Consider the following 144,179-nt stretch of genomic DNA (forward strand, 5'->3'; position numbering starts at 1 on the left):
ATGCATATGTTTGCATGTCCACAGAAAACAAGAATCACAGGTGAGATCTCTTTCATCAATGAAGAGCATCTGAAGTCTGCTGATGTTTCTCCTGAGAAAAAGACCCCAGTAATCTCTCCTGTAGAGTTTCAAGAGATCTTAACATCACAGACTCGATCAGATTTGCCTGCTGCAGTCAAAGGTCAGAGAACTCAAACATTTCTCATCAAATGATCTGAGCTCTCCACATTCACTTTACAGCTCAGTACTCTCACTGCATGACAGATGTTGTCTCATCTGCGTCTATTTTCCATCTCCGAAGGAATTATAGGAGAAACATGAAGCTGATGCTTCAATGAATCATAAAAGCTCCATTATGTCTCTTGAGTTTTGAAAGAGCAACATTTGAGCAATAATACTTTCATTACTATCTGTGTAAATTTGCAAATCTAATTCTATGATTTAACTGCGGGAGTTTTGTAATCTTTGATGGGTAACACTTTACAAGAAGTTCCCATTAGTTAACATTTGTTAACTAACAATGAACAATACAGTTCATTTGTTATGGTATTTATTTTTATTTTTTTCATTAGATAATAAAAATACAACTGTTCATTGTTAGTTCATGTTAGCTCAGGTCCATTCAATAACATTACGATACAACATCTGATTTTAATAAGGTATTAGCACATTTTAAAATTAACAAATTAATAAATGCTTTAGAAGTATTTTTCTTTGCTAGGTCATGTTAACTTATGTTAAGAAAATGGAACTCTTATTGTAAATTGTTACCATTGGAAGCTTCTGGTTTCTTTTTTCCAAAGTTTTTAACCAATGATGTGTGTGTGTCTCTTGTGTAAATGTTTGATGTATTTTGTGTTTTCCTTTAGTTCTGTTTGGCAAGTGGCAGTAAAATCAGATGGTAATCAAAGCAGTAAAGCTGTCACAGACATACACACGCGCGTGCTCACACACATACACACACAAGATCACACTGAAGAACACACTGAATGTGTGATGACTCCCAATAGGTCTTTGCTAACACATGAAACACACAGTCTGCTCTAGTAAACAACACCATTACTTCTATTTCTCGCACATGACACTTACAGTGAGTGTCATGGCTCACATACATAAATAGTCACTGTTTTTTTCACCAAGGAACTAATATACTACACAGTAAATATGAATGTAAATATGACATGCATGGTGTCATCAAATGCCCTGGAGAATCACTAGACACTTCAAATATCATATTGTGACTCAAAGAACTTATAAATCAATAGCCCCAAGGCCTTTTCTTTATGATAGGTTTCTTACTGGAGGAACCATTGACGGTCTTAAAGAGTTCTTGCAGAACGTTCATTTGGTTGTCTGTTCTTTATTAAAGGTGCTTACAGAGATTCTGTAGAATGATTCATCTGTGCGAGGATCTGAGGAACAAACAGTGCCACTATAATCTTTTCATTTTAGCATTGGGACTGTTTCAAATGTCTCTGCACTGTTATTACCGTACTCTCAATAATACCAAACTAATCTTTGATATTAAAACTAAAACTAAAAACACTAAAAACATCTGGTGTGAGATTTACTTAGAAACTGTTTTCATTCAGAAATTGCTAGTAAATTAAACCTGAAATTTTGAAGTATATAGTATTTTCTTGTTACTTTTATAGCTCTATTCTCTTGCTGTATGACAACCATTGACTTATTTGTGTATCCAAAGGAATTTTAGGATAATGTTGATGCTTAAATGAATCATAAGAGCTCCATTATATCTCTGGGGTTATAAAAGAGCAATATTTGAGCAATTTACTTTGGGTTTTCCCTTTTTCACTCAGTAAATTGCACTAATGATTACAAAGAAATGGCAAGCAATGCGTTAAATTAAACATGAAATTTTGAAGTAGAAAGACTGAAATAGTATTTTCTTGTAAAACATAAATTTTATGTTATTTTCATTGTATACTATTCTCTTGCTGTATGACAACCATTGACTCATTAGTGTATCCAAAGGAATGAGCTCCATTATATCTCTTGAGTTATTAAAGAACAGCATCTGAGCGATTTACTTTGGGATTTACTTTGAAACTATTTTCACTCCGAAAGAAAATTAGAAAATTACCTTATAATTACAAAGAAATGGCCAGCAACGCATTGAATTACACATGAAATGTTTAAGTAGAAAGACTAAAATAGTATTTTCCTGTCTTTTACATCATTTTTACACTGTAGTTCACCCAAAATTTCACCCATATTTGAGTTATGGGCCCTTTAAGTTAATTATGTACACATTTTCATACCTTTAATGAGTGTTCCCCTCACCAGTTTGCCAACAGACAGAGCAAACTTCATTAATCCGTGTTTGCAGCACCTGGCACAGCCGGACATCCTCACAATGTCCAAACTAGTTCAATATTCAGCTCAAAAACAGATCAGACAGTCAAGCAAAAGAGTAAAATGTGACCATCAGGAAGGAGAAATGAAATCAGGGACCTCTGAGAATCAGCTGCAAGTGAACAGAAGTTACACCCACAAACTCGACTGAAAAGAAGCTTCAGATGAGAAAAGTGTTTGATTGTCTTCTACAGTGTGAAATCCTGTTCTTTCTCCTGAGAATTCAGTTTCTGCTCAGATAGGATTCACAGAAATCAATGAAGGATCCAGTCAATGAAACACTATGAAAAGACTCGATATAAGTCCAACTTTCAAAACAAATACAAAAAAAAAACACGACCTTTGTGTTCTCGATCTTCAAAGAAAAAGTGCAAGGACAGGAAAGAAGAGAATGAATAATTAAAGAATATCAGAGTCCCTCTGATGAAGAGTGATGATCAGCTGCAAACTGACGCACAGCCTGATTTCATCCGTTTTTTTATTCCCGCTCTCTCTCTTTCTCTCTCTCTCTCTCTTTGTGATGCAGAGCACCGTTTCACTTCCAGCACTGCTGTGTGTGGACAATTTCCTCTGAGGCAAAATGGTTCTGTATTACTGTATTTTTTTCTGTACTGTATCTCCTCCCTCTTTATTACATGCTCTGCCCCTCTGCCCTTCTTTAAGAAGGTTTGCATGGATGGAGAATATTACTGCAGTTAAAGATGAGCACCACTAAAATGATACATTCTGTATACTGCACTGTAAAAATAAATAAATGAACAAACAAACACAGACCAATGACTGCATGCAAATCTGATCAGAATTACAGCAGGAATCTCAAAGCATGAGTCTTATCTGTACCAAAGTGAATGAGTGAGTGAATGAGTGATGATTAGGGATAAGAAAATGTTTTTCTGGGTTCAGTGCAACATATCTGTTGTTCAAATTAATGAATGCAATTTTAAGTCTTCCTCAAAAACAGTAACATGACAATTACTGAAAAGGCTTGTTTTGTTTGTTTTATGTAGAGCTTGGTTAATTGGGGAAAAAGCCCATCACTAGTCACTGCTTTCTGTCACATACAAAACAAAACATAAATTCAGTAATATTATAATGATCTGTGAAGCTGTTTTTGTAAATGCCAGATACCTTCATGGCACCTGCAGGGTGATTAAAGGGATCCGAAAATAAGGTGATTAAAAATAATAGTTGAACATTAGTTCACAAATAAAATCTGAAATACACTTTATTTTTATAGTTATTACATTTGAATAAATGTTTAAAAAAAACGCTTAAAATAGCAGGCCTATTGTATTGGTTGTTAATAGTCTAAGTTGTTATTTATTTACATATTTCTATTTATTTAACCTAAAAAGTATTAAGTAAAACTGGAACAAGACAGATGCAGTATAGGCTATGTATTTTTACTGGATTCACATGGGTACATGTTATTTTAGCTTGTCGTATTCTTCATTTGTAAGTCACTTTGGATAAAAGCATCTGCTGAATGAATAAATGGAAGTGTAATGTACTACACTCGTGTTCAGCATCTGTTGATTTGGCTGGGTCTAATTTGTGCAATCTTTAGTACTTTCTGTACAGCAGCACAGCAAGAACCAGCAGGAATCTCAAAGGATGAGTCTTATCTGTACTAACCCAAAGCTCACAGCTTTACACCTGCAGTGTGACGCAAACCTGTCGCTCAGTGTCGCTCACATTGTGAAGTGATTCTTTCTGTTTCCATGAAGAACACCAGATCTCTGGCTGCATCCAAATTCACTTCCTGTCCATCCTAAATAATATACAAGGGTAAGGTTAGTGTGTCCCAAATCATGGTGCACATGAAATATATGCCAATGGTGCCCAGATGGTGCACTATTTACAGTGGATTTAACATTTAATCATTTAGCAGACGCTTTTATCCAAAGCGACTTACAAATGAGAACAGTACAAACAATCAGATCAACAAGAGAACAACAACGGTATACAAGTGCTATGACAAGTCTCAGTTAGTCTAGTACAGAACACGTAGCCAGGGTTTTTTTTTTTAAAAATTTTTTTTTTTTTTTTAAGAATATGATAGACAAGAAAAAGAAAAGGTAAGTACTAGTATTAGTTGGTTAAGTGCAGGCGAAAAAGATTTGTTTTTTGAAAATGAGTAAAGACTCAGCTGTTCGAATTGAGATCGGGAGGTCATTCCATCAGCTGGGCGAAGTCCAGGAAAAAGTCAGTGAGAGTGATTTTGAACCTCTTTGAGATGGCACCACAAGGCGTCGTTCACTTGCAGAGCGCAAACTTCTGGAGGGTGCATAAGATTGAACTAATGAGCTTAGGTATGTTGGCGCCGTGCCAGTGGTCGTCTTGTAGGAAAGCATCAGTACCTTGAATTTGATGCGAGCGGCTACTGGTAGCCAGTGTAACCTGATGAGGAGAGGAGTAACATGAGCTGTTTTTGGCTCATTGAAGACAACCCTCGCTGCTGCATTCTGGATCAGTTGTAGAGGCTTGATAGTACATGCAGGAAGGCCCGCCAGGAGAGCATTACAATAGTCCAGTCTGGAGAGAACCAGAGCTTGGACAAGAAGTTGGGTGGCTTGCTCTGACAGGAGGGGTCTTATCTTCCTAATGTTGTATAAGGCAAATCTGCAGGACCGGGTCATTGTAGCAATATGGTCTATGAAGCTTAACTGATGATCCATCACAACTCCTAGGTTTCTGGCTGTCCTGGAAGGAGTTATGGTTGACGAACCCAGCTGTATAGAGAAGTTGTGATGTAACGATGGGTTAGCTGGAACCACCAGCAGTTCAGTCTTAGTAAGCTTGAGCTGAAGGTGATGGTCATTCATCCAGCTAGAAATGTCACTCAGACAGGCGAAGAGTGTCCGAGGTTCACAACAGTTGTTAATTTTGTCGTGGTAGTATGATGTTTTAGCAGTGAAGATGTTTGCAGAGAAGGAAGAGAGGAGAGACTGATACACACTGAGGTCGGTAGAGTTTCTTGATTTATGCCATTTCCTCTCTGCAGCCCTGAGTTTAGAGCGATGTTCACGGAGAACATCGGACAGCCAGGGGGCAGATGGGGTGGTGCGTGCTGGTCTAGATGACAGTGGGCAAAAGTTGTCCAAGCAAGAGGTTAGAGTGGAGCAAAAAGTGTCCGTAGCACTGTTCGTGTCCAGAGCTGAAAACTGCGAGAGTAAAGGAAGTGAGGATGAAACCACAGAGGATAGGCGAGATGGAGAGAGTGAGCGTAGGTTCCGTCAAAAGGTGACCTGCGTTGGAGCGTGTGCCGCTTCAGGAGTAAGTGCTAGGTTAGCAGTAATGAGGAAGTGGTCAGAGGTGTGCAGTGGAGCAACTGAAGAGTTGTCCACTGAGCAACAGCTCGTGTAGATGAGGTCCAGTTGGTTGCCTAATTTGTGAGTCGCTGTAGTAGACACTCACTTGAGATCAAATGAGGTGAGCAGAGTGTTGAAGTCAGCAGCCTGGGGTTTATCTAGGTGGATGTTGAAGTCACCAAGCAGTACCATCTTCAGGATAGTTTGATAGCAGCACGTCCAACTCCTCCAAGAAGTTTCCCAATTGACCTGGGGGACGATAAATGACCACAAAGTGGATTTTAAAAGGGTGGGTTACAGTAACAGCATGTGATTCAAATGAACCGTTACCTGTAGGTGGTGGTTGAAGATCAAATTTCCAATCTTTCAATATAAGGAGACCAGTACCTCCACCCATCCCAGTCGTATGAGGGGTGTGGGAACAAGTGAAATTAGTGGAGAGGGCTGCGGGAGTGGCAGTGTCTTCAGGTTTACTCCAAGTCTCAGTCAGTGCCATGAGGTTGAGGCCGGAATGAGTAGCAATAGAAGAAATGAAGTCTGCTTTGTTAACAGCAGACTGGCAGTTCCAGAGACCAACTGGAATAGAGAGCGTAGTAGTAGAGGTCAGAGGAACAGGCCTTACATTTGTTGGGCGGGCCTTCCTTCGACATACATAGCGTGCTCTCCGAGTGTTAGTAGTGATAGAAGAGATCTGAAAGCACATAGTGACTACAAGTGACCAAAATAAGTATTTGAGGACAAGCTGTACAAAAATTGAAGGGGAGAATAGCAATACTCAAGTTCCCTGTCGGTGTCCTTGCTCTGTGGAGTCGCGCAGGTAGAGTCGATGGTCTTTACACTTGTCGCTCTTCACATGAGGAGGCTTCACACGAGGGCTGCGGCGACCACTGCCGCGTTGACACTTACCACTTATATATTTGCCTGATTACCTGTGATTTAAGTCAGCTGGTCACGCCTCCCTTTTTAGCAGACAGAAACTGGCCAGTCCCGCGACAGGCAAACGCAAAACCAAACGCCACTTCAGCACGTATTTACCAGGGTAAGACACACAGTAAATAAAGCAAAGTTTTCCTAGCAAGGACGATCACGCAGTAGTCTAATGAGAAAACGAGGCAAAACACTTACACTTACAAACTGCTGTCCTTATCTGTCGCTCGACTGTTTCTTCTGACAAGCGCTTCCAAAACAGCTCGTTAAGTAGTACTTTGTAGTACTTTGCTGGCTATGGTCACGCCTCCCATGATAGTCCCACGATAGGCAAACGCAAAACCAAATGCCACTTCAGCACGTATTTTCGAAGTATGCATCTGTATATGCTTTTGGGCTCCAAAAAGCCCCTCATGTTACAGAAGAAGTATTTATGATAGTTATCTAACAACTGTTATGACCACGATTACTGTTCTGCCTGAACTGCTGTTGTTTCTCTGGATATTACGACCCTCGGTTGTTTGTACTCTGTCTCTGCTATTGTTAAATAAACCACAAATGGATCTTAATCCCAGCTCCTCTGAGGCAGTGTCAGAGATGACTTTGTCTACAACAGATCCAGCAGTGATTATGCAACTATCATCCAAAGTGCTGACACAAGCTAATATGATAGCGGTACATCAGCAACAGTTGACTCGGCTAACCACGCTAACTGAGGAATCAGTAGAGACGCTTCAGAATCTTCATCTACCCACACCAGACCCTGTAACACTGACCCCACAGCCTAGCCAGGTACCCAATACAGTTTCTATGAGCAAAATCACTGCAAATCCACATCTGGCCTTTCCCCCAAAATTTGATGGTACGACGGAACTCAACAACCTATGTTATATCCTACGGATGACAGCAAAATTTCTCTAGTGTGTTCATTTCTTTAGTGCAGGGGTCTCCAACCCTGCCCCTGGAGAGCTACTGTCCTGCAGATTTCAGCTCCAACCCCAATCAAACACACCTGAACCAACTAATCAATGTGTTCAGGGCTACTTGATAATTACAGACAGGTGTGTTGGAGCAGGGTTGGAACTGAAGTCTGCAGGAGGGTAGCTCTCCAGGAGCAGGGTTGGAGATCCCTGCTCTAGTGTGCCACAGCCAAACCAACCTACAGCCCAAGACTGATTGCCCACTGAAGCTAAGCAGGGTTGAGCCTGGTCAGTACCTGGATGGGAGACCTCCTGGGAAAACTAGGTTGCTGTTGGAAGAGGTGTTAGTGAAGCCAGCAGGGGGTGCTCACCCTTTGGTCTGTGTGGGTCCTGACCCCAGTATAGTGATGGGGACACTATACTGTAAAAAGCACCATCCTTCGGATGAGATGTTAAACCGAGGTCCTGACTCTCTGTGGTTATTAAAAAAATACCATGGCACTTCTTGTAAAGAGGGGTGTATCCCCAGTGTCATGGCCAAATTCTCTCCCCTGGCCCTCGTCAGTCATGGCCTACTAATAATCCCCATTCATTGAATTGGCTCTGTCTCTCTCTCCTCTCCACCTATAGCTGGTGTGTGGTGAACGCACTGGCGCCATTGTGCTGTGCCTGCTTTCACATCCTCCAAGTGGATGGGGCTTCATTCGACTGTCCACCTCACCAGCCTCAGCGGGCTTCTTCTTCATCCATGCATTGACTATCGTGGTCTCAATTAAATTACAATCAAATTTAGATATGCATTACCCCGTGTGCCAGCTGCTTTAGAACAATTAAGATCTGCCAGATATTACACCAAACTCGACCTCCGCTCTGCCTTCAACCTCATTCGCATCCGTGAGGGGGATGCATGGAAAACTGTCTCTTCCACCAGTAGTGGGCACTACGAGTATCTTGTTATGCCGTTTGGCCTGGCATCAGTATTTCAGTCATTCATAAAAGATGTGTTCAGAGACATACTCAACTGATGCTTGAATGTTTACATTGATTACATCTTAATTTATTTAGACACTTTGGAAGCGCACATTCAACACTTCAGAGCCGTCCTGAAATGCCTGATTGAACATCAGTTGTACACCAAGGCCATAAAGTGTGAGTTCCACCAGACCTCCATCTCTTTTCTTGGATATATCATCAGTGGTTTGCAAATTTCTACAGAAGATTTATCAGGAACTTCAGCACAATTACTGCTCCACTCACCTCAATGCTAAGGAGAGGAACTACCAAACTTTCCTGGTCTGATGCAGCAATCCAGTCTTTCACCTACTTAAAGAGTTGCTTCACCTCTGCACCGATACTGCACCATCCTGACCCCAAAATTCCATTCGTGGTGGAAGTTGATGCCTCTCACACTGGGAATTTTTAAAGAGTCCATGATCTCACATTGGCATTGACTTCCCAGGGTTACACCACCATACTCACAGTCATTGACTGTTTTTCCAAAGCATGTACCTGAAGATTTTGTCTCCGACCGGGGCCCACAGTTTACATCTTGGGTTTGGACTGATTTCTTTTGCCAACTCAATGTAAATATAAGTCTCACTTTAGGTTATCACCCACAATCTAATGGTCAGACTGAACGCCTGAACCAAGAACTCACAAGATTTCTTAGGATGTATTGTCAACAGAATTCCTTCAGAATACAACCAAAACTCTCTTCCGAAATTCTCCACATGGGCTTGACCCCTTTCCAGTGTGTTCTGGGCTCTCCACTCGGGATCTCCATTTCCATCTACCCTGCAAGAAGCTCAGTCCCAGGTATGTGGGTCCTTTCACAATTTTAAGACAAATAACTCCTGTATCGTTTCTGTATCGTCAACTGCCCACTAACTACCGAATTTCTCCCTGCTAATTACAGAATTCAGCATCAGAGTCAGCGTCACATATGCACAGATCAAGAACCATTTACAAGCCAAAACAGTTCTAAATATGTCAGTGGATTTTGATGAGAGGACATTTGGATGGACTTTTTCACTGGAGAAAGTGTTATTGTGGATTATGGTTCATATTTTTTTGAAGTGAAGAAGTGACGTGACGTGTGGCCAAATATGGTGTCACATACTCGTAATTTGTGCTCTGCATTTAACCCATCCAAGTGCACACACACAGTAGTGAGTATAGTGAACACATTGTTACAAACACACAGCTTTTCATATCACAAGACATTAACTGATAGACTGGAGTCGTGTGGATTACTTTTGGATTATTGTAACGTTTTTTGACGGCACCCATTCACTGCAGAGGATCCATTGGTAAGCAAATTATGTAATGCTACGTTTCTCCAAATCTGTTCCCATGAAAAAACTAACTCATCTACATCTTGGATGGCCTGAGGATGAGTATATTTTCAGCAAATTTTCATTTTTGGGTGAACTATTTCTTGAGAAACCTTCGAGCACTAACAGTTATATAATGCAGTGAATATAACCAGATGCCTCCAGCTACGACAGTATGTACAAAAAAATAAATAAATAATGACCAGATGCAGTTATATTTTGATAAAATTATTCATAATTAAAATTTTAACAGTTTTTGAGAATTACCTTATTTACAGAAATGTACTCTAGAGAGACATTTCTAGGGACTTTCATGCACACCGTTAATTTATTTTCCAGTGTATTCTCAGTGGCGGAGAGCAGCATAATGAGAAAAAAAATGTATTAAAAAAAAACCCTGAGGTGTGTTTTCTCTCTCGTGACCCGCCACATAATCTCACTGAGCCCACATATATTCAGGACTGTTTATCTATGCATCCTTTAATGGAAAAAATGAAGCCCTCTGTTCACACAAGCAAAGTGCCTCATCACTGGAGGAAGTGCAGAGACAGAGAGGAAGTTATTAAACATAGATAAAAGGCAGAAAGAAAGAGAGCAGAAAGAGCGAGCGATATGTCTGACTGAACTCAACTTGGCCCATTCACCAACTTTGCTTTCTGCTTTATGGTTGTTCAAATGATTGGTGCTTGTAACGGTTTGTGTTATCAGTCAGCGCCACAGAAACAAACCTTAGCTATAGAAACAGCCCGTCACCAGAGATGGGCATAAATACATGATAATGTATTTAAAATACAAATACAAAATACTGTGTGGAAAAAAATTATTTAAATACAATAACAGTATTTTGAAAATACACAAAATACATGTGAAATTGGCCATCCAGTGCAGGTATAGGCTGAAATCTATCTGGACCTATTCTGAATGCAAGAAAAAAATTTTTAGAACTGCTTAGAAACTCATTTTCACTGTAGGAAGTACAAAATTACTTTTTATATTTATTTCATGTAAAGTTTATTTTGTTGTAAATTAAGTTTATTCAAATTAGAATTTAAAAAAAAATTAGAATTAAAAGGCAAAAGTTTTTTTTATTTTATTTTTTTAAGAATTTTTTTATTAGCACCAAGTTTGCATTTGTCTAAAATTTTAAATGCTTACATATACAAAATAATCCTGCATAGCAGAAATAATGACTAAAGTAATGGTCCGTGTTTAATACAAAGTGACCCACAACCTAATAATTTTATGTGAAGAAATGTATTTATTTACAGACTGCTCACAAATCGATTGTTTGACAAACTACTCAGCAATCTACTTCCTCCCACTGATGGTTTCTGTTTCTGTTTATTTATTTATAAAGCACAATTAAAACAATGTAACGTTGACCAATGTGCTGTACAATCTCTAAATAAAAATAACACAGTATTAACTTTCAGACAAACAATGACCAACAACAAAGCCTCATGCTAATTAGTTTGCAGAACCAAACGTTAATTCAAGTAAATGCACTTTCAATTTTCGTTTAAAATAACCTAATGACAGAGCCAGTCTGAGATGTAAATGTAGCTTATTCCAGCGCTTTGGAGCTGCTACTGCAAATGCCCGGTCACCATTCATTTTCAGTCTAGTCCTTGGAATGTCTAGGATCATTTGATCTGCTGATCTGACAGACCTGGGTGGTTTGTTTACATGAAGGAAATCCACTAAATATGGTGGGGCCAAATTATGCAATGCTTTATATACAACAATCAATAGTTTAAAATCAATTCTGTACTGCATTGGCAACCACTGAAATGATGCCTTTTATTTTTTTTTTTACGAGTACCTGTTAAAAGCCTAGCAGTCGCATTTTGAACCAATTGAAGACAATTTACCAATATTTTTTTCTCACAGAACAGCACTTCGTAGCGTAGAGCCAGGCTAAAGTATAAACAAGGCTTCAACTGCACAATATGCTTCCACAGCTGTGATTCCACCACTTGCCACATCCTGTGTGAAAGGGCCTGTAAAAAGATACATTTTCTTCAGAAAATGTGCAAAATTTACTACCAGAATGCTAAAGTGTTATGATTGGATTTGAATGCATTGTTATGTGGTTGCTAAGGTATTTTGGTTGGTGGCCTCTTAAAGGGATAGTTCAGCCAAAAATGAATATTTAGTGAAAAAATGAATGAAACTATCCCTTTAATGGCTTTTTAAAGAAGTCTCTAATGCCCACAAAGGCTGCATTTAGTTGATCAAATACAGTAAAAACAATAATAATGTCATATATTTTTACAATTTTAAAGAACTGATTGCTATTTGGATGTAAAAAATTTTATTTATTTCTGTGATCAAAGCTGAATTTTCAGCATCATTACTTCAGTCTTCAGTGTCACATGATTCTTCAGAAATCATTTTAATTTTCTGATTTGCTGCTCAAGAAACAGTTCTGATTATTATCAATGTTAAAACAGTTGTGCTGCTTCATATTTGTATCGAAACTGTGATACATTTTATTTTTCAGGATCCTTTGATGAATAGAAAGTTTGAAAGAAGAGCATTCATTTCGAAATTTAAATCTTTTGTAACATTATAAATGTCTTTACTTTTCACTTTTGAATGGTAGTGTATCATGGTTTCAACTGATTTCAACATTAATAAAAATAAGAAATGTTCCTTGAGCAGCAAATCAGCATATTAGAATGATTTGTGAAGAATCATGTGACACTGAAGACTGGAGTAATGATGCTGAAATTCAGCTTTGAATCACAGGAACAAATTACATTTTACATAGAAAACAGTTTTTCACATTTTTACTGTTTGTACTTTATTTTTGATCAGATAAATGCGGGATTAATGAGCAGACGAGACTTTTGTTAGGAATTCATCAAATCACTAACTCTGCATATTAAATACCATTAAAAGTGATTTGAGGAAAAGCCAGAAAAAAGGCTGTTTTCATTTCAACTTTTCTTTTTGGATTGAAATAACAACAGAGAGACTGAAGAGCATTATGAGATTTGCATAAGGACGCTGATATCTGTGAGATTAGGCTGGAATGAGTTTGTTTACACTGTAATGGATAAAAAGGGAAATTATTCTCTGTGTGAAGAATGGACCTGCTTATCACCCATATGATTAAAAGCCAGATTAAACATGAAAAATGAGAAAAATTCAATAGAAAATCAGGAATGTGTGTATGCGTGAGAAAAGAGCCTGTAGGAAGTCTGCAACATATTTTAACAAGTCTCTAAATTTATCATCAGTCCCTGAGACAGACAGATAGACAGAAGACAAAACGCCCGCAGGGAGAAGAGGAGAAAAACAGAGAACAAAAGAAAACAATCAGAACACTGACAGAGAGAAGAGGGGAGATGAAATTATACAAAAAAGAGAAGGAGCAATAAAGGGATTCATTAATGTAGTGGATCAGGTTGGATCAATGTCTCAGCGACAAACAATGTTGAGTGCAAATTATAAAGTGCAACTAAACATGTAATCAAATTTAGTTAGGACAACAAAATAAATGGGTAAAAGGGAAGAGAAAAGACTTTATGATAAAGTATTTTGTATGTCTGTTGCATGTTTTATCCTGCCACATTTCCTATGCATTTAATGTCAGTTTTCATATTCAGCATATGACATATTAAATGCTCTGCATATTGTTGGGTCTATCTAACTAACCTTTTTTCAGAAATAATGTTATTATAACCTAATAGGAATATAAAAAAAAATGTTAATGGATGTCAACGGAGACACTTTAAGGAGACGTTTATTGGAACATTTTTTTTTTCAGGAAGTCTCAGTTTGCTGTCCATCAAATCTGATTGCTATATAGGAGAATCATCTGAGATATTATGTTTTTCTCTTTGCTACAGGACAACACAAGTGTCTGCTTGAGCTACATCTCACACACACACACACACACACACACACACACACACACACACACTCACACACACACACAAACTGTCACATAAGGGTCTTAGAAACAGCTGCTACCCTTGGATACATCAGACCGTCTGGGACACACACCACCACATACACTCTCTCCTTTAGCAGATAACTGATTTGCTTTCATTTAACACATAAATTCACATGTTTTGCAGGCAGATGGCGAGAGACTGAATGAGAGGCTGGGTGAGATGTGATTTGCTCTTCTGGTAAAGTGTGGATATGAAATATTCTCTCTCAGTGCAATTAAATTCATGCATTATGAATCAGTCCTCTGAGTGAGTGTGTGTGTGTGTGTGTGTGTGTGTGTGTGTGTGTGTGTGTGTGTGTGTGTGTGTGTGTGTGTGTGTGTGTGTGTGTGTGTGTGTGTTGTGAGGACTCACTACTAAATGCCAAGATAAAATAAGACCTACTGTGTGCACTTTATGGCCTTAAAAACAAATAGAAACACATGGTTACTCCAAACATCCTCTTATGTCTGTTTCAGTTTCTAATAATATTTGATGTGACTGTTTTGTTTACCATACTGAAAAAGCATCAATATTAACAAAATAAATATTAACAAAGTAATATTAAAAATTATATTAATTATAATAAAGAATAATTATGTTGCATTTTAATATTTAATTATAATTCATTATAATCACACAATAACTACTAATAATCTGTTTATTCAAAGTATTAATAATAATAAATAACTAATAATACATTTGAATAATTATATGAATTTTTTTAATTTATATCAATAATATTATTAACAGTCTTGTAATATTCTAATATAATTCAAGACTAAACTTGAAAAGTCAAATTGCCTTTTATTTTGGCCGTCATTATAACTACCTATTAAGATTACATAAATTCAAAAGACTTTACTTCTATTGAGTAAATTGTTCAATATTATGTTTTAATCTGCATTACAAAATAATAATAATAATAATAATAATAATAATAATGGCTCGGCTCTGTGTTCATCTTCAGTTCTCTCTTCACAGCAGTTCAGTCAGTGTACTGTTTGAGTAAATGAATTACTCCGGGATATTGATTTATTTGAACTCAGAGGGAGTGTCAGCCATGTTAAAAAAGTTAACAGCTTAAGTCATTTGTGGATTAATGCTTATTGTTGACGCGAACCGTTTCAAACGATTCAGTTCGATTTGGTGAACTGGTTCAAGAAGATCCGGTTACATCGAGTGATTCGTTCGCGAACCGGATATCACTAAACTGCAGTGTTGTGAACGCGCTCACAAACAGACCCGGGAGAGAAGTCAATGCTGAATAAAGTCGTAGTTTTTGATATTTTTGGACCAAAATGTATTTTCAATGCTACAAAAAATTCTAACGGACCCTCTGATGTCACATGGACTACTTTGAAGATGTTTTTTATTACCTTTCTGGACGTGACCAGTATACCGTACATACATTCTCAATGGAGGGACAGAAAGCTCTCGGACTAAATCTAAAATATCTTATACTGTGTTCCGAAGATGAACGGAGGTCTCACGGGTTTGGAAAGACATGAGGGTGAGTCATTAATGACACAATTTTCATTTTTGGGTGAACTATCCCTTTAACTGAGGTCAATATGTCATTGCAGGGATCAAAGAGATTTTGATTTAGTTCTCTAGCTGCTTTAATAGGATGGGGGATTGTTGATGTGAATTCAGTATAGAATTACACCTGAAGTGTGCACATCCAACAGGCCAAGAGCTCAACGAGTTAATGAGTTAAAGAGAGAAATTAGTTAATAAGAATACAGTTGTTCACTGTTAGTTCATGTTAATTCAGAGTGCATTAACTGTTAATAAGCACAACTGTTGAATTTAATAATGCATTAGTAAATGTTGAAATTAACATTAACTAAGATTAATAAATGCTGAAGAACTATTGTTCATTCTTAGCTCATGGAATCCAAATTTTCAATACTTATCTTGCTTGATCTGTCCGCTGCTTTTGACACGGTAAACCACCAGATCCTCCTTTCAACCCTACTAGCAAAGGGCATCTCAGGATGGTTTGAGTCTTACCTATCAGATAGGTCCTTCAAGGTATCTTGTAAAGGTAACTTGTACAAGTCACAACACCAACTAACAACACATAACTACTGGGGTGCCTCAGGGCTCAGTTTTTGGACCACTTCTCTTCTCTGTCTACCTGGCATCATTAGGTTCTGTCATTCAGAAACATGGCTTTTCATTCCATTGCTATGCTGATGACATTCAACTCCACCTCTCATTCCATCCTGATGATCCATCAGTAGCTGCTCGCATCTCAGCTTGTCTTTCAGACATTTCTTGCTAGATGAACCATGAACTTCAACTCAACTTTGCCCAGACAAAACTGCTTGTGGTTCCAGCAAACCCACATCACAATTTTACCATCCAGTTAGGCACATCAACCATAACTCCTTCAAAAACAGTCAGAAACCTTGGAGCTATGATTGATGATCAGCTGACTTTCTCAGACCACATTGCTAAAACTGTCCGGTCCTGCAGATTTGCTTTATTCAACATCAAGAAGATCAGGCCCTACTTTCGGAACATGCTGCACAACTCCTTGTTCAAGCTCTTGTTCTGTCCAGGCTAGACTACTGCAACGCTCTCTTGGCAGGTCTTCCAGGCAGTTCTAACAAACCTTTACAATTAATCCAGAACGCTGCAGCAATATTAATTTTTAATGAGCCGAAAAGAATGCACATCACACCTCTGTTTATCAATTTGCACTGGCTACAAATAGCTGCTCGCATAAAATTCAAGGCATTGATGTTTGCCTACAAAATCACCACTGGCTCTGCTCCCCTTTACCTAAATTCATTACTTCAGATTTATGTGCCCTCTAGAAGCTTGCATTCTGCAAGTGAATGTCGCTTGATTGTGCCATCCCAAAGAAGCACAAAGTCACTTTTACAGACTTTTAAATTACATTAAATTAACATTAAGGCCCCGTTTACACTAGTGCATTTTCGTTTTAAAATGCATAACTTTTGCTACAGTTACGTCTATCGTTTACACTACTCCAGCGTTTTCGACCCTCGAAAACTGAGACTTTTGAAAATGCTGCAGACCCTGTTTTAATTTTTGAAAACTTCAGGGTTGCATTTCAGTGTAAACAGACCAAAATAGAGATTTTTGAAAACGATGGCGTGGCTGCCCACATTCGCTTTGGGTATCCTTGACGACTGTGTAAACAATAACATCATGCGTATTGTTGTACCCATAGATGTATAGGTAGAGTCCCCATTTGATTTCTCCAAGCACATAGACGCGTCTGCGATCTAAATAATAGGGAATCTACCTATTCATATCTACAGCTGTACCTGCATGAATGGTCACGTGACATGGGTTTTAGGTTGTGTAGATGGAGATAGTTTCTGAAATGCAGCTGAAACACCAGTGTAGACGATGAATGTTTTCATTCTAAAACGATGAAACGAAAAACGTTTGTAAACACGAAAAAACGCCGGAATGTTCTAAGGACGTCCTTTTAAAAACGCTTTATATAATTTTCATATGTACAGAAAAGAGAAATTAGGCTACATAAGAGTCAGTAAAAGATGACAGAATTTGTATTTTTGGATTATCTTATCCTTTAAAGACGCTTTTATTAGTACAATATGTCCCTAACAGCACATTTCAGTAACAGTTAAATGTGTGAACAGATTTCTATTCTGAGATGAGGAGAGAAAACAGACTCATAATAGAGCATGTGTAAACAGACTGAGAAAAGAGAGAGAAAGAGAGACTAAGCCCACTGATCTGTGATTCTCAAAGGAGCAGTAAGCAACATTTGGCGCTGTAGTTTAATGCTGTCTCCAAATGCCAATACAACCTCACGCGCACACACACACCGTGTGCATCAGCAGTGGTGCACAGAGCTCTGTTTTGCATAAACTGCAGATTAAAGAAGCTGAAGAACTGTCACAGACTCCGGAAGTGAATGAGGTGATTCTTCAGAGAAACAGACTGCGGTAAAAAAAAACAAAAAAAAAAAACACTGCTTTAAAAGTGGTCCCGGCAGACGCGCGTGCGCGGCGCTGTGTCTTTTACTCAACAGATGTGGTGCAAACAAAATGAGACTAATTAAACACACAGTAGGATGCTTGACTTTGTCGGTACCACGTCAACTGAATTATTGAAGGAAACCTCTCAGGTTTGGACCTCCAGCTGCGATAGTCACACCAAACTGCACCAAACACAAACTGTAAATTTTTTTTTAAATCTGTGACATTAATACCGGCAGCTGTGGTTGCCAGAACTTCACCGTAAAAAATAAATTATGGAAGCAACATTTTAGGTGTTACAGACTTAAATTCACAACAATAATAATAAAACTATTTCATTAACTGATGTAATGTTAATAATACTACAATACTAATATCTGTTTTGAACCACTGTAACACACTGATAACCACCAAAACAGGCGGTGATGAGAAAGTCACATGGTGAATCAAAGCTCATCACAAGCAGATTTTTCCACAAACTGAGGAGATAAATACTAATATAGAGAAGGTGCACACTGCACAGTGTCATTCACAAAAAACAACACGTGATACTGATATAATGCAATAAACATTAATTTAACAACATGTTAGATAAAACCCTAATGTACAAATGGTAAGAAAAAACTAAGGAACAGTTAAAAATCATCAAATTTGAAGTGTAATGACTTTTTCACTACCAAAAAAAAAAAAAAAAAACATAATTTTAACAGTATTTTACTGTAAAATTACATTGAACTATTCCTTTAAGTGAAGTGAAAGTGAAGTATCCAAACTCGGAATTTGTGCTCTGCATTCAGCCCATCCAAGTGCACACACACAGCAGTGAACACACACCCGGAGCAGTGGGAGGTCATATTGCTGCAGCACCCGGGGAGCAGTTGGGGGTTCGGTGCCTTGCTCAAGGGTCTCCCCTCAGTTGTGGAACTGAAGGTGGAAGAGAGCGCTGGTTATTCACTCAACAAAGTTAGTACTCAACAAACTTCACATTAGCATTCAAATCGCTATGCTATTAAACTAGTCATGCTATTTTTCAGGTCAAGGGGATCTGGATGTAAAGCTGGATGATGCAAACCATTTGCATTCCCATTAAACCCAATGACAGTGGCTTGAAAAGCATTCCTATCTTTCAAGTGCAGTAAACACACATAACGGCTGAATGCTGGAGTTGTTTTCCAACAGACATGAGGTGCGTCCCAAATCACGTACTTATGCACTATTCTATGATGTTTTGTTGTATAAATAGTGCAAGCAGTGCATTCACTGAAAATTCCATAAAAGAAAAAGTGCACTTTTAATACCCGGATATAACACTTCATGCACTCAACTGTAGCAGCTTTAATGACGTACCGAAGGGGGAGGCGCTATCAGACTGATTATGAATGACAAAATAACCTTATATAATTCATACACTACATGACTGAGTACATACAGTAGTGCATAAGTACCTAGTGTATGAGTGCATAGTATACAGTGTGTCATTTGGGACGGAGCTATGGTGAAGTGTTTTTTTGCAGGTCATATGTACCGTATGTAAATATGACATGTCTGTGTTTATTTCTCTGACAGCTTTCATCTCAGTATAGGCTATATTATTTCATGTATAAACTCTGTCATGGATATCTATCCAGAAAATATGTCTTTCCTCTTTCCCCTCATTAGTTTAAATGTTAAAAATGATGTTATATGGATAGTCACACTCTCTCCTTAGAAATGTCTCCTCTATGGGAATTTAAGATGCTACCTGAACTGAATCATAATGAAACGATATATGCAGCATATTTATAGCTGCTAAGGCCAGCATCACTCTTTCAACTGATAATACTGAGGGTTAGTGATTTAAACAAACTGTAACTGTAAGTATTAAACTTTGGTTTTACATGACTAATTACCCTAACAGGGAACGTTCTTAAAACTTTACCTAGTTAGTTAGATGTTCTGGCTAAACGTTCTTGATGTTCGTCTTACATTTTTTAAATGTAGGCTACTAATTGTTTCAGATGTCCGGAGAGCGTTCAAAAGTAACATTCCCATGATTTTTGCAAAATCATCAAATGGAATGTCCTTTTAATGTTCATATATAACTGATAATCTTTTTTAAATGCTCAGAGAACATTAACTATTTTTTATAACTCACTGGGAACGTTAGCAAAATGATCTTATAACATGTTTTTGTTAGCTGGGCCACCAGATGAATCAGGAAAAAAGAAGTGGGGAGTAAGCAACCACCTAGCAACCACCCAAAATACCCTAGCAACCTCCTAAGCATCCCAAAAACCCCAACTGCTTAGCAGTGTCCTGGCAACCACTCTGAACAAACTAGCATTGTGATGGCAAGTTTTGCAAGAGCAAACACTAAAAATGTTAGCTTGTGCAGCTCCTGGGCCATTTAGTGCTGTAGTATCTTTTGTATTCCACCCAATAATGTTCAGTCAATGGAAAATAAAGTGCTTTTCCTGTTTGGAACGACACATTTAGTGCCGCAAGATCATTAATTTGTTTTGCAATAATGTTCAGTCAAACGTTCTTCACTCTGTGTGTGTGTGTGTGTGTGTGTGTGTGTGTGTGTGTGTGTGTGTGTGTGTGTGTGTGTGTGTGTGTGTGTGTGTGTGTGTGTGTTTCACATATTTTCTCTCTCTCGCACATTTAGCAGCACAACCGAACACACTGCAGTGTTTTTGCTGAGGTGTGTGTAGTTTATTCCCCCGCCCCCAAAACAGCAATAAACCAGCATACACTGCTGGATCTGACTGAACCAAGGCCAATACTTCCTGTGTGTGAGAGAGACAGTAAACAACAAAATCTGATTTCCAAGCTATGCGGAGCGCTAACACTGAATTTACTGTCTCATAGTGTCAGTCCAATTTAAATATGAGTTGTAACACACTAATCTTCCATTAAACTTACAGTACAGTGCACACAGAGGGGGGTCAGTGTTTAACTGCACAATTAAAATCTGATTAACTTCATGGAGGCCTGTGATAGCCTCTTGAGAAATTAGGTGGAGATATGCTGCCATCTACTGCTGCGACAGATATAACAGAGGACTGAACAAGCCAGTGAGAAATAAGGCTTTTCACAAATGCAATATTCCTATTTACATTGGGTTCATACATTTTTTAAAAATACTGATTTAATTAGACTGTGTTATTGTGTTAATATTTTATTTTATCTTATTAATTTTATTTAAAAAAAATTTAATTTTTATTAGGGTTTTCTTTTTAAGTATCTATACAGTTTTATTCATTTTTATTGTAGTTTTACTAGTTATTTTAGTACTTAGTTTTTTTTATTTCAGTTTCAGTTTTTTATGGTTTTAGTTTTAGTTGACGATAATAACCATGCTAATGGATTAATTCAATGGATATAAGCATACAAAATCAAAAGGTTTATTTTTCAACATATTTTTTTCAAGATGTTTTTCCAGATATTTATACAATCATGAATATCATGAGGCTGGTTGAACCATTTGATAATCTCAACTAACCTTAACATGTCATAAAACATCAAAACGATTTGGTTCTTTGCCAAGGACCTCACTTTAATTGTCTCGTAATCATTCCTGGTTTGCATCCAAATTATTCCATAAAATAATATTGCATGGGTGTTCAAAATAAAAAAACTTTAACGAGAGAAAGAACTGCAATTAATTCACACATAAAAGCACAAATATCTGTTGGCCTGAAACTAGGTCTTGAAATCATTTTCTGTGTGAATTATTAGCTTATGCAACTGTTTGTTCAATGCGTGCAGTGGTTTAAATAGCACAGGGATGTGGCAACTGAATAATCTGTTCAAATCCCAGAGGAAAAACACTACAGACTATTATCAACATCATACCACAGTCCAGCACTGAGAATCCAGGTCAGGCCAACCTGATTACTGAACTATGAACTCATGTTTTCACTCCTCAGGTGCGTGTTGGACCGATGACAAATGTGAGCAAGGCTAGTAATCTAATACTAGTAGTTTACTGCCATATGAGAAAGTACAATGGAATTCTTACATATAAAAACAGACCAACACTGCAGTGTAACAATAATAGCACAATAAAACACATATAAAAATTCACAGCACAATAAACAGCACATAGTATGAAACATTTAAAAATACAATTATGATGCATTAATGTCTATGTGTGTGTAAGTGTGTATTTTTTTATGTAATACACTACCAATGTATTTATGTATTTTAATTTTGGTTGTTTTAGTAATGTATTTTGGACTTTAGTATTTTGGATTTTGGTTTAGTAATGACTATTTAAATGAACAATTGGGGCATTCTGGGAGTTTGTGCCCTGTGGTGGGTTAATGAACAGAATGTCTTGCTCTTACATCATCTGTCCTTTGTATCTCCAGTATCTCGATAAAAAGTGCTAGATGACATGTGTAGCACTATTATATTATTTCACTGGTGTCATAATCACATATTATTTTAAGCCTGTGAGCAGAGACAAAATGTTAAGCTATTTTTTAAACATCATATAGCCACATGATCTAAATTATTTTTAAGTAGGCCAAGAGGATTTATAGTATTGTACTTAAAATCACAAACTTACACTATTGTTTGTTATATTGGGGTCAGTTTTGAAAAAAGTCTGTTCAATGTTGCATTTATTTGTTCAAAAATACAGTAGAAACAGTAATATTGTGAAATATTATTACAATTTAAAATAACTGTTCAGCATCATTACTCCAGTCTTCAGTGTCACATGATCCTTCAGAAAAAATTTTAATATGCTGGATTTGCTGCTCAAAAAACATTTCTCATTTATCAAATTTATCATTGTTGAAAATAATTGTGCTGCTTCATATTATTCTGGAAAGTATGATACATTTTATTTTTCAGGATTCTTTGATGAATAGAAAGTTAAAAAGAACAGCATTTATTTGAAATAGAAAACTTTTGTAACATAAGCAGTTTTACTGCCACTTTTGATCAATTTAACGCATTCTCACTGAATGAAAGTAATTATTTTTGTTCTTTTTGTATATTTTTGTCACGTCTATATTAAAAGAATATTTTTTCAAAACCCAACCCAAGAAAATGTGGACATATATATTCTGATTTTATAATAATAATTTATGCTAAACACAAGAGCTTGACACTTCTGTATGGTAATGTCCAGTACCTCTCATTTTATTTAGTATGATTACATTGTTATTACTCCATAAAGTCAAACTGAGTGCAAAAATTAACAAAACATGCTGATATATATATGTATGAGATATAGTTTTTATTAGCAATTTGAATACATTTCTAAAAACTATTTTACATTTTCTGTTTGCATAGTTTTAGTAGTTTTGTTTTATTTTTGTCATTTTTTTTAAGTGCATCTATACATTTTTTATTAATTTCTATTCTAGTTTTAGTTATTTTAGTATATACACTTAAACTAATTGAAAATTAGAAATATTGCCAAGTAAATCTTGGCAGCTCAAACAAAATACAAATTCAGTTCTTCCCCCAAAACTATTTATTTATTTATTTATTTATTTATTAAGCTGGTTATCATTGTTTAAGCTTTAGTTTCAGTACTTTTTGTTTAAAGGCAAGATTCCAATTATGACAACTTACTCTAATTCATTCATTCATTCATTATTTTTTAATGTATCCAGTAATTCTTCTTTTAAAAATGTTAAAAATAAAACCATTCTGAGGAATAAGATAAATTAACTTTACACTCTAGAAAATGCTGGGTTGTTGTTTAACCCAACTTTGGGTCAAATATGGATTAACCCAACTTTTGGGTAAAAAAAAAATGTAATTAAAAAATGTAACCCAACTGCTGGGTTAGTACATATTTGACCCAAAGATAGGATGAAACAACCCAGCATTTTGTTCGAGTCTATTATTAATAAATGAACACTTATTCAGTAGAGTGGCGTGGCATCTAGGCCTCTTCTCTGGTTTACAGCTGTAATTGCATGCATGACAATATGTGGAGATTTTTCTGCTATGTGAAATGTAAAACGATTGCTTTCAACATTATAAACAGCGCAATAAGGGACTGAAATACAGATGAATTATCATATTAACTGGTGGCTGTTCATTTAAATGTTTCTCTCTTCACTTTAGCAATTGGCTCTAGAATGCCTGAGGAAAATATTGCGAGCGCGCATTCCTGTCTAGAGCGCGCATGAGCAGATGCCAGCAGATTCCGGTGCGCGTGTAGATTTTTAATTACACATTGCGTTTTTCGCTTGTTTTATAATTCCGCATCACCATTAATTAACCCGAGGAGGGCCGTACCGGCTTCTCTCTCTTCTTCATTTGCCCAGTCAGAAAGTGTAAGGATATGGTCTCATTCAGCTCTGAAGACACCCTGTCCATACGTCTGTGAATGAAGCCTGACGGAAAGAGCATCCAGTCCGGACTTAAGGTAAGGCTGAGATGGGGAATCCGTATCATAAAGCCCACCGGATTTAATTAGCAATATTATTCATGCGTAAAGCGCAGGTCTCCTCCCCTCGCTAGTGGTCAGCGGGTTCATGAGTCCTGAGCAATATAGACCCAGACAGGACAGCGCGAACAAACTGTTCCGATGTAAAAGAGTTTGGTTTATATCTGTATATACCATTTGTGATTTAATTTGATTTTATTTCACTGATCATGGAAAAAGGTAAGACAAAAACACATGGAACTTTTTCCCCCAGTGACAATAGACAATGTAATTTACACAAATATATGAGATGATGAAATGAAATCCACCTGAACATGATCTCTGTTCTCAGATGTATCTTCGTTTAGTCTTACAGAGTAGAACTTGAAAATAATATTTGGATCATTTTTGGACTTCAGTTATAATTGTAGAAACATTTTGCAATTCTTTTGCATTTTCATATTTAGGGGATTGACCCGTGTGTGTCTGTGTGTGCGTGCGCAAGCAAAGTTCTTTGGGAAACCTAAAATGGATCTTCTGTGGCATTGCTGTGAAAAACCCCTTTTGGAACCTTTATTTTTAAGAGTTTAGTCCATTTTTGTAAAGGTATCCATGAATATCCTCAGTGTCCTTACCGGATGGGGTTTGTCTCCATAGAAACCGAGAGGAACATGATGACGAAGTTCTGGAAGGAACATTCCAAGTTCGCAACAGTAGAGGAGATGATGCTGGATTCAAACGCTCAGGAACTGACCCAACACGAGCTGCCAGAGATTCTCTCCCTGCTCCCTTCTCTGGCTGGTTCTGATGTACTGGAACTTGGTGCTGGAATTGGGTCAGTAATCGCATTGTCTTTGACTTTGGATTCGGTTGAGACCTGCACATTTATGATATTTAGGTTAACCCAACATGAAGTCAAAGTCATATTTCACCTTGACATCAAAATAGCTGTTAATGTTTTGCATAAAGAAAATGAGACCTGTTTCTGTGCTGTAATATTATTTTTATGACAGACTGTCCCAAATTTAATTACCTTGAATGATGCATCCAGATGTTTTACATGAGGGCTTTTTATCTGTCATTCTCATTATTTCCAGTGCACTTCTCATTAGATTCTCATTAATAGGATAGCTTTCATATTAGAAATAGAATCATCATAAACTGAAGGCATCACAACAAAAACTAATGTATGAAAACTTAATTTTGTTTACAAGATATCAAAGATATATACAAACAACACTGTAAAAAATGCTGAGATCAATAAGTCACGGCAACATTACTTGAACTCATCAAAACAACTGAACCAATTTACACGTCATTTTTTGCATTTTTTGCAGATGTAACAAGACAGGATTTTTAAAAATAAGTTGAAATGACAACCAATTTTTCATTGTACTTTAAAAAAATTAGGCAGACAGTAAAGATATAAGTCATATCATTATTTTTCACAGAATTGCAGAAATGCTGAAAATTGTACTTTATGGTCAAAAAAAAAATAAAAAAAAAAAAATATATAAAATATATATTATATATATATATATAAATCACAATGTAAAATATCTTGAAAGTCCTAAAAAACCCTTCATTTAATTTCAATACTGAGATTTCACTTCGTTCTTCAGTTGTTATTAAAGTCTTTATGTTTTATGTTTTTATTAAAGTCTTTATGTTTTTTCTTCTTCCATTTTTCCTTCTTTATTTTTTTTTATTAGAGTTCATACTGTCCCCTGTGTGGTATATTTATATTTATATTTATTCATTTTTATCCAAGCAAATTTAAAGAACAAACAAGGAACATTAAATGCAAAATTGTCACAGAGCCAGCAATACTCATATTGTATACAAGTATATAATTTTATGCATCAATACAATTATAAGTCCCAGTGAAAACTGTCAAATGAAAATGATGAAAATCTGGTGGAAATCTAATCAAAATGTCAAATGGTTAGGTAATCTGTTTGTTTGCCAGTACTGAGCTTTTAAGCATGGTTTATTTGCTGCATTGTTATAATGACCTTTGCTCTTTTCAGTCGGTACACACGTCACCTCATTGGCAGGGCCCGTCATGTGACCGCTGTGGACTTCATGGAGAAGTTTGTGGAAAAGAACAGAAAGGACAACAGTCACCTGGGCAACGCTGAGTTCATCCAAGCTGATGTCACAAAGCTGGACTTCGCTAAACACAGGTGAGAGAAAACATTATATTCACACACCTACAGTCCGAGCATAATTATTATGCCAGCCAGCATTCTGATCCTATTTTTCTCCAAGCATATTTTACCAATTCCAAACCATATCAGTCTTAATAACTACTATTAATTTTCTATATAATAATTTATTTGCGATATATAATTGTTAAAGAGGGCAGTGAAAACGTCTTATATTCAGATACGTATAATTATTAAGCAGATTCACAAAAAAGTCACACAAATAAACAGTTTGAGATGAAAAGATATTAAAGGCAAAAGACATTAAGAATTAAGATAAGAATTAGTTGTTAAACCATGAATGAAACCATCAGGAACCCTTTATTCTCCAGTGCCACTCTTTTCCAGAACTGCAAACTATCTGGAGTCTCCAGACGTACAAGGTGTCAGGTTCTCTGAGACTTTCACAAGCTGAAGCATCATGAAATAGATGAAGGCTGATTTTTTTTAAAGGTTTTCTAGGCAGATAGGTTAAGAGTGCCATTGCTGTGATTCTCATTTTAGAAAGCATTGATTGGACAAACTTTTGGATACACCCTTAAGGAGTCATCAGTAGCCTATTTTTGGTCTATTTTCCTAGAAAAGAAAGACAGTAAATTGTAAATGTGTATACAGTATGTGAACTGTTAGTGTACAAGAGTTCACAGCTTCACTACAGTAAAGCTTCTATATTGGCATTGATGGTACCATTAAAAACATTTAACACCCATGAAATCTTTCCATTCCAAATAAGTTTCTCAGCAGAAAAAGGTACTTTAGATTATTGTTGTTCAGTTTTAATTTCATGGGGTATAAAAAGATCTGAGAAGGTACATACCATCTCATCTGATGTCTTTCTCCATCTTCCACTTCATCTCTCTGGCACTTTCTGTTTCAGTTTTGATGTGGTCTTCTCTAATTGGCTGTTGATGTATCTGAGTGATCAGGAGCTGAAATCATTGGCTGAGAAGCTCCTTGTGTGGCTCCGCCCAGGCGGCTACCTGTTCTTCAGAGAGTCCTGCTTTCACCAGTCAGGTTAGAGAAACAATGCCCTGTAATTTGACAGTTAATGGCCATGGTTCCTTTATTTTCTATTTTCACAAATGATACTGTAATCTTGTTTTCTGATTGTTGACAAAACAGTGTGATAAAATAAATAAGCACTTACTATCACAAACATGTACTGCTAGAACTTATAGTTATGCAAATTAATTATGAACACTTTAAACATAGTTATTATTATTATTAGCATTAAATGTAGGGCTGGACATGATTTATTTTATCATTTGAAATAAAAAGGATTTGATATGTCAGTCAAAAAATTAAAAATAAACAAGCCACAAGAAGATTTTTAACAGTTACAAGAACAAATATATATTTTTCCTTCGTATAGTGGTGTATTTTTGTATAATTGAGATGCTATTATATTTGTATAAATATTTTTAATTAGTTTTTTTATATTTATATATATATATATATATATATATATATATATATATTTATATATGTTCATGTTTTTTGTTTTTCCTTCAAAATTATTTTGTTGTGTGTATTAGTTTTTGTTTTGTTTTAAATATGTCTGTACAGTTTTAATTTTACTTCAGCATTAGTTTCAGTAATTTTAGTACATCAAGATAAACTAAATGAATATGAGAAATATTGCCCTGGCAGCTAGCTGAAATAAAATAAGTGTAAAGCTGTTTTATATTTTATGTGAGTTACAGTTATTACCCAATAGCATGCACTGATCCCCATGCTTTAATTATTGCGTTCATTCCAGCTTTAGAGTAGCGTAATGAAGATGATTTTAATATTATAGAAGTTTAAGTTGTTCTATAGATTTTAATGTTTGTCTTTTTGACATCCACAGGTGACTGCAAGCGGGTTTTTAATCCCACACTCTACAGAAGTCCTGCTTACTACAACCACCTGATGACGTCAGTCCTGCAGGACGAATCAGAGAAGACGGAGAAGAAATGCTACGGGTTTGACATGGTGGTCAATAAGACAGTTCAGACCTATGTAAAGGTAAACCAGTCAGTCAGCGAACTATTCTAAGGATATAAACTCTGTATAAAAAACTGAATTGAAAGTGTTTTGTCTTAGATGAAGAACAACCAGAACCAGTTGTGCTGGCTCATGCAGAAAGTTCGTCGTGATGTGGTTCAGCAGCATCAGGGCAGCTTTTCCACTTTCCAGGAGTTTCTAGATAACCAGCAGTACACCAGAAGAGGAATCTTACGTTACGAGAAGATGTTCGGATCAGGATACGTTAGCACAGGTGGCATCAGCACGACCAAGGTCAGGGACACAGAATACATAGGGTCATACATCTTCAGAGGTGGCATGTGAAGTAAATAAAAAAAAAAATTCAAAAGAAAGAAAAATTTTTACTTTTTGAAAAGGTACTCCCTATCAATAGATTTTGTAACTTTTTTTCTGAGAGTGTATGTTAGGCTAATAATATCACTATTCAGCAGTTCAGTGAATGACATGTTAATTTTGAGTGAAGTATTTTTAGATAAAATATTACCACTTACTTAGTTTGTTGGCTTTGCTTTGCCAACAAAAATAGTTCCCAACAACGGCAAAGCAGAAATGTTGCAAAACCGAGCAATATTTGGTCCTGAATTGTTCATTGAATTGTTTAATAATAATTCGTTGAATGAATGATTCAGTCAGTCACCTAATTGTTTCCGTCCTGAATGAAATTATGTTTTTTTTTTTATAAATAAGTTGAATGAATGATGCAAAAATTCATTCATAAAAACAGCCACTTGTCTGGTTCCTGGTGAGTATGTATTTTTGAACGAATCTGTTCAAATGAATGATTCAATAACTCATTTATAAAGACACAGTTAAATGAATGCTTCAAGGACTCGTTTGTTAAAACAGCCGCTTGTTTTTTCATGCATGAAAATGAATTTTTTAACAAATCTGTTGAATAAATGATTCATTGGATCCTTTGTAAAGATTACCACTTATTTCCTTCCTAAATAAATAGGGTTTTTGAACCAATCATTGTCGCCACCTATTGGAGTAACTATGTAAATTTCGGAAAGGTCGAATTATTATTGCATCGTGATTCAGATTTACCTTTGGATATCAAGTAACAACCAAAGTAAGTACCAAAACTGTCTAGCAGACTAAAGTGTTTGCAAAAAAAAATCATTGCAGTATTCCTCATTTTTGGCTCATGGCACAGCAGTGGAGAACTACTGCTCTCTGCATTCTAAGTGCTATCTCATCATTTTAGTAAATAATTAATGGTTTGTTTTCTCTCAGTCCCTTTGATATATTGATCTGTAACCTATTAGGAGTTTGTTGATATGCTGAACCTGACCGCTGGACAGAAGGTTCTTGATGTCGGTTGTGGAATTGGAGGTGGAGATTTCTACATGGCCAAGGTGAGTCAAAGATTGACGTATGATGGGTTTATGTGTTGCCTTTAAGTCTGCTTTTCTCAGGACCTTTAAATGAGCGAACCATAATTAAACATTATCTGATTACTGTGACACAATTAATTACTAACTTACTGAATAATCTTTTTCAATGACAGACCTTCGGGGTGGAGGTTCTAGGAATGGACCTGTCATCAAACATGGTGGAGATCGCCATGGAGAGAGCCGTCAAGGAGAAACTCCCATTAGTAAGTTGAGTTTTTCAACTAGTAACACCCTGGCAACCACTCATAACACCCTAGCAACCACATAAAAAAGCAGCAAACTACTCAGAGCTGTTTCACAGCATAGAAACACTGTTGCAACCACCCATTACACACTTGTAGCTCAATAGCAAAGGCAACAACTCAGAACAGTTTTGGAACTGCATAACAGCACTCTGGCAACCAACTAGGTCAACCTGACTGCACATCACACACTACTCAGAACAGCTTAGCAACTGCATAACAACACCCTGGCAAACACATGCAACACTGCATAGCAAAGGCAAAAATCTACTCAGAGCAGCTTTGCAACTGCCTAGCAACCATCTATCACAACTGCATAGCAACACTCTGTCAACCACCCAGCCCACCCAACCTCATAGCAAATCACACACTACTCAGCTTTACCAACTGTGAGGTACCACCCTAGCAACTACGCAGATCACTATAGCAACCCCAAAGCAAATCACACTCTACTCAGAACAGCATTTCATCTGTTTAGCAACACCCTGGCAACTGCCCACAACACGCTAGTAACCACCTATAACAACCTAGTAAATGCATAGCAACACCCTGGCAACCACATAGTGAAACCCATCAAACTACTCAGAACAGCTTAATAACCACATAGCAACACCCTAGAAACCACCTATAGCAATCTAGCAACAGCATAGCAACACCCTGGTAAGCACCTATAGCACCATAGCAACCACCTATAGCAATCTAGCAACAGCATAGCAACACCCTGGTAAGCACCTATAGCACAATAACAACAACTTATATCAATCTTGTATCTGCATAGCAACACCCTGACAACCATCCAGAAAACCCTAGATACTAGCAAAGTACAACAAACTACAGCTTCACAACTGCATAGCAATACCCTGGCATCCACCCACAACTCCCAAGCAACCACCTACAACAAGAATGTATCTATGTATTAGCACCCTGGTAATTGCCCACAACACCATAGTAACCACCTATATCAATGTAGCATCTGCATAGCAACACCATGACAACCACCCAGAAAACCCTAGTATCTACATAGCAAAGTGGAATAAACTAGTAGCTTCACAACTGCATAGCAACACCCTGGCACCTACCTATAACAACTAGGTTGTTACTACGTAGCAACACCTTGGTAACCACCACAGCAGCCATCCATAACAACCTAGCAACTGCATAGCAACACCCTGGTAAGCACCTATAACACCACAGCAGCCATCCATAACAACCTAGCAACTGCATAGCAACACCCTAGCATCTTGGCACTATGTTTTTCCACAGGTTGAGATTTCTGTTTCATTAGCTGCTGTAAGTAAATAACGAGAAGGATAACAATGTGCAGTAAATGGTAAAACTGTTTGCACTATAAACCAGTGTGTTTATAATTGAGATAATACATTGAAATAATATAGTAAGACTAAACCAAAAATCAAAACAATTAAAAAAATCAATGTATAATAATAAAAACATTCAAAAAAAAAAAAATAAAGAACAGAAACCACAAATCATAACTTGGAAATAAAGTTCTGGATAATAATAACAACCTTCAAATATAGAAAATGTAAATCCAATGTTAGTACATTTTTAATAACAATCCATTTATGATGGATTGAACCCAACCAGTATTAATCAAAACATTAATACAATTGTAATTAAAACATAAACAATTATTACGTTCGAATCAAAAGTACTAAAATATTAAAATATCAAAGTATCAGAGTATCAAAGTATCTGAATTTCAAGGTATCTGAATTTGAATAAAAACCTGTAAGAGTTCTAAGTCTGAGTCTAAGAGTTGTCAAGAGAAGCCAAAGAAGAGGAAGTGAGCTGAAAAGATAGAGAGACCAGAGTCTCAGAAAGTCAAAAAACCCACTCTATTTTGCAGAGTCTATCTTATATACTGTTGTTCCAGACATAAGTCGTCATCTGGCTATCACTAATAACAGCTGACCTTTAAAAATAGTCTAGTCAATGTCTCGATTTTGGACTTCTTCCTCTTTTAGATTCAAAGTATCATACTGATAATTCTAAGAAATATTGATACAAAAGAACAATACATGCAGTTCAACTTCATATGCAAAACAGACTCAGCTGAATATGCAGTTAGAAATACTGTGAAATTACATATGAAATATACCATAAAGTTTACCAAAAACAGTTTTTAATATAAAAATGAAACCTGTTAATATATGTATATATATATATTTATATATATATATATATATATATATATATATATATATATATATAGATCCTTATATAAAGTATATATATATATATGAGACAGATCCTTTCCATGAAATATTAATTTTTAACTTTTGAAATGAAACTTATCATTATGAATAGAAGACATTTTGAGTACGTGACTTCTCAGAATCTCTCAACAACACTTGGGTTTAATTTAAATACGTGGATTTCTTAGAATCTCCACACACCAAAGACACACTAATTTGCAATATCAAGCAGCAAAACACATTGTTTTGTACAGCTAAAAATAGCTGGATGCAGATGACAACGGAAGCCAGACCCATAAAAATTACAAATGGCTGCATCCACTCTTACAGGAAGAACAAGGTGGATAGCTTTGAGAATGAAGAGAGCTGCATTCTGGGAAAGCTTTGAGTGTTGCTCTGCACTCCGTGATAGTAGAGTAACTGTCTGTCCTTTCTCTACAGGTGCAGTTTGAGGTGTTGGATGCAACAAAAAGAAAGTTTCCTGACAGCACCTTTGATGTGGTTTACAGCAGAGACACAATTCTGCACATCAGGGACAAACTTGACCTCTTCAGAAAGTTTTATGTGAGTGTTTACTCAGGTAAACACCTACATGTGTGCATGTTTTCATGCCTGTCACTTTATATGTTGCAGAAGTAGCATACTGTATATTTGTGTGTGTGCATAAGGGTTGTGTGTGTATGAATGAGGATATAGAAATGACTTTCTGTGTGCTGTAGGTGTAAATATACTATCAGTGGGGAGCAGGTGTTCCGGTGTGTAGGTGATTTTGGTTTTAACAGTAAACATCACCTTGAGCCTTCATTTTTTATTAAGACTCAAATGAGATGACACATTACGTATGGCTTATAAAAACAAGCCTTTGCTTTTGTATTGAACTATTGAGGATACAAACAAATCCAAGGCAAATGCAATGACGTACAGTAAGCAAATGCTGACATGGAAAACAATTCTCAGGAAATAAGAGCACAGGTCAAAATGAATGTGTGTTTTCTGCCCTCAACTGGACAAATTATGTATTGTCGTAGAAGTACATAATGAAAGAGTGTGTGTTTTGAGGTACACTTTTCTTTTAAAGTGTATATGCATGTGTGTTTCAGTCATGGCTCAAGCCAGGTGGGAAACTTCTCATCAGTGACTACTGCTGTGGAGAGAAGCCTTGGTCTCCAGCGTTTCAGGATTACGTTAACAACCCAGAAAATACGGACAAGTACAGACCTCATAAGATTATAGTGTACTATTAAAGCTTGCTTGGACTGAGATTTAGTATTGATCTGTTATGTAATGCTGATATCGGTCACTACAGTGCTGTTTATGCCAAAAAAAGCTGGCACAGGAACAAACAGCTTGTTTATGCTCATGCTGAGTGTGTGTGTGTGTGTTTTTTCAGTTCCTGAGTGAGGTGGGATTCAGCGATGTTCATTCTGAGGACAGAACAGAGCAATTTATTCAGGTCATAAAGGCTGAACTGCAGAGAGCCGGGGAGATGAAAGAGGAGTTTATTCAGGTTAACAAACATGCAATGTGTACATTACATTTCCAGCCACACATTTGCATGCTGTTGGAGGAAATATTTTTCCCTTTTCCTCCCCTCCTTTTTACTTAAGCAACATTTGCAGACATTGAAAACATGTTTCACTTTCATTTAAAGAATAGTTCATCCAAAAATGCAAATGCACTCACCATCATGCCATTCAAGATGTAGATGAGTTTGTTCATGGAAACAGATTTGGAGAAATGTAGCATTGCATCACTTGCTCACCAATAGATCCTCTGCAGTGAATGGGTGCCGTCAGAATGAGAGTCCAAACAGCTGATAAAAACATCACAATAATCCACAAGTAATATTATGAAGAGAGGACACATATTTTATCCAGAAGCAACAGTTTAAAGTTAAACATGTCTTAATGATGGATTTGTTTCTCACATAGATGCAGCTTTTAACTTCACAAGCTGTTGATAGATTATTTGTAATCACGTGATTCTTATGACGCGTGAAATTCAGATGGAGGACAGGAAGTGAAAAGCAGAATGGATGAGATGGAGGAAAGTCCATACTGTACTGGTTTAGACACTATTACAAGAGAAACGTATAAACAGAAAATCACAACATATGTTGGATGTGATCCTAATGTTATGAAAAGGAGCGATTTTTCAACTTTTTCAACATGTCTTTGTGTGCCATTTTGCATTTAGCCGTTTAGCCGTTTAGTGAATTCTGACGCATGCTGAATGTGTGAGAGTTGGCAGCCCTGTATCTATTTATATATTTCTTTTTTTATCTTAATATATTATTATAACTTATATAAACCATTTGCACACAAAATCATTGTCTGACTCGGCTCCTCCCGACCACAGAAGCAGGTTCACAAGCCACCTTTCTTGCATTTTACAGTCAATTTCAATTCGTACACGATAAAAGTTTCTCGGTTTGACCGATTTGAGCATCCATAAACAACACAAAACATAGGCATTTTGAGTTTCTGCTAGCGATTTCTATATAGAAAAATCACTCCCTGCCCTCCAGCTGCATTTTATCAGCTGTTTGGACTCTCATTCTGACGGCACCCATTCAGTGCAGAGGATCCATTGGTGAACAAGTGATGTAATGCTATATTTCTCCAAATCTGTTCCTGTGAACTCATCGTCATGTTTGATAGCCTGAGGGTGAGTACATTTTCAGAACATTTAATTTTTTTTGTGAACTATTCCTTTATATATTGTTGGAAAGGAAACAGCTTCTAAAATGTTGCACACTTATACTGTGAAATCTCTTGTAAACTCTGTCTCCACAGGAGTTCTCTCAGGAAGACTATGATGCTGTTATAAACGGATGGACAAAAAAACTGCAGCGCTGTGAGACTGGAGACCAACGGTGGGGGCTTTTCTATGCCACCAAAGAATGAGAGAGAGCAACAATCCAACTAATGATCAAATTCATAATCAATATATTTTAGATGCTATATAAAACTCACTGTTCTAATTCTGTAAATTGCACAACAGTACAGCAAGATTTGGGTATTTTCAGAGCTGTAAGGCTGACATACTGTTATGCAGCATAAATTAATAAAATTAAACTTTTCTATATTATTTTTGTTTGTTGTTTTGATTTTATATGCTTGTGCTTTTAGTGTGTTTGATAAAATCTTCAAAATCCCATATGAAATGAAAGTCTATGATTTAAACACCTGTTATAAATCTGGGTGAACTTTATACCTTATTATAAACTACACATAAACACTAGGAGTGTAACAATTCAGTCAACTCAGATGCAATAGATTCATGATACTGCAGTGGGCTCTGATTGGTTAGCGGGCTCAGTGTGTTTGTGATTCACTAATGGCCTAGTGCATGTGGTCCGGAAACGTCACGCCCCCTTACCATTACGGGTAGTTGTGTGTTCCCAGGGGCAGGGTTTATGTAAACATCGGGATAGTGATGTCACAAACCCAGGAAGAAGCTCATTGTAGTCCCTACCTTCTGTTTTTTGTAGTCCTTAAACAGCATTTCTTTAAAAGAAAATATCTCCCTTTGCATTAAACTTTGAGTGTCATAACTTTGCAGACGTTGTTTATGCTCTAACAGCAACATTACACACTAACTAAAGTTCAAAAAGTGAAATCATAATCAACCACCTCTTTAAAGAAAAGGTTTTCTTTTATCATTTCTCAGACAAAATGCTGCACGTTTCTTTGTAAAATTAAAATATAACATATCTAAATTGAAAATTTAAAACAAATCCCAAATCAAATAAATAAATAAAAGAAATATCTACATATAAATAAACTAAAGCTTTGTCTGTGCTTCTGACTCATTTGAAAGGAATGGCCAATCAAAAGTGTTCAAGAATCAACAGATCTGTCTGTGTCTGTGTAGTCTCGTGTAGCAGGACCTTCAGACTGAAGGTCTGGAATTCATGGCAGCTTTCATTGGCCAAGGCCCGCCCATGAGGCCGTTTGACCGTCATGTCAAACAACCAATCACAGTTCATTTCATTCATCGTCACATTTCGAGGCGTGATAATGTCGCCACAATAACAGACCAGTGTGTAAAACTCTCTGACATATTTTAAAGATTCTATGTCGCGAACTTTAAATATTTCACATACTTTTGAAAATCCAGCTTTTAGTTGATAAGTGATTATATCTCTCCTCCTCACATTTAAAAAAAAATCCTCTCTCTTTTCTTGAGCGTGATAGGCTTGGGCGCGGTATCTTTGTTTCTAGGCGGAACATTAAAGAACGTGACACTCACGTCTCGCGGAAATCCTGTAGAATTCAACCAATCTGATGACGACTTCGACACTCCTTAAGTGGTTCCACTTTTGTCTTTTGGTCTGTGGGTGTGACGTATCAGGTTGAGACTAGTGTCTGTGTCTGTGAACTACAAAACACGTAGAAAATAGAAACATTTGGTGTTCTCTAGAGTGTCAAGTTTTCTACTACCCACAAAACATAGAATACACAGACACAACTTTTCAACTTAGGGTGCTTTTCACTGCGTAAGAAAAGTGTGTCAATGCGTAAGTTGGCAGCCATTCACATTAATTTTCCAAAACAAGAACATTAATGAATATACATGAGTGTTAAATAAACTCTTTAGAAATTTGTCATTCAAACCAATTGTAGCCAATAAGCAAACAAGAAGCATTCACATTAATTTTCCAAAACAAGAACATTAAGAAGCATATCGTGCTTTATCGTGTCTGAATGCTGGCTATTCTTCTGACCATAAGTTCGGTAGCTCTTGAAAAACCACTTGAATCGGCATATATTTTTATTGGTTTTCAACCAGCCATATATATATAACTAAAACCCAACCACATACTCGTACATCGTTACATCCCTAATACAGACAGATAACACAGAAGAAAAAAAAAAAAAACAGTTATCTCCCAAGACACATTTTTGTCCATTTTTTTTTAGCTTATCTCAGAGAAACCTCACTACCCACAAAAAATACAAAAAAAAAACAAAAAAAATAAACAATCAAGTTTTCTACTACCCACAAAACATAGAATACACAGACACAACAAATACAGAAATAAATAGGCTATTTAATATTTAATAACAGAAATACAAATAAATAATAAAAACAATCATCTGATCATAACTTTTTTCAAATTAGCTATATACAGGTGCATCTCAATAAATTAGAATGTCATGGAAAAGTTCATTTATTTCAGTAATTCAACTCAAATTGTGAAACTTGTGTATTAAATAAATTCAATGCACACAGACTGAAGTAGTTTAAGTCTTTGGTTCTTTTAATTGTGATGATTTTGACAAAAACAAAAATTCAGATTGCGGTTTTGAGTAATGAACCAGGCTGGGAGTTTTTAAAAGCCTCAGGAATCTTTTGCAGGTGTTTAGAGTTAATTAGTTGATTCAGATGATTAGGTTAATAGCTCGTTTGGAGAACCTTTTCATGATATGCTCATTTTTTGAGGTTTTCATGAGCTGTATGCCAAAATCATCAGTATTAAAACAATAAAAGACCTGAAATATTTCAGTTGGTGTGCAATGAATCTAAAATATATGAAAGTTTAATTTTTATCATTACATTATGGAAAATAATGAACTTTTTCACAATATGCTAATTTTTTGAGAAGGACCTCTAAGTTTGATTGCATAATTGCTGTTAATAGTGTTAATCGTCTGTTTGTTTAAGTCTTTAAATGTTTTTTCTGAACATTTCTGCCATATGCACATAAACTGACAGTCGTCACTGATAAGCTACTACTAAATATTGTAGAAACTTAATTTTTTTTAAAAGTTCCTTTGCAATGATTTGTATCGTAAAAAGCGCTATACAAATAAACTTGAATTGCATTGAATTCTTCTCTTCTCCAGGTAAGACAGCTCTGACGTTGTCTGTGGTTCAGGAGTGGCTTATCAAGAGGAATACGACAACTGTAGCCAAATTCCTTGACACGTCTGTGTGTGGTGGCTCTTGATGCCTTGACCCCAGCCTCAGTCCATTCCTTGTGAAGTTCACTTAAATTCTTGAATCGATTTTGCTTGACAATCCTCATAAGGCTGTGGTTCTCTCGGTTGGTTGTGCATCCTTTTTCTTCCACACTTTTTTTCTTCCACTCAACTTTCTGTTAACATGCTTGGATACAGCACTCTGTGATCAGCCAGCTTCTTTGGCAATGAATGTTTGTGGCTTACCCTCCTTGTGAAGGGTGTCAATAATTGTCTTCTGGACAACTGTCAGATCAGCAGCTTTCCCCGTGATTGTGTAGCCTAGTGAACCAAACTGAGAGACCATTTTGAAGGCTCAGGAAACCTTTGCAGGTGTTTTAAGTTGATTAGCAGATTGACATGTCACCATATTCTAATTTGTTGAGATTGAGAATTGGTGGGTTTTTGTTAAATGTGAGCCAAAATCGTCACAATTAAAAGAACCAAAGACTTAAACTACTTCAGTCTGTGTGCACTGAATTTATTTAATACACGAGTTTGAGTTGAATTACTGAAATAAATGAACTTTCCCCCGACATTCTAATTTATTGAGATGCACCTGTATGTCTCTCCTTCTCTGTGTTTGTGTGTGTGTGTGTGTGTGTGTGTGTGTGTGTGTGTGTGTGTGTGTGTGTGTGTGTATGTGTGTGTGACTGATAATGTGCTAAGTTAAAATTTTTTGTCTGTCAATAATCATTTTCTTTAATAATTATTTTACTTTTAACATTAAAATGTATTCATTATTAAAATTTATTTTACAATAATAATAATAGGCTACTAAATTATTTTAGGATTATTTAATATAATTATTTCAAATAATAAATATAATGCTAAAATATGAAATAAAGTTTTTTTTAAATAAAGAAATAAAGTTTAAAAAAATTATTTGTAGTATTTATTATACAGTAAAGTATGAAAATAAGGTCATTTATAAAAAGTAGTTTTATATAAAATATAGCCTATGATAAAACGAAATGTGATAACGTGTAAAAAAAATATATTTAAAATCATATAATACATTTTTAAATGATTTAAAAAAGTTATGATAAAAAAAGGCATAGGAAACACCTCTCAAAAGAAAAAGAAAAAAGACAGTTTGCAGATGAGATGTGGAGCTCTGGCTGTGAGTGTCACGTCACACACACACACACACACACACACACACACTGAAGGAGGAAGAATGAACCATCTGCATCTCTTCTCATATGACGTGTGTTTAAACCCTCATGATGGCGAGACTGAGCGAACACGGGATCCGGCTGAGCTCTGTGTGTACTCTTTCTTTTCTTCTCTAAAGTCTTTTCTCGCGCACTGCGATATACTTGGTACATACGATGATTGTATTGCGTAATGTTGTTTTTATAGATGAGCCCGTCGTACCTGGAGAGCAACTCCACCAGTCACACATGGCCCTTCAGTGCGGTCGCGGAACTCATCGGTGAGCTAAACACTAATGCATGCATCTATTCGGAGGAAAATAGAGAAAACTCAGGTTATGTCAGGAACTGGCGACACTTTCGGTTTAAACTTCCGCGAATCTCATAGACAATAAATAGGCACATCACTTGTGCACCTGTCGCAGCTCTTTTAAGGCAAACTACAGTAGCCTACCTTACAGAAAATTAATGGCGTAATGTTAAGACGCAACACGCATAACGCATTTTGCGGAGTAAAGTTGTGTTTTGGATTAAATGCATAGTGGAACCATAATATCTGAACACTTAAAATGTCTTAATGCCATTGCATTTGATAACAAAACAACACAGCATAGAGCAACACGTGTTGTACTGTAGGTTATAGTTTCGTGTGCAGTGAATGCATAAACTGATTTAGTTCGGGTGAAAACATCAGCAAATAAATAATGCAAAAAGGAAGTTGCATTTTAAAGATGCATGAACACTTGCAAAACAATTGCCAAAAATAAGTTGACTGGGTTTGCTAAAACTATAGATGTAGTGTTCAAATGAAGACGAATGAGAAGATCGCGTCGCTTGTGTTTGTGAAGCGTGCTGAATTAACGTTACACCTGCGGTCTCCAAAAACACTTTATATTACACACTCATATAAAAAAATTAAAATCTCACAAAAACATATCTCTACCACCAGAGAAAACAAAAAACTGCGTTCATAACATTGAGATGATGGTGGAAATATTTCTAAACGTGTCTGCTTTTGATTACTTAATGATCAAGATTTGAGGTTTAACAAAAATCCATCTTAATATTTCCGCAGTTTCCTCTTGACATTCTGTTAAAGGGCATGTGTGTCTGTTTTTAGGTTGTAGGTTATGTTATATTTAGAGCTTTGCCTTTTTGCAATGGCTTGTAATTTAAGAGAAAACCGAAAGTGTAGCAAAAAGCAATCATGTTGTGCATGTACAGTAAATAATGCAGTTCAATGAATTTCTCTGCATGTGTGTGTCGTAGATAATGCATCTGACCCAGGCGTCACAGCCAAGAACATCTGGATTGATGTTGTGACGGTCAGAGAACAATTGTGCCTCAGTTTTATGGACAACGGGAGTGGTATGACGCCCAACAAACTGCACAAAATGCTCAGGTGCGTGAAAACGGACACAAATGATGCCTCGAGTCTTGTTGAGGAGAGAGATATTTTGTGAAGAGGAATCTCTCATTTTCTTCACAGCTTTGGATTCACAGAGAAAGGCTCCAGTAAAAGCAGTCATCAGCCCATCGGCGTGTATGGAAACGGTTTTAAGTCGGGTTCAATGCGCCTGGGCCGTGATGCTCTGATCTTCACAAAAAATGGCGGCTGTCAGAGCGTGGGCATGTTGTCTCAAAGCTTCTTACAGGCTATTAAAGCTCAGGCTGTGATTGTACCCATCGCCCCGTTCAACCAACAGACCAATATCCTTCTGTTCAGAAGAAAATACAGATCTTTCAACTCAAGATTCAAACGTTTTTCTGTTTGATTAACCCTCCTGTTGTGTTCAAAAACTTTTGTGTTTGGTTGCTTTCCATACAATTTGCCAAAAATCACTTTGATAAACACTAAAGAGCCATATAAAAAACAGAAAACATCTACTCTAGTTTAGACTATAAAATATATGAGAAACTTTGCACACACATTCATGACCCTAAATGAGTAATAGGCAACAAATTTCAAGAAGAACTAAATAGTTTAACCAGTATTTTGATCAATTAGAAAAATTGGGTTTGAGTCAAAATCACAACAGTAGGGTTAAAAAAAAATAAGATGCATGTTTGTTTTGCATGCATATGCTTGTACTCAATGCATACAGACTCTAGACCAGTGGTTCTCAATACCAACTTTTCTGCACATTTTGGCAGCGTTTACACTTGGCATTAACATGCGACCCTGTATCCGGATGTTGTCCACATACAAATTGAAAAGACAAGTGTAAACGTGCATCTGATCTGAATCTTATCCGATCTGCATGTTCTGGTCCAGAGGTAGTTGAGAATACATTGTGATCAGATCTCAGTGTAATGTAAACACAACCCAGCCATCGAGTCTGCATTCGTCACGCAAAACCCCGCCCCCTCTCTCTCGAACAGTCAGAAGACTTATTTAAATAAGAAAGAGAGATCCGATCGTTATTAAGATAGAGATGTCACTTGATGTTGCCAAGTGTAAACGCGACATGAGTGACTGATCCAATCTGCTTGAACGGATCACGGTGATTGCATGTTAACGCCAAGTGTAAACACAGCCTGTATGTCTCTCTTAATGTAGCTCTCTCCTAACGAGCTGATGATCTGAATTAGATGTGCTAAATAAAGGATACATGCAAAATGTGCAGAGCAGGGAGCCCCAGGACTGGAATTGAGAACCAGTGCTGTACAGTGCGTAGACTACGTACAGAAAAAAAAAAACTAAGATGCATGTATTAGTTTTGCATGTACTCTATGCATATAGACTGTAGTCTAATTTCTCAGTGGGACAAAAGATTGGCTTTAACTCCTGTCTCACAGACGTTGGTGGTAACAGAGGATTCAGAGGCAAGTCTGAGAGCCATCCTGAAATATTCTCTCTTCCAGAGCATCTCTGAGTTACAAGAGCAGTTGGACTCCATTCAGGGCAAAAAAGGAACCAAGATACTCATCTGGAACATTCGCAGGTCTGTCAGCTGCTTTCTTGCATGGCGATTTTCTAACTACTTTACCAGAGTTGCATGGATGCAGTCCGTTGTAGTGAAAGATGACTTTACAGAGCAAATGCAGACAGGAGAACCATTATGTTCAGTGTCATCATTAATTTGCATGTGATTTAAATGTTGCACGCAGGTGAGTGTACTGACTCTGTCACAACAACACACTCCTGATTTGTGTTTGTTTTGAATATAACCCTGAACTGCTTAGTTTAACAAATCAAGTCGTTTTAAAGCTCCTAAAAGCATGTGATTCTCTCATCTCTAACAAATAGCATATCAAAGCAATCAAATATGCAACTGGCAATTTTATAGTGATATTTGTGTTTATTTGTGTTTGAGTACATTCACAAGATTTTATCTCAGATATCTATGGAAGCATGTTTCCGCTATGGAATAAAAATTAAATACAGGTAACTGCGACTTTTTATTTCACAATTTAATAATTTTGAGAACAAAAGTCAGAATTGCTAAGAAAAGTGTCGGGATTGTGAGAAGTCACAATTACAAACAAACACCGAACTGTGAGATGTAAACTCTGAATTAAGAAAAAAGGTCAGAATTCTGAGTTGATATCTTGCAGTTCTGACTTGTTTCTCTTGTCGCCGACAATTGTGAGAAAAAAAAGTTGCAGCCTTTTTATCTCATTCTTCCTGAAACTGATAAAATGTTTTCCTTGAATGCAATTTGCATAGGAAAAAAACATAAATAAATAAGAAAAAAAGTGTCCTCTAAATCCATAAATCACCATAACTCTTTTACATTCGATAAATAAAAATAAACATTCATTAAAAAAAAAGAATCCTACAAAAATAGTGGGTGGCATGGCAATTCTAATTCTGTTCAAAAGCAAAGATTTCTTTCTATTTAACCTGAATGAAAAAATACTGAATAAGGAAATTTGAATCATTTTTATTTATAGAAATAAAGATGGAAAGCCGGAGTTTGACTTTGACACGGATGCAGAGGACATCCGTCTGCCGGAGATCAGATCAGAGGAGACACAGGCAAAATGGAGGAGAGATTATTACAAGCAACGCAGAGACAGTAACGACGTCCCTGAGATGGAGTTTTCTCTCAGAGTGAGTGAGAGAGAGAGAAAGAGACGGCCAACAGACCGAGAAACTTCCTGATATTTATGGCCTGTGGTTGTTTTACAGTGTGAATGCAAATGTGTGTGTTTTAGGCGGAGCTTAGAGAATGTTAATACAGTGTCATAGTGTGAACTTGCTGTAACTTTGGTGCAGAGATAATGATCAGAACTGTCCGAGTTAAAGTCTTTAAATCATACTGTTTTTTGTTTTTTTTACCATTTACTTTTTCCACTGAAGTAGTAGTTACTTATTATTATAGTAGTAATTATTTTCCTCAAATGTAAACACTACCTTCACGTGTGAAATGAGATTATAGTTTGTTTTCATTAGAGAGGGCTTCACCCTGAAGTTAGCATCAGCCTGATTCCCTCAACAAAAACCCAACAGAATTTTTCCATTGGCTTTTGGATTTTTTTATAATTTATTTTTTTTCAGAAAATAAGCTCTGAGACCAAGCAGGAGTTTTGATTCATTGTGATAATCTTCACAAAATAACACAACTTTTATGAAAAAGCTAAACATAGGCTATAAGCGAACTTCCCCACAGTAACATGACTTCACCGTCTCTGTCATTAACTCTTTTAGACTTTACTTAAAAAAAAACACACAAACAAATAAAAACATCTGCCCTGAAAGTTTGAGTTAGAGTAGTTTGCAAGAGTGTGACTGAACACAATGAGGCTGTAAAACCGCTGTAGGCCTTTTTCAAGACAAGTACTTAATCACGAGTGGTTTTACTGATTTATTTAGTCATAGAATGAAATTATCTTGAGCTTGTGTTCACCACAGACCTTATTTTAGGCGTTTAACCAAAAACTTGTTTAAAACCCCATTGAATTCAGGATGATGGAACCAGAAGAGCGGGTTTTGGCCTATAAAAATACATATGTTTGCCGAATACTAATGTTATTGGACAAGCATTAATATGCATCTGTCTATCAGAAAGAGTCAATTTTTGCAGCTTTGTTTCTATAAATACTATTTTTTTTTTGGGACCTCAAAAGATCAAGGACAGTTTGATAGGCTCAAAATAACAATCACAGTATTATAGAATGAAGGGAAAAGAAGGAAATCAAATGGCAAAATAAACGCCAACACAAATATAATTCCTCTGTCTGTCATTCCAGGCGTATCTCAGTATCCTTTACCTGAAGCCCAGGATTCAGATCGTTTTGAGACAGAAGAAAGTTCAGACTAAGCTGATTTCCAAGAGTCTGTCCATGATTGAGAATGACGTCTATAAACCCCAGTTCATCGTATCCTTCCACATCCACTCAATCCTTGAGTTTATCATTTCAGCCAATATTCAGATTTACATTATAACTTAAATACCATCATATTAAATATCATTATATCTAATTATTAAATATTATTGTATTTTCTGATTTAATTTTAATTACATTTTTTTTTATTAATTGAATTCAATTTTTGCCATTGTTTTTAAATGTATTCAGATTTATTTATTTTTATATTTTTATTTTAATTTAATTACATTTAGTAATCTGTGTATTTGCCTCGTTTTTTTTAAATATGTATTTATTAATATTGTATTAATTTTTATTTTTACATTTTTCCGCTCATTAATTTATTTCAGTTTTATTTATTCAAGTACATTCAGGCTAAACTAAATGAAAATGTGAAATGCTGAATTTGGCAACTAATTTAAATATATATATATATATATATATATATATATATATATATATATATATATATATATATATATATATATATATATATATATATATATATATATAAATATATATATGATTATATTTGTATATATTTATTATATTTATATATATTTGATTTATTTCAAGTAACATTTTTTTAGTGAACTATAATCCTGCCTGCACTACCTGTTTCTGTGATTGACATCCACAGTAGGTTTTGAAATTAACTGATGGACTTGTTTTCATTTGTTTGTGATTATTACTATGTCCTCACCCCTTAGTCAAACTCATTTGGACTCAAGAGTGTTTTCTTTAAATGCTGCTGCTCAGAATGAGAGAGTGAAGATCACTTTTGGATTCAACCGGAAAAATAAGGAGCACTATGGAATTATGATGTACCATAAAAACAGACTGATAAAGGCCCATCAGAAAGTTGGCTGCCAAATCAAGGTACTAGATCCATTCATGTGGAGAAATGAGGTATAATCAGGGCCACACATAATCTGCACATGCATTTCATGTTGTTATTATTAGCTATGCCACAGAAATCTCCTCAAAATCAGCACAGAAATGCTGAAAACTTTAATAGATTCTGTCTGGGCCTGGTTATAACTTACTCCAGATGACTTCAAAAATAACTGCATTTTCATTGTGACTCAATTTGACTCATCACTTCCTGTCTCTCTCCTTCAGTTGTCAGGTCAAAGGTCAGGGGTCGGGGTCATCGGAGTAATTGAGTGTAACTTCCTCAAGCCTGCTCATAACAAGCAGGATTTTGAGTACACCAAAGAGTACAGGTGAATTTTCAGCAACTCACAACAAACTTTACCCTGCAGCGCTACAGCAGCGCAGTCTGCCTCTGATAGCATCTCATTTGAATGCAGGACTGACGCTAAATTCAAAACTTCTGTCATTTTGTTGTACAGCTGATCGCAAATAATGGGTTTAAGTAGAGTTAACAATATAAGTCAAAGAAATGTCATTTTGTTTTAATTATTTTTTATTTTATAATCATTTTTATAATTTTTTTATAAAAAAAAAATTGTGATCAACTAAAATATTAATAGTAAATATTTAAAATAAATAAATAAAATTCAATATATAAAAAATAATTATTTATAAAATTATTGTTAGATATGCTTACAGTATATACACACAGTGTCCTCCACTAATATTGGCACTCTTGGTAAATATGAGCAAAGGCAGCTGTGAAAATAAATCTGCATCGTTTATCCTTTTAATTTTTAATTAAAAAAAAAATAATAATAATTCTAACCTTTCATTGAAGTAAAACAATGGAAAGTGGAAAAAATCTCATTATGAAATGTTTCTCTCTAGTTCACGTTGGACACAATTATTGGCACCCAATTATTGCAACGTCCTTTTCCCAAGATAACAGCTCAGAGTTTTCTAATCTCTGCGATTCTCCAGCTGTGATCCTCGCAGAGCCTTTGGCCGCTCAAACTCTCCTCCTCACCGTGCATTAGGACGATATAGACACACCTCGTCTTCCAGCCAGATTTGTAACATCTTTAGTTTACTGTAAACTCTTAATTATTGCCCTGATGGTGGATTTTTAATGCTTTAGCTCTTTTCTTACAGCCACTTTCTATTTTGTGAAGCTCAACTATTTTGTTCTGCACATCAGAACTATATTCTTTGGTTTTACTCTTTGTGATGGATGATTAAGGGAATTTGGCTTATGTGTTCCTCATTTATAATCCTGTGGAACATGGCTGGACAATTTCATGATCCTAATCACCCTGCTTTGCTAAAAAAATCTAAATATGAATGGGAATATACTTCAGAGATATTTTACTCATAAGTGTTTACAGGGGTGCCAGTAATTGTGGCCAACATGCACTGGAGAAAAAAATGTATCTGTGAGATTTCCCTCCCACTTTCCATTGGTTTACTTCAAGAAAAGGTGAGAATTTTTTTTAATTGAAAGATCAAAAGGACAAACGATTAAGATTTTTAACAGCCGCCTTTGCTTATATTTACCAAGGGTGCTAATATTTGTATTATATGAAATACAAACATGTTTATAATATGCATTTCATATAAAATACTTTTTATAGAAAATACATGTTTTTTTCATACACACACACACACACACACACACACACACACACACACACACACACACACACATATATACATACATTTTTAAACATTCTAGTGTCCAGTTGAGTACAGGTACACAAAAATGTGAAAGAAATTTCAATTTTCTTTTTTCATTTCATATATTTTTTTATTTTGTACAGCTTTTATATTATTTACTGTAAATGCATAAAAATCTTTATATATATATATATATATATATATATATATATATATATTCATTTTATTTAAATACCTACGTATATAATTTTATGTACCATTTCCATTTTTAACTTGTTTGCTTCTTTTCTCTTAGACTCACACTAGCTGCTCTTGGTCTCAAACTGAATGACTACTGGCGTGAAAAGAAGGAAAAGAAAGCGAAAGAGAGAGCATTTCAAGCCTTAGAGAGGAAAAGCAAAGAAGGGGATACTGAGGAAACAGAGGAAGAGGATGATGAAGAGGAAGAAGAGGAGGAAGAAGAAGAAGGGTATGATTGTTTTCCTCCAAAACTTTTCACACAACAGTGTTGTCGTACCTGTTTTGTTCTGTTGGTGAGAGTCTATCCATCTGCCAGTAAGATGGCCAGAATAGCACCGTGGGTTTGTGGGTAAAAAATGAAAGATGGTGCAACCAAACTTGCTAAAAACTGACTATGTGTCTGTTAGACCACAAACCTTGCACATAAATGCATCACAGAAAACACACACACAAAAAGCATCTTGTGATGGCAGAGTTCGAGTCGAGCTGTTAAATGCAGTTAGGCGGCCCTGAGAAACGTGAAACTGTTAATCACACGGCTTGAGCAGTAGCGTGGTTTATATCTGTGATGTCTGCGAGTAAACCATGCAACAACTAAAACATGCGATGCACATGACTGATCGCCACCAAGGTTCCCATGAAAACAAAACTGAGGTTTAGTTTTATTAGCTTTGCCAAAACCTAACATCAGGATACAAGGATAGTTTTCAATCACTGTCAAATGAGAAACAGGCTTTTTGAATAAACCGCTGCAGTGAGGACATTTTTTTTAAAGGCCAAACTGTAGCTTTGCACCATCCTGGTTCCCAAAAAAACCCAATAGGATTCTTACACATTGTTGTTTTTCATCATAATAATCTTCCTAACTTTTATCAATTTAAAATTTATCAGATTTTATCAGATTTACTGTCCTCAACACACTCCGTAGTCCCATTAGACACTTGCTAGCAACCACCAAGTCAGGTAAAAGCCTTAAAAAATCACTAATGTATTTTATTTTGTACAATAAAACATGAAAATGTCTTAAGCTTGTGTCAGACACTGACCTTTTTCAGGCATTTAACCAAAAACCCATTGACTTCTGGATGATGGAACTAGAAATGCTAAAATGCTATTTTCCAGGTTTTAAGCTACAAAATACATCTTTACTGTGTCAGTCTATATCGCCTGCCTCTGAGAAGCAATAGCAAGTATTAAATCATGGATTTGAAGCTGAAGTCAAGGCTAGTGGCTAGTCCTAGCTTTGTTTCAACTGGAACTACATCAACATGTGAACAAAAACTGCTCCTGTCAATGGCATAAATGTCCCCCCAAAATATATAAAAACTCTACACGTAACACATTGAGCAGGTGTATTAATGGCTTTCTTGTATCCGAAGGGACGTGACGTGGATTCAGTGTGAGGACTGTTTGAAATGGAGAGGAATCAACACTCTCCTGTTTGCTGGAAGCGTTCCTGATCCGTTCAGATGCTGCATGCACCCGATACCACGCTTACAGTGAGTCCGTCCCCATATGATCACCTTAAGTTAAACTGGTATGTTTAGAATGCAGTACCATGCGTTATATTTGCACTATAGTATGTATACTGTGTGCATTAAGCAAGTTTTCTGTGTGAATGAAGTATCCAGATGACCCTATCTGCTAGAATGTGTCATTAAAAATACTAAATAACAATATTTGTTTCAGAGTTACCTGGATTTGCTTGCTTTATTATAGTACACAGTATGCGGTAAAGCAGTACACTAGTATCCCATTCCAAACACACTGCTTTTCTTTACTTATTATTTAATCAGACTGCACAGAGTTAAGGCCTTTTACACAAAACCAGCTTAAAAATAGACAATAACCATAAGGAAAAGATAACTGGATCGCTGAAATGCGTATTGCATATTATGCTGTTTTTGTATTAACTTTAAAAGCGTGTCTTATTTATTCTTGTGCTTTTGTTGTGTAGGAGCTGTTTGTTACCAGAAGATACGGATGAAAATGCTGAAGTTAGAACACCCAGCTATGAAAAAACACTCAAAAAACAGTTAAGACAGTAAAATTGTCTCTTGTAAATTTCACAAATGATAAACGTCAAGTAAAACACTGAATTGAACATGAACTTTTGAAGCAGAAAGACTGAAATGAAGTCCAATGATCTGTTTTATTTACAACTTTACAAACTTTACACTAATAGTGTGGCCCCACATTCTGATATCTGAGATTCTGAATGCATGCAGTGTTGATGTGTGTTTTGTTGTGCGCAGGGAACACGCCTCGATCAAGAGAAGAGGAAGATCTCTGGAGGTATTCACCTCTATTTGTGTTTCAAATGAGGAAGTACCCGGTTCTCAGGACAGGAACTTGGGTTTCTGAATCTCACAAGTGTCAGGGTGTGATCGCACTTGCTGTGGGCTTGTTGACTCAGTTGTGTGTGTTTGGTCTGTACAAATGTTTTCTGTAGGTCTGCGTGTGGCTGTCTTCTTTTGCATGTGGCAGACATCACAAATAATACATACAAGTATGAATGTGAGAGCTTTGCCTATGCAAACGTCAAATGTTGGGGTGTGCGTCAGACTGTCATTGTTGGCAAAACGGCAGTATTTTGATACTGTAGTTTGCCAAGCGACCCAATAATTCATTCTGAAACTACGAGTAGGCTGTTTGTAATAGATCATTTATTTAATGCATTTACTAATGCATTAACTATATAACTATTATATAATATAGTTAATGCATCTAGAAATCACACTGTTTCATCCAAAGTTTTAGTAGTTGGTTCTGATGGCTGCAGTTCTTTTTTTTTTTTTGTGGCCATACAGAGGCATTTATAGAAATTACCTACATTAATGTGAACTGTCACTTCTAATTTTGGTTTTGACACATTGATCTCACTTGAGACTATAATAAGTGTGTGTGTGTGTGTGTGTGTGTTGTAGATGAGTAAAAGCCCAGTGCGTCCTCTCTGTCGAGGACTATCTGAACCTGCATCAGAGAGCAAACAGGATGAGGTCACCGTTATCATGACGACAGATACACAGGATGCAGGTGAGGATGGAGTCAGAGTTGCCGACACAGAAGAGGAGTCATCACCCTCCCCAAGGTCTGAAAGAGACACTACTCAACATTTACACGCATTAAAGAATCACTTTTGATCATCTTTGCTTGATGCATTGCATTGAACATGTTTAACAAACCTTGTTGTGTTCTGTGACAAACTACAGTATTTAAGTGGGTGATAGAGAGACCTTCAAGTGTGACTTCAAACTAGATGCATTATTAATTAGGATGCTTTTAATATGTTAAAAGTTTAACTTAGGGGTCAAGGTTAAGGGGTTAAATTATTGAATTCACTTGTTAAATGAATAACTTATTAAAAGTAAATAATTGGCAGATAATATTTTACACAAATTTCGAAGATTTTTTTTTTTTACAATATAACTGGGTCTTATTACATGAAAATCTAAAACTGTCTTTATACTATTAGATTTTATATTTATTAGATTATAAATCATCAAGTTTAAAAACCCCAGGTTTAACTAAATTTTAACTAACTTTGCTCACTTGTTTTTTTAGAAAAAGAAGGAAAGAAACATGCTCAGACATTGAAAAGGGCAATAAGTCCCCAAACCATGCTGAAGCTCCAGACGTCCCATCTGAGGGAGAGACAGAAACAATGGACAAAATGCATGAAGGATCAGAGACAAACACCAGCACATCACCAGCAGCAGATACGGTGGCTCAGGAGGACAGTATTCAGCCAGAGGCCACGGTACTTGAGGGCTCCGTTGAGCCCCAGACGTCTCAGGGGCCACAGATGGCCAAAGATCAGCTTAGGATTCCCCCTCACCCTCTTTCACCACACACCTCCACAACCATGGCTCAGACGGTGGTCGTCACTCCTCTCAGCCGGCCGGGATTTCAGCCTGTGTCGCCATTGTTGGCAGACGGGTCGGACCGCACGGCTCTTGCTCAGAGACTCGCTCAGCTGGAGCGGGAAGCCAAGAGGCTAAAAAGAATTCTGGGCATCCGTGAGCTGGAGGTTGCCATGGTGACGGAGGCAGAAGGGGGCGGGCCTTCTGATGTCACCACGGGTGATTCAGTGTCATGTGAGCAAAATGCGGAAAGATTGAACCCAATGTCAGTTGAATCTAGGAGGGAGGAGCTTTCTGTTTGTCAGGTAAGGAATTCATATATTTGTACATCTTGTGAAAATTAGTGTGTGCGCCAATTGTTGTGAAGATCGACCTCAAGGTGGCGCTATAATAAGCAACTGATGCAATCAGAATTATTGTCTCTTCTGAATCCTTGTTTGAAGCCATATCAAGTGTATATCGAATGTGTTAGATTTAGTCTCAAAAATGTATTATATATTTAGAAATATAAATACCAATCAAAAACAGCTATAATAAAATAATAATATTTTAAAAAAAAACAAACAATCACCCAACAATTGCTATAGTATATATTGCTTTGTGTGATTATTCTGAAAATTCTGTATATATATTATAAACAATTAAGCAACCATAATTTGCTATAGTATGTTACAGAAAATCATTAAATAATATACATATATAACCACATATCAATATATTATAACAAAAAAAACAAACAAAACATAATATACTATATAATATGTGATTTTATTTAATTAATCTATACAAATAAAATATAATAAATATACACCTCACATTTTAATATATTACTTGGGCAAAAATATATAACAATATAACAATCAAGAAGTTGAGGTTTGATATGTAGTACATTTCGCTTGGATATAGCAGTTGTATAATTTGTTGTTAATTTGTTAATAAATTTGAGTTATTAATTCATCATGTAGATTTTAAAACCTAAAAATTTGGTTACAGTGATATGTTTGGTAAATCATTAAACATTTAACATCAGTAACGTACTATGTGTAGTTTTTAATTAGAGTGTCACCATATTCAATATACACCATATATCAATAGTACAACACATTTAATAAAGTAATCGTTTTAAATCCTTTTTAAATACCTTCAATCTGTAGAAATCAGATGAACTGGCAAACCGGCCACCATCCAGTTCATCCCCCATCCAGCAGGAGGCAGAAACGAGTCCGAGAGATGAGCTGTACTGGAGTAAGACATTAGCCAAACTCCAGAGTGAGAACCAGACGCTGCTAACTGATCTGAACGAGCTGAGAACAGAGAGAGACCACCTTCTTATTTAAAAAACAAAACCAACGGAGAGACCAGAACACAAAAAAACACAAACACACCCAAAAAAACTTACAATAACTGACTACAACTGAACAAAACAGCACAAAAAAAATCTAATCTTATTTAAAAAACAAAACCAATGCAAAAACAAATAATTATTATTTGCCATTTTCTGACAATATTTAAGTTTAAATCTTGTATGTGTATATATATATATATATATATATATATAATAAATATTGATATATATATTAATATCATCACACACACACCACAACCACACTAAAAATTTGCACTACTACCGTTGAAATGTTTGGTATCAGTAATGACTTAAAAGTGTTTTCTTTAAAGAAAAGTCTCTTAAGCTCATCGAGGCTGCATTTATTAGAGGTCAAAAATATTCAAAAAACACCATTCTTCAAAATGTTATTACAACACATAAAAATAAAGTAAATCTATTTTAAATCCTTTAAAATACCTTCATGTCTGTAGATTTATTTAGATGAGATGTTTATTTAATTTCCGGCACCATTACGTTCATCCCCAATCCACGCAGGGGCGCAGAATTATTAGAAAAATATACCTCGAGTGTGCATTATTTTTCTAATAATTCAACAGACCGGAGTCAATTATTCTGCTTATACTACACCTCAAGACATCGATCAGATGATATATTAGGGATTCGTCCAGTTTTTGTACTTAAATCGCTATTGTAAGTAGGACTATTTCTTCTGCATCTCATCCGATGCCTCTTTTGCTGGTTCCAAAACGTAATTTTACAGCTGGTAATGGAGGCTTTGAGCCAGATAGCATTCTAACAGAGAGATGAAAGAAGTTATTAGAAAGAGAACGAGAGAAAGAGAAAGAAAGAGAGAGAGCTTGTGTGAAAAATTAGGCTACCTCTGTGCGTCCCTCAACAGAGTTCTGCAGCAGCATCTCTAAACAGCGCTGTTATTACCTCGCTAGTGAGAAATGTGTATTTACTTTTGGAAAATCATCTGTCATGTTGTTTTTGTTAGTCCTGTAATTTCCGTTATTACAGTTAACTATGCGAAGTGATATGGAATTGTAATGCGGTCAAGAGAGCTGCCTGGAACTACGTTCGCGTTCACATGCGTTTCCCTGGCAATAATTGCACACCTCAGAACGTTCGTCAGCCAATCAGATTCAAGCATTCAACGGCTCCATAGTGTAATCCAGTATAAAGTGTCACATGATCCAACGTGCTGGTGGTGGGGGGGGATACTTTTTTCAGGATTCTTTGATGAATAAAAAGTTAAAAAGAACATTTATTCAAAATATAAATCTTTTCTAATATAAATCTTTGCTATCACTTCTTAACAATCTAACATCCTTGCTGAATAAATGTTTTAATTTTTTTTAAAAAAGAAAGAATAAAAATGTACTGACCCCAAACTTTTGAACTGTAGTGTATATTGTTAGAAAAGATTTTTATTTTACATAAATGCTCTTCTTTTTAACTTTTTATTCATCAAATAATCCTGTAAAAAAGGTATCACAGGTTCCAAAAAAATATTAAACAGCACAACAGTTTCCAGCACTGATAATAGATCAGCATATCAGAATGATTTCTGAAGGATCATGTGACACTGAAGACTGGAGTTATGATGCTGAAAATTCAGCTTTGCATCACAGGAATAAATTAGATTTTAATGTATATTAAAATTGAAAAACATTATTTAACATCATAATAATATTTCACAGTATTACATTTTTTCTTGTATTTTTGATCAAATAAATGCAGCCTTAATGAGCAGAAGAAACTCCTGTAAAAACATAAAAAATCGTTCTAAAAAAACTTTTTGTGTCTGATTACAGCTGGACAAAATAGCTAAAACAACCCATTATTTTATATTAGTATTTGTTTTTTTTTCTCTTTTTTTATTACATATTTCTTTTTAAATATTTGACTTTATAGATCTATATATATTTTATATATTAGTTTTTTTTTGAAGGACAATTAAAAAATTTTTATTCAGCACAAAGGCATTAAATTGATCATAAGTGACAGTAAAGACATTTATAATATTGCAAGAGATTTTAATTTCAAATAAATGCTTTTTTAATATGCATCACATTTTCCCCAAAAATATTAAGCAGCACATCTGTTTTCGACATTTATCATAATCAGAAATGTTTCTTGAGCAGCAAATCAGCATATTAGAATGATTTCTGAAGGATCATGTGACACTGAAGACCGGAGTAATGAAAAAAAAAATTTAGCTTTGATCACAGGAATAAATTACATTTAAAACATATTCAAATAGTAATAAATTTAACTATTATTAAATATAATACTTAATAAATTTAAAAAATATATATAAACAAACAAATAAAAAAATGCAACTATCATTCAACTCTCACAAAAGTGTGACGCTGGAGAGGTTGCGGTCTGTGTGTAATATATATACATATATATAATATATATTATATATATCATATATATATATGATATAATATATATATATATATACTATACACACGTATGAACTGTCTTTATCATTCCACTCTGACAGCAGTGTGACGCTGGAGAGGTTGCGGTCTATCCGTCAGAATGTGGTTGCATTATTGTCGTCCATCCTGCCGAGCCTGGATATGCAGGGAATCAGCTACGACACGACTGATGTAGACAGCATCCTACAGCAGATCATACAGGCCAACAACCTGTGATCCTTCAGCCACATTACAGAGCAGTGGCTGCCTTATCACACACAAGCTTTTGGGATCAACAAATAACAAAATTCAGCTGAAACCATACAGAAAGCAGAAGTTTGAAGGACAGATTTGAGACAGATCGGTCACTGCAAATTTGGTGCATGGAAATAACAGCATTAAAAGGTCTCTTTTTTTTTTTCATAAACATTTGTTTTATTGCAGGTAAAAGCTACTATTCATTTCACACACAAACACATTTAAATAATTATTCTGAAAGCTCACATTCATGTAAATAACATGCATGGATCTGACCAAAATGCCTGCTGTCTCTCCAGTGCTGCAAGTTGAACTAATTTCACAATCGTGTCTCAAACATTTGAGGTTTCACACAGACACTTCATTGCTTTTCGTTTCAGCTGCATTGCTCTTCTAGCACTTCAATACACGCATCTGTAGACAGCTTTCTGATTATATTTAAACTGTTTTTAAAGGAATAGTTCACCCCAAAATTAAAAATTGCCTAAAATGTAATGTACCCTCTGGACATGCAAGATGTAGATGAGTTTGTTTCTTCATGGGAACAGATTTGGAGAAATGTAGCATTGCATCACTTGCTCACCAATGGATCCTCTGCAGTGAATGGGTGCCGTCAGAATCAGAGTCCAAACATCTGATTAAAAACATCACAATAATCCACAAGTAATCCACATCACTCCAGTCCATCAGTTAACATCTTGTGAAGTAAAAGGCTGTGTTTATAAGACACAAATCCATTATTAAGGCAGTTTAACTGACTTCCGGCCAAAATACGAGTCCATAATCCATAATATCGCTTCCACCACTGAAAAAGTCCATCCCCTGTTGTTCTCGCACATCAAAATCCACCCACATATTTGTTTAGATCTGTTTTGAACTATTTTAACTTGTAAACAGTGAAAGAAACTTTAATAATACACTACTCATTCAGAAAAGAAAACATATACAACTCAGAATGAAAGCATATTATGGATAGAGGACTCAACAGTTTTAAGTTTAAAATAACTTTATTAACAGATTTTTATAACAAAAATCCAACTTCACACATCAACTGCAGAGTGGATTACTTGTGGATTATTATAATGTTTTTATCAGATGTTTGGACTCTCATTCTGACGGCACCCATTCACTGCAGAGGATCCATTGGTGAGCAAGTGATGTAAAGCTACATTTCTGCAAATCTGTTCCCATGCACAAACTCATGTGCCTCTTGGATGGCCTGAAAATTAGTACATTTTCATTTTTGGTTGAACTATTTAACATACAAACTTTTTTTATTATTATTATTTTTCTGTAACTATTAATTTTCTATAATATTTTTTTAAATGACTTTCAATCCATTAATTTAACCACTGATGGTTAAATGAAACAGTTCTAATTTTGCAAACGAATACTAATGCAACATTTCACTGGGAGTCATTTTCCTTTCTTCATTACATAATAAAAGTCATAAGTGCTTTATTTTGGGAGATGTTTCTTGGCACATTTCTTTCAGTCATGACTGCTGTTACAAGGTTTGTTTGTGCTTTGGACAACTCACGTTAACTTAAAGTGGATGTGCGTGAAAAGACTCAAAACGCTCAGATTTTCCATAACTTGATTTTTATTACATAATATTACACAATACTGCTTTCATGACAATAAGTAACTGCAGGTCACAGACAGAAGCCTACAGAAATTGGAACAGAGAATAACAAGTAAAGATTCACTCCTTTTGCGAAATGCAGAATGCTATTGGTAACGGTGTTAGTTTGTGCATTAATTAGCAGTTAATTAGAAACACAGTGAGGTGAAGTCAGTTTTCACAGTTAGACAGAGGTCATGTGGCAGGAGCAGGAGATTCAGTCACATTCAGATTCAAATGACAAAAGTGCGTTTCATAGCGCAGATGAACTGATGATAAATCAATGTGACCAATTTTAAAAACATTTTTATATATTTTAATGCATCAGTGATTTAAAATTTCTCATTTGTACTGGTTCAAATACTGTCTTCTGAATTCCGCCCCATTTAAATCATGTTTTAAAGCTCTTTAAACATCTGACAATTAATACTGAAATCTTTCAGGATTTTTTTTAAAGCCTGAACAGGCTTAATTTAAAGCTAATTTACTTAGTACAAAAGCAACTGTTAAAAATCACAAATATAGAATAGAAACCAATTACAGGTGACGGGACAAACAAAAGCAGAGCGATACATGACTGAAAACAAACCAGAACGATCATTGCACGATTTGACGATAAAACTTTTGATATAATATTGTGATATGCAACTATTTACAGGTTAAGAAGCTCAACTACATCTGATTAAATACAAGCGTCCAGACTCATTCAGTCATGTGATTAAAGATCAGGAAGAAAAGGCCAAGCCTGTGCTTAAATAACAGGTTCTAGTTTCATCTCAATGTACATGCTTAGAATACGTTTTTTTTTTTTACGTTCTAGAACATCATGTTATGGCTGAGAGTTTCTCCAGACTAAAAGTTACTGACTTTTCTCCATCTTCATTTGATATAAAGAAGCATAGCGATCAAGAAACGAAAATTGTACTTTTACTGCATTCCAAAATGAACATAACAGGGCCTCATTTATAAAACACAAGCAAAAATGTTTACCTTTCAAGGATTTTACAGAGAAAAAAAATCATTAAGAATGTTTAAAAATGAATTTAAAGCTATGAGAATATAGAAGAATTGAACTAAATTCAAACAAATTTTTGTAAATATAATTTCACACAGATATGATTTTTTTTTTAATGCAACAATTTAATGCATGCTGAATGTTTTCTTTTTTAATTCAGCACGCGATCCATAAAACATTTGCAAAACAGTAAATGCAAATTTATGCACTGAATTAAATTCAATAATTTACATGATTCAATTCAACAGTTTACATGATTTCTTGAATTTTAATTCAGTGCATAAACTTACATAAAAATATGCAAACATTTTTTTTTTATTATTAATTGAATGCTATTATTTATAAGAATGGTTTATCAAAATTCAAATGTATCAATTGAATTAAGTAAATACAATTTTATATTAATTTTTTATTCAATGCAATAATTTAATGCATACTGAATGTTTTCTTTTAATTCAACACACAATGCCTAAAAAGATTTATAAAACAGTAAACTGATGCACTAAATTAAATTCAATAATTTACATAGTGAATTCTTGAATGCTTAATTTTAATTCACTACCTCAATTTACAAACATTTACAAATGCTGTTTGCATTGTGCATTCAATCCAATTTATGAAAGTTTATTTTATCTCAGTGTGACAATTCATGTACAAATGCCTTTTCGAGTGATCTACACTAATTTGCTCTGCTTGAGTTTCATGAATGAAGCCCAGTGTTTGTACTTGCTTATTCTGGCCTGACAGCAAAAAACATTTCTGGAGAATAAAAGAGAAAAAAAATCCTGCTTTATGTGGTAAAGCCCATTATTGTGCTAAATGAATCGGCTACATTTTTGACTGCATCTCTCATTATGGTTTGGACGACTAAGATAAGCCAGTGCTGTACCGCTTGTGTAGCTTCTGGTGACCAAACATCTGACAGAACATAACTATGCAAAACACCACAACAAACAACTGATGCATCTGTTCACTTCAGTAAGGCAATGACCTACTTAGAAACGGTAAAGCTGATTTTTAACAAACAGAAACATGGCTTTGAACCAAAGCTAAGAGACTGTTTCCATCTGAGGGGTTGAAGTGAATCTGAGCAGAGCTATGAGGTGGATTCCTCACCAAAAGGACACTTCTTACTCCCAAATACACAGAATATATCCAGCTATAGCACGCGTGCAAGAAAGCATTAGTGATGTACACTGTAGTGTGGGATATTTCACCCTGGGACTCAAGACGAGTGTGCAAATCAAATATTTTTAGCGTGATGTTTCATTCTTTGATCTGTTTGAGACAAAGCATGGGCCATATCCCATAATCCTCTATTCCAGACCTGCTAGTTGACACATTCAACCCATCAAAACCCCTATGCTAGAGTGAAACATGGTTATTACATCTAAACTCTAGAGGTTACTGGTATAGAAAGCTGCTGGGATGGATTTTAAACACTATTTGTTTGACTATGACACAGAAGTATCAAACTCCTATAGATAATAACCGGACATACATACACATATTCTTGTTTTGCATTTATGTGTGTGTGTGTTCATGTGTGTTTTTATGAGCATGTCAGTGTGTGTTCAGAGAGAAATCGAGATCGCTTGATGTGCTTATCTGTCTTTCCACGGCTCTCAGTGACTTGCATGCCGTTATTTTGCTCTGGATGTCATGTTTTTTCTCAAAGTAGTCGACCAGCGATGTTTCCGTCAGGAACGATGCTAAAACCTGCTCAAAGGTGATCGACCAATCGGCATCCGGCACACTGCCCCGCCTCCGATCCACCGCGTCTCCGCTCGCGCAGCCAATCAGCACTGTGTCGTCGGCGATGTCCTCGCACTGCAGCGAACCAGCACTCACTACAGAGTAGGACGAAACGGACGTGTCGTCTTTGGCCTCTTCGTCAGAGCCGGCTGCGGTTGCAGGTGGTGTCTCCAGCTGTGCCTCCGCCAGGGCCTTCGAGACCAAGGACTGTCCGGATCCTCCCTCCCCGGATGAGTCCTCCCTCTCCGGCTGCAGAGCGTCGACTGCTGGGGGCAGCTGGACTTCGGTTTTCTTGCTGCCGTTGTTGGTGAATTTCTTGCCCACTTCTCCGATGCGCAGCAGGAGGCTCGCCACCGTGGCGATGCCGTGATACAGCTCCTGCTCCATGGGATCTTCACTGAACATGTTGTAGAGAGTCTTACACATCTCAATGAACTGCTCCTGTAATTGAATGACCACACAAACATGTGTTGTAGTCTTAATACTCATGTTCCGTTTCAATAGGTTAAAAAAACCCCGCAATTCTAGGAAGCTATTTAATAACATAATCCTGATTTGATATGACTGTAAATAAAATTTAAATATGTGTGTGTGTGGCCACATTCAGTTGCAATGTGAACATACAGTAGCCTAAATTTCTTTCGCAACAAATGAGAGCAAGATGAGTGAATACTGTTCACCTGATTCATCCGAGGCAGATCTTTGATGCTCTCCTTCTTTGGCTCTTTTTCTTTGGCCCACATTCTCAGATAGTACTTATAGTCCTTCGGCTTCTCCTCTGAAAAACACACGACATTGCCATTAAAGAAATAACCAGATTAAACATTAATGGAGTCATTAAAAGCCGAGTATTATCACCTTTTCTCTCATCTGTGTCCGTGGCCGGTAATGCGTCTCCTGCCTCCTTCAGCTCCTCACCTGTTACAACATTAATGCTGCATTAATAAACACTGACCTCATCATGACATTTAGCCATTAACCATTTAAAAGAGTTCACCAGAAAGGTTTCGTGACATCAAACCCATGGTTAAAAATGAAAAGAACACCACAAGATGATATCATGTAAAAGTCAGATGGTAAAAAAAAGACTGGAAAACACCAAAACCAACAGAGGCGACGGTTAGTGGGAAAAGAAAAAAAAAATCTCATCTGTACTGACAGCATCATCTGATGCCCAAAAATACCAGCGAGACTGAGAGCACACTCGACATGACAGACCGACACAAACCTGAGGTCACTTCCTGTGCCAGGAAGTCCAGATGAGACAGGAAGGGAGGATCTGATCAGATGAGAAAGAAAGAGAGAGACAGAGAGAGAGAGAAAGAAAGAAAATGTTAAGAGTTAAAAGAGAGTATGAGGGGGAAGACATCAAATGAGGAAAATAAGAGTGAAGAAGATTAATAATTAGTTATCAGCAGGTAAGCCTGGACCAAACCATCCTTAGGCACATGCAGGGAGATCAGAAAAGTTCATTAAAAATAATCTATTCAGAAAACTAAAAGAAAGAATTAATAACAATTAAACTTGTTAAATTATTAATTAAATATTCTCTCATATACTGCTGAAGGAATACAAGTGAAGCTCAGTAGTACTGTAATTCAGCCCTCCAAAGCAGAAACTGTGCTTTCAGAAAGACACTTGGACACAACAGATATAAAAGATACAACAGTAAATAAAACAAAATTTTAAATTATATTAAAAAATAAAAACTCTAGACATGTAGTTTTGGCTTTTAAAGTCAGCATGAAACTTTACGACTGTACTGTATATTTTACTACATAATACTACAACTTTTTAAATTGTTATCAAATAAGAAAAAACATTCATATATATATATATATATATATATATATATATATATATACTATATATTATATATATATATATAGACACACCTACACATATTAATTTCACGCCAAAAAATATAATACATATTTATATATCACAAAATAATTGTTCAAAATAAAAAAAAAACATTAACGAATGCACAGATGAATTGTTCAAAATAAGATCAGTAACGTGAATTAAAATGCATTTAAAAAAACAATAATTTCACGCCAATTTTAAATCCTCAAAGTGCATAATCTTGTTTACTTTCATTGTAAGTGCATTATTGTGACCATGAGTTCTGCTTTTTTGCAGAAAAAAGGCAAAATAACTTTGTTTATTAGCAAGCTTAACTTGCACTGAACCTGAAACATTTCTTTAATGTTGGCTTAAAAGTGTTGTTTAGGTAGTAAACATGTCTTATTCATGTACCCTGTGGCATGTCATCGTCAGTGAAGAACTGCGCGGCCTCCAGTGCTGACTCTGCCTCCTCTGGACACAACGCTCAGAAAGAGAGACGAGAATGAAGAAATGAACGAATATATCAGCACATCACATACACACGCGAAATGACTCGTGCTGTAACACACCCTCTTTACAAACAGGCAAAAATAAACATCTTATTCTAATCTTCTCTGCAATCTTCCTAACACACATGGTCCAAAACAACAGAAGTGCTACTTTCTCACCTTAATAAGCCACAAACACAAACACACACTCTCACACTCACAGAGTGTTTGCTGAGAGTAGCGATTTGGTTTCCTCACAATATGCTCATGTTTGCTGTTCACTAATGTCGCTCACACACAGTTTCTTCATACTAATGAAAACACTAATGATGTTCCTCAACAAACTACTTCATATTTCTCTTTTTGCTTACACTGTTACACTCTTTCCATGGCCTGTTTCGTAAAGTCTCTGTGACTGTGAACATACCAGGAGGCAGGTGGAGTCTGTAGAGAAGTTTGAGTTTTTCCGTCATATCTCCATGACACATTCCACCTGAGAGACAAAATCAAACCAAAACTGTTATGATGATGATGTTGAGAAGCTTAGAACAGTTATTTCTTTGCTTTAAGTTGTTGTTACACAATACATGCAGACTAACTTAAATTATCCCTCAAAAATTTGACTTTCTATTTTCTATAAATATATTTCTAATATACTATTTCCACCAAACAGTGCTGCAATGTAGATTCAAGATGTTTAATATAAGAACTAAAACAGCAAAAAATCTATTTTTTACTCTTTGTAACTATATGAACAGAATGCTATTTCATCATTTTCATTCACATGCACCAATATAACAATAAATGCATAGTAATAAACAGCAATATTTATATTCACCAAAACATAGTTTACACTATTGTTCAAAAATTTGGGATCAGTCCTTTTTTTTTTTTTTTTTGAGAAATTGATGCTTTAATTCAGCAAAGCTGAGTACTAGTAATGCATTAAAGTGACCATAAAGACACTTATAATGTTATAAAACTATATGTTGATTGTTCTAATTAAAATAAATACTGTTCTTTTGAATCCTGGATTCATTTTTAAAAAAAAATCCTGAGAAAATAAATAAATAAAATATGAAACAGCACAACAGTTTTCAATAATGATAATAAAAAATGGGTCTTGAGCCGTAAATCAGCATATTAGAATGATTTCTGAAGGATCATGTGACTGAAGACTGGAGTAATGATGCTGAAAATTCAGCTTTGATCACAGGAATAAAGTACATCTCAACATATACGTATTCAAGTAGAAAATTATTATTTTAAATTTTAACAATATTTCACAGAATGATCATATATATGCAGCCTTGGAGAGCAATAGGAGACATCTTTCAAAAACAATTTAAATTAAAAAAAATCTCAAAGACCCCACACCTTTGAATGGTAGTGTATATTGATCATGCAAACATATCTCTGTATCAAGTGTGAATCATACACATTGAACAGATTTATAAAATATAAATCACACTTACCAACTCCAAGGCTTTCAAAATATCACTTAACACTTTAATGCTCACAAATCAAAGGATTATGAAATTAATCCAAGTATGCAATAAAATCTAATTTTATATTATTTATTGTGAATACTAAATATGTGGGCATGAGTGAAATTCTCTCTGACAGGTGTTTATTTTTAATTTTGTGTTCTGATCTGTGTGACATCATAATTGAACTTTAATCACACAGAACGCTTTCATTATTGAGTGTATGATGCAAAAAATTCTCTTTATTTCCCAATGACGCATTTCAGTGGTTGAACTGAACCCTATGAAGAGGCTTTTGAGGTCTCCGACTATTGTGCTCTTATCTGAATCTGTAACAGCTTTCACATGAATCAAACTCTGACTCTATCAGTCTACAAGATGTGGTGTAAATGCATCCACTCACTGAGTCCGGTCACAAACTCTTTGAAGTTGATGAGAGAGTCTTTGTTTTGGTCGAGCAGGCGGAAGAGTCTGCTGGAGAGCGTGTTGGTGTGAAGGCCGCAGCTCCAGGGCGCCAGAGCGGAGAAGAGCTGAGTGAACTGGCCGCTGTCGATGCGATACTGCTCCAGATACGGCAGACTCGGGTCGTGCCGCTCCGCCGCGGTGCTGCTCGCACCCCAGTAACAACTCATGATGTGCTTCGCCTGGAACATACATATTAATACACTAGCATTCACACAATTACACAAACTATATCTAGAGCTGGATGGCATGACAGTATATGTATATATATATATATATATATAATATATATATATAATATATATATATATATATATATATATATATATAATATATATATATATTAATATTAATATTAATATTATGCTACTGTTACCAAGATCTGACCATCTATAACGTACACAAACAGACCAACAACTAACGGTTTCTCTTTAGTTTTAATTGAGCAGCAAGGTGTTAGGAAGAACACAGATCAGAATAAAACACATTAACAAACAATAAGTCAAATTAAAAACAAATGAACAGACAAAAAAATAAATAATGTAATGATGATACATTAAAAATATTATTAAATATTAATATCTAAATAAGTAATAAATAAATGAATAAAATGTACTGTGACTGCTTTTGGTGGTACCATCTATAATGTACACAAATACACTGACAGCTAGTGGTTCCTTTAGTTTAGGTGACAGATCAGATAAAACACCATTCGATGCAAAATAAATAAAATAATAAATAAATATAAAAAACAAATAAATAAAATATAATAATAATAATAATAATAATAAATTATTTATTATTATTAAATAAACATTTAATAATAATACTAAATAAAGAACAAAGTAAATAAAATAAAACAAACAAACAAAAATTATGGATTTATCTCACCTTAAAAAGAACATACAATTCTTCCAACTCCTCAATACTGAAAGCGGACTCGGTCATGATCGCTCTCACCTAAATATTACATAATAAAGCAAAAATGATCACATGTGGAAATTGAGAATTGTGAAATAAGTAGGGATGCACCGAAATGAAAATTCTTAGCCAAAGCCGAGCAAAATGAAACACTGGGCCGAAGGCCGAATACCGAACACGGTTTGTCGAGTTTTTTTCCCCGTGTATTTTGCCTATTTTTTTTCACCACCTCATAAATTAAATTGCCAAAATGAGCTTTTTACTGTTTTGTCTTGCTTTTCAAAGAAAAAAAAAATCAATTACAAAACAATTTAAAAATATTTAACTAAACATTTTTAACATTCTAGCAGAACCTATACCAACAAAGCACAATTTAAAGGCACAGTATGTAAGATTTTTTTATTAAAATATCCAAAAACCCCTAGAACAGTGTTATATATTTTGCTGACTTGTGTACTTACATTGTCTCAAATGTTTTGAAGAATGTTTAAATCCAGAGAAATAAGCAATTTAACTCATGATTTCTCCCCGAGTCCCGTCAGATTCCTGCCAATGACATCATAACCCCTCGATTTCCAGATTTCCAGTTTTGTTTATTAGAAAACACGGAAACACCAAAGATGCTTCAATATTTTGTGCATTTTATTAGACAGGTGATGACCGCACAGAGTAGCATTATAACAGAACTTTCAAACAAATCTAATATGATAAAACAGCGCTGCTTTACCACACATACTCACGACCGGAAGGAACAGAAGTGGTCACTGAGACATAATAAAGGCTCAGCTGCTTTCTAGCCAGTCACGCTCATTCAGGGGCCTCGTTTCGGCGATGGCTTTTCAGCCTCACCCTGCTTCATACTACTACGTTAACTCCCAGATACCACACCCATTAACATCATCACCAAACTACGCCCCCTCGTATTTCTTAAATCTGAAGAGATAAAGACGACAACTCCCAGATTCCACGCTCAGTCACGGCATCATCAAACTACGCTGCCTGGTCTTTGTTTATTTTGAATACGTGCCCTCTAGCGGCAAAAAATTACATACTGTGCCTTTAACTTAAAATTAATAAATTAGTAAAATAATATTTTTTGGCCATCAGACCCCCTTCTAGAATCAGGCATGTATTTATTTATTTATTTTTACTGTACAATTAAAAGCAGCCTTGCTGAGAAGAGACTTTTTTTTAAAACATTAGAAAATATTACAGATCCCAAATTGAACACTATGTGAATTTTATAATAAATGTATTAACAGAGCTGTTGTAATGATTATCATCATTATTATTGTCTTTTTATTTTATTTTATTTTACAGAACAACAGTAAAATTACAATTCCAACATTTATGAATGATGATGTTCTTGCTTTTTCTCAAAACTTATATTTTCGCAAACGAACACCAAAACCCCACTTCTTCTTTATAATAATAACAGCAGGTTTATAAATGAGCGGAAGAGCAGAGTGCCTAAAACACCCTTAGCTGTTATAAATTCACTGTAAACCACGGCTTCACTGGGCTTATTTACTCTGCGCCAGCTGCTATTTAATCACGTCATGTCATTGTTCGGTACTATTTATTCTGTCTTTGCGCTTATTCGGCCTTAATTTCAGTTGCCGAACATTCGGTGCATCCCTAGAAATAAGTCCTTGATGAACACACACTTACCACACTCCTCTTGGCTGTGTCTTCTAGTGACTGTATGACCTTTAACCTTTGTTTGAACCTCATCTGCTCGATGACATCAGCACGCAGGCTACCAAACTTCTACAATTAGATAAAAACAATGTACGCAGTTAAAAAGGACCATATTGGCATTGGTGCTCCTCTAGGTCTCTCTTGCTCCGCCCCCTCACCTCATAGGATGCTTTAATGAGCTCAAAGACATCAATCTCTGGCGGAGGGTTGTTGCCACTGGTCAACAGGGCATGAAGGTGAGGAATAGGTGAAGAAACGGTCTGCTTATTTACAACATTATCCAAATATCTGCAGGACCGAGAAACAGATATTAGAGCACAAATCTTATTTAGTGCATCTTCACAAAGCGCGGACAGTAGTAAGGGGATAATAAATCACAACCCAAAAAATAAAAAATTCATCATTTTTTTTTTTTTTTTTTTAAGTAATATATCTGATCCATTAAGGTTTTATGGCTCAGTATGATATAGTGGGAATATGTAGAAAAAATAGCTCAATCTTATTCATAGGTCAAAAATGAGCAAAAAAATTAATTTGGTGCATTAATTATGTGACCAAAAAGTAAGATGAAATTCTGATGCTTATAATGTAAATCAATGAGATCTTTATAACAGTAGAGATAAATCAGTCATCACTCAATATCTCCAATAATGTGTCTTAGTAAGATGATATTTAAATGCTTAGTTTGATGATCAAAACATAATGCAAAGCAATACAATGATGATTGAGAGATGAACAAATAAACGTTTCTCAAAAGCCTGATGATTATACTTGATACTCACTTTTTTATGATGTTTGGATAATCAAGTAAAGCTATATTGCTTCAGTCCACGAAATGTTATAAACTAAACTATCAATCAGACGACAGAAGGTATGTAGTAGATTGTGTGTGAGACAGGTTTTCAGCAAGGTTTTGATCATGTTGATAATTTAGAGACTTCATTTGTGTATCAAAGATCATACAGTAGGTTTTATAGGGTTAAAACTGAATCTAAAAAAAATAATAATAATAAAAAAAAATACTCATTTGCTTTATGCAAATGTCATCTAAAAACTCAAAACTCTTAAATTAATATTGCCTTAATATTGCATTCACTCTTTAGTCGTCTTGTAAACCATGAACTACATGAAATTGTATTAGGCACACTCACCTGCCCAGAATAGTCATGGCCTCTCCCTCATCTGAACAGGACAGCAGCTGATCCATGTTTGCATGTAGCACAGCTAATGCCACCTGGAGAAGAGTGACAGACACTTGTTACTCACACTTGTGTGCTGAGTGCTGATGTGCTTTGGGAAATGTTGCTTTAAAACACACACACACACACACACACACACACACACACACACACACACACACACACACACACACACACATATATATATATATATATATATAAGGGCTGTTAAGTGATTACATTAAATTACATAATGTAGCGATCTAATCAAATCAATCAAATGAATTGCACATAAAAAAGAAAATACACCAAAAAACCCCAAAAAAAAAACATAAAAAACAACAAGGAAAACAGCCTGGCAAAAAAAAAACAAATTTGATTCAACCAGTTGCGGAGCTAGAGTTTTATACATAGGGTGGGCAAGGCTAATTCAGGGGGTCCATAGACCATGACAGAAAATCAGTGTATAACTCCAACCTGGCATAAAAAAAGCATGAATAAATCCTGTGATTGCTGCTTACTGCACATTACCCCACATTAGCTATACATTCCTACCGTAACTACAAATGTTAGTCTATTGGAACTTATTGCTCTTATTTCTATCATATACTCGGCCTATATTTATTGTATTTACATGTTTCACGTATTAATTCTGAGAGAAACAATAATATCCACATGCTCGGGTGAAAGTTTGTTCCTCAGTCTGATAACAATAAGAACGCACTGACAAAGATAACATGTGCAAACAGTTTCTTAACACTTTTTATTAAACCACTCTCCCTCGAGGAACCTTTATATATGCCTCAAGATCATATGGCTATCAGATATCTGTCTTCTCGGCTCACTCGGAGTAAATCAGCTGTCTTTGCTCAATCGACTGTGTTTGGATTTAATGTGATTTCTCATTGTGGTGGTGATATGATAAATCAGTTTTTACTAATTCATTTGATCAGAACTAATTACATTTTGTCAGATCACTTAGTAAGATCATTTAGATCAAAGTAAATACAAACTTTGCAAGGCAGATGACGTCATTCTGTGATCAAATACTATCAACTTAAACACGCTCCACAGCGCCACCCAGTGCATTTAGTTATAACTGCTTAGGATTTTTCATGGATTCCCTGCATTTACAGCCAGCAAATCAACACATTGTAAAATTTGAATACTATTGTTATTGCTTGAATAATATTACAGACCGAATATCCGAATGTTCGACTATTCGTGCACACCTTTAACCCATACAGGGCCATTTTTGACCTCATATCTTGAATTTCAGGCTCATATGACTGCATTCTTTACACTACAACATGTAGTCAGTCGTCCTGCATCATGCTGATAAGCAACTGCATGCAATGTAAGATGACATACAGGTCTGGGCCAGGCGGGCGCACTAAGTGCTTTAATCATCTTAATACATTATTTTTCCATTAGTAATCACACCAAATTAACATTTGCTGCTTGCATGCTGAAAACTTGTGTGGGGAATGTTTTGTGGGCAAAATTGTCCAAGTGTTGCATGCATGAAAAACCCTCAGAAACTTCATCAGTATGTGATGCAGCATCTGATAATCCGCACCTGGAAAATGACTTTAATGCCCTCGTAGAAGAAGCAGTCGACCAGCAGCACCGCACTGTCGAAAGGCATGACGGACAGGAAGAGCGTGAGGAACCAGGACAGAGAGATGGTGGAGATGACGCCCAAATCCTGCATGTGCTCATACAACAGTGGCAAACACTCGCGGGTCAGCTCCTCAAACACACCCTGATCCACCAGCGCTCCTGACACAGATCAGAAAACACCGGTGAGCAGAAAGTCACATCCGACTGGTTACAACTTTCATCATGTGTTTATATTTGCGTGACTGACCTACAACTCTAGTGTTGTAATAGTCGGGCAGCATCCGTTCACACAGCGCCACAAGCAGCCAGAACGCCTCCTCTTCAGTACAATACAACAACAAGACGGACGTAACGATGTTCATCGCCTGGAGAGAGAGATGAAGCAAAGCAATGTTAAACAGCAGCTCTCGTATCACTTCTCCACAGACAGACACCGTGCCAGAGCCCTGCTGGTCTCAAACCAGGAAGCACTCAAGTCTGAGATAAAAAAAACATATAAAATACACAAAACACACACATATCAAAAAAACACAACAAAAATACAAAATAAAAAAAAAAAATAAGTAAATAATTCACACAAACCTAGATTCTTCCCATTAAAAGGAAACACTAATGTGGCACATTGCAATGGCTGTTTTTGCATGTATTCTGATTTATAAGGGCAATAAGAATTTTACTTATTACATGTGTAAATTGATTACTATAAATTTTTACTTATTATATACATTGGTATGTATTTAAATAATTTGACTGTTAAATTAAATCCCAGTGATAGCATAAAAATGCTGAATTAAATTACTTTTAATTCTCCAATAAAAAACAATGTGCAATAAACACCATAGGCAATACGCAATTCACTCACTATTCAAAACCACAATTAAAATTCAAACTGTATCTGTACTTGTACAAGCATATTTTGCTCTATATTGTCTATTGTTTGTCTTTCCTTGTCTATCTTGTGTAATAAATGTAAATTTCCTGTTGTAAATAAATAAATATATATATATATATATATATATATATATATATATATACACATATACACACAAACTACATACATATACACGCACATATACATACATATACACACAATATACTTATATATTATACATAAATATTATTGTTATTTTCTTGGCTTCATTCTGTCACCAAGATAAACGTATAGGCCTAAGCAGTTTTCACTGTGATTCTTTTGATTTTATAATATGATCTCAAATCTAGAAAGACAACAAGACAGCATGTCCAGACCAAGAATAACACAAAACAACAACCCATAAATCAATTGTGACAAGACATTTTGTTGTACACATGGTTTCATGGTCACACTAAGTCGTTCGTGCTTGTACCTGGCAGTATCCGATGGTAGGGTTTCTGTAAGCGTAGGCGGTCAGGACGCGTCTCAGGGCAGCGATGCCCATCTCGTTCTGGAAGGCGTGATGTTCAGGCATGGAGCGGTGCAGGTCTCTCTCAATCTCCTCAGTCGCTAGAGTACATTTACCCATCGCCTGCTCAACCAAACTGGCATAGTAACCCGTGTGTGTGGCCATCTCGTTCTGAGCACCTGAAAAATGGGAAAAATCAAAAAACTGGTTTTAAAAGTCATGTGATGTAATGAGGAGCAGAGCAGCTCCATGACAACAGCTGACGGTCTGTTTTTCTCTGACAGTGTGTGAAATGTGTAAACATGACAGTCACACACATGCAGCAGAACACACACGTGTGGACAAGCATACTAATACTCATGTTAACTGTGCACAGTACGCAAATGTTCTTTAGCACTGTATACCCAAATGATGTACTACATTTGCCAAAATATGCAGGATATAAACAAAAAACAAAATATAAATAAAAAATGTGCAGGAATGGTGACCTGCTAAGGGACTGCAGATGAAAATATAGCCTCTGGCTAACTCTGGGAAACAGCATCAAAGGGAAACATTTATGTTACATTTTTTACATGGTCTCTTCCAAATAAATAAATACATTTACAATGTGACAAATGAATCTGAACAAACTCAACTTTTAACAACTTTTTCTTGACTAATTGGATTAAAAATGCAAAATTACAATATTTAATTTTAAATCAACAAACAAAACAATCATTTGACTGGAGTGTAGTACCAGTCTAGTCACTGATAGATTAAAAAAAACTATTTTTATTTTCGTTAATTAAAAAAAAAATAATAAATAAAAAAAAATTATATATATATATATATATAAAAAGGTAGACAAAAATATTTTAAAGAAATACTGCCTTGACAGCTAAATGAAATAAAATAAGTCTGAATTGAAATTACTACAACAGTTAAATAGAAAAAGTTGTTTATTGAAATATTAAACAAATATTTTTATAAAACAAATTAAAATATAAAAATAAAAGCTGCATATATGTATGACTGTGATTTGAAAAAAAGAAGTAATCTAAAATCATCTAACACATTTTACAAATAAGTAAAATTACCAATAAGTGAACCTTGCCAATAAAACATCTTAAATAAGACTGAATTCAAAATATTAATAAATATTATAATTGTAAAAAACTAGGGTGACCATAAGTCCTCTTTTTCCCAGACATGTCCTCTTTTCGGACCTCAAAAAATGTGTCCGGCCGGGATTTCTAAATCGCCCAAAATGTCCGGGATTCGACTTTTTCTTTCTACAGACGCCATTCATAGTGTGCATTTTAGTTTAAGATCCCTGGGAGGACTGTTTCCAGTCCCGCCTACTCCTGCAAACATTCTAATATTGCATATCATTTTCACGCATCAAGAGGCCGCTATCAATATGCAGAGAATAATCTCTTTTGGATGAGCGCTCGCTGTTCACTTTCACTTTTTCGATTTTGCGATCAGGCGCACTCTGTGTAAAGGAAGATCAGATATTTGTCAATGAGCTCAGGATCTGTTGAGCAGCAAATCCTCCAGCATAGTCTGTCAGTCATCTCTCCTCTCAACCCGTGATCAGTGTAATCTGACCCCTTCAGCTCGTGTTGGATGCAGGGTTATCAAGTCTGTATTTTTATTTTATTTTTTGTTTTCGACTGAATTTGGCTACATTAAAACTGTTGCCATGGCTTGATTTCCCTCCTGGGTAAAAGGTTTGAAATGTTGCATAAATTACAATTGACTAAAATGCTTGTTATTGAAACCTTTTGCATTCTACCTATGATAAAACTTTGCTAGATGTTAAGTTTTGTGAAGGAGGGCCGCTGGTAGAAAGCTTTTTAGCTGTGTTTATGATCACTATACCTAACAGTGACTGTAAAATACGTATATTAGTCATGGAAATGACATATTTTGAGTTTTGATATTGCACTACTTTGGGTGCTTTTGGCATTACTTTAACCACCAACCAACCACACCCCAGCACCCCGCCCCGCTCGCCCAGCCCAGCCCAGCCCGCCCGCCCGCACTGTCCTCTTTTTGGAAAACAAAAATATGGTCACCCTAATAAAACACTGTGTAGCACACTACTGTTTGAAATGACTGTTCTTGTACATTGCATACACTTTTTAAAACACGAATCTATATGTAGTATGCATTATGTACTGTGCTGATTACAGTATACTAGTACTCTAATCCAAACATGCACACTTTGATTCTTTGCAGTTGGACTCATTACCTGAGAACAGCAGCCACAGTTCTCCTCGCAAACTCTCTGGTATCCCGTTCAGAACCAGCTCTCTGGTCTTAGATGTGCGGTACATACACACTCCCCGGCCAAACTCAAAGAAATGGATGTTCCATGATTCCTCTTTCATCTTCTCTCTCGTCTGGAGAAGGAGAAAGAGTGAGGTCAAAATAAAACCAGGGAAACACCAGACAACTGATGTCTTACATAGTAGTGATCATTTTCTGTCCGTTCAAAAGTTTGGGACAGTGTTATTTTAGTATCATTGATATGTATTATAGTTTTTTTTTTTTGTTTGTTTTTTAACTTAATTTTAGTTAAACTTTTAGCAAAATTTTTTTTTTCATTTTTATACAAAATTTAATTTCCTTTTTTATTATTTTCATACGATTTTATACATGTCTGTACAGTATTTATTAATTTTTATTTATTAGTTTTAGTTTATTTAGTTTTAGTTATTTTAGTACTTTAAACAGAAATGTTGTCTTGGCAACTAGCTGAAATAAAGCAAGTTTGTTTTATATTTTATTCTATTTCTATTATTATCTATTATTCTATATATTTCTATTATTTATTTTTATTAAATTATTTTATTTCAAGTAATATTTTTTTTTATTATTATTATTTTATTTTTAGTTAACAATAATAACCCTTGTTTCTGTCAGCAAGTTCTTGTTTGTTTGTTAAAAAAAATTGCACTTTTATCCAGCAAGAACACATTAAATTGCGGCATAGATGTGTAATAATCAGATAAAATGACTTTAAAATCCTTTTATGCATAATTGTTTTAACCACTTCACATGAGGGCTGATGGATGTGAGAGGGGTGTCTCTCACCACTTTGGGCCCCAGCTCCTCCGGGACGTCCTGCTGGTAGATTTGCAGTAGGCCCTTCTTGGCAGTGGGCAGACTGGGGCTGTAGTGTTGGTTTTGGGGCATCTCTCCGAGCCCCAGGACAGGAGGGGACGGGGGCAGAGAGGGTGGCGTACTCGGGCTGGGATTCTCCTGGAAGCAATGACAAATGTGAAAGCTAGTGTTAATTTCGTTAACGATAACTATGACGAAAAATCTTCATCAGTGAGGTTTTTCCCCCTAATGAAAACGAGTGGATGACGAGACGATAATAAGGTCTTTAAACGATAATTGAGACTAAATGAACATGCAATATCGTTGACGAAAGAAGACGAGACTAAAATGTAGTTAAAAGAACAAAAATTTTACCAAAACCTTTTTATTTATTTTTTTTTAAAAGTGGAGCCAAAACATTTCAGACTGCTGTACAACACTCTATTATGCGAGCGTTCATGTTTGCGGTTGCCAGATATCAAGACATCAAAACCCCCAATCAGAGCTTTTCTGTTAAACGGATATGTACTCTGCCCGGTTTTTGCTTTATGCAATCTGGCAACCATTCACACGCGCTCTCTCTGCGGAGGCGCCGTGATCAGAAAACACCAACATACAGTAATGTACCAGTCAGCTTGAGTTTAGTGATCTCTGTTTGAGGTATTCTGCTTAAATGAAAGTGTCATTCAGCCAGTCTGTGTTCTGTCATGGATCTCGACTATTGTTTGCTATAGGTGTTGCGGATTTTAATGTTACTTAGACAACCTCTGTGCAGCTATGTCTTTTTGCCGTTGTTTTAAAAGAGAAACATTAATGCAATTTGGAATTATTGGAATTACTAATAGGAATTTCTCTGTTGTAATATTGGAGAGTAGATTTTTGTTACACCAGTTTTCATAACATAGACAGTGCTATATCTGAAGTCTTTAAAGTTTATTTAGCCTCTAATTGATATCCTGATATAAATCTATACACTAACATGAGGTAAAATAAACCATGCACATTCTATTGATTTGTGCTTATTGGTGAAAGAAGAACTTCTGGTGAAATGTAAAAATACATTTCCCAAATGACAACAATCATTGCAATTAAAATTAAGCAAAAAAAAATTTCCCCCATCATTTTATCCATTATACAGTAAGATGAAAATATGACGAAAATCTGTAAGTTTCCACTGACTAAAACTAGACTTAAATTCTCAGACATTTAGTTGACTAAAACTAGTGACTAAATATGCTAAAAACTAAAAGTTACATTTGACACAAGACTAAGACTAAATTAAAAACAGCTGACAAAATGAACACTAGTGGAAACGTGTTACACTACAATGGGGCAAAAGTCTGTAAGCATGAAAACGTACTCTAGTTAACAAGTTTAAGGTCAGTAACACTTTTATTTTTGAACTAAATGAATACTTTTATTCAGCAAGGATGAATTAAATTGATTAAACGTGACAGTAAATACTTTTAGAATGTTATAACAGCTGTTTATTTAAGACAAATGCTGCTTTGAACTTTCTATTTATCAAAGAATCATAAAAAATAAAATCTAACACAGTTTCCACAAAACGTATTAAACAGAACAGTTTTCAACTTTGATAATAATCAGAAATGTTTCTTAAAACGTGACATATTGTGCCTTTAAATTGTAATAATATTTCACAAGATTACTGTATTTTTGACTTCTTTAAAAAACATTTTAAAAATTCGTACTGATTCCAAACTTTTGTTCCATAGTGTAAATAAAATGAAATACTATACTATTCTGATCAATTCTGACTCACAGATTGAGTGTTCAGGCCACATGGCCTGTCAGGCGTGCGCCACAAAAACACAGATACGCTCTACAACAAAAACACACTCTCTTAGATTTTCAAAAACAAAAATCACCATCTTTTTATTACTGATCAACAACAGACTACTCAGAAAAACACTGCTGCTGTCTGCTTTCTCCACTATAGTCACCTACAGAGAGAGAATGAGAGATAGGAAGTGTCCTCAAGCTGTTGTACCTAACTATATGTGTATGTGTGTGCGTGTGTATGTGCATTTACCTCTCTCAGTGGAATGATAAGTTGACACAGATCTTCCTCTCGACTGGCAAAGCAGATGTAGTTATTAGAAACAAACATTTGACCGACGACATGCATCTTAGCGAACGGCGTCCAGAGCGTACAGTCGGTGTGTCCATCCAAACGCTCGTCCTGTGTGAGCCGGAACAGCGCTCTGTACCGCTCATTCTTTGCACGTGCGTCCAAGTCCCTGAAACATGTGAAAAGAAACTCAACTTGTAGTGATGGTAGAAACGGTTTAACTACTTAAAGTTATTAACCAACATCTAATTACTTATACTGACCCCTTAAAAAGGTATATTACACAAAATAAAACCAGACAATTCTGACAAACATTTCTACAATGAAATTCAAGACTCATCCAAGACCTGGTCAAACATGCAAAATTCATCTCATCGGACCAGAATCACGTGCAGTCTGCTCACCTCTTGAGCGCAGAGACGTTTTTCAGCGTCTTGCAGGGTTTGGGGAGCGAGCGGTCGGCGGAGAAGCTCTCGTTGTCCAGCAGCTGTCTCATGGCGATGTTGGCCAGCTGCTCCATCAGTTTGAAGGTCTCGTTGATGTTGAGGAACATGGAGAAGAAGTGCTCGGTGCCGCGCGTGCTCACGCGGATGCTCTCGGGGAAAACCAGCGTGGCGTTCTTGTCCAACTGTGTGACGTCCGTCCACTGCACCACCAGCGAAACTACAGGGACAGGAGATCAAAATAAAGATGAAAAAGATTTAGAAAAGAAGCATGCAAACACAATTTCACACTAACTAAATAACATACTTCATTCAATACGAAACAGAGCCCTTTTCACAGAGCATCCAAAATGACGTCACTAAACTGCTACCCGAAATACTTAACTCTGATTGGTAAGTCTTGAACAATAATTTGGTATAATGACTAATAAAGAGCAAGATCTCATCCCTGTGCTACTTTAATGTCTCTTGTATGACTTCATGATTTTTTTCTTTGCACATAATAAAAAGATTTCCACTCATGTGAGTTTCATGTGTATATACTTTATTATCTGGAAAGAAGAAAGGAGAAACAATCACTTTTTAATCATTTCAACTAGGGCTGCAAAACTCAAAAAGCTATATAAAAAAGTAACCAATTTTTCCTTTAAATACTATTTAAAATAATATTTAATGTAAGCTTTTTATAAAAAACATTTATAAAAAAAAAAAAAACTTGTGATCAAAATTTTACATACACTTTCCAGTATCTGCAAAATGTTAATTATTTTACACGAAAAAGGGGGATCATACAAAATGCATGTTGTTTTTTATTTATTACTGACCTGAATAAGATATTTCACATAAAATACATATACAAAAAAACAAAAAAATAAAATAATATATAAAAATAAAAAAATTAAAAAGTTAAAAAGACAACATACTCTTTATACTTTATACTACCTTGTTACCTGGATGATCCACAATTGTTTTTTGTTTGTTTTTTTGCTGTTCTTCCAAAAAATCCCACAAATTCTTTGGTTTTCCAGTATCTTTCGCATATTTGAAACCTTTCCAACAATGACTGTATGGTTTTTGATATCCATGATTGCACTGAGGACAACTGAGGGACTTACATGCAACTATTAGAAAAGGATCAAATGTTCACTGATGCTCCATATGTATATGTACGTATATGTATGTATGTATGTATATATATATATATATATATACAAACAAACAAAAAAATATACATATACATATATATATATACACACACACACACATTTTATTTTCCTACAAAAAGTAAAAAATATAAACAAACAAGTAAAACATTTTTTTAACTAAAAAAATAAATAAATAAATGATGCTTGTTTGTTGTGGTTCTAGCTGCGTTCTATTTTCTTTTGTTGTACAAATTTAGTTCCACATTACATTTTGAAGTATGCATCAAGTATTCATGTATCTCACCCTCTTTTCCCAGCAGAAAGGAGTAGAAGCAGAGGTGATTTACAGACAGGTAGATCCAGCCCTGCCGCGGGACTCTGCCCTTCCAGTAGCTGCAGGGGTAATAGTTCACCAGCTTCTCTTCCTCCGGCATTCCGAACAACTTCCGCATCTTCAGCTCGGCTTCACGGAACTTCCCGGGATCCTCGTCTTCCTGAGGTTTGCCACTTTTATTCTCTTCAGCAATGATGCCCTACGAAGAACAACAAGTTGAAGTTTGAGGTTAAGATTATTTTCTGCTCACCAATCCTGCATTTATATCGAAAAGAGTTTGTTGAAAACAGTTTTTGCTGCTTTGCATTTATTTTTCAGGGTTCTTTGATGAATAAAAAGTTTACAACAGCATTTATTTGAAATAGAATTTTTTTTGTAATATTATAAAAGTCATTACTGTAACTTTTGATCAATTCACTCTAGCATTGAACAAAAAGCAAGAGAGAGTTGTAATACTTATTCAGAGAAACATTTAGACCTAGATTAAAGGGATACTCCACCCCAAAATGAAAATTTTGTCATAAATCACCCCATGTCGTTCCAAACCCGTAAAAGCTTCATTCGTCTTCGGAACACAATTTAAGATATTTTGGATGAAAACCGGGAGGCCTGTGACTGTCCCATAGACAGATGGAGTATTCTGACGATGACTTTCATACCTTTTATTGACCTTGACACTGTTATTTACTTGGCAGTCTATGGGGACAGTCACAGGCCTCCCGGTTTTTTATCCAAAATATCTTAAATTGTGTTCCGAAGACGAATGAAGCTTTTACGGGTTTGGAACGACATGGGGGTAAGTGATTAATGACAACATTTTCATTTTGGGGTGGAGTATCCCTTTAAGATTTGAGGTGCTACTATAATTAACTATCTGTGAAGAAATTAATTAATCCTAATTTAATGGTTTTAATATGTCTCTTTACTTCATAAAAATCCAATCAAATCGCACCTGTATTTTGCCCTTGACGAAGGTGGTAATGTCATCGTCGTTGTCAAAGATGGACAGAGTCTGCAGTAGGTTTGTCTCGAGCCACTCCCAGTGTTCAGTGATCTCCTTACGAGACGAGCCTGAGACACACACACACACACCAATCAGAATTAATTGTCTCAGAGCCTTTAATATGTCACTCAAATTCAGGGGGGCTGTTTAAAGGTCAGATGAGGTTTACACAGGAGATACGGTCAATGTGACTCAACACAGTCATTCACTCTCCAGATTTCCATAACTGCAGGTGCAGATGACATGGTATGGTAATAAATGAATGCGGGTAAAAGAACTACAGGTTAAGTCAAAGAGTAACTTTTTTAGGAAAACATCAAGACAGTTTCCTTAGTTAATTGTCATCTGACTAAACAAATCCAGACTAATCAATTTTTCTGGAGAAAGACAAATCAACTATTATCTTAGGGACTTACTTCTAATAACTAAAACCACTGAAAAAAAATACTTATATAATACATAATATTATATATTAAAGGTGCTGTAAGTTTTTGACTCTACTAAAGCATAAAAATACCATAATATGTTTGCAGGTATTTAAGAAACATGCTAAGTAAACATACTTGTTTATCTGAGAAACAACGCTACAGTCAGTTATTCTCCTTTGAAAATGTGCGTTCCAGGCCGGAATGTCGGTCTCTGTTTTGGTTTGTGAAACCCACCCACTGCCAGTTTACTCAATTGTATTTCAGCATCCCAGGTTGCCAAATGGCAGAAAACACAGCATATTTTATTTCATTCATCGTCAAATGCACTCGTCTTGTTGGTGTCGGGCAACCTGCAACCTCCCCAAGCCTCAAGACAAAGGAGAAGGTGAAAAAAGAAAAAACCCAATCCAATATTTTGAATTTGGACTGCAATACCTAGTTCAACCACTCGGTGTCAATCCTACATACAGCACCTTTAAGCAAGCACTGACTAATTAAAGATTTTGAAACTAAAATCATGCAGTTGTTGCTTTTACATCATTGCTGGGATGTCTGCATACTAAGCATGCGTCCACATCCCTATTTTTTGTCCATTTCGGATCCGGATGTCAAATGACGTTCTACAGACTTAAATACGGACCACAAGCAATATTCCAGAAGATCTGTGACTCTCCCGTCTGGTGCAGGATCCTGTACGGAGCCACGCGAGCACTCGAGTCCAACACCACATCCAGCGTACCCACCAGCAAACCTGAGAGAAAAACAGAGAGAGAGAAAAGTTCACAGGTCACATCCACATGCGGTATGAAGAGGGGAAAAAAAAACCCTGTCTTAGTCAATAACAGGCGTCAGAGCACAGTGGTTTCCTTCAGTTCTCATTGCTGACACACACATATTCACCCAGATAAACAGTTGTGTGTGAGAGAGGAATGTAAGACAGCAGGGCATGCCATTTGTCACACACACATCTTGACTTCCTCCAACAGCGGTCACATGATCAGTTAATGTGTGATTCTTACAGAGATATAAACACTAACTGGCTTCTTAATGTTGGGATGTGTAATGCAATGCATTATGTGTTAAGTATTACACATGCATGACAAATAACACAAATCACACCAAATGAGAGACTCACTGAAGTATGACAAAACACCCATATGATGTAACTTCCTGACAACAACAGGGTGATGTTGAAGTCTTCTCAATGTAATTAAGTTTATAGTTGGGTTCAAGGGTGAATGCAATCCTTCTGCTGTCATGTGAGCCACTTGTCTTAAAAAGTCCCTGTTTTTGTCTGTTGTTGTTTTTTTTTTTAAGGTGCTATGGAAATGCATATGAACATCTTTCTCACAAGGGAATAATATAAGATAATAAAGTAATATATTGTCATGACACACAAAACACATAATGTATATTAATAATAATTATTTTTCTAGTTTCATGGTATCTATCTATCTATGTATGTATGTATGTATTAGTGCTGTCAAATCGTTTAATCGCGATTTAATCGCATCAAAAAAAAAAAGTTTTTACATAATATGTGTGTATACTGTTTATATGTATATATAAATACACACGTGTATATATTTAATAAATAAATGTAATATATATTTATATAATATAAATAATATATAACAATGAATGTATACACATGTTATGTGTGTGTATTTATATAAACAGTACACACATATATTATGTAAACACAAACTTTTATTTTTTATGCGATTAATCGATTTGACATCACTATATATAAATACTCACACACGCACGCGCGCCATTTGTCCATGGTATATTAATATGGTAATAATTCAGCAAAATGGTAAAAAAAAAATTAAAAAAAAATTTAAAAAATTCAAAGGATCATAGTATCTGAAGGGTAACAGTAAACAGTTATTGCCAATTAAGATAAAAAAAGGCAAATCTGGCAAACATCAGGCACGTAGAAATGTTAAATCATTTCAACCATATGTCATTTATTTATTACTGTTTCTTAACATTAGTAAAATTTGTATTAAACCAAACACTTACAAATTACAAACATATAAATATACTTGAATATTACACTTACGGCATATATAAACTTATCTCATAGATCTGTCACGTATAAATAAACAGATGACGCAAACACAGTCAGCATCAATGAAGAGATGCGACCAAAACAAACCCACCTACATATTATTCCACGGTATAATGAATTAGCAGCAAGTGTAACTGTCTTGATAAACTATCCTACAGTATGCATGAGTGATCTGTCATACACACGGCCCGATGGTTCATATTTGGGTAATATCTCGCTCGTACCCGTGATGCCTCCTCCGCGCCCGTGTCCCTTCCTCCGCTGCAGAATGAAATACGGATTCGCCCGCTCGCTCACCCACAGCGCGTTGGCGAGTAACACCTCCTCCGGGGTGATCCACATGGCTCCACGGGCACTTTCACTCTCTAGATGCGGTAAATGTGTGAGTTTTGATCATGCCAGAATGGACGGGACTCAGCCGATGTTTGTCTGCATGAGCCGCCCAACTCACTGCAGGCGAAACCAGCCACCGTGGAGCCAAAATGACCTCAAGAGCTAGCGGAACTTCAAAATAAAAGTCTTTAGCACCATCGATAATACAATTTATTATTATTATTATTCATTATTATTATTATTTATATCGTATTTTATATATTTTGTTTTTAAGTGTGCTCTGTATATATATTTGATTGAACTTGTGTCCCACAGCAGCAATAAAATAGGTTTAAAAATTTTTTTTTTTTTTTTTACATTTATTTATTTTCTGACTGTTTTCTATCTGTGCTGTTTGGCAAATAATCAGTTACTCGCTCTCACGGTTGTTTTCGGAAGTTTACAAACTTGAATATGTGTAGGTACCCTTAAAATGTTAAAGTTATTTTTTTTCCCGGTTAATATGTTATTTTACTACATTAATTAAAATGTGTTTAACGCAAATTTAAGATTATTTTTTAAAAACATTTATATAGTCAGTTTCATTCCGCTTTGTACTCATCTGCTGTGAGCTGTACTGACCGACCTAGTTTTCACTATAAATAAAATAATCTCCATATAATTCAGTATAGAACATTTTTTTGGAATGCTATTTATTGTAGTGCCATGCATATAAACTTGATCTGACTTGAACATATTTCTTTTCAGATTCATACATTACTTTAATAGCAGATTGGAAATAAAGATATATGCTTTAAACGTAATCCAAATAAATATTTTCAAAATAAAAGTAAAATATGTTACGTTTACGATATACAACCCAATTATTTAACGTAGGAAATAACACGTTGCCTTTGTAATATCACACAATCACAGTATTTTATTCAGGCGCCTCCAATCATCAGTTCACCTTGACAAAAAAAAAAAAAAATATTATGGTCTATCATGGTCTTTACATGCAGTGCACATTTATGCCCACTTTGTGGCAGTATTGTAAGCAAAAAAAAAAAAAAAAAAAAAAAAAAAAAAAAAAAAAAACAAGAGGTTCAAATGAAAATCAGATGAGCATTTGAAGGATATATAGATATAAAATATTATACCAATGTACTTAAAAACAACATCTTGGTATTACCATCTGTACTTGTTACCTTTCTATCAAACAATGAAAAGACTATATTATTTAAAAAAAATAAAATAATAATAATATACAAATCCAAATATGTAGGCTATACTGAATGAATGAATGAATGAATGATTAAATAAATAAATAATAAACCAATTTTTCCTAGAGAATTTAGTCCTGAATTTATGTATTTACTCCTTTTTTTAGGCATTTTATGTAATCATATATTAGACTTAATCATTTCTACATTTCCAATTTAAATTTATTTTGTATAAACCAGACAAATAGTAAATAATAATAATAAAAAAAATACTTTTTTAAAACTTTTACTTTCACATTTCCATTAATTTTTTTCAGCTCGTGAAATATTACGCACATTTTCAGAACCGCACTCATAACATCATGTACCAAAGAATATTTTTTCGTAAAACATTTCCAGCCTACTTGAATAGAAAACAACTCAAGCATCTTCAGAGTAAACAATATATAATGAAAATAAAAAAAAAAGATTTCAATTCTTTTTGAAAAATGAATTATGCCTCAGATATCAAAGATACATGAGCTCACTGTTAACATGTTCTCCTTCACTGACACCTGTAATGATCTCTGTGTCAGACTGAAGCACCAAAAACACCAGATCAAGAGCTCTCCTCCAGGCTTCAGACTTCACAGTCAGGTTATCATACACACCAGCTCCATCTGTATCCCCTGATATGGCTTCTCCCTCTTTATAAAGCCTCATCCGATGTGCAATAGCCGTCCAAGCCTCTGCTTTAGACTCCACCGAGCCGCTGTTCAGCATCAAAGTGGAGACGTAATCCATCCAGGCTTCGGCCATCAGCTCCAGCACCACACTTTCCTGTGGGTTTTCCATCTCTGTCTGCCTGGATTGATGAAGCTGCTGGATGCAAAGGAGCTCGGTGGCTCCTGCGCCATGCAGCAACTTCCCATCTGTGAGCGCTTGGTGCAACCGATGAGCACAGCTCCAGAACTGATCCTCCAAGCTTTGTACTTTAGCAGATACAGAGCTGCATATGACCGCCGTGACCAGAGATGTGCTTACAGTCACAATGCTGACCGCGACTAAATCATTTTTTCCACTGAAATCTCTCCATGGACTGACTGTAACACCCCGTCCCACGCAGTTCTCGTCAATCTGTGTGACGTATGAAACCGTGATGGCGCCTGTGCGTGTGCTGAAGTCATTCAAAACGCTGCTTTTAACACCTTCGACAACCAGCACGTTTGCACCGAGAACTCTGTCTTTGAGTTTCACTCCAGCCGAGCCGCTCACAAGCACAACATCAATGCTGAGTTCATGCAGTTTTCGTAATGCATCCTCAAGCCAACGCTCTTCCAGACTCACGCTTGACATGTTAGCACGATCTGTGATGTGCACGACATTCGCAGGCCTGTTGAAACCCACGTGGCGATACTTCTCGCACAAATCGCCGTTCACCAAAGCGATATTTAACGCCTGACCCTGAAGGCACCGAACCACAGAGGCCTGTTCGACTGACAGCAATGTGACAAAGCCACGTAACACACATGATTCCTCCTCAGACATGCCTGGAATGAGGCACGTGACCAGCTTTTGAATATCCAAAGATCTGTTTTGTGCATCTTCTGTGATTTTGGATTGCAACTTGCATGCTTTTAAAACTAAACGCATGGAGGAGTCGCATCCGTGGCTGACGGCTTGTGCTATGCGACTCACGTCATTCAGAGCTGTTTGTGTGTTTTCAGTCTGTGAATTAAAGTGTCTGCTGTGTTTGAGTGTCAACCTGAGATTCTGAGAGAGTTTAACATCCACGTTCTGCATCTCTGAGTCCTGATTTTCAGATTTAAGAGCTGAAGTAGGTTTGAGCTCCTTTAGTTTCTGGCAAGAAACTTCTTCCACACTTACAGCTGATTGATTGCATACCTCCAAACACACATCCAGTCCTTCCTCATGGCTGTTTTGATATCTAACACAGTTATTCCTCTGTTTAGACACTCTAAAGCAACTCTACTCCAGACTCCGGCTAGAAACACCAGCGCACCCGTGCCAGAGTGGAAGACCTTCTGCTGTGCCTGTATCATCTCATGTAGCAGTTGTCCGACTGAGCCGTCCAGCTCGATATGCTCAAGCAGACGGGAACAGGAGCTGACCAACACAGCATCCCCGGCGTCTTCATCCAGGATGAACTTGGGCCGTTTGTTGGGGCCCAGAAAGCCGTGTGTGGTGGCAGCTAGGGCCTCTAACTGCTGGAGTCCGATGTGGCAGCGCTGAGGGACAGTGGCACTTCCAGACATCTGTGAATAAGGAATAAAAAGATGCTGGTTAGTTGTGATTTAGCTGTGTGTTCTGATAGGGTTGGACTGCAGGCAGAAGGAAAAAAACATGGTAATTAACCATATAGAAAAAAAAAGATAATAAATAATATTAAAATTCAAATAAGTAAATAATATTTTTGTACTCCTTTATTAGACTTAATTTGGAAATGTATAATTTACATGTTTTTTAGTATTAAAAATCTGACCAAAAAAATAAATAAATAAAAAATTACAATCTTCCATGTTCCATTCTATTTTACTTTTATTTAACATTTTCATTTTTTTTTCACAGACGTTATGTAAATATTTAGGACAGCACACATATATTGTTATTAATTCGATTAATTATATTATTAATTATTTATTATTTAGATGTGTGTCGTGAAGAGGTTTTGGGCATAAGGAAAAACAACGCTAAATGCAATACATTTTAAAAATGCATATACTTACATATTTAGGGTAGCAAAATAAATATCAACTTTTAAAAGTAAGTAGAAAATGTCTGCGATATCTTCCGATCAAACTCGATAATATTTTCCCAGTTACTTGGATCAAAAGTTTCATTTGAACATTGTGTCGTGTGATGAATTATTGGCTGCCGAGAGCATGAAACTTTCAAAATATAAATTTTCTATTATAATTTTGGTATGTTTTTAGTCTACCGTAAGATCAATAATATATGCCTTTTAAGCCATTTTTAATAAAATAAATGGATGTGGATGCTGCACACACTTTTCACAGATTATTGTATTTAGATTACATGCATAAAATATGCATAAATCAAGTTGACAAAGGCATCAAACGCTGCTATATTAGATAAATAAAATAAACCGAATCTTTCTGTGTGTCATAATAATGGTCGAGGTTATGCGGTCTTACTAGCAAATTAGCTTCTGTTGTATTTTATGCAGGCAAAACAAAGCATTGAATCTGTCTGGGTATCATTTGGATCACGTTTCAAGTCAAATTCGGGTCATATATCCTAACGCTGTCCTAATCAAACCGAGTCTACAAACCTTCACCGCTGAGCTGCATTGTTTACGTAGTGGGTCCATATTCTGAAATGCGCGTGCGCACTGGACTGCCCTACGCTTGCTTACGGGCTCGTTGCTAAGAGACGGACGCCAAACGACGCAAACCGTCAACGACTTATGACATACCGCGGCCGCTCATGTTTGATTGGTAGAATTCGTACTAGAAAGAGAGGCTTCACCTGCTATTGGATCAATCTGCTGTCAATCACTCAGAGGTCACGCCCATCCAAACGCCCTCAAGGAAACCTACGACACTACTGACAGCGTTTCCTACTCTTGTTTACTAACATTTCACGCACGCTGCAAAGCTGTGGTTTGATTCTGCTCAAACTGTCGAGATGGTAAGTAAAGATTATGTAACTTTTAAAACTTTGTCGAATGAATTAATGTTTGCAGAAACGTAAGAAGAGTAACGTATATACTATGGTTGTTAGCCTAAGCTGTTAGCCTGTTGGTGTTATTGTTATGGAAACCAGCAGAGACAGTCATTAGCTTCATTTGTTGAGATGAAAAACTTTAATTTATATAATGGGTAAATCACTTTTATTGAGGTAAACATAGAAAGTGTTATTCTCTACATTAACTAACGTTATATGTGCTTGCTTGAATCTAATTAATTGAACTGAAGTTTTGTAAATCTACGTGATTATGAAACTAATCCTGCTCTTAAAGTCTCCCACCAAATACAGATTAACCTGTGAATAACTTACTTAAACGTGATTTAATTAACTAACCTTTATTTATCCTTACAGGAGAAGAAAATGCATTGTTGCAGGAGCAAAATAGTACAGGAATATATATATATATATATATATAATATATATATATATATATATATATATATATATATATATAGTATTATATATGAGTTCAATTCATATTCTGAATTTCTGATTTTTATGTGACGTGACATACAGCCAAGTATGGTAACCCATTCTCAGAATTCATGCTCTGCATTTAACCCATCCAAAGTGCACACACACACCGTGAACACACACCCGGAGCAGTGGGCAGCCATTTATGCTGCTGCGCCTGGGGAGCAGTTGGGGGTTCGGTGCCTTGCTCAAGGGCCCCTCAGACTCAAACCCACAACCTTAGGGTTAGGAGTCAAACTCTCTAACCACTAGGCCACGACTTCCCCATGTACTTCGAACAAAACACAATAAACAGTAAAAATATGGTAATAAAAATAAATAATGTAAAAATAGGAAAATAAATAAAGGAATAAATAACTTGATAAAACAAATACAATTCATCCAATTAAGTATATTTTTGTATTACTTTTTTAATTTTTTAATTATTTTATATATTTATTTTTAACTTTATTTTTTATTCTTTCATTTAAATGCATCCATTTATTTTTAACTTTATTTATTCCCATGTGAATTTATTTCCATATTTACTCATTTATACATTAGTGCAACATGGAAATGAGGTATGTGGAGCTTTCAGAGCTCCAGTGCATTGAGAGATTACATATACAGAAGATTTTATAAAACATATAAGAAACCCATGCTGACACCCCCTGGTGGAAGCATGGCTGAATCTCTCTTTCTGCTTTTATTTCCAAGGCTTCCAGCTTCAGGAAACCCAGTGCCACTACGAACCAGCGGAAGAAAGCAGGTCCCAAACCTGAACTGACAGAGGAACAGAGGCAGGAGATCAAAGAGGCGTTCGATCTGTTTGACACAGACGGCTCTGGAAACATAGATGTAAAGGAACTGAAGGTAAAAAGGGTTCGTGACCTGTAGCCCTAATGTCATATTAGATAAAAGCCCAGAGAAAACATCTAAACTAAATCTAGGAATGACTTAATTGTAAAATCCCATCTGAGTAACTAATCTTACTCCTTACCTACTTCTAGCTAATGTTAACAGGAATTTTAATATACACAGGCATAATATAAATTTAAACAGACTGTTATTACTTTTTAACACAAATGAGAATAATTTATTAACCCAAATATCAAATATATATAAAAAAACTATTCTACATATACACAGGCATAATTTATATTTATCCTTAAATGTAATTTCATGCAATTAAAGGAATAGTTCACTCAAAAATTAAAATGTGCTAAAAAAATAAAATAAAATAAATTACTCATCCTCAGGACATCCTTAATGCAGATCAGTTTATTTCTTCATGGGAACAGATTTGGAGAAATGTAGCATTACATCACTTGCTCACCAATGGATCCTCTGTAGTGAATGGGTGCCGTCAGAATGAGAGTCCGAACATCTGATAAAAACATCACAATAATCCGCAAGTAATCCACACCACTCCAGTACATCAATTAACATATTGTTAAGTAAAAAGCTGCGTGTTTGAAAGAAACAAATCCATCTTTAAAGGGATAGTTCACCCCGTCATTTGCTCACCCTCAAGCCATCCTAGGTGTATATGACTATCTTCTTTCAGACAAATACAATCTGAGTTATATAAAAAATATTCTGGCTCTTCCAAGCTTTATAATGGCAGTGAATGGGGGTTGAGATTTTGAAGCCCAATAAAGTGCATCCATCTATCATAAAAAGTGCTCCACACGGCTCCAAGGGGGGAATAAAGGCCTTCTGAAGCGAAGCAATGCGTTGGTATAAGAAAAATATCCATATTTAAAACTTTATAGGCCATAATCTCTCGCTTCCGTTAACTGCTGTACACACACTGAGAGAGTGGCGTTCCAGCAGATGATGTTGGACGTAGAAGAATATGCTAGTCTCGCGAGAACCAAGCTAGAAAATACGGTTCATAAAGTTTTAAATATGGATATTTTTCTTACATAAACACATTGCTTTGCTTCAGAAGGTCTTTATTAACCCCCTGGAGCCATGTGGAGCACTTTTTATGATAGATGGATGCATTTTATTTTGCTTCAAATTCCCGACCCCTGTTCACTGCCATTATAAACTTTGGAAGTGCCAGAACATTATTTAATATAACTCTGATCTGAAAGAAGAAAGTCATATACACCTAGGATGGCTTGAGGATGAGTAAATCATGGGGTAATTTCAATTTTGGGTGAACTATCCCTTTAAGATGTTTTTAAACTTTAAACTGTTGCCTCTGGCCAAAATATCAATCCATAATCCATAATAACGCATCCTCCGGTGAAAAGGTATTCTGGTATGAATCAAGAGAGAAATAAAAGAACAGATCAAGCACCGTTTACAAGCCAAAACAGTTTTAAACAAATTTGTCTGTGGATTTTTTTTTTACAAACATGCAGATTTTTGCTTCAAGAGACGTTAATTGATGGACTGGAGTATGGTGGATTACTTGTGGATTATTGTGATGTTTTATCAATTGCTGAGGATCCATTGGTGAGCAAGTGATGTAATGTTCTTTATTCTCATGAAGCAACAAACTCATCTACATCTTGGATGGCCTGTGGTTGATTACGTTTTCAGCAAATTTTCCTTTTTTGGGTGAGATATTACATCAAAAAAAAAAACAACAAACAAATATAACAAAAATAAAAAGAAATCACCATACTTCCCCGGTAGCTTTTTTGAATTATAAATTTTCTGAAATATTATGTTTATTATCAAAATTAATTCAATCTAATTAAATATGCAGAAATTAAATATTGCAGAAATCTGAACATTGGATAAAACCAGGTTCAAAATTTTCATTTTGTTGACATGTTAGAGTTAAAAGTTTTTTGGATATCTCTTTTTATCACTCCATAAATCAGATAATACTGCCAACAGCTAGAAAAAAAATGATTGTTTATTATTTTTAGGAATAAAATATTTTATAAAATCAAGCGAATGATATATAAATAAACCGTTTTTTTTTTTTTTTTTGACTGTAGTGTTTTGCCTTGAGTTGAGAGTTAAAGGTTTAAAAATGTTAATAATGTGAATCCATTCAAATACAGCAAGTGTCCATACTCTATACCATGGATCTCCAACCCTGCTCCTGGAGAGATACCATCCTGCACAGTTCGGTTCCAACCCTGCTCCAACACACCCGTCTGTAATTATCAAGTAGCCCAGAACACCTTGATTAGCTGGTTCAGGTGTGTTTGATTGGGGTTGGAGCTGAAATCTGCAGGACAGTAGCTCTCCAGGAGCAGGGTTGGAGACCCCTACTCTATACTAACAGAGTAATTGACTTGTTGCCTTAGGTTGCTATGCGAGCTCTGGGGTTTGAGCCAAAGAAAGAGGAGATAAAAAAGATGATTGCTGATATTGATAAAGAAGCGTCAGGCGTAATCACCTTCAATGATTTCCTTTCTATGATGACACAGAAAATGGTAAGTCTGCAAGCCGAATGATAACATAACCAATCAGACAACAATCTTGCCACATTTGCAAACCTCAGGTATTTACATGGAAAATGATGTCAATAAAATTTCAGAATAGAAACATGTCAAGATGACAAGGAATTTGATATTTGATAGCTAGATAAATTAATTAAAATGAAAATTAATTTGATAGCGAGACTTTGAAAGAGTTGTTTATGGTTGCCAAGCATTGTCTGTTTTTACAAAAGCTTAGAAGTGGCTCGTCCAATCAGAATTTTAAATTGAAACTAACTGTTTTATAAAGTCATTTCTTTTTAACAATTTTAAATAAATAATCAGAATTTTGTCATCAAATTTAAAATAAAAAGCAATCAGTTGAGTTGAAATACCTTTTATTTGTAAAGTATTCAATAGATAATCCAAAAATAAGCTTAACCGGATGGTTATGTAATATATAAAATGTTTATTTGTTCATATTTTCATCTTGATGCTGTATACCATAAGTGTGACATAAATAACTTGTACTGTAATTTTGGTCATACTGTAAATATCATGAAAATATTAATAAAATGAACATGTAATGAACAGGAAAATAACAGTTAATGTTGCAACATTCACCGATTTTGAAAATACTTCAGTCTTAGCTGTAAAGCAGGTCTACAGAAGAAAATTGTTCCTTTTCAAAAAATTTTTTATGAAGAATCTGAAATTTGGTATGTCAAGTTTAAAATAAAAAGAGAAAAAAAATAAAACGAAATTAAAAAACTATTTAATTCAAAAACAGTTTAGTATCTTTGATATACTATTATAGTTTTTATACATTTCTTCAGTCTGTTTTTATATTTTATTTTCACCTTAGTCTTTTAAATATTTTTAATATTTTCTGTTTTCATTTTCATTTTAGTAAAAGTTTTAGGAATTTTTAGTGCATTTTTGTCATTTTCAGTAGTTTTTGTTTTGTATATAACAAAATAATATATATAAACAATATATATAATTTTCATTAATTTTATTTCAGTTTTAGAAATTTTAGTACATAATGTTAAACTAAATCAAGATTAGAAATGTTGTCTTGGTAACTAGGTGAATTAATTTTAAATATATTTTATACATTTAATTTAAAAAAAAAAAAAATCTTCAGGGTTTAAATTTTAGTTTAATTTAGTTAACTATAGTAACCAAATGTTTATTTGTTTAAATTTCCATCAAAAATAAAACTCTTGATGCTGTATGCCGTTAACGTGATATAAAGTTGCTCATACTGTGGTTTTGGTCAGAATGCCCACTCCCACACTGAGTTTAGCTGTGTGTCATTTATCTTTAACAACAGAGTGAGAAGGACTCGAAAGAAGAAATCCTGAAAGCTTTCAGGCTATTCGACGATGACTGCACCGGCAAAATCTCTTTCAAAAATCTCAAGCGAGTAGCCAAAGAGCTCGGAGAGAACCTCACAGACGAGGAGTTACAGGTGCGTCTGGTTCCAGATCTGGGGAAATACACAGAAAGAGGATGTTCCTGCGTGTGAAACATCACAGATGAATCTGTCTCTCCTGAGACACTGGCTGGTTAGTCAGTGGGTAGTGGATGACATAAGATCAGATAAGATCCCTCATCATGGAGCAACAGCTGACACCATTAGGAAACACTGCACTATAACAACATGTTTTTGACAATTGTCTTGTAAAATGATTGTCTCGGTTTTTTTTTTTTTTTTTTTTTTTGAAACAGGAAATGATCGATGAGGCCGACAGAGACGGTGACGGAGAGATTAATGAGCAGGAGTTTCTACGGATAATGAAAAAGACCAGTCTGTACTGAATCACTAAAGCTATTACATCTACAAGCCTCTTAATAGACTTGAAGTGTTGTTTTGTGTTGCTTTCTTTTTTTTTTTTTTCTTTTTTTTTTACAAGGTTGTAAAAACATTTTAATCTATACATATTTTGTACAGTATCAAATAAAAATGTATTTGCATCCGTGTTGTCTGTTTACACATAATGACCAAGCCCAAAAGTGAACAATGCATGAGAATAAACATTCACCCTTAAAAATGCTGGATTGTTTCAACCCAACTTTGGGTCAAAGATGGACTAACCCAGCTGTTGGGTTAAATTTTTTTAATTAAATTTTTAACCCAAAAGTTGGGTTAATCCATATTTGACTCAAAGTTGGGTTGAAAAAAAAAACAGCATTTTTTAGAGCCTACATATGTTGCATAAAAATATATAAAAATGTAAGATATCCTTTTGAGTTTTAAGGCTTAAAGTGGAAACCCTGCTACTAAGAACCACATTTATTGGGTGTTGGCCATAAAAACGTAATCTTGGTCTTTGACATAATTTTTCTAATAAAATATAAAACACATTCATATAAAATTATGTATGAGACAGGGAATGTCCATTATACATTAGAAAGTAATTAGCCAAATAATGTTACAATAGTAATTAAAAATAAAAACTCTTGTAGGTGTGTATATGATAATCCATGCAGCTTTACCCACTGAGACTTAGAGATTCTGCTAATTTTTACAACAGCTGTATTATGATGATTATTATTAGTAGTATTCTTACTTTCAAACTTTAACAAAACATTGCAGGCTAACATGTGAAAATACAATATAATAGAGCAACTAAAAACAGCAAAGATTAGATAGATAGATAGATAGATAGATAGATAGATAGATAGATAGATAGATAGATAGATAGATAGATAGATAGAGGGCCTCAGTATAGGACTAGCTCCATTTTAAAGACATCAATTATATGTGTTAATAAAATATAAAAGTACAACATCAGTGTACTGATGGCACCCCAAACCACAGTCATATGTTAAATTCTAAAAACTTTGTTCAATACTTGTGGGGAAGTCGTGGCCTAGTGGTTAGCATGTTTAACTCCTAACCCTAAGGTTGTGGGTTTGAGTCTCGGGCTGGCAATACCATGATACTGAGGTGCCCTTGAGCAAGGCACCGAACCCCCAACTGCTCCCTGGGCGCCACAGCATAAATGGCTGCCCACTGCTCCGGGTGTGTGTTCACAGTGTGTGTGTGCGCACTTTGGATGGGTTAAATGCAGAGCACAAATTCTGAGTATGGGTCACCATACTTGGCTGTATGTCACTTTTACTTTTTACTAAGTAAACTCAATAAACAAATACAGATCATTGCTGGAACTGTACAGAGACATCTCAGTTTAGGAAGACTGTTGGTATCTGTCGAGATTAAAATGTCACTTCAGTCAAATCAAGTCACATTTATTTGCTGCCTTCTTATTGTAGTCTTATGTAAGACAAAACAGAAAAAAGTCCCGTTCAGAAACAAATGTAACGGGAATTTGTCATCTAGCAATGGACAACTTGCGTTAAAAATCAAATATAACACAAAAGTTGATAGAAGAAAGTAGGATGAAACAAAGGTCAAACCAAGAGTGAGTTTTGAACTGGGAAACACCTCTTTGCCCAACATGCACAGAATTTTTTTTTCTTTTTTACTCTCCCACAAATACAGTAAAACCTAAAAACTGACATTTTAAGTCATTAGAAAAAGAAAAAAAAAATGTTAAAGTGTCATAAAAAAGGGTCATCATGTACACACTCTCATGTCGTTCCAAATCTGTGTGCATTTATTCATTTCTGCTAAACACAAAATAAGATTATTTTGAAAAATGTTGGTAACCAAACAGTTTAGTAACTAACATTCTAAAAAAAAAATTGTCTTTTGTGTTCCAGAGAAAGTCATTCATACCGGTTCAGAACAACATGAAAGTGTGTAAATGACAACTGATTTTTTCATTAATAGTCTTTAAGAGTTAGGGCAAGATTACAATGCAGACATATATTTAGATATATATTTATCAGAAATTGTGAAACAAATCTGTTTGTGCATGTAAAACAAATTTGCTGTAAAGCTGGTGCATATGTTTGTAGATACTGCCCAGTGCATAGGGCCCAGAGGTCGAGAGGGGCCGAGAATGACGTTTTGCGATCACGACGAACCAAAGTTTCTGTAGTATTTCTTACCTGAATACTACTGTTAGACACATTTGAAAAAATTAAAGCACTGTTTACTTCATTTAGTTCTGTTGTATTTATTTGTTATATTGCTTGTCATTTGTTTCTTTGATCTTAGGAACTTTTTACTTATATTAGTTGCCAACAAGTTTTACTGGTTTACAGATAACTTGCAAAATATAGTCTTAAAAACCAGCATAAAAAAGAATTGAGATTGCAGATCGTGATTCTTCCTGAAAAAAATCATGATATGATATTTTTTCCATATTGCCCACTCCATTCTGTAGTTTCATATGCAGTATTATAATACATAAAAATTCACTTTATTTAACAACAACAGTTGTCTATGATGAGTCTGTTTAGACAGTAAATGTGTTTAAAGGCCTTTGAGAACAGAAACATTCGAGACCATCGTACCACCATGTATGACTCAACCGCTGACAGAAATGAATAATACTTAAATGAAGTGACTGAACACAAACCCTAATGACTTGACATCAGTAAAAGTGATTTTGCTCTTTATGTGTAAAAGTGAAGCTGCATTAGACACACGGCATCACCTGACCCCTTATAGAGGCTGACGAATCTTCACGGCGACCAACTAAAGTGAGATTTTCCAGAAGTCATAAATAATCAAAAGTTCATGAACAGGATTTTAGTCAGTTATTTTTCCAGGCTCTCAAAAGCGTTGGCGGATCTGCTTGCATCAAGCTGAAAGTTTGTTTACAAGTTTCAGACACTAAAAATTCTAAATGGAAAACAGGAAATGGAAAAGCGATTTGCGTCAAGGTGTCAAAATTTCATCGCTGTCTCCGTATCTGAAGGTCGAATTGCGTGGCATATGGGCGTTTGATAACAGGCCGGAATGTGTCCATCTATAACCTTTTTTTTTTAGTGCAACGGATGTTTTTTAGTTCCAAATAATCTACGTTAACTGCTTAATGATGGATTAAATGTTTTCTCTTAAAATTATATGAATTACAAACAAGAAAACATGAAATTTTACTCAAATCAGAGCTGTAATGGTATCTCGAGAATGTTTTTTTTTTTTTTTTTTTTTCAAAATTGTGCAAAAAAAAAGTTTGTTATTGTCTGCGTAAGACAAATCATTTCAATGAATCATCACAACTTTCAAACAAAACCTAGAAATCTATTCATAACCTGTACATTTACAAAAAAGTGCCAAATGTTTAAGGAGACTGATGGCTGTTCTGAATAATATTTTTGATGTACCTTGTTTGAATAAAGTAGAATATATGACACTTAAAGAATTAATAATTAATGACTTTAAGTATTTAACTTGGGGAGTTTGTACTTTAATGGAGTACTACTGAAACTGAACACTTGTTTCAATTTATTTTACATTACCAAGATAAAAATCATGTTTTACTCTTTACAATTTCATGTTGACCTCCCCTCTTGTCAAAAAAATAAATAAAATAATAATAATAATTTTGGTAGGTTTTAACAGTCGATAAATACATTTCATTGTATAAAATCATGGTATTTCAACATGATACCCTCATAAAAGTGCTATTTTTATTACATATAAATATAATATTATATGAAAATAGTACCAGTACCAACAAATAATATAGGGTACAATGGTAAAATGATGGAATCATATGATTATACCACAGTGTCACTTCTGTATTCATAGACAATTGTGTTTATATGGTACTTATGTCCAAAAAAACATGCTATAACCATTATGGTTTTTTGTAATTATTCAATACCATGATACGGCCACAGTACTTGTTTTTATAAGTGCACTGACCCCGTCTTCCCCTAATTAACTGTTAATCTAACGACTAACCTTTAAAAACACAAAGTAAAGGCAAACTGTTCTCAGAAATCTCCCAGAGCAGTGCAAGCGTACCCTGCATGATCTTATGCCCCACTCTTATAGGAAAAGTAGCTTTGAACTCACAAATAACACTCCCACATATGGGCCTCTGGACAGGAAATGGTGTTTTGTTTCCTCTAAATCACTGCATTTCCATAACAACATTGTTTTCAGAAGCGGCGATCTGTTAACCCCTAAATGCCAAGGAAATGTCACTGTTTCAGATATGATAAATAAAGTGTTAATTGAGTGCGAGGCCCCTTTAGTTTTCAGTCAGACTGCAAAACCGATCAGACTGTAAAGAGCTCAGGCTCACGGCATCAACTGGTATGTAAACGTGACTATTTCATTGCTTTCTGCTGTTTGATTTGGCATGTTGTGTAGAAATAGCATAGATTGGGTATAAAAGGGTGAGTCAGTCAACAGAACTGAAGTCTCAGCTGATCTGCTTAAGTTAATTTACTCAGTGCCCTGTAGTGTATGTACTCTATATACAGTATGTTTATTTAGTTAAAATGTTAACTGCAGTGAAAAGTGTGCTGCTTTATTCTGAATATTGATGCACTGATGTACCTGTTGTACACAGAAAGGGCGTGACTGACTCACTGAAGCATTTGAGACTCTGAAAGTGGAATAACAGTACCTGAGAGTAGGAGCATCTACGTCACCTGTAGACGTCAAATGTTTTTTTAACTCAATGACAGTAAAGAAAGCAGCTTAGCTGGTCAGCCAGCTAAATCTCTGCATCATTATTGCAACATTATTGCTTATGTTAACATCATTTGCATGATATCAAACCAAAGCTTTGTGATTTCTGAAGTGTGCCTGTGTTTGTGATTTTATATGATTTTATTGATCATAGAAATGACTGCTTATTTGTTCAAACATAATTCATTTATTAATTATATTATTTATATCCATATCATAATTCGCATCTAAAGGTGATGATACATGGGGCAACTTTTTGAGCAATGTTGCTGGACAATGTTGCCATCAATGGGTAACCAGGTGAGACCCAGGGCCCATGACTGATCTAAAGTGTCCCGATAGAAAGTGCCCAAGCAACATCGCTTGACAACATTGCACTGTGTATCATCCCCTTTCATTGTAATTTCATTGTAACTTAGTAAGATTCTATCTCTCTATTTATCTCTCTATCTATCTATCTATACACACACACACACACACGCACACACACACACATATAAATACAATATAAATAGACACATACAAAAAAATGGTAGCTTTCTATTTTTCTATTCTACCTACTTGTTTTTCTATGTGTGTGTGTGTGTGTGTGTGTATGTGTGTGAATACACACACACACGCGCGCACACACACACACACACACACACACACACACATATATATATATATATATATACACACACATAACTTGTTACATGTACTGCGTTAGGCTAACCGAGACTTGTCATTTGCACTTACATATTGTTGCTCTTTTGATCCGCTTCGGATAAAAGGATCTGCTAAATTGTAAGTCGCTTTTGATAAAAGTGTCTGCTAAATGACAATGTAAATGTGTGTGTGTGTATATATATAAGTATATATACATACTGTATATAAATATTTAACTTCTGTTGAATAAATAAATAAATACATTTTATATATTTATTTGAAACTGTCAAATATATTTTAGTGAATTAGTGATTTTTTTTAATGTAATAATTCTAATGAATTATGTAAGGTGCACTGGGATGCCATTTTGTGCATGTGATGCTTCAGTAAATAAGTATATATATATATCTATATTATATATATATATATATATATATATATATATATATATATATATATATATATATATATATAGATATATATATATATATATATATATATATTAAAATAAACAGTGAATTAGTGACTTTTTTAGGCAAAACATTCTTGTGAATTATGTAAGATTTTGGGCATGTGATATATAGTCAAGGGCAGTTGTGTTCTTTCTTTAAAAAAGTCAAATACTGTTTTAAATCTCATGATAAGCTGTTTGTGACTTCAACATCATGGCACCAAAATCTCCAAAAAGAGAAGTAGGACACAAGGAGCCACACGCTCCATAGCAAAGCGTAAAAATGCAGTACCTCTATTCCCAGCGTACACACAGCCAGATTGGCCGTCCCCCGCCCACATTACCCTGTCTTCCTGTGTGCTTACCGTAATATCCGCAAAATCGACATGTGTCTCGTTCTCAGTCTGAATAAGCCGGAAAACTGATTCACCTGTGTCCTCACACATGCCCCCAATATCAGCCGCTTCAGCCCGCAGCTGCCTTCAGCTGGCTTTGGTCTGGATCCACAGTGCCACCGGAGGTTGTTGTGTCTGCGTATCTGATGCTCTAGAGAGAGAGAAAGTGAAAAAGAGAAAATTTACAGTCAACTCTCAACCTACTTTCAAATGCAGCTCTCGGCACACAGCAAGCTTTATGCTAATGTATAGAAAAAGGCCTACGTATAAAACAGAAAATGCAACAATATGATTCACGTGATGAACAAACTCTCAAGCAATAAGTGTATGACCTGAAATACTCACATAATTACCTAAAAACACCCCTCACATAACTCATCTGAACATTTGAAGTCTCTGTAGGTGATTTAAGATATTACAGAAAGTCTTGAGACAGTTGTAAACATTATAAAGTTTGTAAAAATTGTTGAAAAATATCCTAAATTCATTTGTATTTGTTTGGATGCATTTGGTCTCTAGGTCAGTGGTGTTCTTTCAGTCACGTGGACTTTTCAAAGATGATTTTTTTTATTTTATTTTTTAATGAAAAACACCTGTATACTAAAATCAAGTGACAAAATGACTAAAAATTTTACAATTAGGGACCAAATGACTTTTTGAGTTGCCAAATTGACAGAATGTGTTGATGTGACATTTTAATACAAATAATATGGTGATTTAAATTATGTTTATTATGTTTTTCCTGTTGTATTTATAAATTGGTTGCAGTTTGATGCTTTCATATTTCTGTTTTGAAATAGAATTTATGCCTGTTTGTAAGTAAATAAAATGTTGAATTGATTATGGTTCAGCTGATCAACTTTACAGTTGGGTCTCATATGCTAAATAATAACTATTTTTGTAAGATATTATGTTTTTAGAATATTAAAATTAATAATTGATTACAAAAAAAAAAAAAAACTCAGTTGTGACAATGTGCCTTTAATGACACAGTGTGGTATGAACAATAAGTCAGCAAACAGACTGCTATAAATCTCACAAACAGTTCCCGGTTTGTTTTGATTTGGACGATAATGGATGCTTCTCATTCCTTTTTTTTTTTTTTTTTTTTTTTTTTTTGTGCGTTTTTGCTTTCTTTAATCATGTCTTAGCTTCACCCCTTTAGGATGCAATATTCTTCTAAGCACTTAAGGGATCTGCCCTTATGTTGCTGAAGTTAAGGTTAAGAAATTCATAATAAATATTAATTACTCATATTAATTACGATGTATGGTTTATTTAAATTGATACACATCATGGATAAGTTTGATCGATTTGTGGGTCACGAACTGAAGTACAAAGAAGCAAAGAAACAAGGGAGCATTAATTACAGTGTTAAGTCGCACTAGTAGGCCTACAGTATGCTAAACAACAGTGGAAATTTTACTATTGTTTGAAATACAGCTGCTGATTATACAACAAACTTTTTTTACAACTCTCTTTTTTTTTTTTTTTTTTTTGTAAAAGACTAGGTTATTGTCTTTTAACAGCGTGGCAGGGTCATCAATTGACATGATTTACCATCATTCTGACAATATTTAGTGAATTTAAGCTGTCACTTGAACCTGAGTTATTTTATGCCAAATTAAAAATACAAAATTTACACAAAAGAACAAATTACTTATCAAAAAAATTACTATATATTCCTGAAATAAATGAAACTTGAAACTTGAATGTAGGCGAATGAATGTTCTGTTAAACAGTCTTAAATTGTTTGTTTAAAAAATTATTAACACATTTGTGAAATATATAGTACACAATACACATTCATTACCTTGCATATCAATATACAGTTTAAGTCTGTTATGCATGTTTAGTCTATTATTGAACTCAACTGTATGGTAGACCTTAGGGCAGCTGTGACCTAATGCTTAGAGAGTTGGACTTGTAACACAAAGGTCGCAGATTTGAGTCTCGGTGCTGGCAGGAATTGTAGATGGGTGGGGAGTTAATGAACAGCGCTCTCTTCCACCCTCAATACCCATGGCTGAAGTGCCCTTGAGCAAGGCACTGAACCCCCAGTTGCTCCCCGGGCGCTGGATATAAAGCTGCCCACTGCTCCGGGTGTGTGTTCACGGAATGGGTTAACTTCAACACTGCTGAGTGGGTTACCATTCTTGGCAAAAATGCAGAGCACCATTTCGAGTATGGGTGTAAATGAAGGAGATCTGGCAAAAACCCCTCACGACTTTACTGACCTTAGTTTGAGTGGGATTTTCATGCTGTATTATTATAATTAAACTAACAAACATTCATTATGTATTATTATAATTAATTTTTTTCTTATTGTAGTGGAAAGGAATTGACTGAGTAATGAAAAACAGAATGGTGCCAGTCTCATTGTGTAGTATGTCTGAATTCACAGTATTCACAGTATTCTACAATAGTCGAAAAGTACTGTATCTACATATGCAGTGATGCAAAGTGTACTGAAGATTTGTACTCAAGTACAAGTACTGTTACATCCCTGAATAATACTCAGTTACAAGTTAATAAAAAAAGTAATCAAGTAAAAGTACAAAGTTCTCTTCTCAAAAGCTACTCAGAGTACTAGATACTTTTTAGCTGTTGATATTTAATGAATTGTCAAAAACCACTAAATCAAATCAGAGATCCATGGAGAAAATAGAATATAGCAATACAAACATAACTTTGCTTTCCATTTATTACTTAAAAACACTAACATCAATTAAAAAACAAAAACAAAAAACACATAATCAAATCCAAAACATATCAAAAAAACACTGTATCAAGTCCAAAACATATCAAAACTCCACGAAGGCACAACAAATGTGTTAACACTGTATCAAGTCCAAAACATATCAAAACTCCACGAAGCACAACAAATGTGTTGGTTAGAACATTTGCTAAAAGAGAAAACACACCGGGACATTAGGTACTCCTTGCAATCATAATGCAACAGAAGGGTCTATGGAAATAAATACTTCAAATAAAAGGGTTATTGAGCTGTTGTTTATGTCATACAGGCCCGGATTTACAGAAGTGCTAGCTCAAAGCAAAAACTACCTCAGTGAAACAAAGCTGTAATAATAGCACATTGGCTAACCAGATTTGGCACCCACTTTCAGCTGTGGCCCACCCAATGAGAAGTTGGTAATTTTCCAAATGGATGTAATTTATTAAATGATATTAAAAATAAACATCTTATTTCACTATAACTTTATATATTTGGTTTAAAAATATTAAACGCGAGTTTTCATGGTCAATTACAGGCAGTTACTTCATTTTCCCTCTTCCTTTATTTGCATACCATATGCTTGTCAGAATGATGTCCCACCCACAATTATGTTTGCTATGTAAGAATAACAGTAAAATATGTGTGTTTGAGGAGTTGAATTTGAAAATAGCGAAACAAATATCAATCAGATCAATTGACTATTTGCACGGTTACCTCCTGGTTTTAGATAAGCCAGCCTACTGGGAAAAATAAAAATAAACAGCTAAACCCAGCTTAAGCTGGCTGGTCTTAGCTAGTTTAAACTGGAAGTAGCTACACTGTTAAAAATTTATTGTAATTTTACAGGAAATTCCTGGCAATTAATTAATATTAAGTAATATACAGGTAATGTACTGTTTTTTTTTTAATACAATAAAGTACTATGTTTATACAACAGTGTTACTGTGTTTATAGTAGCACTATTACAATAAAATACTTTATTTTGTATTGTTGTCATACAATCCTCAATAATGGTGACATTAAAAAAATGCAGCAATGCATGCTGGGAGATATGAATGTGTTTTGTATGCTTGCATGAAGCATGTCACCATTGTTGTGTTTCATATGCCAAATCTTGATGTCTGTGAGTGTATAAATAACACGAAACATGGTTTAAACAAAAAGTTGACAAGGACAATATTTATACACTCCTAAACATCAACATATGAAACACAACAACAGTGTTCCAGATTATTTCTTTTTATGTTTGTATTTAAACCAATTTTAATGCAGTCATTTATCTGTTATTAAAACAGACATGTTGATCTGCTTTATCAACACAGAACTGTTTTCTGAAAACAACTGCAATTGCTGCAGAAGAAGTAACACAACAAAAGTTGTGGGTCAAAAAGCAAACACTGATCTCCATGATGGTGATCTAAAAAAAAAAAAAAAAAAAAAAAAAAAAAACATTTTCAATAAGACATCAACATCTAAACCTCTGTGAATTCTCAATAAGAACTTCTGTAGATGTGTGACAGAAATAAAGTAAATCTGTTGAGAAGTAATTGAAGCTGGTAATGCTGTTTGTGGAGTTGTTTAATCAGATCTTGAGAGATTTAAAGTCTTTTATCTTCAGTTCATCTAAGGCTGTGGCTAAATAAAGTTGTAGTTTGTTTTCTTATTTCTCTTTCTTTCAGTGTTTGTTCACAGCAGGTGTTTGAATGATTGAGAGAATGTTTCAGAAACATCTTACCAACCTTTAAATAACATTTTACTAACATTAAGGAAACTGGATATTTTTATGTTCTTGGAACGTTACAAATCAACGTTCCTAGAATGCTGAATTTTAAATAAAAATTAAGTTGAAAGAATGTTTGAGGAACATCATACCTTTTAAAAACATTCCTCTAAAGTCAAGAAAACTGAACATTTTTTATGTTCCCTGTACCAACACTCAATATTTGGAGAACATTCTTATAACAAAATTCTGTTAGCTGGGAAAGTACCAATTTTAATGCTATCCCACAATGCTATGCGGTGGCTGTAAAATAATGCTTCTATGATGTAGTTACAATAATATTACAGGACTGTCCCTCAATTTCCCATCATGCATTTGCATTTACAATAAAAACATGAATACAATGCATTGTTGTAAAATATATTGTAATAATTACATCAATTGCTAACAGTGTAGTTTTAGCTGGTCTCTCAGCCTGGCAAGGCTGGTCAAGCTGGTTTTAGCTGATTGTTCCAGCTGGTCTCCCAGCCTGACTGGCTAAAACCAGCCTGACCAGCTAAGGAAGTGGCCAAAACCCCTCTAAAACCAGTCTGCTGACCAGCTATGACCAGGATGACTGGCTAAAACCAGCCAACCAGCTTAGGCTGGTTTTAGCTGTTTTTTTCAGCAATACATAGTTTGTCAAAATCAGTTTCCCTACTACATAATCCATTCACAATTTGAAGATTTTTTGTTTGTCTAAGAGGACCAAACTTCCACATATACTGTCTAAGAAATGGCAAACTAAAATTACGCGAGTGAATTTGGTAAATTGTTCTGCAAGTCATTGCTATGACTGACAGTGATAACTGTAGCAATGGATGGAATAAAACATCTGACAAGCTGCTGTCAAAAATAGAGCTGTGCATTAAGTGATTCAGACTAATTTCAGAGTAACAAAACTACAGCAGCAGCAAGTCTGTGTTGGCTAAATATATTTAGCAGCTTTTACAGTTAAAGGTAAAAATGTAGGCCTAGTTATTAAATTAAATCTAAAAATATTTTAAAATATCTAATGCATTATTTAATTGTTACACCATTAACAATTAACTTAATTTGTAGTTAAATAGATCACATGCTTTTGGCAAAACAAATCAAGCTCAGATTCAGTGCTTTGATGTGAAATGTGTTGTTTTTTTGTTTTTGTTTTTATACAAGCTTCAGAGCTTCCATGTTGAGTGTAACATCACTACATTAAAATGTACAAGTACCTGAAAAAACTACTTAAGTACAGTAACGTGACTATCAGCAATATTTTGAAGTACGCATACAAAGGACATTTTACTATCCCATGAGGCCAATGATTCATAAATGACACAGAAGCAACACAAATTACATTGCAGGTCACATGAAACATCCATAGAACAGGGATGGGCAACTCCAGGTCTGTAGGGCCACTGTCCTGCAGCGTCCCGCTCCATCCCCAATCAATCATACCGGAATAACCTAACCAAAATCTAAATGATTGCTTGAAAATTATAAGCAGGTGTGTTTGCAGGACAGTGGCACTCCAGGACTGGAGTTGCCCATCCAGTCCTGATATAGAACATAGCTAATACTTTTTTTTATTGGTCGCAAACTATGTTCTTCTTCTCAAATGTAGTACTTTGACAGTATGCGATTTTCCAAGTAGTAACGTATGAGAAAGTGAGTGTTTATACAGTACACTCCCAGAAAAAAAGGTACAAAAGCTATCACTAGGGTGGTACCTTTACAAAAGATACACTTTTGTACCTTTTAGGTACTAATAGGTTCACTTAGGTACTTATATGTATCTTTAGACTGTTTATGTACAAAGGTGTGCCTTTTGAAAAGGTACCACCCCAGTGACAGCTTTTGTACCTTTTTTTTTTTCTGAAAGTATAACACGTATAAAAGACCTTTAAAGACGATAATTGTACCTGTCAGCCAAATCAAAAAGTAGGAAAAGTCTGGTTTAAACATATATCATGTAAAATGAAAAAAAAAAAAAAATAATTCTTTGATGATAAATGGACTAAGATATTTTGCAAAGCTTGCAATATATCTGTTGTAAAAACGGTCCTGTTGTCTAAAAGTTTTTTTTTTTTTTTTTAATTTGTAATTAAAATCACTGAAAATGGCCTGGATATTATATTGACCATAATATACCAATATAAAGTATATTTATTATTTATTTCTATAAACACCACTCTTAAATAAATTACATTTCACGTGGACCCTGATAATCATGGAAAATATATGCAGTCATGGTCAGAATCGTTGGTATCCTTGGTAAATATGATTAAAAGAAAAAGGCTGTGAAAATAAGTCTGCATTGTTTATCCATTTGATCTTTCATTAAAAATAAATAAAACAAACTTAAGCTTTAAATGAAGTAAAAAAAAAAAAAAAGAAAGGTGATGGGGGGGGGTCACATTGTGAAATAACTTTCTCTGATACACAATAGCCACAAATATTGGTACACATAATTTCTTATTCTAAAGTAAAAAAATCTCTGATATTTACCATTTTTACCACACCAGGGTGATTATGAACATGAAAGTATCCATCCATTGCTTCCTGTTTCAAGCTATATAAATATGAGTGAAAACAAAGGCCAAATTCTTCTACCATTAATTGTGACCAACGTGTATTAGAGAAAAACATTTATTTCATAATGAAATTTCCCCCATTTTAAATTCTTATTCTTAAATAGAAGTTTAGAGTTTTGTACATTTAAAAATCAATAGAATTACCAATGCAGATTTATTTTCACAGGTTTTTTTGATCATTAACTGAGAGTACCAACAATTCTGACCACAAATGTAGGACCTGGCAATGTTACAGGTGTTTATTATTGATAAAAAAAAAAAAAAAAAAAAAAAAAAAAAAAAAAAAAAAACCTTAAACACTACTGCACATGTAAAGCAAGATTTACCATAAACAGACATCTCAACCGAAAGGTAGACTTTTATATTGTGTAGACACACACACACACACACACAAAAACATAAGTTAATTTCTCTATGTCCAATAATAAGATTTTAAAGACAACTTTTATTGATTCCTTTTGGGGGTGTAAGTTAAAGGGTTAATGGCCAGTTTTCCCTCCAGATGTCCAACATAATGTTTTTAATCTTTTGTGTGATCAAGAGCATTTGATTGAGTGTGTTAAAAAGCAGCAGGAATATTTTGAGTGTTTTTAAATTATTTTTATGAACAAATCTTTCTTAAATCATGGTCATTCATAGCTCAGACGTTCTCCACTTAAAAGCATTTTCAGTTATGTGTCATTTAGACACAAATGAGTCAACGGTTGTCAAGCAGTAAAAGTACAGAGCTATAAAATGAATGTGATGAGAAATGTTTAAGCTCAGACTGAGATCTGTTTCTCATTTTGTAATTTTTGTTTTTACTTTCATGTTTTCATAACTTTTTTCCATAGCAAAACTATGTATTGTACAATAAACAAATAACTTAAAAATAGATTTCAATAAATATATTTATATTTTTTTAATAAATCAAGTGAGGTAATAAAAAATTTATTTTGTAATTTTGTATTTTTGCTTTCAGGTTTTCATAATTATTTTCAAAGCTATGCATTGTAGTACAACACAAAAGTAAATACAAAAAACATTTTAATAAATATATTAATATATTTAAGAAATCATACAAGTGAAAATAAAATTTATATTTATTTTGTAATTATTGTGTTTTTGCTTTCATGGTTTTATAATTATTTTCAAAGTGAAACTATTGTACAATACGCAAAAAAAAAAAAAAACATATAAAAAATAAATTCTACTAAATATATTAATATATTTTAATAAAACATATAGATGAAATAAAAGAAAACATATTCATTTATGAATTTTTATAAAAGTGTTATTAAAGGGGTCATGAAATGAGAATCCAAATTTCCCTTAATCTTTTGACATAGAAGAGGTCTTTATGCTTTTAATGTAAAAACTATTTTTTAAAACGGTAAAGCATAGGCAATGATTTTTGAGCAGATCATAAAAGTGGCGGTTACAATGACAGGAAGAACACCTCAAACCGACTGTTTCAGTCAGAGGATGAGAAACAGGGTGGGAAAAGGTCATAAATCACTCATTTTTTGAATGTTTTCCATCCAAAAAACTTTAGTAATATTTATTAATATAATATTATAGTAATATTTAGTAATATTTATTAATATAATATTATATAATATCATTAGGGAACACGATAAAAAATATCTAAGGAGGCTTTCACATTAGCACTTTTGGTGCCCACCTGGCTTCGTTTGACGTCATTGGATAATGTGAATGTTGTTTTCTGGACTGTTTTCTGGTGCGCATCCGCGAACCGTATCCCAGTTCGCCTGAAAAAAGGGTGGTCTGGGGTACGAACTCCGGTACCGACCGTTCACTTCTGATATGAACACAATCATACTAAATCACAGAAGTGATCCGCTATTAGTGACGTATGAATTGGTCAAACTGGTTGCGTCTGAAATCACATTCTCAATAATGAGCGCTAAAAGAGTACATACTCTATAGCCAGATCATGTTAAAGGGATACTTCACCCCAAAATGAAAATTTTATGACAAATTTTCATTTTGGGGTGGAGTATCCCTTTAAGTAGGAATGAGATCCGGACATCATCCGCCAAGTTGACTTTATCATGTGACCTAGATGTTATAACAAGTGAAACAACTTAAAATATAGTGACAGGTTTAATCCATCTGTAAATATTTTGATGTTGATGAAACTTGCTCATTCTGTAGTCTTGTTGACGAAACAGCTGCTCATTTATTTTGTGATTTTAATATAACCAATAAATGTTGGCTTGATGTAAGTTCTTATATTTTTCACCCTACTAATGCGACCTACAGTTTTATCCTTAAAGATTTTTTTATCACAAAAACACAAAATCATTATCTCTTGAATATGTTATTAATTTCATTTTATGTGCAAAATCACAAGCAAAAGTGGCTTAAATCTCCTTTATGGTTTCCTCTTTTTCTTGTTGATTAACTCTCGTTTCATCCCTAAAAAATGCATTATGATGAGATATTTAACCTTATCCTTGTGCTTTTTCTGTGTATATAATCTCATGTGATGTACGCAAGCCCATTATACAACCATATTAAGATCCCTGATCTTAAATGCAATTAATAATGAAAGAGATAAGAGGGACAGGTGCACTAACACCTCATAGCATCACTAACTCACTCCACAACCCTACCTAGTATGGTTTCCTCAGCATTTGCAATGTTTACACAAAGGAGACGTCGTCCAGCTGCTCGAAGATCTCGCCTTTGGAGAAGGCTGTTGATTTTATACTTGAAAAATGTAAGTATACTACTTATAATTTAGGATTACCACAATGTATTGCATTGATAGCCCACCCCAACACATATGCACAATAATAATGATAAATGCTAACCAATAATTAATTACATTACTTTTGTTTTGTTTTTGTAATGAAAAAGACATTTTAGTAAAACAAGCTAAATGTAATTTGTTTTGTCATATGACATACTATGCATGAATATACACTATGTAGACAAACGCAGTCAATGTGAATACATCATTTTGCAGTCAAGCAATGAATTAATGCATGAATTTAATAAAATATTTATATTTTATTTACTGACAACAATAGGATGAATAAAAGTAAGCATCACAATAAATAAATACATATAAGTCAACAACAGATGAAACAAAGCTTTATTCAAACTTATTGTTCTAACAATCTTGTAATTAAAGGCGGTGAAGCCCACATCCTACTGCCATCTGACCACCGTGTCCACCTTAACCTGCCTTCAACCCTCATTGCTGCAGTCAGACTGGAATCTGGTCATGGATGGGAAAAAGCCTTATAAAACACTGTGCAGCTTGTTTCAACAGCAACCACTCCTGTGTGAAGCAGAGTAGAGCAAGCCTTTGGCATGCTGAAAACACGCTGGCGCTCTATTTTCTTCAGGCTTTAAAGGTGAGCCCTGCCTTCATGCCTGAAGTTTTTGCGTGCTGCGTGTAATCTCACTCTTCTCAATGGGGACATCATTGAGCCAGAGGATGAGGAAGACCATGATGACGTCCCCCTGAACCACACAACCTTGAAGCAAGAGCGGGAGAACAATCTGGGTGCCGCTGTGTTTGCCTGCTCTCCATGAGCATGACTACCTGTAAACCTGTAAATTTAAACGGAGTAAAACATTTCACAATTCATGTTGTCAGCTTTCCATTTATTGCCAAATTTCATTTCATGTTTACAATTACATGCTAATTTATGTTCTGGCTTTATTTCTATTGTAGTGGGCTTTGAACCACTAAACTGGTAAGCAAAAGGTTGCTGGTTTGCGACCACCAGTGTGTTCTTGAGCAAGGCTCTTTACTCCAGGTTGCTCCAGGGGAGCACTGTAAGTAACTTTGGATAAAAGCTTCATGACATTATTTGATGCTATTTTTGAAGCTTCTGAAACAGAAACCAGCAGGACAAACTTGACTTAAATCCTCTGTGTCTATGGTCTTTTTCTAGATGCTCTCGCTGGCTCTGGGCTCACTGAGAATGAAGAGACCACAGCAACATCTGGCCTAGATGAGACAACAAGTGCAGGTGGAGTGATGGAGGCTCTCATCCATGGCACTGGACCATTTCCAGGATGCTGCTGTGGACTCTACATCCTCACTGACTGCACACACCATTCTGCGGACATATCAGATGCTACAAAAATGCACAAATATAATACAAAAGCAGTCATTTTAACAGCACAGTGTCATTTGATTTCTGTATTAGAAGTTACAAAATGATCTTACTTTCTGTCTTTGTTTTGGCTTGGTTTTCCCTTTTTTCACCTTGCCTTGCAAGCCCTGCTCCATCACAAAAGATCTGCAGCAAATGCACAGAAATCAAGAATAAGAAAAGTGCTCTCTTTGAAACTACAATATTTAAAATAAACTGCAATTTAAGATTTAAAAAGATGTCTTATTCATTTCTGTAGTATACTCACTCAAAGCCTTTGATAGCAGCATTCCTGGATCAGTCACTCTCTACCGGATAAACACATGTGTCTCATCTGTCCCTGTAACATCCAGACAAGATTCAAGTTACCTCTGTGATTTATGTGCTTAATACTACATTTAAATGTTGAGGTAGTTGCTGATGTGTTAACTCTCATTTTTATCCAACACAAATGCTCCTCAATTTATCAACAGTACTAATGGACAAATTAAATAGATAACTCGTGTTTAGTTAGTTTATGTAGATTTGTTAATTAACATTACTTACATTCATCTAATGTAAGCAAATTTTACTACATAATACCACACATTCATCATCACTCACTCACTAGAGGTCTGATTCATGTTGTGTGATGTGCTCATCTGCTATACTTATCAAAGATTTTACTGTCAGATGTTAAATAGCCATTTAGTAAGCATCTTTAAGATATATATGGTTTATGTAAATCCACTTTAGAGACCTATGTGTGCTTACTGGAGCTCCCCTGTTATAATAAAACAAGTTTTTACCTCAAAATCACAAATATACTATACTATTTAGCGTCTTTACACCTTCAACAACTTAAAAGTTTAAGTCAAGTCTTGTCACCTTTATTTATAAAGCGCTTTATACAATACAGATTATGTCAAAGCAGCTTTAAGTGAGTGACAAGTGAGTGACGTGACATACAGCCAAGTATGTAGCATAAATGGTGACCCATACTCAGAATTCGTGCTCAGTGCATTTAACCCATCCAAAGCATACACCCCCGGCCCGAGACTCGAACCCAGAACCTTAGGTCGTGCTCAGCCATTTATGCTGCAGCGACCGGGGAGCAGTTGGAGGTTCAGTGCCTTGCTCAAGGGCACCTCAGTTGTGGTATTGCCGGCCCGAGACTCGAACCCAGAACCTTAGGTTTAGGAGTCAAACTCTCTAACCACTAGGCCACAACTTCCCCAGTGTCAAAACAGGAAAATAGTTTGTTTACTCTACAGTAGTTAAACAAATGTGATTTTAACACAAGGAACCATGTTTTTGATTTAGAATACTCACATCTGATCAGATTTTGGACAAAATTTGTAGGAGGAGTAGCGAAAAACAGTTTTTCATTTACTTCAGTATGGTAGACAGGCACATGAATGGAAAATGGAAAATTACAAATAACATATACTGTATAGGCAAAATTGCATAACCCAGGGAACGAAAGGATACCAAAATAACTAAATTTTAACAATGTTTTCAAGTTATAAACATTTTTGCAAAAAATCTTTATATCTCTGGAACACTAGGTGGCGCTGTGTTTAAATTCCTCAGGTATCTCCGGGACATGCAGTGGAGAATTCCTACCAATTTTTGTGCAGATATTTCAAATGGTTCAAAAGATATTGCAATTTATGGCAAATTTCAAAATGGCAGACAGGCGGTTCATCTGATCCGACATGACCCAAGGAATCCATAGACACCAAGATCACAATTTTCTGACTAACAGTTCATAAGTTATCAGCAAAAATAGCCATATTATTTATGTATCTCATGATCCATAGATGGCACTGTTGCTAAATTTGGCATGTAGCCTCAGATCATGGTGTTGATAAAGCCTACCAAGTTTCATTTTGATTGATTGATTGAAAGTTTGGCCAAGATACTGTACAGCCTCTGAATCAATTATTGGTTGACCTGTAAAGTTCACAACATCATAACTTTTTTTTTCACCACTAGGTCATAAAATTCTGTTCAGTCATTTCTAAGCAACTCGGTCTAAAGATCATATCTGCCAATTTTCATAAGAATTGCACACTTTTTGAAGGAGGATTAGGAAAAAAAGAATACTGTACTTTTCAAAATGGCTGCTACTGTAATTGGTGGAGTCTTAATGTAAGCAATTAAAAGTGATCAACATGAAAAGTGTAATCAGATTAACTAAATTTAATTTTTCTAGAACAAAGGGTTCAAAAGTTATAACCATTTCAATGTTGAATTTTTGAACTACTAGAGGTGCTATAGAGTTGGTCCTAGAAACCCCAAAGTTGGTCAGATCACTATACATGACCATCACTACAAGTGTTCCAATTTTCATAATTTTTCTATGTTCCTTTGGGACTTGGCCCATACAATGGAACATACAAATGCAATAGTGGCTTGGCCCCTAAGAATCCAGATACATGTTTCAGATACATGTATTCAAAATGCATATTTGACATAAAAAATACTATTTTGTATTTTAAAGCCTTTGAAAAAAATCTAATGTAATTTGTATTTACATACATGTAAGTTTAGTATTGTTATATTTTCAAAATACAAAATACTTTGTGCCAGCCAGTCTCTTTATTAGGATTCTGACTTCCTGTATCAGCTGCTGTAGTTTAGTCTACCAAAACCAACTATCATGTACACAATCTTCAGATGTTAGAGAAAACAGCTCTGTCTAGCATTGGAGAGCAAATTCACTGTGTTCATGCATGGAAATATGTGGGGTTTGGGACTCAGTTCAGAGATATTCATTCCCATTAGCAATGTTTTTATTTTCCCCATGGATGCAAGTTGAGACTTTTCACTTTGATGAGACATTTTATGTCCAGCCTACACTTACAGCCAGGTGAACGTCCAGCTGGTGCAACCGGCCCCAGGGAATCAAGTCCTCAGAAAAGCCTTTTTCAATTAAACAGCAGCTGTAATGTTTAACTATAGGCCCTGATACACTTCAAGCAAATTTCTCCTCCTTTAGTCCACTATCATCTCCACTGTTTTGAGCATGGTCAGCTCCAGGTTGTTAAGACTGCACCATAAAGCCAGCTCTTTATCCTCCTCTCTGGCACAGAATACTGGGTTAATTTGGACAGAAGGAGGTTTGGGATGATGGTGTTAAAGTCCACAAACAGGATCCTCACATAAGTCCCTGGTTTGTCCACATATTTCAGGATGAAGTGCAGTTCCATGTTGAATGCATTATCCACAGACCTGTTTGCACAGTGAGCAAACTGCAGGGGGTCCAGCAAGGGTCCAGTGATGACCTTCAGGTGGGCCAGCACCAGTATTTCAAATGACTTCTTGACCACATATGTTAAAGCCACATGTCTGTAGTTATTTAGTCCTGTAATTTTGGGTTTCTTTGGGATAGGGATGATGGTGGAGTGTTTTAAGCAGGAAGGAAATTCACACAGGTCCAGTGATCTGTTAAAGATCTGTGTGAAGATGGGGGCCAGCTGGTTGGTACAGGATTTCAGACAGGCAGGTGTAAAACCATCTGGGCCTGGTGCTTTTCTTGTCTTCTGTTTTTGGAAGACCTGATGCACATCACTTTCACAGCCCTGAAGTGCAGAAAAGGGGGTTGCTGGAGGTGTTAATGGATCAATGGAGAGAAGGTCAGAATGGGTTTGGGGTGTGAGACAGGGTTTTTCAAACAAGCAATAAAACTCATTCAAATAATCCACCAGTTGTTGATTCAACACAGTGCTGGGTGGGGGGGGGGGTACTTATAATCACTGATGTCTTTATTTATAAAGCAGTTAATACAATATTTTGGTTTTATGAAAGCAGCTTTACAGTGTTAAACATGAAAAAAACACTGTCAGGTTCACTTTCGATAAAAATAACTTCAATTTCTATAATACATCATGTTTTTACTTGTGGACATCTGATCTCAATAAACTGAACAGAAGAAATGAATCAGAGTTTTCCGCATTAAAGAAGGCGGCACCTCAGACCACAAATGTTCACACATTAGCAATAACTCAACTGATAAGTTTGATTAGTTAGGTGTCAGGATCATGGACCTGTTTTGTTATGTTTTGCCCTGTTTCTTTTCCTGTGTTCCCTTATTTGGTCATGTTCCTGTCCTCATTTATTTAATTAGTCATTCTGTGCACCTGTGTTTAGTAATTGTCCTGCTTTGCTTCAGTTTTTTCTCTCAGTGTTTTTGTTTCCGTTGTGTTTTCTCTTTATGGATCCCTTCACCTGCCTGGAATTCCTCCTCCTCCTGCTGGAGCAGGGGGACAGATCTCTCAAGGACCATACGAGACTGTTCATGCTGTTAGCTAGCACCACCTGCTACCTGGACGACGCTATCTGCTCATTCTATGACGCGAGCTTGAACACCGCGAGAGCCGTCGACCGAAGATGGTCCTCGACAGGATTCTGCTTGATTTTTCAGAACATTTTTGCCGTATGCAATAAACTGACAGTCGTCACTGATAAGCTACTACTAAATATTGTAGAAACTTAATTTTCTGTAAAGTTGCTTTGCAATGATTTGTATCGTAAAAAGCGGTTTACAAATAAACTTGAATTGTATTGAATTATACATCTGGGACTGCTGGACTTAGAAGGAGACTTGATGGACTGGGAAACAGATCTGAGGGGGCTCCTGTTTCCCAGTCCAGCCAGGAGTGGGCTCTGATTCCCGAGGGCAGCCCTGAGAGCCCAGAGGCTCCACCGGGCTCCCTCGTCCCTCCAGCTCCGCCTTGGTCGGGCGTCGACCCGCCATCGCCTCAGGACTCCACTCCTCCGGCTGCACCTTGTCACTCCGTCCCACGGGCTCCATTGGGCTCCTTCCTCCCGCCAGCTCCACCTTGGTCCTCAGTTGCTCCAGCTCCACTATGGATCTCAAGATTTCTGCCTCCGCCTCAGTCACCAGAGCCCTCGGCTCCACCCTGGCCCCCCGGATCCTTGTCCTGTGTTTATAAGTTCTTGTCTGTGCATTTCTCCTCTGTCGGGTCTACTCATTGTGAACGTCATCCTTGTGCTCTGTTTCTCCCTATTGGATCATTAAAGACTCTCGTTTTGTGAAATCTCCATGTCTCCTGGTTTTCTCGTTCCCATAATCCAGCGTATTGTGACATTTGGTTTATATTATTGTATTATCTTGCCTAAAATTATATTCTTTATCTGACTGATGTGATATCTGATTATAACTATCATTTTATTTGAAATTTGTTTGTCTTTTTTTAGCAGTAGGCCTACGGAATATTTTGTACAAATGATTTTTCATATTTCTGCAATCCAACTTTTCATTGTAAGTTCAACATCAGTAGTGATGCTACTGGCCAACACTGCTGAAAGTCCCCAATGATAAAAAAAAATCACTTACAAATAAAAATAAAATAATTAAAAATTATTCATAACCACTATGCATATATAGTATTGTTTAGTGTAGGCATATATAGTATTGTTTATATAGTTTTTGTTCCTTAATTTATGTTCCTCACTGATGCTTCAACAAGAACTTCATATTAACACAAAGTTTTTCCCTAATTTAGCAACTTGTAAAACCAGAAACCATAACGTGACTCAGTAAAGTCAAAACTGTTTGTTTGAGACTCATTCAACATGTGAGTCAATTTGTTTGTAACCAGCTGTTTTGTTTTGTGGGCTGAATGCCATCTTAATGCAACTGTAACCCACCTCAGTATCAGCATGTGTGAACCTCCTCCACAAAACAAACAAGTTCTGCTTCTAGCGAGGAAGTTGCACTATCTACCTAAAACCCAAATTTCAGAAAAAGACCATAAACTAATTCATAAGGAAGCTAGGTCTTACTAAAAGACTAGTTTCACCTGCAGCCTCTGATATTCAAATGATGTGGTTCACAACCTTGTTTTAACAGAAAAACAGTGAGTAAGATTTCTGTTCAGAATTTAGCTTAGTTTCATCTGATGGAAATATGACAACAGAAACTTACTCATAACTTGAAATATTCTGTCTATCTTAACTATAGGTTATCTTTGATCAGCGTTAGGGTCTTTCCCTAAATTAAAGACTCCTGGTTTTATGAAAATTCACAGTTTTTAAGTTTTAGACATTCAACTTTGTTTATGTCAAGCTACTGTGGGAATTCAAAGAAAACATAGCAATGCCTGCATGTTAAACGCATGTCAGATTTTGTGTTGCGGCCAATTAAACTGTTACAAATACATAAAGGTACATTTCCCTTCAGTGGAAATATTGAGTATCACCTTTTAAGGTAAACAAATTGTTCTCAATCTCTTGCCTCAGACACTCAGACTCAATTTCCGCTGCATCGCTTTATTTTTGTATGCAAATATTGCATAAGAATTTGGGACTTTTGTGATGTTAGTCATCATAAATGGTTAAAGGAAAAAAAAAGTGAAAAATGGAAAATTATTCTTGTGTGGTTGATCTTGCAAAAAAATGACTTTGATCAAAACATACTTGCAAAAAGAAGATATTAAAAAATATGATAAAGGTCTATATGCAATGCCCTAGAGTAAGGCTAACTAACAGATGACATGAAATACTTTACGAGTAATACTGCAATCAGATGATGCTTGCATGATGCTCTAAAATTATTTTTTAGTAAAGAAAAATATTATGCATGTAGCCCTTATGATGTATATATATCATCATCTTTCCAAATGTCTTGTAATATAATATCTAGTGTAATTTTTATAGTGTGAAACATCGCCAGAATTTTCTTGCATTTTATACCATTAGCCACAGATAACACTGATTTGTATCATCTCTGCTCACATACACACCAAAGTCAACATTCAAAAGCCTTTCTGTCGAGTCGCATGTTTCCAAGTGAATATTCACAATTAAAAGGAAAAATAAATGTATCTATCAGGAATTTATTGGATGGAGAAAAAAGTCTTCATGAGTTAAAATAGCCGCTGACATCAACTGAAAGTGCAATGGAGCATTTATTAAACATACAAATAGGGTTGATTTAAATTTCATGTTGATTTTAACCTTTGTTCAGGCCCACGCAGAATCTGCAGAAAAAGTTCTGCAGATTTCCAAAGAATTGTAACACCAGTCATTCAAAAATCTACACATCCACTGCCTTTTGAGTGTTTTTTAATGAAATATTTCAGCTAATTTAATTGTTTACAGCTGCCAAAAACATGTTGCACTCACTTTAGAATGTTTAACCCTATAAAGCCTACTATATCATATTTTATACACAAATAAAGCCTCTAAATGATTAACAAGATGATCATTCAAAACTTTGCTTAGTGTTTGCTGTTGCACAAAATGCTACTATTACATTCATTCTGTAAAAGGCCTTTTGGTTTAATTGTACAATTTTCTTTTTACTGTGAAATCTTTACCGATTTTTATAAAGTAAACATAAGAATAACTTTGGTATTGTTAGTAGTATTTCAAAATGAACATTTACTTGACTTAAAGGGATAGTTCACCCACAAATTTGATGTTTATCTGCTTACCCCCAGGGCATCCAAGATGTAGGTGACTTTGTTTCTTCAGTAGAACACAAACCAAGATTTTTAACTCATACCGTTGAAGTCTATCACTCTTATAATGTAAGTGGATGGGAATCACGGCTAAAACATACACTTAAACTAAAAAAAAAAAAACATACACAAACAAAACCAAATGAAGCCCTCCGGCTTGTGATGATACACTGATGTGTAAAGACACAAAACAATCGGTCTGTGCAAAGAAACTGAACAGTATTTTTATAGTTTTTTTACCTCTGAGTCACGCAATGTCCTGACTGTTAAAACTCTCCTGAGCGTGACCTCCTATGCGTGTTCACAGCAGCAGGTGGCCAGGCACGTGAGGCATCTTCTTCTTCTTCTTGCTTTATGGCGGATCGCAGACTTATAAGTGCATTACTCCCACCTATCTCTAAAAAATGGACCAATGACACTCTATCAACAATCTCAATTAGGAGTGTCAGTGGTCCATTTTTTAGAGATAGGTGGCGGTAATGCACTTATAAGTCTGCGATCCGCCATAAAGCAAGAAGAAGAAGAAGAAGATGCCTCACGCGCCTGCTGCTGAGAACGTGCTCAGGAGAGTTCTAACAGTTCGGACATTGCGTGAATCAGAGGTAAAAAACTATATAAATACTGTTCAGTTTCTTGCACAGACCGACTGTTTTGTGTCTTTACACATCAGTGTATCATCACGAGCCGCAGGGTTTAATTTGGTTTTGTTTGTGTATGTTTTTTGTTTGTTTGTTTTATTGTATGTTTTAGCCGTGATTCCCATCCACTTACATTATAAGAGTGAAATACTGCAATGGTTTGAGTTAAAAATCTTGGTTTGTGTTCTACATGAGAAAAAAGTCACCTACATCTGGATGCCCTGGGGGTAAGCAGATGAACATCAAATTTTCATATTTGGGTGAGCTATCCCTTTAAGCAACTAAGCTTTACTTGATTATTCAGACATCTTTTATGTTTGTTTGTTTGTTTGTATGTTTTTTAGAAAAATTATACTATAAAATACAAACTTCAGGCTTTTGAGGAATGTTTGTTTGTTCATCTCTCAGTCATCACTGTATTGCAGTGCATTATGAGTTTTGATGATCAAACTAAGCATTTAAATATCACCTTACTAAGACATATTATTGGAGATATAGAGTGACAACTAAAATTTAAATAATTTAAATTTAAATCTCAGCTATACTGTTATAAAGATCTCATCGATTTACATTACAATCAGTATTTCATACTTTTTGTTAATATACTGTAAATATCAGCATCTGAACCAAATTGCATTTTTTTTTTTTTTTGGCTTGAGTTTGAGTCTCTTAATAAAATTGAGATGTTTTTCCCCCATATTAAATTATATGAGCCATAAAAGCTTGATGTATAAAATATGATATTCAACAAAAAACAGTCAAACTTGTTATATAGCCTATTTTGTTAAAAATTCAATAAACTGTTCAGTCTAAAAAAAAAAAACTGACTATTATTTTCATATATGAGGCTTAAATTCATTCACTGTTTCTGTATATTCCATCTGGCCCCAATCACTGATCCTCACACACTTTCTTTTTTTTGGATGGATGGATTTTCATCATCAGCCACAGAAAACACATGTGTGAACTCATTAATTGGAAGATGACATGTTTTATTGATGTCATGATATCGATTTCATCTCTAGACCCCCACCCACTCACCCACACTCACGCATAAACCCACGCACACATTGTGCTTTCCAGGTTGAGGTAGATCATTAAGATCTAGACATGACCGGCAGAGGAAAGTTTTGAATCATGTAATTTTCACTTTGTGCACAAATTGTCTTCCATGATCTTCGTTAAGGGAGGAATCCCCAGCGTGAACCTATCCTGTCCAGGGGTCACTAGGGCCTTCCCCATCTAGGTATGACAGCCGCCAACCTCTGTCTACCACTTCCTGTTCTGCACGGCCTACGATTGGCTGGCGGTGGGGCTCATTCACATGCCCATTATGATCTCATTTCCTGTTCTGTCATGCTGTTGTAATACTGTGGAACTGAAGCCTCAACCTGTGTTTTTTAATATCATTGATATACTAATATAAATTTATATTCAAACTACGAATCAGTTTTTAATTTAATGTTTTAACTTTAAAATTGTAGTAAATTTTGTTGTGTTTTTGTAATTTTTATTAGTTTTTCTGGTAGTTTTTATTAATATACTGAATAGGTTTTTATTTGTATATTTTACTTTATCATTTAAATTTTAGTTTTAGTCATTATGTTATTATAATTTTTTATGTAGTTTTTTTAAGTGTCTATATATTTTTTATTTATGTTTTAGTTAGTTGTTTTAGTAAATTTTTAGTACATTCCTTTAGTACTAAATGAAATATATATATATATATATATATATATATATATATATATATATATATATATATATATATATATATATATATATATATATATATATATGCTTTAGCAAATAAAAAAAAAAAGGTGTTTATTTCAGTTTTGATTTTATTTAAGTTCAATTAAATCAAAATGAAAAAACAGTGTTGTCTTGGCTAACTAAAAACTAAAGTTAAAGTTTTTTTTATTTTATTCCAATGTTATTTTTTAATGCTTTTAGTTTTTTCTATTATAATCCTGGGCACAAGCAGATTTAACATCCAAACACAGGTGCACTTGTACTTACTGAAGGCCATATATCTGATTGTCATTTAATGCCCTGCAGGTTTTGGGTGCAATTAATTCATTTCCAGGACGAGTTATTCTTATCTCACAAAAATAAAAGTACATTAAACTTCCTGTTTTTGTCTATAATCAATATGGTTTGTGTGGGAAGCCACAAAGAAAAAAGCACCTTTTCATATCCACTTGTGCTTGATGATGCTGCACCTAAGTCACACACACACATGTTTCTGATGCTGATTCAGAATGAGAAGAGGAACTGACAGCGTTTTGTAGTTTCCTGCCAAGTGTGCAAAAAAAGTCTGGGTCAGGTTCACATACACACACAGAAACACACACAGAAACACACACTGCATACACCCCCACGCACACGCCTCTCGATTACATCTTCATCAACTGACAGTTGTGACGAATGGCCAGTGGAAAAGAAAAACTAATTAGTCATTATAACAATTGACTTTTCCAATCTCCACAAAGAAGCGGTTTTCCAGCGTCCTCAAGGATTCTTATATAAGGTGATTGTGTACCTGTCGACAGTATGACGGATATCAATCCAACTAGCTTTAGAGAAGGAACAGAAGAAACTTTGCAGCTTCAACATGAAGGCATCTGTGTGTTTTGTGTTTGCAGTGGTTTGTTGGATCGCAGCGCAGGCAGAGGTGTCGCCAATGATCCTCACGCTCAGTAAAGTTATGAATGAACTCAACAATATCAGCAAGGAAATGGTAAGTTGACTTCTAAAGCTCTACGGATGGCACATTATTTTTTACACATTTTAAGTGAAATTGACCACTGCTTTTTCTTTCATTTTTAAAAAATAAAGAACAAAAGCACAACTTTGAAGTCGCCAACCATCAATGATTTAGAGGTAAGAAACAATTTTTCTTCTCTACATCTCCACTACATTCAGTATCTTAACTGGATGCCCTCAGCGGTCTAATATGACCACATAATTAAGCTTGTTTCACAGCGGTTTCTGCATGACTCAGTGATTCGGCCTTTTTCGGTCATTATACAGCCCACCTTATACAGAACAAGTTTCAGTTCGACACAACTGACACTCAAACAAACAAACGTGATTTGCAAAAAAAAACGTGGGTTGATTCCATACAAATTATCTATGTTTCATTGAATCCATCAATCAGTACAGAAATAACGATTTTTAGTCATGCTTTTCTTGGCAAACACCCTCTCGTTTTGTAATTGCTCCCTTTTTTAGATTAAAAGTCATTTTGTGCAAGTCGGTCAGGAGAAAGTATGCTTCATTTAGGAGAAATATGATGAGTAATCTTACAACAGCCGAACGGAGAGTGAGAGTAGAGCTGCTAAAACAGATTTGGCCTTTTACACAGTTGATTATTACTATAATATTTGTATTTGTTGCATAATGGTTTAGTGACAGAAAAAGGCAGTTTCAAGTTCGGAAAACATTTTGGGTTTTTCTGCGTGGAAAGAAAGCGTTTCCTCATAGTTTCTGTGAAAACTGCTTGAGCAGAAGGGAAATTTAGAGTCGAGATGTATAGATTTCTGCATACAATACAGGAAGAGAAAGAGCTCGTGGCTGGGGAAGCAAGAGCCTTTCATGCAGAGTTTGCACACACACACAAAAACAATCCAATCTGTCTACATAACTCATTAAGATATTATGGCTATCAGGGAACGTTCTCAAAATGTCGTTCTGTCAAAGTTATGACCAAGTGTTCTTCAAGTGACGTTAACAGAATGCTCAAATTTGGTTTCAGGATGTTCGTAGAACATAAAAAAGCAAAAATTATAAAATGGAACATTCGTATATAACAGAATAAAAAAAAAAAAAAAAAAAAAACTGGAATGTTCAGAGAACATTCAGAAATAATGTTTTCTTAACCTCAGCAAAACATTTTTAGAACATGTTGTTTGCTGGGTTTATGTTAAATTGTTGGTTTTGTTTCTTTACACAGGACTGCTGCATTAAATCTGCTCTGGACTGTTTTCGGTCCAAAGTGTTTCACCTGTCAGTCTCGGATAGAAAACTAAAGCAGTCACAGAGGATCATCTCACATGAGCTTCACAAGTCAATCATTGTGAGTGTGTTTTTATGATGTTTCTGGGCACAGTGGATAGCATGTCAATGCATGCATGATTCTAAATACACATGCACCTTAGAAATAAGAAATGCTCACTTAATTATTTATATATTTATTTTGACAGGTGAACAGTGTGTCCAATTGCAAACCTGAAGAGACACAGGTGAGAAACACAAAGTAACAAAAATTGTATAAGTTGTAATAATGTTATTGCATACAGCTCTGACTTGTGCAATGATCTGTTTCAGAAAGCTCAGTGCAAATCATGTGACTCGTACAAGGTGGTTGACAGCCAAACATTTGTGCAGAATTTTCAAACTCTTCTGCAAAAGGTTAGTTCTGAAATTTCCCTCAGTTTCTTTGCATTCATATATATATATATATATATATATATATATATATATATATATATATATATATATATATATATATATATATATATATATATATATATATATATATATAAAAGTTATATGTGTACATCTAAAAAGGTTGTTTACATATTATATGTGTGTGTACTTTGTATATATATATATATATATATATATATAAATATTAAATACATGTAAATATTATACACACACACACACACACATGTATATATTTATATGTATAGATAATATATAAATCATATATGATTATTAAATACATGTAAATATTTCTTAAATACATACATGTGTGTCTTTATATATACATATACATATACACAGTAGCCTACACACACATATATTATGTAAACAAACTTTTATTGTGGATGTGATTAATCGCAATTAATCAATTTGACAGCCCTAAATATTCATTCATTCATCCATTAGATTTTGGGGTGAAACTCAAAAGACGTGTACAAGTGGTGCTTTTCTTTAACTCTTCATTGTAATGAAAAAAAAAAACAGATTCGTCTGAAAGTATGAACAGAGATAGCAAGCCTTGTGTTAATGACCTACTTTTCTCTTTCTAGATCTATTCCAGTCAAGTGTAGAGATGAAAGAGTGCAGAGACTGTGTATATGACACTACCTGACCAACCCACAGCAGAGAAGAGGCTCACACACTCCGCTGCTCCTGCTGTTCTATTTATTGATTATTTATTAAACATTTTCTTGTATATTTTAACTAGAGGATCTGTTAAAGGATTGTTCATGACTTTGACATGTTTTTAGGAACAGGGCAACAGCTTCTTTAAGAAATGAGATATTGGTTATTAATGACATGTATTCGTTTTGTTATACCGTCACCTTGAGGTGAGATCCCAGCACTGCCGCCTTCATAACAGCCCTGTTCCTGGAAAGAAGGGTGGTTTCCCTGATGAAGATTAAGCCTTATGCAACAACACAAGGGCTTTCAAGTAGATCTTTCACTTTTAAGTATGCTAGGAATTTTATTCTTAATCTCTGTCAGGAAAACCACTCATTTAGACGATGTTAGCAATGTATCTTTAAAAAAGCAGATACACACTTAATATATGTCTCACAATGAGATGCATATCTATATATATATTGGATGATATTTATTTGACATTAAAATATTTCCCTATGTTTACATCATGGCTGTGATGGTTATTTGAGGTGGACATTGAATTCTCTGTGTATTTCAAATGTGTTTACCTGAGCAGATGTGCCAGAAACCTCATGAATGGTGAAAGGTGTTTTTTCTCACCTGTGAAAGCTAAACCTGATGACCTGGATCAGTTCCAGCAAACAGTTCTTGTTGCTTTTGTGTGGACATACACCACCAGTTAAAGTTTGCAAACAAGCATAATCAAACAGAAGTCTTTATCAAAACGTTTGTGAGATCATAAGAACCGTTGATAGTCTTTCACATTTGATTTGATTCCTTCAGTACAAACTGCGTTTATCTAACTTACAAGTGGCCCTTGTTGCATCCTGCCCAGGTCAAGGAAGTTCAAAACATCACAGAGTTATTATTACTTTCACGTTGTTTCTTTAATTTCAGGATATATAAATACAACTTTTGAATAAAGTTGTGTTTGTGAAGCAGGTGTATCAAGAAAAAGCAAAATACAAGATTTTGTATATAGGAAAGCATTCATTTGTTTGTTTGTTTATTTACCTGGAAAATAAAATAACCATATTTTTTTGTATTTAGATAAAATTAACTGGAAAGTAAAGCAACCATCAAAAATGTAAATCTTAAATTTGAATTTAAAACATTTCTGTACTCCTTAGAAAATTATTAGTAATTATTAATCATTATATTGTTGTATTTAAAATTCATTTTAAATACATATTGCATAAGGAACATTTCAACGGTGATTTTAAAAAAAGTGTGAAAAGAACAATAATAAATAGAAAAATAAACTCAAACAGAAGGTCCTGTGTCACTTTAATTTCTGAAAAAAGAAAGAAAACATGTAAACATTTTGGTACTTTTACAAAAGGTAATTATTAAATTAATGTTTATTTATTCTTTAATAATCATTTATATTTTAGGTTTCAGCCATTGCCTTATAAGCACATCTAATTAGTGTAAATACATATTACATAAGGAACATTTCAACTGTGATTTCGAACACACACACACACACACATATATATATATATACACACACATATATACACACACACTCACTGGTCACTTTATTAGGTACACTTTGCTAGTACCGGTTGGACCCCCTTTTGTTTTCAGAATTGCCTTAATTCTTTATGGCATAGATTCAACAGTGTTTTTGTACATATTGACATGATAGCATCACACAGTTGCTGCAGATTTGTCGGCTGCACATCCATGATGCAAGTCTCCCATTCCACCACATGCCAAAGCTGCTCTATTGGATTGAGATCTAGTGACTGTGGAGGCCACTTGAGTAAAGTGAACTCATTGTCATGTTCAAGAAACCAGTCTGAGATGATTTGAGTTTTATGACATGGTGCATTATCCTGCTGGAAGTAGCCATCAGAAGATGGGTACACTGTAGTCATAAAGAGATGGACATGGTCAGCAACAATACTCAGGTAGGCTGTGGCGTTTAAATGATGCTCAATCGGTACTAAGGGGCCCAAAGTGTGCCAAGAAAATATCTCCCACACCATTACACCACCACCAGCAGCCTGAACCGTTGAGACAAGGCAGGATGGATCCATGCTTTCATGTTCTTTACGCCAAATTCTGACCCTACCATCTGAATGTCGAGCAGAAATCGAGACTCATCAGACCAGACAACATTTTACCAATCTTCTGTTGTCCAATTTTGGTGAGCCTGTGCGAACTGTAGCCTCTTTTTCCAGTTCTTAGCTGACAGGAGTGGCACCCGGTGTGATCTTCTGCTGCTGTAGCCCATCTGCTTCAGGGTTCGATGTGTTGTGCGTTCAGAGATGGTATTCTGCATACCTTGTTCGGACCATTTGGTTATTTGAGTTACTGTTGCCTTCCTATCATCTCTAACCAGTCTGCCCATTCTCCTCTGACCTCTGACATCAACAAGGCATTTTTGTCCACACAACTGCTGCTCACTGGATATTTTCTCTTCTTTGGACCATTCTCTGTAAACCCTAGAGATAGTTGTGTGTGAAAATCCCAGTAGATCAGCAGTTTTTGATATATTTAGACCAGCCCGTCTGTCACCAGCAACCATTCCACATTCAAAGTCACTTAAATCCCCTTTCTTCCCCATTCTGATGCTCGGTTTGAACTTCAGCAAGTCGTATTCACCACATCTAGATGCCTAAATGCATTGAGTTACTGCCATGTGATTGGCTGATTAGCAATTTGTGTTACCAAGCAATTGAATAGGTGTACCTAAAAAAGTGGCTGGTGAGTTTATATATATTACTAATTTTGCATACTAGCATGATTTTACTTTTTCTTCTATATAATGATATACCTGTTACAATCTGCCAAGTGACATTTAGTGAACTGCACATGGACTTTGAACTTTAACAAGTTTAGCCTACTTTAACATACAAAAATTATTTACTTACATATTGACAATTTAATCACAAAGAACAACTTTGGAACCCACAGGCTTAAAGTTCTCTGCTATTTTTAGTTTTTACATTAAGATGGAAAAATAATAAGATCCTAGGTTTAAGTTTTTTACTTATTGTTTCTATAAATAGCCTACTGCATATTCGAACTTCATTCTGATTTGACATACTGCTTTTGCGTGTGCTGACAGTCTGTGTGAAAGAGCGCGTGGCAGACGTGAGAAGATGCTGCCACCTGCTGCTCAGACAAGGTGTTGCCATTTTCATGATGATGACATTTGTCAGATTGTGAGCAAAAGCTAAATAAACATGTTAGAACACTAAATGGAACGATAGTAAACGTATCAAAAGCATCTAAAAAAAAGATTTATAAAAAAACAATTCAATCAAGGTAAAAAGCTTCATGGGTGTACAAACATCTAACATATTAAACATCATTCAGTGTCTATTTCAATACGTAGAAAATTGTAGAAAATAAAGATGACCAAATAAATTGTGAATAACTTGTGCTTATTTAGCAGCTGTGGTGGTGGTTATGGCATCTCGTACTACCCCTCCATCTGGCATCCTTCCATTCAGTAGGCTAATCTGATTTGTTTTCAGAATGTGCAATGGTGGGGATTTACATGTCATCAATGCATCCAACCACACTGGAAATCCTGAAGGAATTTCTAATTATTGGGTTACTTCCAGAGGTCGCAGCAATATGTTATCAAGTGAACATCATTTATCAGATTAGCCTCATTTAAACCGATTTCTACAACACTGACCTACAGTCCAGTGAAACTCCTCTTTGATGGATTTGTGCCCAGGAAAAACTTCTCAGAAAGAGAGTAAGAGCGAAACACACTTTCCTTAGTCTGGACCTTACCAATGTGCTCTGCATCTCTGATGTTTTAAAGAAAACTTCCATTTAAAATGCTACCGCTCAAATAAATATGCATGTGAATATGGAACACCAAAAAAAAAATAATAATAAATAATAATAATAATTCCTACAAATTTATGCAGCCTCCTCCTCTACGGGATCCTATATAAAAGGACCAAGCCTACCTGCACTGTCTTCTTGTTTCCAGTTAAAATATCTACATATTCTTAAATCAAGATGCATTTTCTACATAAATTTTTTTTTTGCTATTTATCTGCCACTTGGGTAAGAAATTAAAAATATGCTCGTTTCAGTTTGCATTAAAAATTATTATTATTTTTTTACCCCATGGCGGACAATTTTACATGTTTTATGTAAAATGCACTTGTTTCCCCCAGGAAACAAGACTAAATACCACATATAATTTTTCATCACTCTTTCGGCAACAGGCTTGACCTACTCTGCTTTCTCGGGTTTGACAAACCTCCCATTCTGAAACGGAAAACCCAGAGTTTACCTCATTTCAGGGTTAATATACTCAAGAGTTTTCACTTAACCTCCTTGATTACTCCTGGTTACACATGATTACTCCTGGACAAATGTACAGCAATGCTAATTAAATTATCAAAACGTTCTTAAGACCCTTTCCAAACATCAAAGAATCTGCTGAATATCCACCTTATTTTTCCTGTAAGAACGGCCATTTGTAATTTTGAATGTGTCTGGCTTCCTGTGTCATTCGCTTCCAGATATTTTTAGCTGTACAAAACAGCTCATTTTGCTGCTTGACATTGCAACTGTAGTTTCTTACCATATTATTTGAATGTATTGTCTTGATTATAAACACACTGGTTTGTAGCACAAACAGTTCTGCCATTTACTGCACTTTGTTATTTGTCTCGTTATACAGCGGCTAATAAGTCTCGTCATTCATAGAAAACAGCTTACGTCGCATTGAAAAATAAGGTAAGGTCCATGTGTATGTTTATGGCCTCTTCCGGGATCCTTTTTTCATATTTAGAGTTAACTAGATTTTAATACTGCCAATCTGACACTGAACCTACAAATAACAGAGTGAAAAATGAATGGATGACAACTGCATTGACAGGGCTGCCAAAAGTTTCTATTTACAATGTGTTTTTGTAGCGCTGAGCAATGTAGCCAATCACAGACAGATCTGTTGATACTTGAACTCTTCTGATTGGTCATTCCATTCAAATAAACACCGGATTTTGTTCTGCACGCTCAGGAAATGCGAATTCTCTCACTGTAACAATATGTTTATAAGAGGTTCTCTTTCATCATCTCGTGTTCGAGATCCATCTATGGTAAGGGCATCTGTACCTGACCTCTGCAGAAGCTTCCAATTGCACCAAGTCTGGCTTGACATACAGAAGCATGTACCCAGTGGCAGGTAAGGGACCGCCCCTTCACCGAGCACATAAAATCCCTGCACGCGCTACCTTTCCTCAGTTGACATTCGCTTCTCGCGATCTCTGTGCTTATGCACAGCTTGGTTGGATTTACACTGTTCACTTGCGTGCCTTCAGGAGGACATATCGACAGATCAGCCTCCATCAGATGTGACAGTCGTTATTCAGCCAGTAGGTCAGTTGTGTTGCATCCTGAGCCACCCACACTCTCTCTTGTCTTTAGGCTGCTCACCTATTGTCATTTTCTCACCTACTTCCCATTTCCATGGTGGCCCACCATGGATTTTTCTCAGTTATTTTTCAGCAAGTAACTCTCAAAATTGACTGCTTATCCTGGGGATAGTTTATTACATGTGGTGGGCTTATCACCTCTAAGGAGCACCACCAACCAGGAGAGGGATATTTATGACAGGAAGCTGCTGGGACCTCCCGGCCTGACGAAACAAGTCTTCTCTGTCCTCCCAGCATGCGCAAAGCAGATGAGGCATTACTGGAGTAATCCACTTAACCTCAAATACGGTGTTGTGGGCCGCAAGGTTAAGGATATGGCAGTGCTTGGCTTGGGTGATCACCAAATTATCGAGCCTTTGATCGTCAGGCATCTTAGCCCTGTTCAGGGCGGGCTGCTCGCTTTTCCTAAGCCAGTATTGCTGAACAAAAAGGATATTTTATTTGCCTCTGTTCACCAGGCCACATGTAAATCCTCGGCCTCCCCCCAAATTCAGGGGATCTGTTGTGAGGAAAAGTTAACAAGCAGTGTCACCACATTGCACATACTTTGTTCCCCTCACCCAAATAATAAAGCCTTCAGCCCCTGTGTTCTCCGACACACAGCACCCTTTAATGTGAGCTGTACAGTAGGTCTATGCTGATAAATCAGGTGTGTTCGAGCTTCTGGTACTTTGATGTCATTCACCGATCGGTCTCACAGCGCCACTTTAGTCAAACACATATTTCTAGGCTATAACAGAATGGATATTGTATTCCCCATTGATTAAAGCAGTGCAAGTTCCGTCTCTCTGGATAAAAGTGGAAATACTAAATTGGTTGATGTTTCTCTGATGCTTCTGTATTCTTTGTTTATGCTGGTTAGTGATGGTTTAGAGCGGGTTTAGCTGGTGGACAAGCATAATGGCACTGGTTAACCAGCATGCTTTCGCAGTGTTACATGCAAAAAATAGCTGTCTTTATGCAAGCAGTATGTTTATAAGGACAAGCATTGTTTTACTGCATATTTCTATTTTTAACAGATTAATGATTCAGAAACCCTACAAGATTAAAACATGATTCATTGTAATAATACAACTTTGTATAGCAATTTGTAATTTGTAATAGCTCACTCTGTTGACAGTAGACCTGAAAATTTTAGTTGTTTTAGTAATGATTATATTATTAATCAATGTTATCTGAAGTTTTGAATCAAATTCTAAAAATTCAAACCAGTCAAACGTTTTAAAAGACTTATGTTCTGTTTTAAACAATAGCAATGGATTGGACAAAATATTTGAAAATGTGCATTAAGACTAGAGCACCCTCGCTAATTTTAGAAGCACCCTCAGATTTTCTACCGAGCGTTCAAAATACAAATCTATGGCAACGGGCGTATCCAGGGCCTAAAACTAACTTTTTGCCACACCTGCCAATGGCTGGTGATGTAATAAAATTTACAACAAAAAAAAATAATAATAAAAAAATGCAAAAACAGGCAGTTATTACTACTACAATGACTAAACATATTTACATTGTTTTTAATTTGTCCTGTACTTCTGTAATTAATCATGATTGATCGCATATTTATATTGTCATAATTTCACATTGAACCTCCAAATTAATGTAGAAACAACATAAAGATAGTAAATTTTAAATGTTTTTAATGGTATATTTTTACTAACCTAATAGTAACCTATTATTAATGAAGTATTGATACCAATAGTGCAGCTGGTGTCTCTATTAAATGCATTTTCAATTTTTCTCAATTTTACCAGCCTATTAATTATAGCCATTCAACATTACAGTATAATAGAAAGCCATTAGGCCTATTTTTTAACATTTAATAGGCTCTGAAATAATAATTTATTTTAAAACAATCTTCACATAAACTATAAAACTAGCACATTATTAGGAAAGGCAATTTGCAAAGATTCATTAAAAACCCTTACACTCACTTCTTCTGGAGGTGAAGCTGGATCACGAATGATTCGCGTGGACATAGACGCATTTAAGTAGATCGGGGCGCATTCCCTTCAAAAACAAACGTAATCCACTGCGTCTTCAGCGGCTCAGATGTCGGGAGTAAATGACGACTGCTATGTTTATTATTACATACATGTTAATAACAGAACATGTAGAACTTGTCTACATTAGCTCCGGCGGTGAAACAATGGCGGACTGATGACAGCTCAATGATAAAGAGCCACCCAGTGTTTTTTAGTTTTTTTTTTATCTCATTAAATGATTTCCCCTTTCTCAAATCGAGCCGATCTCAGATGCCTGTCTTTGTGTCATCACACAGACAAACACCTCCAACTAAACAAACACAACCAGTACACACTTTTCAGTTCAAACAGCTTGTAAAAGTGTAAGATGCATCCGATGACCCCTTTAAAATAATATTAAGAACCTTAGAAATGGCATAATAGGGGCACTTTAACAAACACAATTAGAGCTTGAGTAGGTTTTTAAGTGCCAATACTTATCATAAGAGAGCGTTACGACTGAACTGGCATTTGGGCAATATTTATAGCAAGGCTTTCATGCTTATTGGAGATTTTTTTGTTCAGCCTATTAGCTGACATACAGTAGTTTTTATGGTCACAACAGGTGTATTTTTTTAAGAAGACACACTAGCTGTGTCCCAATTCAGGGGCTGATCCTTCAAATACTGCATTTGAAGACTGAATGAATCACAGTGGTGTGATAAAGGCTGACAGAGTACAATGAATGTATCCTTCTTTTCCCAAACTACTCTAACATACATAGCATGCCAGTGACAACAGGATTTTTCAGAGAGAAAATAGTATACCATAGTATTTGGGTTCAGATTATTTGAATATCTAAAAATTGGGTATGCAGATCTACAGGAATCACACAAATGAAATATTTTGAATTCAGAATGTGTCTGTGAAGTCAAAGGGCAAGCAGTTTATATGTACGCACTTGATAAGAAATTACATTTTTGTAAAATAATATTTAAAATAATAATAATAATGTCCTCAGCAGTATATTACAGAATGGTAATATATATATATATATATATATATATATATATATATATATATATATATATATATATATATATATATATATTATATATATATATATATATGAAACATAATTTTAAAAAAGTCCTCCAAAGTCCCTCAGACTATGGTTTTTTGCTTGCAATATCAGAATTTTTCCCCATTACCAGTTTTGCTAGCACCTGGAGATCAGCGCAGGGTAAAACCTTTTTGTGGTCACCAACACCTGATTTAAAAAAAAAACAAACAAACAAAAAAAATTTGCAATTAAAAAAAAAAAAACTGCAAATCAACGAAAGAAAAGCAGAAAAACCTGGCTCTCTGTAATAGCACAGTCATGAAATGTGGTTAGCCACACCACAAAATTTTGGCAGCTGCAAGCAGCTTCTCTCAGCAGGTGTAAAAAATGTGTTTTGTCTATTTAAACAACAGCCGTGTGTGATTTCCAACTGGGGGATTTCAGATTTTCAGATAGCCACAAAAAATCCTTATGAATATATTCACAACACAAAGAACGTAAACAACCACCAGACATCATAATCAGATTACAGTCTGACCAATGGGAGATGAGATGCTCTGATGGGATATTATTTGTGCAGGCACTGAGTCAGTACCAGAGTACAGATATGTGTATCAGGGTCAGATCAAACCACATGAGTCCTTTAAATACATAAACATGACATGTTCAGGACAAGCGCAGGTGGTGCCTGGATATGTATGGGTGTTATACTTCACCAGCTTTTGAAAGGTGAATACTGAAATATAAAGCTTTGCAATGACCTAAAAAAATTATTAAAATAATTAGGTGACTGTTCATTACTCATCTGGAGAGAAGTATGATTTATTTTGACACTATCTATCTGGCCACTTTTCCTCTACAGGTGTGATCCTTCCATTAAACTCTAAAGGTCACTTCTGGCTGATTTTACTACACTTCACCCACCATTAACTAACAACAAACTAACTAACCAACAAAATATTTCTCTTTATCCATTAGGGGTGGAACGGTATACAGATGTCATGGTTTGGTACGTACCTCGGTTCAGGGGTCACGGTTCGATAAGATTTCAGTAAAAACAGGAAATTTGTTATTTATAAAAAAAAAAAAATAATTAAATTAAAAATCTACTATGCTCGGTTTATTTTAATTTATTTTGAAAAGACAATTTTATTACATTATGTTAAATATATATAATCTGCAGTAGCTACATGTATACATACAAGGAATAAATTCTTAAAATGTATTTGATTTAGTTTACAGATAAACAAGAGAGAAAAAAACAGTGTGACACGTAACGTAGCCTATATATGCTGTTTCATTTAATTTTTGTGACAGGCTGTAATGATTCCACTGAAGGCGAGCGTAGTGAGAACCCATGTGCAGTTTTATTTAATGAAGTGAAATCCAAAATCCAAACATAATCCAAACAAGATACACAGACTTGAATTGACGAGGCACGAACAGACTTGACATGAACAGACTTGATGTGGCATGAACAGACTAAACTCACCAACAGCAGGTTACAACATTAATACACGACCGGGAACAAGGCAATAACATGACTACTTATGACAGACAATGAGGGTCACATGACATGAACAAACCAATGAGCAAACAGAAGTGATAATCACATGACAAGACAATAAACCAATCAGAACATGACACAATGAACAAGAGGAACCAATAGCATGAAGACAAGAGGGCAAGGCAAGCATGACACAAACAGCAATCAAACAATAACAAAATAAGACATGAAAACATGAACATGAAGCAAAACATGAAACAAAACCCACATTCGGCTCCAGATGCCCAAACAACAAATCCCAAAAAGTTTAGAAGGGTTCAAAATGGTTCAAAATGGTGACTGCCATCACTGGAAGCACTGAGGTCGCAGGAACAGTCTCTGTGACAGCCATGACATGGCAAGACTCAGACTTGGCCGGGGGACTCAGGCGTGGTGGCCATCTTGGCTGGGGACTCAGGCGTGGTAGCCATCTTGGCCGGGGACTCAGGCGTGGCAGCCATCTTGAACGGGGACTCAGGCGTGGTGGCCATCTTGGCCGGGGACTCAGGCGTGGCAGCCATTTTGGCCGGGGACTCAGGCGTGGTGGCCATCTTGGCCGGGGACTCAGGCATGGTGGCCATCTTGTGTGAAGGCTCTGGCTTGACAGGCATGACATAAGCAGACTCAGAAATGGCGGCCATGTTGTGACGAGACTCTGGAATAGCGGCCATGTCGTGAGATGTGATGAGACTCTAGAATGGCGGCCATTTTCCGAAGAGACTCTTGTGTGGCGGCCATCTTGCGATGAAGTTCTTGAATGGCTGCCATATTATGAAGAATCTCTTGTGAGACCTGATGTGAGCAGGCTCTGGCTTGGCAAACGTGATGTGAACATGTCCTGGAGTAGCGGGTATGATGTTAGCAGGCCTTGGCGTAGCAGACATGAATGCTGTGGCTTGGCTGACATGATGTGAGCAGGCTTTGGCTTGACAGACTTGACGTGAACAGGCCTTGGGGTAACAGGCATGGCATGGACAAATTCTGACATGACAGTCGGGATGTGAGAATGCTCTGGTGCAGAGGGTACAGCACAATTGCGGGGCTCCTCATCCACAACTCCCACAGTAAGAGGTGAACCACCCAGAAAAAGAGCATGGTGAATATATTCTTCTAGGGTGGCAGAGCATGTGTTGCCTGGCATCAGATCAGATAAACAGTCTTTGAGTCCCTTTTTTCTCTTAAGGGCAACATCATTAAAGTCCACCATATGGCATACCTCACAAAAATCCACCACATAATCCCCTATAGCCCGGTTACCTTGACGAAGGCAGAGGAGGTGTGAAACTGCTGGGTTCATGGTAATCTACTTATTATAAAGAATGTGTTTCTCAATATTGTAAGAATTCTAAATATTTTTGGAATAAAATTAAAAACCTATTCAGTGCTTCAGATAAACTTTCAATTAATCAAATTAAAGTTAACAATACAATATTACATGATTCTTTATCTACTGCTCAATCATTTAATCAGCATTTTCATCTGTTCATTCTACTTTATTATCTGAGTCTTATTTGAATACTGCTACTATACAGGTGCTGGTCATATAATTAGAATATCTTCAAAAAGTTGATTTATTTCACTAATTCCATTCAAAAAGTGAAACTTGTATTTTATATTCATTCATTACACACAGACTGATATATTTCAAATGTTTATTTCTTTTGATTTTGATGATTATAATGACAACTAAGGAAAATCCCAAATTCAGTATCTCAGAAAATTAGAATATTACTTAAGACCAATACAAAAAAAGGATTTTTAGAAATCTTGGCCATGAAAAGTATGAGCATGTACAGCACTCAATACTTAGTTGGGGCTCCTTTTGCCTGGATTACTGCAGCAATGCGGCGTGGCATTGAGTCGATCAGTCTGTGGCACTGCTCAGGTGTTATGAGAGCCCAGGTTGCTCTGATAGTGGCCTTCAGCTCTTCTGCGTTCTTGGGTCTGGCATATCGCATCTTCCTCTTCACAATACCCCATAGATTTTCTATGGGGTTAAGGTCAAGCGTGTTTGCTGGCCAATTAAGAACATGGATACCATGGTCCTTAAACCAGGTACTGGTAGCTTTGGCACTGTGTGCAGGTGCAAATTCCTGTTGGAAAATGAAATCTGCATGTCCATAAAGTTGGTCAGCAGCAGGAAGCATGAAGTGCTCTAAAACTTCCTGATATATGGCTGCATTGACCTTGGACCTCAGAAAACACAGTGGACTAACACCAGCAGATGACATGGCACCCCAAACCATCATTGACTGTGGAAACTTTACACTGGACCTCAAGCAACATGGATTGTGTGCCTCTCCTCTCTTCCTCCAGACTCTGGGACCCTGATTTCCAAAAGAAATGCAAAATTTACTTTCATCAGAGAACATAACTTTGGACCACTGAGCAGCAGTCCAGTCCTTTTTGTCTTTAGCCCATTCTGACGCTGTCTGTTGTTCAAGACTGGCTTGACATAAGGAATGCGACAGCTGAAACCCATGTCTTGCATACGTCTGTGTGTAGTGGTTCTTGAAGCACTGACTCCAGCTGCAGTCCACTCTTTGTGAATCTCCCCCACATTTTTGAATGGGTTGTTGTTTCACAATCCTCTCCAGGGTGCGGTTATCCCTATTGCTTGTACACTTTTTTCTACCACATCTTTTCCTTCCCTTCGCCTCTCTATTAAGGTGCTTGGACACAGAGCTTTGTGAACAGCCAGCTTCTTTTGCAATGACCTTTTGTGTCTTGCCCTCCTTGTGCAAGGTGCCAATGGTCGTCTTTTGGGCAACTGCCAAGTCAGCAGTCTTCCCCATGATTGTGTAGCCTACAGAACTAGACTGAGAGACCATTTAAAGACCTTTGCAGGTGTTTTGAGTTAATTAACTGATTACATTATTTCACAGTTATAATCATCAAAATTAAAAGAAATAAACATTTGAAATATATCAGTCAGATAATGAATTTGGGATTTTCCTTAGTTGTCAGTTATAATCATCAAAATTAAAAGAAATAAACATTTGAAATATATCAGTCTGTGTGTAATGGATGAATATAATATACAAGTTTCACTTTTTGAATAGAATTAGTAAAATAAATCAACTTTTTGATGATATTCTAATTATATGACCAGCACCTGTATATGATACTTTATTATGTAGTAGTTCTTTTCAATTTAGGAAGATTTCACCTATTGAAGTTCAGAATGCTATTAATGAATTAAGTGGGACTAGTGATGTTGGAATGGAAGGTATTGAAAAAAAGTTCCTTAAATTATCTTCTTTTATTCTTATGTATCCACTTGCTGAGTTATTTCATTTGTCTTTGTCCACATGTGAGTTGCCTGCTATTTGGAAATGTGCACATATTACTCCATTGCACAAGGAAGGTGATGTACTTAATCTCAATAATTACAGACCTATATCTATCATATGTTCTTTGTCTAAAGTTTTTGAAAAATTCATATATAAACAACTTTCGGATTATTTATGTAATTTATTTATGTATTTATGTAATATGTTATTACCATATCAGTCTGGCGTCAGGTCCAATCATTAGACAACTACTGCATTACTTAAGTTTACTAATGATGTGTTCTCAGCAGCTAATAATGGTAAACTCACAGGTGCTATTTTTCTTGATTTATCCAAAGCTTTTGATTTAGTTGACCGATATTTACTTTTAGATAAACTTCATGATATTGGTCTTTCTGAAAATACAATTAGGTGGTTTAGTTCATACTTGCATAATAGAAAACAGTGTGTAGCATTAAAGGGGAATAAATCAGTTCCTCTTCAGGAAATCGAGCTGCGTCGAAACGCTATGGGGAACGCCTTTTGCGTGAGTGACTGAATATCGTGTGCAATCTGTCTAATGGAAGATCGTGCCGTCACGGGCGGGGTGAAGTAAGCGATCAGGAAGCTATTAAAGCACGTGCCACGCAGCTGGCATCAGCTTTGCGTCTTTCAGCAAGCGCTTTGTGTGTGCATGTCATCAGTTTGTCTTGTCAGTCTTATTTATTGTTGTCTGTCACTTAGAGCTCCAGAATCATGTCTAAGAGCAAGGCAAAGACTAGACATTTGAAGGGCGATTCCAGATCATGCTTCAGATTGTGTGTTCCTCCCTGCTCACGCTACATTACGAGCGAGGATATACACAGTCTTTGAGTGGTCTGCCTGGGATCGAAGCACGCTGAGTCGGCTCTCGAGTCGGCTCTTCGCCAGTGTTCCCCAATTGCCACAGTATGAGGAGCTCTTAGAGGTGGTTACTCATGCGGTGGGCAAGCTCAGCATCGATTGGCCCGCCATATGAACCGCAGAAAAGCAAACTCGATAAATGCTTTCTGCGGGAGAGGCAACCACCTCCACGCTGGAGCCTTCCTTTTTTTCCCGATCTACATGAAGAGATCGCTAGATTGTGGAATCGTCCATTCTCAGCCCGCCTCTTCATCCCCGTGTCAGATTATTATGGCAATGTGGCGAGGATGGGAGAGCGTGGCTACGGAGCGATGCCACGGGTGGAACAGACGCTTGCGAGCTATCTGTCCCCCAGGGCTGCATTGTCTCTGAAGGCTCTGGTGTTGCCCTCCAAGCCGCTCAGAACAACATCGGCTTTGGTGGGCAAAGGGTATGTGGCAGCAGGTCAGGCTGGTGCCTGTCTGCACACTATGGCAGTGTTACAGGCATACCAAGCCGACCTGCTAAAAGAGTTAGACGAGCGGAGAGGAGATCAAGTCAGACGATATTACAGAGTTAAGACGGACCGCTGATCTCTCCCTCTGCGCCACCAAGGAGACCGCTCGTGCCATTGGGCGGTCTATGGCAGCCATGGTGGCCGCGGAGAGGCACTTGTGGCTGACCCTGTCCGAGATGAAGGAGAAGGACAGGGTCTGCCTCATGGACACCCTGCTTCACCCTTCTGGCCTGTTCAGGGACTCTGTCAGCTTGGTCGTCGACAGGTTTCAGGAGGCACGCAAGCAAGCGCTCACCATCAAGCATGTTGTATCTCAAATCAGGTCCGAGGATTGGTTTGTCATGATAGATCTCAAAAACGCATTCTTCCATGTCTCCATCTTTCCACAACACAGGAAGTTTCTGAGGTTCGCTTTCAGGGGCGAAGCTTACCAATATCGAGTACTTCCCTTCGGCCTTGTACTCTCACCCTGCATGTTTACGAAGTGTGTGGATGCTGCTCTGGTTCCACTGCAACTGCAGGGCATCTGCATACTAAATGATATCGATAATTGGTTGATTTTAGCTCAATCAGAGCAGATGGTGGTTCCACATCGAGATGTCGTTCTTGCCCACATGGGGGAGCTGGGTTTGTAAGTTTGTAATGGTTTGAAAGTGTACTTTCTCCATTACAGAGGACCACTTATCTAGGTGTAGTGTGGGATTCGACCACGATGCAGGCACGATTGCTTCCTGCTCAGATCGAGTCGATCCTCGCGTCAGTCAAGAATCAGAGAGGGCCAGTCACTCACTGTCAAACAGTTTCAGGGATTGTAGGGTCTGATGGCAGCTGCATCCAACGTGATAACTTTTGGCCTGCTGTACATGAGACCCCTACAATAGTGGCTCAAGACCAAGGGATTTTCCCAGAGGGGGAATCCACTTCGAACTATCAAGGTCACGCGACGATGTCTCCGTGCCTTAGACATGTGGAAGAAACCTTGGTTCTTGAATCAGGGCCCAGTGCTGGGAGCTCCTTGCTGCCGTGTAACACTAGCGATGGACGCATCCCTCACCGGCTGGGGTGCGGTCATGAGTGGCCACCCTGCCCGCGGTCTGTGGAGCGGTCGCCATCTGACATGGCATATCAATTGTCTAGAAATGCTAGCTATTTTTCGAGCATTAAAATACTTCCTCCCAGACCTGAGAGGTCACCATGTGTTGGTGCGCACCGACAACACATCAGTGGTCTCTTACATCAACCACCAGGGAGGTCTGCGTTCACAACCCCTGTACAAGCCTCACCAACAGAACCATATATTGGTCCCAGGACAAACTCCTCTCACTCAGAGCAGTATATATTCCTGGACATCTCAGTGTAGGAGCAGACGTACTGTCGAGACAGGGGCCGAGGCCCGGGGAATGGAGGCTTCACCCCGAGGTGGTGAAGCAGATATGGAGAGTTTTTGGCAAAGCTCAGGTGGACCTCTTTGCGACTCAAGAGACATCGCAATGTCCCCTCTGGTTCTCTCTAGTTCATGCAGTTCCTCTGGGACTGGACGCTATGGTACAGACTTGGCCGAGGCTTCATCTGTATGCTTTTCCCTTTATCGCTATGTTCCCGGGAGTTCTGGCGAGAGTACGCTGGGACGGGGTTTGACTGTTATTAGTAGCCCCGTTCTGGCCGGGCTGAGTATGGTTCTCAGATCTGGTCTCCCTCCTTGACGGCTCTCCATGGGAGATTCCAATCAGGACAGATCTACTCTCACAGGTGCAGGGCACGATAATTCACCCTCGCCCGGAGCTGTGGAAACTGTGGGTGTGGCCCCTGAGGGTGCACAGCTCATAGGATTCGGTCTCCCAATCGAGGTTGTTGAGACCATCCTCCAATCCAGAGCTCCCTCAACGAGGAAACTGTACGCCCTGAGGTGGAAACTCTTCACCTCATGGTGCAGAGACCCCCAGCTTGACCCAGCTAACTGCCCAGTCGATACAGTTCAGGAGTTTCTACAAGCCAGGTTCTCTGCAGGGTTGACCCACTCCACCTTAAAAGTTTACGTGGCGGCCATTGCGGCCTACCATGTCCCTCTCGGTGGCCAGTCAATGGCAAGACACCCCCTAGTGGCACGTTTCCTCAGCGGTGCGCTGAGGCTGAGGCCTCCAGTACTGTCCCACATTCCACCCTGGGACTTGGTTGTGGTATTCAAGGCTCTCTGTAAAGCTCCATTGGAGCCGATTCAAGATATATCAGATAGACACTTAAAGACTGCACTCCTGTTGGCTATTACTTCTCTGAAGAGAGTTGTAGATCTTCAGGCCCTCTCAGTGGCCCCTACTTATCTTGACTTTGCGCCCGGCATGGCCAAAGCATTTCTATACCCTTGAGCAGGTTATGTTCCTAAAGTTCCCTCTGTCACACCACAACCTATAGTACTGCAAGCCTTCTGCCCTCCACCCTTTCGGCAGCCCGATCAAGAGAAGCTTAATTGTATGTGTCCAGTTTGAGCACTGGACACATAAGTCCACAGAGCTGCCCTGTGGAGAAAATCTGACCAATTGCTTGTGTGCTATGGTCCCCCCAAGAGGGGCTTTCCTGCATCTAAGCAGACTCTTAGCCATTGGATAGTTGAAGCTATCAACGCCACCTATGAATCCTCTGGTCTCCCCTCGCCGATGGGAGTCAAGGCTCACTCCACACGGGGTATGGCCTTCTTAGCAGGACAGATCTAAGGGTGGTCCACACCCTCCACTTTCGTGAGATTCTATGATCTAGATATGAGAGCCACTCCCGGCTCTTTTGTTCTCTCGTCTTAGCTGTGCTCTTCGGATACACATTAGGCAGGGATTTGGAAGTATGGCGGCATGGGCACCTCGTTCCCCATAGCTTTTCGACGCAGCTCGAGTTCCTGAAGAGGAACTCTCACTCAAGTAACTATTCAGACTAGTACTTTTACTTTTGTAAATATTTCTATAAGTACTTTTACTTTTACTCGAGTACAGTTTTTGGGTACCCACCTCTGCTTCTAGACAGAAATTAAAAGCTAAAATTTCTTCTTGTGTTATATCATGTAAATTTGTTACTACTTTGAATAAAGTTGATACTATTAAATAACTTGGAGTATGGCTTGATTCTGAACTTTCCTTTAAATCACATATTAATCATATTATACGTAAAATTAATTTTGGAATTAGTACTTTACATCGATCTAGAAAATGTTTTTCATATAATGTTCGTAAGAAACTTGCTTCTCAACTTCCAGTCTTTGATTATTGTGATGCATCAAAATTATATCTTGCTCCACTTAACACAGTATATAATAGACTCTGCAGATTTGTTTTGGGATGTTCCTTTTATACTCATCATTGTATAATGTATAATGCACTCCAATGGCCATCTTTGTACACAAGACAACATATTCATTGGCTTCAATTTCTTTTCAAATATATTTATTTTAATTATCCTAGTTATTAACAACAATATTTTGTATGATTTTCTTCAAACTATCAGGTTAGGCATTCTGACCTATTTTTTGTTCCTCATGTCAGAAAAACAATTGGTAAAATAGCTTTTATGTTTAAAGCCCCAATTGACTGTAATAATTTACCTGCTGATATTTCGAACTATTACATCATTTAAGATGTTTAAGCAAACGTTGTTTTCATATTTTGCTTTGGTTTGTACGTTATTATTGAAAATGTTACTGTTTTTTTATATATATAAATATACATATATATATATATATATATATATATATATATATATATATATTCTTATTTATTATTGTAATTAGATACTGTATAACTGATCAGTGTATTTTGTATTAGGTTTTGTTGTATATATGCTACTAGTTATTTAAATTTTGTGGTGCCCCCTTTTTTTCCCGTTTGTGTTTAGTATTGTTTATGGATATATTGTTAATTTATGTTTTGTTTTATGTTATTTTCTTGTGATTGTGATATGTTGTATTTTGGGACCCCCTCGAAAAAAAGCATTGCTACCTTGTCAGCACAGTTGGTATTTTATCAACTACAACAAAAAAAAAGGTGAACCGAACATCAGCGTGCCCGCCACTGTCACCGTTGGAACTGAAGTACAAAGCCTATAACATACATAATAAATAATAGTTTAGCATTGAGATACGTTACATCACAAATATGGAAAGATTATGGAATATTTGGATTTGTGCCGAACGCGAGAGGTAGGATACACAAGCACAAAGCTCCATTTCACAAACAGTTGAGTGTACAAGCCTTTAAAGTATACTCCTTTGCCAGTCTGTGAGACACACATTCAGAGTTAGCACATGGTCACTGTCTAGTGGGCTTTGTTTTCAAGTGCGCAACTCATGGCATTCTGTGTTCTTCTGCTGGTGGCCGGTTATCAAACAGCGTTGCATTGTTGTAATAACCCATAACCCATTCCAATATTCTCATTCTTATACATTTCGGTCAGCAGTTATAACCCAATTAGGGTTCTTCCTCATCTGTTTTGCCACAATTAATTAGTCTATTAAAAAACACAGACAAATATATTTATTAGATTAGATTCAACTTTATTGTCACTGCACATGTAAGGTACAAGGCAACGAAATGCAGTTAGCATCTAACCAGAAGTGCAATAAGCAGTAAGTACAGAATATACAAGGTCTACAATATGTACAATAAGATAAGTATACAGATAAGTATTATGGACATAATTTACAGATTTTAAATACTATCAGCATGATATACAGATAGGTGTACTATGAACATACTATACAGATGGATTATGTAAAAGTGTATGTACACTATAGGCAGAACTATCAACATATGAACAATTTACACTATTGCAATGGACAGTAAAGTGCATAGAAAATATTTCAGTGTGCAAATGGATTATTCAGTGTTTCTGGATGAACAGACAGTAGTGCAAGTAATAGCAAGTTTACTGTTTTTTTTTGCTTGTTGTAAATAAATAAATAAATCAGTCAGATGTAGTGATGAAGTGGGGGAGGAGTCTGTGTGTATGGTGTGAGGGGTGTCAGAGGGCAGAGTTCAGCAAGGAGACAGCTGTAGGGAAAAAGCTGTTCCTGGATCTGCTGGTCGTTGTGCGGAGGCTCCTGAAGCACCTCCCGGAGGGCAGGAGGTTAAACAGTCCATGGTCAGGATGAGAGGAGTCCTTAAGAATGCTGCAAGCTCGACGTAGACAGCGTTTTCTCTGGGTGTCCTCAATAGCAAGAAGTGGTGTCCCTGTGATGCGTTGGGCAGTTTTCACCACCCTCTGCAGTGCTTTGCGGTCAGCCACTGAGCAGTTCCCATACCAGACTGTAATACAACTGGTCAGGATGCTTTTGATCGCACACCGGTAAAAGTTCACCACTATGGCTGAAGACAGTTGGCTCTTCTTCAGTGTCCTGAGGAAGAAGAGGTGCTGGTGAGCCTTCTTGACCAGGCTGGAGGTGTTTGTGGTCCAGGACAGGTCCTCCGAGATGTTGGTTCCCAGGAACTTGAAGCTGGAGACACGTTGAACAACCATCCCGTTAATGTGGATGGGGTCATGCATGCTTCGTTTCTTCTTCCTGAAGTCCACAATGAGCTCCTTTGTCTTGCTGGTGTTAAGGAGCAGGTTACTGTTAGCGCACTATGTGGCCAGGTGCTGTACCTCTTCCCTGTAGGCAGTCTTATTGTTGTCACTGATGAGGCCAATCACTGTGGTGTCGTCTGCAAACTTAATGATGGAGTTGGATCCATGCACAGGCTTGCAGTCGTGGGTGTAAAGGGAGTAAAGGAATGGGCTCAGCACACAGACCTGTGGTACGCCGGTGTTAAGTGTTATGGTGGTGGAGTGGGTGTGCCATGACCTAACATGCTGAGGCCTGTTGGTCAGAAAGTCCATAATCCAGTTGCAGAGGGAGGTGTTAATGTCCAGGTCTCCAAGTTTTGTGGTCAGCATGGAGGGAATGACGGTGTGTTAAATGCTGAACTGAAGTCAACAAACAACATCCTAACATACGTGTTGTTATTGTCCAGGTGTGTGATTGCAGAGTGCAGCACTGTGCATACTGCATCCTCTCTGCTCCTATTTCTGCGGTAGGCAAATTGGTGTGGGTCCAGTGTGGGTGGGAGGCAGTCTTTGAGGTGTGCTAGGACCAGTTGCTCAAAGCACTTCATAATGATGGGTGTGAGTGCTACGGGGCGATAGTCATTCAGGCACATTGGGGAGGAGTGTTTCGGTACTGGCACAATGGATGTGGACTTAAAACTTGTTGGCACAGTTGCTTGGGTGAGGGACAGGTTGAAAATGTCTGTGAAGACCTCTGCAAGCTGCTCTGCACATGCCCTAAGCACACGTCCAGGAATGCCGTCCAGGCCAGCAGCCTTGCATGCGTTGATCCAGCTCAATGCAGTGTGGACATCTGTGGAGGTGAGTTTGAGAGGTTGGTGGTCTGCTGAGTGTGTGATTTTGGTGGCCGT

The 144,179-nt window shown here is 36.0% G+C and overlaps 5 protein-coding genes, 1 long non-coding RNA gene and 1 pseudogene across 6 annotated transcripts; 3 read left to right on the forward strand and 4 right to left on the reverse strand.

Annotated features, from left to right (window-relative positions):
• Positions 1-2,907, reverse strand: part of LOC122147416 — a 60,259-nt pseudogene extending 57,352 nt beyond the window's left edge.
• Positions 2,908-24,257: 21,350 nt separating this feature from the next.
• On the forward strand, positions 24,258-35,356 carry LOC109082187 (phosphoethanolamine N-methyltransferase 3-like). The gene is given in 13 exon segments (XM_042769865.1): positions 24,258-24,416; positions 24,834-25,011; positions 26,207-26,362; positions 27,261-27,397; positions 28,233-28,390; positions 28,469-28,663; positions 29,680-29,769; positions 29,922-30,011; positions 32,708-32,830; positions 33,367-33,454; positions 33,457-33,476; positions 33,657-33,773; positions 35,062-35,356. Coding segments are annotated over 13 exon segments (1,473 nt in total). The 5' UTR covers positions 24,258-24,406; the 3' UTR covers positions 35,173-35,356.
• A 3,994-nt stretch (positions 35,357-39,350) lies between these two features.
• LOC109082188 (MORC family CW-type zinc finger protein 3-like) lies at positions 39,351-55,460 on the forward strand. The gene is given in 18 exon segments (XM_042769867.1): positions 39,351-39,500; positions 39,598-39,670; positions 40,659-40,791; positions 40,879-41,099; positions 42,187-42,334; positions 43,287-43,446; positions 44,586-44,714; positions 45,462-45,581; positions 45,825-45,928; positions 47,551-47,724; positions 48,875-48,994; positions 49,453-49,530; positions 49,751-49,790; positions 50,423-50,586; positions 51,060-51,663; positions 52,513-52,687; positions 52,690-52,758; positions 55,218-55,460. Coding segments are annotated over 18 exon segments (2,712 nt in total). The 5' UTR covers positions 39,351-39,458; the 3' UTR covers positions 55,376-55,460.
• Positions 55,461-56,981: 1,521 nt separating this feature from the next.
• LOC109053438 (TBC1 domain family member 9B-like) lies at positions 56,982-81,978 on the reverse strand. The gene is given in 24 exon segments (XM_042769868.1): positions 56,982-60,231; positions 60,471-60,568; positions 60,649-60,708; positions 61,019-61,069; positions 62,050-62,121; positions 62,554-62,619; positions 64,017-64,257; positions 64,967-65,035; positions 66,668-66,766; positions 66,856-66,985; positions 67,849-67,931; positions 69,455-69,657; positions 69,746-69,863; positions 70,845-71,059; positions 73,120-73,270; positions 73,965-74,132; positions 75,757-75,805; positions 75,807-75,937; positions 76,027-76,234; positions 76,470-76,728; positions 77,958-78,186; positions 78,940-79,058; positions 80,059-80,169; positions 81,720-81,978. Coding segments are annotated over 24 exon segments (3,681 nt in total). The 5' UTR covers positions 81,838-81,978; the 3' UTR covers positions 56,982-59,598.
• A 290-nt stretch (positions 81,979-82,268) lies between these two features.
• Positions 82,269-86,442, reverse strand: bbs12 (Bardet-Biedl syndrome 12). Its single transcript, XM_019093245.2, is given in 3 exon segments — positions 82,269-84,940; positions 84,943-85,285; positions 86,323-86,442. Coding segments are annotated over 3 exon segments (1,785 nt in total). The 5' UTR covers positions 86,362-86,442; the 3' UTR covers positions 82,269-83,537.
• Positions 86,443-86,501: 59 nt separating this feature from the next.
• Positions 86,502-92,588, forward strand: LOC109077930 (centrin-1-like). The gene is made up of 5 exons (XM_042769869.1): positions 86,502-86,681; positions 87,912-88,067; positions 90,473-90,601; positions 91,923-92,060; positions 92,321-92,588. Exons 1-5 carry the CDS (start codon positions 86,679-86,681, stop codon positions 92,408-92,410), a joined length of 516 nt encoding a protein of 171 aa, XP_042625803.1. The 5' UTR covers positions 86,502-86,678; the 3' UTR covers positions 92,411-92,588.
• A 16,269-nt stretch (positions 92,589-108,857) lies between these two features.
• LOC109071040 lies at positions 108,858-110,187 on the reverse strand. The gene is made up of 3 exons (XR_002014489.2): positions 110,104-110,187; positions 109,910-109,982; positions 108,858-109,284 (listed from the first exon to the last, which is right to left on the reverse strand). It is a non-coding gene; the product is annotated as an uncharacterized LOC109071040 (long non-coding RNA).
• Between the last annotated feature and the right edge of the window lie 33,992 nt (positions 110,188-144,179).

Source organism: Cyprinus carpio, chromosome A14 (genome assembly GCF_018340385.1).
Source record: "Cyprinus carpio isolate SPL01 chromosome A14, ASM1834038v1, whole genome shotgun sequence".
Taxonomy (NCBI): domain Eukaryota; kingdom Metazoa; phylum Chordata; class Actinopteri; order Cypriniformes; family Cyprinidae; genus Cyprinus; species Cyprinus carpio.

Bases quoted from the DNA above. Each gene is read 5' to 3' on its own strand.
- LOC109077930 (XM_042769869.1), top strand. The intron at 90,602-91,922 runs GTAAGTCTGCAA...CTTTAACAACAG, and splicing joins CTATGATGACACAGAAAATG to AGTGAGAAGGACTCGAAAGA. The intron at 92,061-92,320 runs GTGCGTCTGGTT...TTTTTGAAACAG, and splicing joins TCACAGACGAGGAGTTACAG to GAAATGATCGATGAGGCCGA.